The following is a 121423-nucleotide window of genomic DNA, read 5'->3' as shown; positions in this document are numbered from 1 at the left end:
ACACCGCTCTCATGCCAAAAAAAAACACATTTGGTGCACTGTCATGAAGTGAAGCAAACTTCAACCTGACCGAAGCCTTCCAGCAGCCCCCTTGTGGAATCCTTTACTTGGTGGAGTCATTGCAGAAACGAACTGTACTTTAATTTTAATGAGCTTATATCGTACTGATAAAAGGATTAGACACTTTTAAGTGTCCCCTTCAAATATTTATCTGTCGAATTATTAATAGATCGGACTGTTTCGCGATCTTCGAGTAACACACTTGGCTGCTGCTGTGTTTAAACAGCAATGCTATGCAAGCATTTTGAAGTCTAGCCAGTACAGTGAACATGATGAAAAGCGGCATTGTCTTGGCATTACAAAGGGACCTTCAGGTTAAAAGGTCAATAACAGGCTGAATGTGACGTATATCCTGCGAGCAGGAGTGATTTCTTTGCGGTGCACATGTGTGTCATTTTACATTTTAGTTTCAAAACATCCAAGTAACCTACAAATGTAGGTCACAGTGCAAAGGTTTGGCATGCTTTTGCTGACCAGCTGCCAGATGAACAGGCAGGTTGTAGGGTGCTTGACTGCTACACTAAAAAGTAATGCTCAACACCTGTAGCGCTACAGCACATTCCTTTCAAGACTGAAGGTGCATAGCAAATCTGTCCAACTTATCACTTAGCTTGATAGGTGTGCTTTCATTTTCACACTGTGTGATAACAGTATTGATAGCGCAATATGGGTAGGACCAATACAGACCTTTCACTTGGCTAATAGTACTTCCTCGTGTTACTGCTTCCCACTACCACAAGCCACTGTGCAGATAGCCCAGGTGTGTCCGCATCTGACCTACCGGGACATTCCCTCATTCATATTGGTTGTGGTAAGCGGTATATGTTCGACTAAAACTTTCTAATAAAGTAGCAGTGTGTCAACTGTTCAATTCACACGAGCCCTAGCTCTTAAAGCAACCAAACCACTGTTATTTGATCTTATAGGTCATGTTAGAGGTGCTTATATTCGTCATGCTCCTGCTGTGTTTAACAGTAATGTTCCTAGCAGAGCCAACCGTGGGTCACCACTGCTCTTGCCAGGCCTTATTAATTAGTGACAATCCCTAATTTTAATTATTACACATTAATTATGCATCCCATGCTTTATAGTGCTGCTTCCTCTATTGCATTCTCTTATATGATGTGCAAATCACTTCACTGCAGACGGATGCTATCATGATTCTTGGCGACTAACTTTTCTCGTTACTTGAGCAGGACAGGTATCCCAAGGTTGGTGCATTGTGGGGAAACGCTCAAACAATGGGCTTTTTTTTTCTGTTACGGTTTTCTGGCTATATACTCTCCTTGTGGAGCATATTTCTCCAAGGCTTTTTATCTATTTGACCCCATCTTTTTTTTGCACTGCTAGGACCATATAGTGCAAGCCAAACATTTTTTTCTCGAATTTGTGAATTTTGAAATATCTACCTAGTATGAAATTTTCTTCTCACCCTAAATATGTCAATGGACATTGCATCGTAAAAATTCAAAATCAAAATTGGTGATTTGCGAGAAAAACATTCCAAGAATGCTCTGACCTGTACCACAGCAGGAATGCAGCCTTCTGCCACATGTTCATAACTTTGCACCTTTTCACAAAATTCATTGGAAAAATATATATTTCTTGTGACATAGCAGTGAAATTTTGTGAGTAGTCGCAAAATTATTTCTAATATGTTTGAAAAAATTCATATAAATACATCACAAAAATAAAAATGCTGAAAGCCACATCCTAGCAAAAAAAGTTTACCTTATCTTAGTAGTGCACAAAATTCGCTCTGGACCCAGAATCATGAAATGAAAACCACACTATGGTTCCTGTATACACACAGTAAAACCTCGTAGTAAATTCAAAGTCGTTAGGACTGCAAAAAATATTCAAATTGAGCTTCTTTTCGAACTAAACGAGCAAAGCAAGAAAATGGAAGCCAGGCAAAAAATTTCATGGTGGGAACGCACTACCTTTATTGGATGAACTTTGCAATTACTTGAAGGTAATCGGAGATGGTAACCTAACCCATTAACCATGGCACACTGCGCTAAAAAATGGTGCAGGCTTGCATTGCATGCAGTCAACCAGTTGCAGCGAAGGAACAAGAGTGGTCGCGTTATGCGCACATTGACGTTGGCGCGGGAACTGCTTTGATGCCAGTGCCTCCGCTAGATGCTGCCTTGACGAAGCACCAAGAGCATGTGACACTGAAACTTATATCTCGTGCTGCACTACAGTGAAGCATGTTTTTTTCGTTTGCAGGTGTGCACTTCGGTGGTCCATGAGCCCTAGCATGACATTATTTTTTTGTTCTGGGAGTACTAGGACCGGGGTGCTTTGCGTATCAAGCATCAGAATTCATTTGTGACGCTGCCTTGTGGCTCCAAAGGGCTGTCACTTCACTGGGTTAATGGTCAAATTGGCATTGGGCATTCCCACAAAGCACCCCAGATCTTCGGAGTAACCGGGATTGGTGCAGCTGCCGGTTCAAATTAAGCAGCAAAATTATGGCACCCCAGAAAATTTCCTAAGTATTCGGGATTTTGAATGAACCGAGTTTCACTGCATTTCTCGCTGTTCCACTGAAGAGTGGCATGTTGTCAGTTCTTGTTTTTCTTCACTACTGTTTTTGTTTTAAAGCCTCTCTTTTCAACCCTTATAACCTCACGGTATAGTAGCATGTCATCATGTGGCGATAACAGTAGACAATCTAGAGGGGTGTGAAGGGTACGTTTTACTATAGACAGCGAAGCATTTGGAATTGGTAGGGGGATAGTACATCTGCTTGGGGCAAATAGTGACTGCTGACCCGGATGAGAGATACTCATGAGTCATAAGTCACAGCTTATCTGTATCTCCATAGAGAAAGGAATGTAACGATTGTATACCTTGAAGAGTAATGAAAAGACTTGAAATTAAGTTACAGACAGGCACTGTGGTGGGCCAGTGGTTATGGCGCTCGACTGCTGACCCGAAAGATGTGGGTTAGATCCTGGCCGCGGTGGTCAAATTTCGACCGAGGCGAATTTCTAGAGGCCCAGGTATTGTGCGATGTCAGTGCACGTTAAAGAACCCCAGGTGGTCAAAATTTCCGGAGCCCTTAACGATGGCATCCCTCATAACCAGTGTCGCTTTGGGATGTTAAACCCCCGTAAGCCATAAGTTACAGACAGTGTAGTAATCTATAGAGAAAATAATAAGATTATTAAGGGAGAGTGCGGACTGGATAGGAACAAACACGAGCTAATGATGTCACAGTTCAAAATCAAGAAGACATGTGTATGGGCAGGGCATGTAATGTGAAAACAGATAACCAAGGGCCCCTTGGGGTAACTGAGTGCAATCCACGAGAAGGCAAGCGTAGAAGGTTATGACAGAGTCAGGTGGGCAGATGAGCTTGGGAAGTTCCCATTGGCCACAGCTGGCACAAGACAGGGTTAATTGGAGTGAAACCGGAGACGCTGTAATACTGCAGTGAACACAATTAGGCTGATTATGATGACGAAACTGGCACAATAGTTGCCATTCCCCAAGGAGTTCACATCACAATCAATGTTGAGGTCTGGAAGAACATTTACACATACGCAGCTAGAAATGTAGGAACAGGAATATAGAAGCAGGAATGTGTAAAAACAAGAGTGTGTATATAAATGTTACATGGGCCTTGCAAATTGTGCAAGTACCCAATGCTGCACATTTTTTCATTTTTTACAATGCATCTTTCAAATTAACAGTACACATTTGCCTTTTCTGTACTCATCCTTGCTGTTTGGTAGCAGTATTTCTGGTCGCATCACTTATCATGAAAATAATTCTCTGTTGCTGCCTCTGTACTGAAGCCTTTTCATGACCTTTTAACTGCCCCATAAAAAAACTCTCGTGTCTTTTCTTTTTGCAAGAACAAAAAATGAAATTCTTGCCTGCTTTCACTACTGTTTCATATAAGCACCAGCAATGAGAAAAGTATGCTAAGCAGTAATTAAAGCAATAGCTGGGCATTACAAAGCCATAAAAATATGTGTTAAAATTTGCATTTTGGATTTTTTTGTACCTTTAAGTGTTCGAAGAGTCTATAAAAGTTTTACAACAATATTACTAGTTGCACTGGTGCACTCAGGGTAAAGGCTAAAATGTCATGGATTTCCAACTTGCTACATTAAGAGATTTAGCAGCCACTTCTTATGTAGACTTAAGCATTCAAAGGTTTCTTTACAACGTTGCCACATGTGCCAAAGATGACAAGTGGTGCTTTTGGGCCACTGCAGGGCAAAACAATCACCTAGTATGACAACAGCAAAAGTAATGCAATGCTTTTGTTCATGGACTGAATTGCAAACTTGATGCAGTGGTGGCCAATTTCCACACATGATGATAGTGCCACTACTTAATTTTCCAAATTACACACGTCACACTGTTTATATACGCATCACTTTATTTGAAAATTCAGTAACAAATATCAAATGCCAAAAGATTACTCATTAAATATACGAGTGCATGTGGTTGTAAATGAAGCACCAGGCATTTTTACAAGCTGTATATTAATCATGTTCCTGGAGCTTTCCAGTGACCTATAGGTCAGGCAAACCGTTGATGTCCAATGCTCGCCAAAGACAGGTGAGCAATCAAGATCGCAGACATGCAACTCTTTGTGAAAAATAAAATGCCTGACAAGAGGCATTTTGATCTGACAAGAGGCAGATCAAAATTTGAATACAGCATATTACAAAGATGTACACATGTGCGCCCCATTTGAAAGCAGCAGCAGTTCAAATGAGGAACACAATGTCGTCCGATAGCATGACCTGGTTGTCGTCCATCATGCGCTGGATGGCAATGTCGACCTCCTCTTGTGTGAAGGGCTCCACATGCTCCTCCTTGGCCAGGAAGTCCATGATGTTGGACATGGACTGTGACTGGGTGTGCGTCTCCTTGAATAGCTTGCTCACAAGGTTGCGGAACTTGCTCATCCTGGTGTCAAAACATGAGAAAAGGGCACGTGAGGCTTACAAAAATGGTTACAATGCAGTGAACTTTTAAGGAGGGACACGCCTTTCAAATCACGAAAATTCCCTGCCCCCCAAACAAACAGATCGAATTTTGGAAAACATCGGATTTCGTATCCATAAAGTCTTTCTAATTATATCACAAATTTTCCCCGAAAAAAGCCCAAAAGTGACTTTAAAAAGATGTTTTTGTGAGTGCACGTAGCAAGAAACAGCTGAAATCTCAAAGAAAAAGCCAGTTTTTTCGAGTGTTTTTTGACCCGACTACCGTATTTACTCGAATCTAGGCCGGTACTTTGTTTTTAAAAATCATTTACGAAAGTCGGGGGTCGGCTTAGCTTCGAGGATGCGGTTTGCCCGCAACAGCTAGACACATAACGCCATCTCGCGGTCACAGCTTGCAGGTTTGTAGGCTCCATCTTGCTTGTTGGCGCTGGCTTGTTCAAGCGTTGTGAACAAAGAGGTCTCGTCATCCCGTACTTGCTTGTGTTCGTCGCCACATGACTTCGAGAAACAACGCCCGTGTTTGCGGCGCAATGGGGCCCACCAAGCGATGTCATTACACCGCGGCTTTTAACCGGAAAGTAGTTTTGGCGGCGGAAAGCACTTCAAACCTACAAGCCCAGCGCGACTTCGGCGTGGACGAGAAAAACATGCACTGGTGGCGGAAGCAGCGGAACGCACTCTTCAACTGTGCTGCAAAGTGAATGGCCTTCATTGGACCCAAGAGCGGGCGACACCATGAGGTGGAAAAGGATGTCCCCAACTTTATCGGGAAGCAAAGGAAAGGCGCGATGCCTGTGACACCGGAGATAATACAGGCAAAGGTGAGGGAGGTCGCTAACCTTAGAGGCGTCCCACAGACCCAATTTAAAGCCAACAGGGGCTGGGTCATGCGTTTCATGAAGCGTTTTGGGTTCAGCCTGCGATGGCGGACTTCCCTATGCCAAAACCTACCACCCAATTTTGAGGAGAAGCTGGTGGCATTTCAGCGCTTTGTGATCAAGAAGCGGCTGGAGAAGCAGTACATTCTGGGCCAAATCGGTAACGACAATCAGACCCCAGTGTATTTCGACACGCCTTTGGTGCACACAGTCAATGAGAAAAGTGCAAAACAGGTGAAAGTAAGAACGGCTGGGTATGAGAAGCAACGTCTTACCGTGATGTTATGTTGCATGGCCGATGGGAGAAAACTGCTGCCCTACGTCATTTTTAAGCGGAAAACTGTTCCACCCTGTGAGGTTTTCCCTAAAAACGTCGTTGTGTGCGCACAAGAGAATGGATGGATGAGTGATGCCTTAGTCAAAGATTCGGTGAACACCGTTTGGCAACGTCGTGCCGGGGCCCTGTTGTTCAGAGTCACACCTAGTTCTCGACTCCTACCGCGACCACTTGACAGATGCCGTAAAGTCGGTGTTTTCGAAAGGTGGTATGGACATTGCAGTGCTAGCCACAGGAATGACGAGTCAGCTACAACCGCTCGACGTTGCAATCAACAAGCCCTTTAAGGATAGGTTGAGAAGCACTACGACTGGCTGACGCTTCAGGACCAGCAGCTCGCACTGACCGGGTGCATCAAGCGTGCTTCGCTCAGCCAAATGGCGAACTGGGTTGCCACGGCATGGGAGGAAATTCCGGCCAAACTGATTGTGTGGACCTTCCGCAAGTGCAGCGTCTCGAACACGCTGGATGGAAGCGAAGGCAGTGCGCTGTGGGAGGAAGCAAGCGACAAAGGGGACAGCGATGTTAGCGATGTTGACGAAGACTATGAGAGAGCATTCGACGTGCTACGACAAACGTCGCAAGCTTAATAAAATGCATGCTCTAGTCCTAGTCAATGCCTTTTTTCATTCGGCTTACATTCAAGTAAACTTTTTTTTTATTTTCTGACCATCTGAATTTCGGGGGTCGGCCTAGATTCGAGTAAATACGGTACTATGCTTGCAAAAAGCATAGCATTACAATGGCTTCACGGATTTTCAAGCAGTTTGTTGCAACGTGTTCCGTGATAAAATTTTTTATGCAGCGACATTCTTATATTTCTGAATTACTTTCTCATTTTTTATCTGTCACTAATCTGATATGACGATAATGAGTGCATTACGCAAGTGTAGAAATAACATTCCGTACAGAAAAAAAAAAACGCTTCAAAAATATTTGAAGAATGTCACTGCATCAACCATTCCTATGGGTAAAAGTTAATGTAAGACTCCAACCATGTTTTGTTGTAAAGCCAGGTTTTCCGCAAGTTTGGTACAGCAATAACGCATATGTCAAAACTCCCGTATTTACTCGCGTAATGAACCCACTTTTTTCCAGAAAAGTTGACATCAGTTTGGCGGGAAGGATCATTACGCAGGAAAAAAAAGGTTTAAACGGATTTTTTTGGGAAAGGTCGTTATTTCATTATTTCATATCATATCTCCGTCCCTCCTTCTGTCATTCGTGCCTGCCGCTGATGTTTAGCATCCTTCACTTTGAAGCAATCCGATCCAGCAATTTTGCAGCAGCCGGCGGCGCCAGTCGAGATAACGCGAACATGCTGAACACCGGCCCTGAAGGTCAGGCGCGCATTTTTTACGCGAGGCTAAAAAAACACACAGGACAGTGACGAATGCGTAATGCAAATGACTATGCCTTAGCTTACAGCATACGTCTTGGCGCTCTGCCAAGTTCGTTCTGGCAGGAACTCTCCTCAAAAGATAAGCAAGTGGCGGTGTTATTGGCAGACAAGTGATGTTATCGGGGGCCGGCAGCATCTTGGCGCTGCCAAGGTCTGCGCTGCGGATGGCGCGAAAACTGAGGAACCAGCTACAAAAAGCTGAAGTAAATTCTGACGAACAAAAGTGGGGGGCAGGTTCATTATGCGAGTGGGTTCATTATGCGAGTATATATACGGTACTTACGATATTTCAGTTAAATTTTGTATTTAAGCATTCAGTGGACTTCCTGATAAGCAAGCCAAATGTCACTGCTCTATGCGAAAAAGTTATAAATTTCACCTCCGAAACCCACATCCTCCCTTTATTCAACCTTCAGTTTATCCGAACTAGTGCTCTGGTTCCTGTCAACATAATCTGAGCAAATTTTTGGCCCCATTTGAGTGCAAATTATAGAGAATTGACTATAACAGTTAGACAAGTTCATTATAGTATATCAAGAACAGCCTGGTTGTACAAAAAAAAAGAGGGGCAAGAGAAAAGTGGTGTGGTTTCCACAGCATAAGCTGTAGATAATTTGCACTTTACAAGGAACTTCAAAATGACAACTAAAGCTTTTCGAAGCACAAGCAGTGCAACACAGTCCATATGAAAGTGCATGCACAACAGAACACTGCTGCGAGAGAGAGTCATTTAATAAAATTACTCTCACTGCGCACCGCAATGCTCCATTCAAGCACTCTAGGCAGGAGTGCAGAGAACTGTGCGTGTTAAGAAGCTGTACATGCCAAAATGGCTCATACCTTTCCGTGGCAATTTCTGCAGCACTGTCCCGAAGATCAGCAACTCTTGATGTAGACGGCTCATCCCTGCGAGCTTTTTTCGGCGGTGCTGTTTTGCCTGGAAAGGCGCAAAGTCAAGGGCAATGCAATTTTAAGGGAGGCCCACCTTAATCTCTGCAGCTTCAGTTTATGCACACACGTATGGGTCTCACTGTTAGTAATTTACAGACTCCATCAGCACCGGCACAGCTTGCTACAAGAACAATTCACTCTGAAGAGAGAAACGCGCATGATTGGTGGAAGTGAAAGGCTTTAAAGCAAACCTCCACTAATCAAATTATGGCACATTTTCGTCGCACAAACTGCAGATATCAATGAGGTTATTCAGCTGTAACAGTAGCCTAAGGGCAGAATAAGTTTGCGTATAAATGTTGTGGCATCAATGATAAACTGTGACAACAGTACAGTTAGCTAGAGATCACATATTACAGTGTTATCTACTTATAACGATACCAGATATAACGATATATTGCTTATAATGATAAAATTCTTTAGACTTATCAATTCTTCCATTGTCCCTATGTAAAAATAAACTTTATACAGCGATACAATTATCGGCGAAATAACGGATACACAACGACAAGATTCTGGCCGCCCGGAAGGTGTTTACCAGCAAAATTTGCCTGCAAGTTTGATAAAAAAAAATAAGATACTTTGAAGCAAATGATGTAAAAACTTCGAAAAGGGACCGGTGTGGCTAATTCCGCGAGGGAGCATATCGTGTTGGCAATATAACCACTGAGGGAGGAGCTTGCTTGGCTGCATCCTCGCAGTGCTGTCTCGCACAAACGTAGTTTCCGCCCGCTTGTGCATTCGTGAGCTGGGTAAAAAGTAATACCAACTAAGCACAAGGCAACATCTGTGAATCGCCCTCCCGACTTTTGTCCTTGAGATGGTTGAGAATTTACTTTTTTTTTTCACAACCACTGCGGTGGCTCAGTAGTCGTGGCGCTCGGCTGCTGACCCGAAAGACACGGGTACAATCCCGGCCGCGGCGGTCGAATTTCGATGGAGGTGAAATTCTACAGGCCCTTGTACTGTGTGATGTCAATGCACGTTAAAGGGCCCAAAAAAGGAGCTCTCTATAAAGTTGCGATAAGCCTGGGACGTTAAATGCACTTCATAAATATCCTCCAGCAAGAATTTTTTAAATGTGCTTTGTGGGAGCTTAGTTATATGCATACAAAATTTGAACTTCCCCGTATTCCACTAGGTGGCCTGTACTCTACATAGTGCAAGCATTTTAAAGCCAAGCTCGAACACCCCTTCCTGTGGCCCTTTAAAGAACCCCAGGTGGTCGAAGTTTCTGGAGCCCTTCACTACGGCGTCCCTCACAGCCCGAGTTCCTTTGGGATGTTAAACCCCCATAAACCTAACTTCTTTTTTAAGCATTAGCTTTTCTTGGCATGTTCCCCGTTCTGCTGTCTGCAGTACAGACTTTGGCAGGGCACCAAGGTGCTGATAACATCCCCCCAATGTATCTTTTGATGGGAGCTCCACAGGGGGTGGGGCTGGCTCCCTCGATCTTGGCAGAGCGCCAAGATGCTGTGCAACTCTTAAGAGGAGGGCAACTAGCGCTAGCCACAGGGTTGAATAGTAATAAACTCATACCACTGAGAATATAGCATGAAGCAGAGACTAAAAATATGCTGAATTAAGAGCAAACAGGACCTATTCTAAAACATCGACTGTGGTTCCTGCATAACTATCCACAAGGTGATGACAATGATGCTCATGAAAATAAAGACTAATAACACAGGCCATTTTATAAGGTTGTAAGAGGATTCATGATAAAACCTATTTGCCCAGCAGACTCACTGCCACCCCTTGGTTTTGCAAGTAGACAGTTTCTGGAAATACATCAGGGCTCAGTCATGCTCTCAGCCCTCAGACACAAATTGGTGTGGTATGTTACGTGTGGATAAAAATAATTACCTACGAAGGACTCCTTAGCTAAGGTTGACCAGAGTAACGTGGAAGAGCATATGGTAGTTCAGATCTCCGGAAAGGAGTTAGATGATCATTTCACTGCAGTGGCATTTCATAACAAATGCATTTTTGGTGTGTATGGCTACATGTTTATTTTTCACAATGCTAAACAAGCAAGGCATCTCAACAGGCAACATGCAGCAATTTGAATAACATGCGGCATCTGCTCAGCATTGCTAGCAGAAATAGAATACTTACTAGTGTGTTCCTCATTGCCATCTTCAAAGTCGTATGGATCATATCCTTCTTCACCGGGCTTCTTTCGCGGCTCTTTGCGCGTTGTTGGCTTGCTACTTCCACTGCACAAAGGAGAGGGCAATTGTTAACCAAAACATTTTCAATAAATTTCCAATCAAGCTCTGAATGCCAATTGGTGTGGGCACGACAAAAACGTAGGATATCAAACTGCAGGAAGTGCCTTGCTCTAAAAGCCAACAGAGGACACTGCTTGCTAATGCAATTACTAATGACAGAAGTTGCTCATCTTAGCATGGCAGCTTTGCAAAGCAAGCATAACCAGTCGTACAGGACAGCAGCTTGTCAATGTACCAATTGAGTTCAACAACATTTTTAATGCTGCTCTTGCACGAGGGCTTCTGTTGCAGCACTGACGGGAAACGGCCTGCTTTGACAGTCATAGATCTTGTAGTGTCACTGTGTTAGCAGATGAGGATGGTAGCTCAACACTTAAGCTTCAGTGGATTCAGACAATGACCAAATCTTGGCAACAAACTATTTGTGTGACTTCTGTTTTGCTTACATCAAACAACAGGGTGCGGACCATAAACAATCCACAAGAGAGAAGATTCCAGCAATAACCACAAAATGTCGAATTCAAAAAGGCACCTGTGTGGTATGATCTCTGCACGTAGAGATGCCTAGCATTGCTCAGGACATACCTCAACTCAATTCTAAAGACTACTGGAATGATCAGCACAAAAGTGCAGCAAATTGCAGCCTAGAAATAAATGTGACAAAAACAGGTTTCTCCTGATAAAACTTGTGATCATTGCAAGTTTTTTTAACATTTGCTGAGAAGTGCTGATGCCACGAAATAACTTGCTTCCGGTGGCTTCCTAAGGCATCATCTCATAGCTGGCATATCAAAGGTCTGTGTGCCCACAATTTGGAGGACTCTCCCTCAAGTCACTACATAGCCAAAATTCTGTGATTGAAGGCAACAGTGGTTGCCATAAATATTATCATAATTAATTTTCATTGCAAGCTGATGCAAAAAACCGCACCGCAATTATTGGACTCACATATAAATGACAAGAAATGAAGTGGATTTACCTGTCCCCATCATCGTTGTCATCATCACCGTCATCGGAAGAGTCGCCCTCATCCTTCCTCCTGCGCTTGCGGGGCTTCTCGAGGACGCGCTTGAAGTAGGCAAACTGCACCAGCTGAATGGCGGCCTGCGCGTCCTCCGGCTCAACTGTTCGCGAAAAGCGAGCCTTAGCATGTGCTGTTGACAGACGGATCAGTGTCTCCAAGGTACGGGGCGTCACAGGTTGAGTCTGGAACAGTATTAACCATTGTAACACGGAAAACAAAAATAAATAAAGCTCTGGCTAGCAACTGGCAAAAGGAGCAGCGACAGTGAGCAATAGCTCTCACGCATCTTGACTCAAAAAAAGGTTTAGCACATGAGCAAAAAAAAGGAAAGAAAATAACTAAAATAAAGCCTTGCATTAGGTTCTGTTTCCATGCCTGCAAGCATTCCTAAAGAGTTCTGACAAACTCTGTTACCTTGCCTTTTTGTAGTAAAAAAAAAAGTGCCTAAAACTCCACAGTAATTATTGCAAGGTTCAGCAGCAAGCTGAATTTGTCTTGGGGAATCATGCAGAAGGTTGCTCAACTAGCAGGTAGTGTCACTTAACACATTCGTTGCGTCTGAGTCACCGGTGGGTCACGTCATTCGTGGAGGCCACGAATGTTGGGTCCCACGATAAAGCCATGGGATACAGTTCATAGTGAGGTACTACTCCTTAGACATCACAATAAAATGTGACCTAAGGCTTCATTATATGGCCCAGTATTCGAGGCCGCATAGCATGGATAAATGATGTGACGTGCCAGGTACCCATAACACAGTGAACATGTTAAATACTGCGAGTAGCAGGCTGAATCTTGAGCCGCCTTGCCTCAGCTCAACCCGAAAATCACACAAGTTAATGATACTGCAAGCGGCAATTAAACTACCTGCAGACAACTAGATTTTGACATGCAAGGCCTCTAGGGAGTTATGCAACTGGTATGCCCGGGGCGCTTTGCTTACATGTATTAAAGTTAGGGGCACTGACAACTTCTGTTGTGCGCAGCTGCTGCCATGTAATAGTGGCAATGATCATTGTTGCTGCTTTCAAGAGAAAGGCCCTGTCAGAGCAAGGTGTACTCCAATGGAAGCAGTACACTCTGGTTGATTTTGCAAGCAGAGATCTGCACATCCACATCAAAAAATTCAAACTCTCAGAGAAATTCAAATTAGCAGTCGGGCTCCCTTTAACCCTTTAACCGCCAACCCCAAGCTGCACTTGTCATGGGAGATAGTACGAACATTGCCAATGGCGAGTCACACTCGTCTGGCTTGCTGTTGCATTGCTTCCACTGCCAAAGATGAGTTACGGTCGGTAAATGCGTTTGCTGCAGTTTTCAACACTAGAGGGCAGTAGTTATCAATGAAATACATTTTGCACCTTTAGCACGTTTCAAGCCGGACAACGGTTATTTTCAGCAAAAGTCGCCAGAAAAATTTGGCAATTTTGGTACGTTTTTTTGGGAATTAATTTGGCGATTAAAGGGGAAATGCTCATGATGTGAACAGGATCAAAGTGTCAGTTCGAATAACAAGCTCCCACTGAACAATGAGCAAGTCATGTTGACCAAAATGATGCTAAACAAACAAAGAAAAAATGCACAGCGAGAGGCAAAGTACCCTTGCGATGTCTGTGCTTTCAGTGTCGAAGGAACGCAGCCGCGCATATTCCTCGGCTATCTTGTCACACGCAGCCTGGGTGAGAGTCGGCTTGATGCCCTTTGCAATGTGGATGTACTTTTTCATAAACTCTACACTGATGGTCTTTTCCCTGAGAGAATGGAAGCAGGCATTCACATTAGTGTGACACAGCACAAGCCCAAAATGACACATTCACAAACGGACAGTCAGCAGCATAAGTTTACAGGATGTCGTTGCGTGGAAAAAAAATTGTTTTGGCGAAGTCGCATGATCTAATTACCTCAAATGCCTGTAAATATGACTGCACTCGGTATATCAGTATCAATAGCGGGTGACGGCAGAGGGAGTGCTGCAATACATTTGTTACCAAGAAGATTAATCCCACAGATTTTGCTGCTGACTGCAAATCCTTTTGATTATGCACCTCAAGAATGTTGTCAGGAAGGTCCTTTTTGAAATTTTAATGATCATATCCCTCTCTCCCAACCACGTGAAGATAAAAGAACACTAAGTATAAATTATGTCCGGTTACAATCCTGCTATATGCGATTGTTTTCCTTTCTTCTCTCAGCAAGATCGATACTTGACCTTGCATTTGGTGCACAAAAGCCTTAGCCACTTATGCATCATAAAACCGAACACATGCACCCACAAAAACTAGCATGCTAGCACAGATCTGCAAGAAAATAGTCAGTGGTCTCTTTACAGACTGAGAGTGAATTCAGTTGACATGCGACCGCCATGCTTTACGCACAATTTTCGGCACAAAAAGGGTTAAGTGTTGCTGCCCAGACTCACGTCCTGCGCTTGGAACCATGGAGGAGTGCATCATGTTTTTCGTAAATCGAAGTCTCCTTGTCATCGTCTTTGTCAAACTGGTCTGGGTCATGAGTTGTGAGCAGGTCAGCTGTGCTTCGAATGGGCAGTGCTAGAAAAACAGAACAGAGCAAAAAAAGGTCACAGTGCTGCTGCACATAAAGCCTGAAAATTTGGGACTCTCAAGCTAGAGCACTGAAGCACCACTCACGTTCTCCATCTTGCTCCCCTGGGTTTCGGTACCGGTGTATCCGGACAACATGATCTGCAACTTCTCGATCGCTTTCAGGATCCATCTGGCACAGGATAAAAAACGAAGACAATTAAAATCCACTCTAGTAGGAGGCTACAATGCTTAACCACACCAAAGTTGTATTTGATTGTTTATGGCAGTATGTTGCAAGGTAGGCTAGACAAAACAACTTTAGAGCAGGTCATTTGTTTATTACATGCACAAACAGGGAAAATCCAACAACAGTTCCACAAACTACTAGCCTGATGTACTAATAGACTGCATGCCATTTTCACCACAATGGCATTATCAGCTGCCCATGCTGTCAGCTAAGTGACCATAGAACTTGGCTTAGCAGACAGCTTCTATAACAAAAAAAATATTAAAACTCTCCTATTAAGGTTTATGATGACATCACAAATGACACTGTCACCACTGAAATGAGCAATACAGATAGCTCTATTAAAGATGCGTTTGTTGCAAAAAAAATAAGATAAAATATGCATGAAATGCTGTGAACACTGTTAAGAAACTCTGAAAACCTTCTTGACGCAAACAGAAAATGTACATTATGATTTAGTATTCATTTCAAATACCTGAACAAATTCAATGACAATGTTTGTTAGTACTAGCAAGATGATAAAAGCCTCACTGCATCTGTCACGATGCATTACAAGCACCTTTGTGGTTTGTGCAGATTAATTTGGCACACTGAAATAAGCAAACTGCAAGAAGTGACTAGCAGTTATTTGTTCAGCATGTGCACTGTGGGAGCATACAAAAACTCTTACTGTTCCTTTTTATTTCCAGCTCTGCATACAAGACTGGTGAGCGAACATAAGTCACAATTTGGTGTTGTACAAATAATTTGCTTAGAACAAAACATAATACTACACACTTGTTACGACTATGCAAAACAAACTGACCTTGTCCAGAACTATAAACAGCAGGTCGAAACGAGAAAGGAGAGAGTCCTGAAGGCCAATATTCTCCATTGGTGACTTGTACTGGTCGTACTGAAAAGGAGAAGGAAGAGGACAGATGCCATTCACCTTTTTTGCCATGACCACTGGTTAATACTTTCCCTTCAACACCTACATTCTCAAAACAGAAAGGTGAATAAAACAATTTCTGATCACCACATACAAAGCTGATGTTGATGGCAATAATGTTTGCCTCATAGAAAGTCCCACATACAGTTAAACCTGGATGTAACGAACCTCCATATAGCAAACTGCTTGATGTAACGAAGATTTTTAATTCCCCAAGTACGTGTATTTGAATAATGTGATGAACGTGTAATGAACGTGTCGCGGCGGTTGACCTTGATATAACGAACTCACTAAGCCGACTATCGGTTAGCTTGTGCTCAGGCACGAAATTTGACAGAAGAGTTTCACGATGATAAAGCACCAACTGACGTAAGAGGAACGTCAAGAGACTGTAGTTGAGACAACGTGCCGTGCTCCAGCGCCGTCGGTGCACCTCCGTTGCTTTCGCTTTTGGAACGCGATACCACTTGGCATTACAACAGTTCATGCTCAGAAGGAGCGAAAATCATGGGGCATAACAAAAATGAAACAGCACGAGCAGTGCGCGCCCATCACCGCCGTGCGGTTGCTCGCGTGATTCCGGCGCCAATAGCTCAAGCGTGTCAGGAGCGAGGACGGCGGAGAGCGGCAGTGACGCAAGGTGAAGAGTGCGTTTCCGGGGGCAATAGAGGCGGGCAGACCAGGAGAGGGAACATGCAAGAAGCATGCACCTCCGCGGCGGGTCTATGGCGGTGGCGCGACCTCACGCGCTGTCCTCTAGCTCAGTCATGGCACCCACAGTGGCAGCGACTCTCCCACTCTCCCCATCCACTCGTAGTGGCATTGCACGAGCCTTGGCGGAGGTGGCGGTGGCTGCTGTGGCAGTCGCGCTATCAGCGCGATTGCGGAAGATATTGCCGTGTTCATATGGCTTCGAGTAATGGGGCTTTCTGTAAACATTTTCACGGTGATTTCACCTAAATTTATTTTTTATTTTGGTTTCCGTTCTGCATTGCCATTGCAGGCCCTCTCGCAAAAACTGCATGTAACGAAAACCTGGATGTAACGAAAAATCCCGGACTTTTTCCAACTTCGTTACATCCAGGTTTAACTGTACAGCTATATATTCAAAAAAGCTATGAACAAGAGAAAAAGAAAGACCTGAAGGGGCAACCACACAAAGTGACAAAGAATGTGCGGGGAGAGAACATGGCAATAGGTCACATGATCAGTGGGTAGGTTGTTGAAGAGATTTGTGCATGGACATAGCCATTCAGCATACCTGCCAACCTGAAGCCTTTTTAAATTCGCAAAACCTTCACGACTGGGGGAGGGGGACAGCCAGCACATTTTTTTAAAAGCAAAATGTCACGTTGCGTCACTCCTTTCAGTGTATGACGCACTAACGTGGCGTCGCACGTGGGTAAATGCACAAACAGTGAACGGCACACGACGAGCGCGGAATATCGGTGCGCTGGAAGAACGGGAGTATCACACGGCCAGAATCGAGGGATGCACGCAATGGTTTCAGAGCCTTGCAGGAGCGGCAATTAAGACGGCTTCGATAAACAAACAAACAAGCAAACAAACAATGTCTGCACAACGCAATCATTTTTCTAAATGGCGTGAGCTCCGCTGGCTGGCTGACTCGCGCTGCGGGGCTTTAGCAAGCGCAGCCGAGAGCCACCGCCATCGCAGACAGGCGGCGAAGCTCCGAAAACGAAACTACATGGCCAGACAGTTTATCAGCCGGCCTACCAGCAGGGGCCGGCCTTTCATCAAAACACTTGCAGTTGCATGTCAGAGGAGCGCCGGAAGCTATGTAGCATGCATTTCAGGCCTGGGGACGAATATTACGGCGATCGGTTTGTCAAGCAGGTCATACTGCGACATGGCACCACTTCAGGAGTCCGTCCGAAGTGACTGATGCCAGCGCCTGGGCGTCCGAATAAACAGTGCATGGGCGTTTGACGGGACTCTGGTGGCAGTCCGGATCATTCAAATTAACTGGTGTTGAGGAGTAGGAATAAACGGTTATATATTTGGGTCGAATTAATGTTTTACTACATAACCCGCGATACATAATGGTGCGGGTGAGGTTCCCTTCTTCACCTCAACCTATGTGGAGGGGGAGTCCTCTTCTCCTGGACTATCTCCTATCTGTACAATGTTCCAGCTGCCGCTGCTAATTTCACAGATGGTACATATACAGTAAAAGCTCGTTAATTCAAAGTCGGTTAATTAGAACTTATGCCCGGGTACCGGCACAGCCCTACGTATTTCAATGGGGGAAAACTCCCGATAATTCAAACAATTCGGCATCCGCTACGGTTAATTCGAACTAGGAGCCACTGGCTGACACCACTCCTCGTAGATAGAAGTTGACCCATAGCGAATAAAACACGCTCCAAATTTACCAGTGATGTAAAACAACGGAAAAGAAAAAAGCCGAGTGCACGAGTCTCATGGAGCCCGCGATTCGTTGTGTGCCGTAGCAGCTTTTCGCTGCCGGAGCACTCGCCCGTGCCACTGATGCTTTGGCGCGAGCCGTTCCAGGTTTTCGTTGTGCCGCAGTTGCTGGGTGGTGATCACGTGGTGTAAACAACGTAATATGGCGGCAATGGCGGTTCGTGCGATGACAGCTTTTGTTGGTGCCAGCGAGCGCCAGCTACATGGACAGCAGCGTGGAGACGTTGGAGCCTTTTTTAGTGACGCCGATATAATTGAGGCTGCATGCTCCCAGCAGACGTCGCAGGGCTCACGTGCGGTGAGAACAGCCGACAGTGATGAGCGCAACGGTGGTGATGAGACTATGCCACCGCCAAGCGCACATGAAGTAGCGTTGGCGCTCGATTTTGCAGCACGCCACTTCTCTGTCAGTGAGAACTCTGATGTTGCGCAGGAGATTTGGGCAAGCTGCAGATGATGCTGATGGAGTCTCGGCAGAAGAAATGCAAGCAAATGCACTTCGTCGATTACTTTTAATTTTGACAACTCTACCCCATAAATAAACATGTTTTGGAGCATAAATAGCATCATATATTCCAGCACTAAAGCTCGCTGCTCACACGAATGCATTCCAGTACTTGTTTCTGGCGCATAACTGGCCGATCAATTTATTTCATTTGCTATTAAGACCGGATCAATTTAATTCTCAGAATATGCCCGCCACAAACATGTAGTACAGCCTAACTCGTGGTAACGAGTCTAGACGTGACTGCTTCGGGTTCTGCCCGCGCGGCGGGGCGCTATAACTGCTCATTCTAGCGCCCATTTGATAATTCAAACATCGCTTAATTCGAACAATTTTACGGTCTCCTTCGAGTTCGAATTAACGAGCTTTTACTGCATAGAATCCTCGTGGCAGTGCAAGGTGCCATCAGCAATGATGTGGTTTTTTTTAAAAAAATTTCAAACACTTTTTTGCAAATAAAATTTATTTTCCGTAAAATATGGGGCAAGATTCCTAAAATCGTAACACCAGTCCAAATTCGTACATTTTATGAAAAATTCGCAAGAGTTTGCAGGTATGCATTCAGTATTTGCTACTGCCAAGTTGTTTACTGAAATGTGGCCTGTGGCACGAACAAGGCCACATTCTGAGGTCTCACTCACCCGTCCATACACGGGGTTGGCTGCAGCCAGGACACTGCACCGTGCATTTAGTCGTGCGTGGATGCCCGCCTTGGAGATGGTGACACGGCCTTGCTCCATGACCTCGTGAATAGCTGTGCGATCCATGTCCGACATCTTGTCAAACTCGTCAATGCACACAACGCCCCTGTCAGCCAGCACCATGGCACCGGCCTCTAGACGCTTGTCACCTGTAGGAGACAATAAAAAAACAAACAAAATGCTGACATTCACAGTTTGCGTAGTACAACTAAGGACTTAACCTTTCTCATGGTAATGGTATATACAGCTTATTTGAAAACTTTGGAGCTCCGTTAGTTTTCTGCAACTTAATGAGACGCAGTCTTTAACTCGTCTGTGCAGCCCCAACTGCAGCGTGTGTGTGTGTGTTGTGGGGGGTTCTGCTTAAAAGCAAATAAGACACCCTATAACTTGTTTGCCCCCTCACTGTCTCCCTGGAGTGTCAGGATAGTTATCAAAGCCATTGAGGCTTCATGTTCACCACCCCCTCATTCCTCGTGACAGAACTTGGTAGCCATGCCCTACTCCCAAGAACATAAATCTTGACACTGACAGTGAATTTCTAAGGCCCAATTTTAATTTAGAAGTTAGCAAAGTGGCAGACAAGAACAGCAGTGGTGGAACCAACACAAGGCATCTTTCTCTAAACAGTTCACCTGTTTCCTGGTCAGTTGTGACAGCCGCTGTCAGACCAACACCGGAGGAACCCCGTCCTGTCGTGGCCACAGCTCTTGGAGCAGTGTGAAGGACATATCGCAGCAGCTGCGATTTCGCTACAGAGGGATCACCAATAAGGAGAATGTTGATGTCACTGTTGACGAGAAGAGAGAAGAGCCACGAGTGTTAGTTATTTCCAATCTAACATGCACAAATAAACAAAAGTGCTGTTTATGGCAACATTTAAACCCAAAGATCAAGCATGTATATTTATCATCTCTTGCACAATGCTACGGATATATAAGAAAAATTAACCAGGTGCAGTTCGACAACAGTGGAACATAACAACCAAGACAGATCGTTCAGTGACTCACCCCCTCAATCTTGTACCATTGGGAAGGACCTTCTCTACTCCTCCCAAAAGAAGACAGAGCATCGCTTTCTTGATGTACTCATGGCCATGAATGGATGGTGCCAATGAGCGGGCCAAAATCTCAAAAACATCCTGAAAAGAACAAAAATTGAAAAGGCAGCTTTACCAGCTACATATCTATTTTCAATCATTTCGCATGCATAGCTTTCAACAGACACAAAAGTACTGTCCAGCTGTCAAAAGGGCAACTTGTCACAGTCACGTGAACAGGACAATGACCTGCACTATAAGCAGGGTGCTTTTTGTATGGAACTAGTAGCTAAGAAACTCTTATTACACTTCAATTGTTATTTTAGCCTGCTAGATACTGACTATTCTAGTATGGGCTTGAGCTTTTACTGTGCTACCAGTACATTCTTGAAGTTTCAGGTAAGACTGGTTTACCATATGCTATGTATAGGACATCTGATAAACGCTCTTCATCACAAACAACAAACAAACAATTTTCAATCTGGATGCCTTACCCCTTTCTGTTTGCTGATGGCCTTGCATTTGTTCACATCTTCGACAGAAATATTTGGAGCTACTTCTTTGCTCAACAGACGGACATTGTTAGAAATCAGGACAGATCTGTAATGCAGACATGAGAAGAGCTGATGCTGTAAACACTCTATGCCCAGAGTATAGTTAGGGCCTTGCGTACTGAGTTTCACAATACTTTTCCCACAGTTCATGAGGTAAAAAACGAGGAACAACTTCAAACTGATATCAGGCGAGAAATTCTTCAAAAAAATAAGAAAGACAATATTATAATTAAGGCTATTATTAGGCTGCAAAAAAGAAGAAAAAAAACACCAAAGATGTGCACCAAGCACTCTTCATTTCATTTGTAATTTATTCTTTGCACTAATATTACAAGGAAAAAAGGTGCTGACACAATAGTCACCTTAATATTCGGTGTAGATACACCTTATACTACCCTGATCGTGTCTGCTCTCTATCTGCAGTTACAAAAGGAATCACACATGGCAAATAAGGCTTAGAGGCATGCCTGCCAGGTTGATCCATGATATTTCACTCCTAGTTCTGTGCTGAGCTCCGCAAGTCCCAAGCGATGAACTTCATATTATGGTGATGTACCATTTGTCCTGCATTCCTAGCAACGGTGCTGCCTATAAATTGACCATTTACTTTTCTTGTAACACTTACACCTTGCTTGCAGCACATGAATGAAAGCAGAAACAAGGAACTGAAAAAAAAAAAATGCAGGTGTGCAAGCCAAGCACTGGGTCCAGCAACTGAAGAAATGCATTCCCACTGATCAAACTACCACTTCTTGATCTTCCGATTCTTCCAAGCTCAGCTTGATAACATGGATAACCTATCCTCCTACCTATGTGTGGCCATGTATACAGTGTACGGTTTATAAGGCATGGGCGGTGTTATTGCTGTCCAGGTGAGCTCTGCAGTGCGCACGCAAAAGTGTTTCCAAGAGACACGAAAGTGACTAGAATGCATTTTTGCATTGAAAAAAGATGGTACAGTATAAAAAGAATACTTGTATATAGTACTGTCTCCCCCTTATCCTTTCTTCCTGTCCCCTCACCTCTTTGATTTCATTTCTCCAGTCTGCCTGCTATCCCTTTATTCCCACTGACTCAGCTCAGGTGCTTCCTGTAGAGATGGCAGATGCCAGGGCTAGCAAAAACCTTTTCCTTTTTTTGTTATTATTTTAAATAAATCATCACTACTACTACCACTACTTGAAAAAAAAAGAGGTTGCTGCTGCCAAAGTACCGGAATGTGCCGCTGGTGAAGCCTCCTTGTTTTCCTGGCAGGCAGCGATAGGTGCCCACAATCTGGACCCGATCTCCAGGCTTGCAGTGATCAACGAGGTCTCCATCCACAATGGCATCTACGAATCGAGGTAGCTGGCCAGCTGGTGCCTTCTCTGGCATTTCCTGGATGGTCAGTGTCTGGTGGTCTTTGTACAGCGATAGTCCAAACTCAGTTTCCAATAGGTTGCCATCCTCATCCTGCCATAAAGAATGGAAGAAGTTTTGACAAAAAAAAAAAGATGTTAACTAGGCCATAGCTACTGCATGAAAAACTTTCAATGTCTGTTAGTGAGAAACAAATAATGACCAACTAACAGGTCACATAAAACAATTTTCATTCATTACAGTGAAGTCAATAAAGGTATTGCACCGCTTGTCGTAAACTGCAGGAAGATGGTTTATGGTTTATGGGGGTTTTTAAACTCCCAAAGCGACTCAGGCTATGAGAGACGACATAGTGAAGGGCTCCGGAAATTTCGACCACCTGGGGTTCTTTAACGTGCACTGACATCGCACAGTACATGGGCCTCTAGAATTTCACCTCCATCGAAATTCAACCGCCACGGCCGGGATTGAACCAGTGTCTATCGGGCCGACTGCCGAGCGCCATAACCACTCAGCCACCGCGGCGGCTGAAACTGCAGGAAGAGCCACTATACATATATTAAAAATGTACAAAAACAACACAAAAAATGTTTGATGCATGGCGAATAACTGATGTGGATTAAGCCAGTTGAAGGCAGATCTTAAAAATTTACAGTAAGAACATGGACTAACACAGACAAGGCACACTGCTATAGAATAAAAGGTACATCAAACATTAAAGGTGCAATGAAAAATAACAATGGTTTCAATTCTGACCTAGACTTCTGAAAGAACTGGAACCAAGAGGAAACCAGTTGGAACCAATGGGACTTCAATTCGTTCCCACTGTGTCTTTGTAAGTTCCACACTGGCCAATTTTGATAGACAAGCAATGCCTTTAGGCTCCGGTAAGGTATCTCTTGAGTGTTAGATGCTACCCACGACACATTATGTTGACTTCCATAGCGGTCTCTCTCTCTTTATTTAATTCTCATACCTATAACGATTGATGACAGGCTATAGAAATAGCATGTGCAATAGCACAAGCGGCGTTACATACATAAAATAAGAGCCAAAGGCATCATTACCTTTGTGGGATAGACTGCACTTGACGGAAAGGCATCATAGGAGGTAAGGTCAGTAAAGTGGCGCTCCAAGGTCTTTTGAGTGGCCGGGCAATAATGGATGCTGTGCAGCACTTTAGGGCGAACAAGTGAGCCTGCAAACACAAACAATTCAGCAATTTTGTGCCTCCAGGGGCGTTCACTAAACACATATACAAAGCAAAATAGATGGGTAGAAGTAAGACATGACAGTAATTGAATTACTGTAATGAAATTACAGTATTTAAATTACTTTTCTTGGTCATTTGTAATTTAATTCATTATTTTCCTGTGCTGGTAAGTTAGCAATGTAATGAATTATTTGGAGCAGTAATTTCATGAAAAAGCCATTAATTATTAGCAAAATTACTTTTGCTGAGTAACAAGTCCATGCTCCTTCTTGTATCAGCCATGCTCTGGCATTGCGTTTGCTGGGTTGAGTGTCTACAAAGCAAAAAAAAAAAAACGCGGACAGCAATAGCCAGTACACCAGCGAAGTGGCGCACGCGGATGAGGGGCGATGTGCATGCGCGCATAGGCACCACCTTGGTGATGAATCTACTTAATAGGACTGCTACGCATCTTCCAGCACTGCATACAGTCACACACAAAGACGCGCCGCAGGGCCACCGGGAGAGTTCCATGGCCATGACATGCTGTATTGCACCTTCCCACAGATGCACAGCGAGTGCTTGAGCGAGTAGTTCCCTCTAGACTTCTGCATATATATTGTCACGTCGTCGCATTGACAAATCTCAAATGACGTCTAACAAACTTGGTTGTGAGTTCTAGGGAAAACTAGTTTTTGTGGCCGGATATGAAGCCATATTTTTAACTCAAGGGCAATATGGACGACAGCGGCACCAGGACATCCTGTTTTCTTCTGCCAACATGCCTCCAGAATGAGTCAATTTAACGGCAGAAATGGCAGTTTGTCTGCACCCTGGTGCACCTCCGGAATGATGAGCGTCAACAGGCGGTCGATGCACTCCCGCTGTTTACCATTCTTCAAAATCAAGAAGGTGGGACCATACTGCACATTGAACGATTGATTTCTGATTCGAGAGAGATGAGAGATATTAAATTTTGCAATTAAGCTGACCTCATCTACATTAGTAATGGGACTGTCAGGTGGACTAGGGCTACATAATTAAAAGAAAGGCAAAATTTTTGGTGCCCACTTTGAAGCTCAGTGGCAGTGCAAACAAAGAAATATGAAAATTTTGTAGGAATTATGACCAATGTGAAACTTTTTTATGTGTTGAAACTAAAATGTAATTTGAAAGTAATTTTCATTACTTTTTGGGAAGTAACTGTAATGTCATTACTTTTTGAGACCAGTAATTTGTAATGTAATTTAGTTACCTTTGAAAGATTTCTAGATAAGTAATTAGTAATGTAATTAAATTGCTTTTCAAAAGTAATTTGGCATATATGGTAAAAGTGGACAAAACTTAACGCTCAAGCCACAACCCCCCATTCCCAACAGGTTTTCTTCCTATTCTTAGCCTTTTATTCATTTTTTCCTCTGCACAGAGCTGTGGCCTCAACAACTTTAACCAGCAACACGCAGACTAATGGATTCATATTTCTCTTGCTACACTTACTACACATACTGTACCCCATGTTCAAACCCCCTTCAAATTGTTGCATCTAAAACTGCTCACCTCAGTTTCACTTTTCCCACCTCGATGTGTTTCCCAAATGCTACTATCAGAAAACAATATATTGGAAACTTCTTGGGTGATTTACCGTTATACTATGGAACTTGACCGAATTCTAGAGTGACCTCTTGAATATGAACAGTGGCTGTTTCATGTACCGTGCATTACCATTTGTGTGCACCACTCTGCCACAACCTTGCTGCGGAGGAAATGCCACACATTTCTTTCTCTCGCCAATCTATTCCAATTCTCACTACACTGTCTTTCACTGACAAATAAATTCCAATTCTATTTATATTCCATTTATAATTCCTTTCATTCGTTTCTGCTGAGTCATTAGTTTAGGTTCTCCCTCCTCACCCCTAAAAGTGGAGAGAGATGTCTCTCTCTACACCTGCCACTGTTGGCAGCTGCAGGCTTCAGACAAATGCTGCCACTGCTGGCCAGTCTTGGCCTTCATGGCCCTCTTAATGCTACCGCATTAAAAAAGAAAAGGTTTGGCCAGGTATCCAGACGCTCAAGCTTTTTTATGGATACTTTTAATTTCTGAACTGCATCAGTAGCCTTTTAACGCACATAGTGAACCAAGGTTTTTACCGGTTTCTTAATTATGTATTTTTTAGATAAGCATGCCAAAACATGTATTGTGACATGATACTTTTTTTTAATATTTATTGACAATTTATCACATCTTTAATTGTTACCCTTTGCATCGCATCATCTGCCAATCAGGTTAAGTAAAACATAATATGCATTAATGCTACTTCAATTAACTGGCAATACAAGTGAGCACGTGGAGCTGATCATGCTGACAAAGGTGGAACTATGTATAGCATAGAGTTCCCTGAATGTACGAGCACTATAATGACATGCACTTACACTTGGTCACAATTCCTTCGACGCACACGATTCCACCTAGGTAGATAGCATTGAGAGTTCGGGGTGTAACGTGCTTGGATCCAAAACTGCAATAAAAGAGTGCAGGTTTAGCCTTGTGACAAAATGCGAAACAGAAAAAAAAAACCGCTAATGCACTTACCTGCCTTCCAAGCCAACGTAATATTCGTCTCGTTCTTTTGCAAGGAGTGGGTCAGCGGATATGACCATTTCTTTGAGCGCACGCTGGAAAGCAATGATTTCTTCGCTCGTGTGATTCAGCAGCCTGGAAGACCAACATATCCATTAATTTGCAATCACATAACGCAAATTCGCAACATATTCGGATAATCTTCGCGCATTATCTGTAAATACTGTTCTTTTCTAATCAAACAAAATAAAGAAAAGACAACTCGCTGTAAAACGACAGAAGCATATAGGGCAAATGGTTTCGAGAACGAAAAACATGCACCTATTTCGACTCATTCAGAGCAAAATCAACAGTTTTTATCGCCAACAAGCGGCACATTGAAAAGGACACTGAAGCACGCATGGCGCACACAAGATATGCCCTTCGAGCGCTTTCCCGCGAAATTTCGCTCGTGGCCATTTAAATGTTAAAAGGATGCAGTACCCTTTAGCTCTGGCGGGATTTTTCTTGCGAAGATCATTGACGTTGACGATGATCCTATGTTCTTTCTTGGCGAGGATATCTTTGACTTTCTGGCTGTAGAACCCCTGATCATCCTGCACAGAAATATGCCGTGAGAGATCGCGGACAATGTGGCGACCGGCCGGTACATCTTGCCCGACTCTGCGACTGTCATCAAGGAACCCGCACTCACGTCATCGTCTAAGAACTCCAGGTACTCCCTCTGGTACTCCCGAATCCGCTGCTCAGAATCGGTATCGGCCATTTCGTCGCAAAACTGTGGACACCGTACAGCGACCAAGCGGTATCACGGCACCAGCACCTGCAGGAGAACCCGCGCGCAGTAGATTTGGCGCCAAAATATGGGTCACGTGACGAGCGCAGCGGGACAGAGGGCGAGAGTAACGAGATCTTTAAACGATTGTGGCGCCCTCCTTTAATTTTCGTCTGCATGTTGTATGGCTTATTCCGCGAGTAACCATGCTTACCATTTCGCTTTAAAAAATGAGTGAGACTCCCTTTAGGCTCTATCTGCAGAAAGACAGAATTCTTGTCTGGAATGCTGAGGGTAAGACTGGAATTAAATAATCGCTTCTTGTCAACTTTGCATCCACAGACGCCGATCTCGTTGTTCTTGAGCAAGCGTCCAATCATCTTTGCACTTGCTCCCTCTTATACGTCAGGATCATGCCCGACTGTGCTCCGACAAAGTTACAGTGCACTCCCGATGTTTCAGATATCAACAAGATCCGATGTCAGCATCGAATTGTTGGGATGCAAGTCGGCTGCTTTCCGCGTTGCCCCTATCAAAGCGTGCTCCTCGGAATGCCCGTGCAACTTTCCATGGAGGAAGCGCATTTGCTCATCTCTAGGGGTGCGTGAAGTTCGCATTCATTCAGCACTTTTTATTTTTCATCCACTTTATGTTGACGAATGCGTTTTGCAGGGCTTGCCGTTCTCGTCAAGAACACGAACTTGGAGAGACCACCTTCGGATGCCGAGAGGCTGCGTGTTGACAAGTATTCGGACGACGTCTATCAGCAGCAGGTTAGCTAAAGATCCCCAGTGCGTGCAGAGCGTGTCATGCATGCATACAGTCACAAACGGCGCGCGCCGATGCAGGAAAACTTTGCGCGTTCTGCATAGATTTGCTCCTGAATATATGCAATTTCGTGCCTCTTGATTGCGTTAGATTTGTACGGCAATCAATGTTGAACAGGTGACATGAGTAGGTGGCCCCTGCAGCAGTTAAGGACGCCAGCAGAATGCGTATTTGAAGATTTATGCATGCATGATCGTGTTGCTGCATGACAAATGTTGGCACTTTTGACCATGCTATTAAGGCGAAATACTTTCCAATAAAACTTTTATTCAGTCATTCAAGCAATACTAGGATACACACCTTTTTATCAAAAACCAGAACATTCCTAAATCAATTAACGACCTATGGCAGGATTTCTCAGTATACATATATATTGGTTCTGTATGCAGCATCTCTGAATGTCTGCTCACACTCGACAGTGGTTAAAGCAGAAACACAACAGGAGACTAGACTCCACATAGTCAGACTCACTGAAGACATACGAAAGCATGCTCTCCAACTCACACAACACCAGTGCAATCAAGTGAGTGCTCAAATGAATGGAAGCCTTGGGCTGCTGAAAAGCACATGGAACCTCCCGAGATACCTGTTTTACTCCGACTCCAACAAAATTCAGAAACACTCCGAGATCACAAAAGTACTTCGTGTGCTCCTACAGAGCAATGAAGAACTTTTAGACCAATGGAAAGACAAATATTTGGACACTAGCCTGCATATTCTTCTCTCGTCCTACATGGTACAAGAAACCTCTACATTTAGACCCCGAGATCACCATGGCTGAAGTCCGCTGCGCAGTGAACAAATTACGCACAACCTCAGCCCCAGGAAAGAATGGCGTTACAAATAAAACTCTGAAAAACTTGGACGAGAACTCTATCCAAGTCCTAACGTAATACCTAAACCAATGCTGGGAATCAGGCAAAATTCCATCACAGTGGAAACATGCTAAAATCACATTCATACCTAAACCAGGCAAGAAATTAGCAATCGAAAACCTTGAAACCATGTCTCTTACCTCTTGCGTTGGTAAGCTTATGGAGCATATGTAGCTCTAAACAAGCTACAGAAGTACATGGACAAGTACAACCTATACCCAAACACTACACTAGGTTTCAGATCCCACCTGTCTACACAGGACACTATGCTCAGACTATACAGAGAGGTTTTAGACTCTAAACACAGCACCATACTTAACTCTCTGTCAGACCTCAATAGGGGCCAGAGGACCTTCAGTTATGTTAAAGCTTTCCTACAGCAATGCAAGCTGAGATTCAAATTAGATCCCTCAAATTGGATTCCTCAAATCATACACCATGAACCTTGGCATCAGAGGAACCTCACAAGGGGCATTGTTATCACTGCTCCTGTTCAACATTACACATCACTTTTAACATCGGCGGATTATGAGCACCTTAAATATTATTGGAACAGGAAAATTTGTTGCTCTCGGCAGCTTGAAGTATCACTGACGACGCTGTGCTGCCGCATCCCCCCTCTAAATTTCTATTTACACAAGTCGGGTTTGGCGCTCTCTCCCCTTTGTGCATTTTGCCGTGAGCCTGAATCTATTGAACATTTTTGGCTGTATTGTCGCCGATTCAACTCTCTGAGAAAAAGGTTGCTGGAGGAGCTCTTGCAGCATCTTGGCCTTAGTTTGAGCAGCCCGCTCTTGCTATCATTTGGCGCCACCACATTTGGGTTCAGCCACAGATCTGTTTGTACCGCTGTTCTAAATTTCCTGATAGGATCTCACCGACTGCCTTGCTAAGTGTTCCAACCTTTTCTTTTCTATCAATTATTACATTTTGACTAAATCATTAATATTTAATCCCCCTCTTTATTATTATTCTTAAAATTTTAAAATCAAAACACTCATCCCTTTTCTGTTCATGACGAAAAATTCACCGGTGTTGCGCTCCCACGTGCTTTTCCTTTTTGTTAACTGCGTTCAGGTGAATAGCCACCCGATTCTTGGCCGATCCCCCAGTGTGGGTATGTGCCATCTTTTGATAGGCTAACAACAACAACAACGATCGACTCCCACACGGTTCCAGAAGCTAAACATGTCAGAATCTTGGGGGTGATCGTCCAAGTGCATATGGGAAACATCACATCACCCTAGACAACCTCAAATCTACCGTAAATCAAATATCGCTCCTAATTAAAGGAATATTGAATTTAAAAATGGGAATGAAAGAGCATAGCCTTAGAAGACTCATACAAGCATTCGTGTTGAGCAGAATCATATACTCAACTCCATAATTGCCACTCAAAAGCAAGGAAGTAGAAGACATAAACACGGTAATCCGAAAAGCCTATAAGCGGCATTAAACCTTCCGCACTACACTAGCAGAGAAAAACTACTGCAGCTAGGAACGCACAACATAATTCAAGAGCTAATACAAGCTCATTTAACCTCCCACTATGAAAGACTTTCCTCAACACGGACAGGCAGATTTGTGTTAAAAAAAGAGGCAACATAAGATATCAGAACACACATCAGCTCTATTGAAACATTCCAGATCACATATACAAACAGCTACAGGTCAAACCTGTACCTAAGAACATGGATCCAGAGCATGATGAGGACAAGAGGAGGGCAGAGCTGAAGTAATTCAAAAATACTTGTCCTCTCAAACCAACGCAGTAAGCGTTGATGCTGCAGAATACTCCAACCAAAATACTTTTTCTACAGCGCTTGTCAATCATACAAGAAAACTGGTCAATGGCGCCTCAATTAAATATATGATCAATCCATCAGAAGCTACCTTAGCTATGGCTATTGCTTCAACAAATTTAAAACTTATAATAAGTGATTCTAAAATGGCAATACAGAGCCTTCACAGAGCTCTGTATTGCCATTTTATGGCAATACAGCTCTGTATGGCAATACAGAGCTTTGTGAAGGCTCTTTATACAATACAGCATTCAAAATTCTATCCAAATTACCATAACAAAATCTAAGACTAATTAAACTGGTATGGGTTCCAGCTCACTCTGGCTGTGAGGGAAATGAAAAAGCCCACCAATATACCCAAGAATTCGTCGGCCAAGCCGTATGCGATTCAGATCTCCGATCGACTAGAGAAAGAATGGTCTCGTACCATGAAATTACTTCCCACTACAGAAACAGTAAACTTAAATTTCCTCCCATCCCTCACTCAACAAACGGCAAGTAGTCTGGAGGCAGTTACAAACAGGAACCTTTATTAATCTGTACATTTATTCTAAATTCGCCCCAGACGAATTCATACTGGACTGCGTTTTGTGTGGGGCACCCAAACCCACTCTCAATCGCATTCTTTTTGAATGCCCCATGGACAAACCCCCAAAGCTTTTGAGACTCTCCAACCTAGAGCAATGGGAGACTGCATTGTCCAGCTCACACCCAAAGGTACAACTCTGTGCAACAGGCAGGGCCGAAGATGTCGCTGCAAGGCTGTGCTGTGTAGCCACCTGACGTCCAGTCTGGAAGAGAGCCCACTATTAACTTTAACCGAATGTCTCATGACTCCCTTCCTCACAATTCTGATAAATAAAGTTGTTCTACTACTACCACTGTATAGTTCAGTGTTAAAACAACTTGTTCGCAGTTGTGTTATTCATCATCATCATGATCATCATCAGCCTGACTAGGCAATATATTTCTTTTCAAGCGATGACCACTGATGAAATAACATCAACAAATTTTATCAAGGTGCATAACAACCGTGTGCAATCGCAACTTAGCAAGATGTGTGTTCTAGCATTGATTGAGCGCCTGAATAAAGGCTTTATCGGAAAATTATTTAGCCTAGTTGAAAGTGCAAATTTCTGCTCCAGCATACATTTTTATTGCCTGGTTGTATGATTGTGCATTTGTTTCATATTCCCATGACCTGCAGAATTAAAAATATGTGGATATGTCATGTTTTTGCTTTTGCTTGCTATGTTATCTGATTCATAATTATTAATTGAATTAAGTTGAATAATTTATCTCGATCACCATACTGTCTCAATATGTTAGGTCACATGCAGTTAATCACGCCAAATTCAGCTTGTATCAGTTTTGTTTGACTTGTTCATTTTTTTTTAAATCTGTCACTCCCATTTTTATTTGCCTATCTTTTCAAAAAATGGTTACTGGGCTTTGCTCTAATGTACACTGACTTGTTGCGTGCTATAGATTTCATAAACAGCTGGTAACCTGTTAGGCCTCCGACGCCATGAAGGTATAATGAAGTGTTAGTGGTATGCCTCTTCCAGAAAAAAAAAATGAAACATTGGAGGAGAGATATGCTGCTGCCATATTGTACGCAAAAAATTAAGTCTCGTATTTAGCTTTTACATACAGTCAAACTCACTTATAACAATACTGGTTATAACAATATATTGGATATAACAATGGTCAGTCGTGGCACCATCAACTTCACCTTGTGCTCTATTATGGTAAAATAAACCGTTTATAGCAAGGCTGTCATAGCACATTATTGGTTATAACAATTAAATTTTGTCACTGCAGGTAAACCTTGAAACAAACAAAAACATGGAGAGGCTACAACCGCACCAGACAAACCACACTTACAGCACAAAAGCCCTTGAACCTTTGAGCAGTTCTGCTTTGACGCCCCCGACAGTACGCATACGATAAAGCGTTTATGAGAATGCGAAAAATAATCATCGTCGCGCCGTTCTCATCTCAAAAGCAAGCAACTGTTGTTCAGTCTTTCACCAGATAAATATACCATATGCAAGCGGCAGTCCTTGTTTCCTTGTTACCTTTTCGAGATGATTCGATAATTTGAACATTTTTTCCTTTCCCGTGAAGTTCGAGATAACAAGCTTTTACAGGCATTAAAACGGTCAAGCCTCTGCAGGCCTTTCCTATCATTAAATGCTCTAAAGTTTGTCATGTTTTCTTTTTCTCAGCACAACCCTGTTATAACAATTATCGGTTATTACAATGGTATTTTCGTGGCACTTCAATATTGCTTTAAGTGGATTTGGCTGTACTTATGCCTGTTACTGCACTAGAATTAAGATACTGACTCACCACAGATAATGTATCTTGCAGATTGAATTGGCCATGGCACAGAGAAGAGCCGAGATCACACTGTATGCAGAGAACATTGTTGCTGGTCGCACGAAGAAAGGTGCAGGGCAGCACGCCTCCAAGAAGGCAAGGCGTAAACGCAGGAAGGAGGGCAGCTTGGAGGCAGGCGAGGAGGCCCCAGGCTCCTCTACTGGCCATGCTGAGGAACAAGTGCCAGACGTGGAGGCCCAGAAAGCAGCGATCATTGCCGACGTGATGAAAAAAAGTGTGTCCACCCCATCAAGAGATGTTATCCTTGCGCCGGTTCTAATTGGTAAGTATACTGTGTTGACTGCATTGTTGAGGAGCTTCGAGAGGCCGCTTGTGAGTAACTTATCTTCCCAGTTACTTTGCAAGTTTCATTGCTTCGGCGATATGAACAAGATGGGGCCGCCGTGTCTTTGTTTATGTGGTTGATCAGTTACATTACGCTCTGATTTTGATTGTGGGAAAAGCACTGTGCCACATTACTGCCACCTAACATGTGTGCTGTTAGAAGTAGTGATTGTGCCATACCTGTCAGCAAGAGGTATGGCAAAAATCTTGAAACTGACGCTTAAGAGGAATGTAACAGAAACAAGAAGCTATGCTAAATGATTAAATTACCCTTCAGGGACACACCAGGGTTTTTTTTTTTTTATATGTAAAAGGTGATTGTGTCGCTGAAAAAAATTGACTTAAGTCTCCAGATTCCTCCCCTTTTTTACTCCCATGAAATGCGGACAGTGTTACGTAATTTGTAAAGAAAAGAAAGGGTATGCTGAGCTCGTTGATAAAACAGATTTTTGTGACAATATTTATCAGAAGAAGGCACTGTGATGCTATATACTCTGAAAGCCCAACTTACTATTCTTTATGTTATGAAGCTGTCATCTTAGGATGTTGCAGCCTGGTCATTTTGAAAGAGTGCGAACAACCCTGAAAGCTTGCGGCTCTAATGTTGCTCCATATAACGGCTTTGCACAGGCCTCGAGCCCTAGGCATACTGGCAGCAAATTATGCCTGCTGAGTGATTTTTTTTTTCAGCATCAAATTTTTGCTTTAATGAATGTTTCCGGGTTCTCTGGTACTACCCTGCCTTTGTGCTTTATGGTAATTGTGGGGTTTAACGTCCACAATTGTAAATTGTGGGGTTTAACGTCCCCAAGTGACACGTGAGCCAGAGATGCTGTAGTTGAAGGCTCCAGATTGATTTCAACCACCCAGGGTTCTTTGACATGCGCTGACATCTTAAAGTCAACCTTTGCATTTTGCCTCCATTGAAACACAGCTGCGGTAGCCAGGATTGGACCTGGGTCTTCCGGTGGCTCAGTGCCCCAATTACTGAGCCACCGCAGCGAATATCACAATTATGAATGAGCGAGGTGCGTGAAGTTGTAGCCACATATTTGTAATGATGGCAAAGGGCATGAAAACATGCTTTACAACATGAACTGGTGGGCGAGTTGGTCAGACATGGTTCTTGTAAACATGAAAACATGGTCAAGAGAAATTCATGCTAGTAAGGAAAAATATAAAGGAGTGCAGAATTCATTGTCTGGCTTTGCTAGATATTAAAGCATGCTTTGTGCTATGACTTCAAAGATATTGCAATGCAGTGCGAGTTTCATTTACATCTAATATTGTGGCATAAGAAACAAATAATGAAAACACAGATCTAAAACAGTAGACATAAACCTTACACAACTTATGTATGTACCTGTGTACCTGGATGCATGAGGTGATACTAATATTGTAGTATTCAGTGTGATACTCTTTTAGCCATTGGTAGTACACGTAGTTTGAGTTGAGTTGAGGTTGTTGTAAGATGGGATTAGCCTTGCAATTATTCTGCCGGCAATTGCTCCAGTGTAATGACACTTACATGCTAATTAAACACACAATCACCCACAATGGAAATCAACTGTTGCCACCATCCGGAGTACAAATGGATGAGAATCCTCCTTCTATGTGAAATGTTTTTGCATAGCTTCTCCCCACGGTGACAGCGTAATGAAAATACAAACCCTCACATTATTCTGGCTGTGTACATAAACCTGGCCTCAGCGGCTACCACCTCTTTTTGGTTTCTTAGAATGCCCTCGAACAAAGGCATGTGACCTGGTGCCTGCTGAGTTGAACTACCCCACAAGTGAAGCTCAAAGGGTGCGTTGTCGGGTCTTTGAAGACCTCTGGGATAAAGGCCACTACATGACGGTAGGGTCCAAGTTTGGAGGAGACTTTCTCATCTATTCAGGTTAGTTGAGCCTCTTTGTGTCAGTTGTTAGTGAGTTCATGTTTGCACTGAAACTGGAAGTTTGGCTCTATCGGACATTCTGTACACTTAATATATTTGTTATCAAGTTCTGCAAAGTTCAGTCCACTGCCCGGTAGAGCCCCTCGAACATGTGTAGAATGTTGGGCCAGTTGGCTACATTGTGAGAATAGCTTTGTGCAGACATGCAGGACAGAGAGAGAAGCACATGCTTGAATGGCCATGGCGTGTTTATCTCTCTGTACTGTGTATCTGGATTAAGCTGTTCTCATAATCTAAGATCCATCGTGGTAGTGGTGTGTGCCATTGAATTTCATGCATTAGTCTCCTTAATTCTGCTGAGTGTGGGGACTTTTGGTTCTGTTTAAAGCGCATCACAGTATTTACAGAGTAGCCTTTGCATCTGTAAATGTGTGTTAATGCTGTCTTGTAGAAAGCAGTGTAAGATGCTGTGATAGGTCTGAGGTTAATATGAGTGGTTCTGTAATAATGCTTGCTAGGCTAAATCTTTTTGCACCTGCTATAATCATCTGAACGATGTGTGGTTGCGTTGCCTTGTTTTTCTTAATGAAACATTCACAACTGAATAACTTCTTCTCTGCTATTCCATTCGCAAAGCTCTAGAAAAGCAAGAAAAAGTTCTGGGGACATTTGAGTAGCCTTAAGAGTGTAATGAGATAGTGTTGCTAACTATGCAGTGTGAGGTGGTCGCATAAAGCCCCTGAACTATCGCACTGAACAATTGTTCCTCTGTGGCCATAGAGTAGTGCGCCCAGCTTATGACCCAAGGGACAGCAGTTCGAGTGCTTTGCTATTTTTCTTTTCAGCACTATGTAATGGTGGTGGAGTGATGTCACGACCCTGTAATTAATGCAGAATTGTGTAGTGATGCCATCACTGTTGTACTTTGCGATCATTGTGGGGTATTTAAATTACCCATACGAGGTCATTTACATGGCTGTGACTTCATATTGTCATCGACCAATGATGAATTTCATTGCGACCCTGGGGTCTTTGCCGAACGCCCGCTCTAATGTTGTCGCATTAATATGCATTTTGTTTGTTTTAGAATTCCATCTAGCCAGTTTTCTGAAATCAGTGTAAAAGCAGCAAGCAACATGCCAAGCTAACTCTTCAGCAACTTTTTCTTCCTTCATGCTGCATTTCTTGAGTGTGTACAAAAATGCAGAATGAGTAGAATTCTGAGGCTAGATATTTTCAATGAGTTTCAGGCCAATGACCAAGCACATCTGGCAATAGCTTTTTTTTGTACAGTCATAAAGTGCTTTAATAGGTAATTTATGTGATGTTCCTATTCGGCCTTGCTACTGCATTTTTTTATGGTACATCTATTTTCAGGTCAGCCAAAATAGAAAGGGCTACTTGAAATATGTATTATTCAGGCAAATTACTATTGTTTTGTTTCTGTGTTATAAATTCAGTTTGCAAGTAAGCACGGAATTGTTTTTGCTACTCTTTTTTTGCCCATTTTATTCATTAGCCCGTGTATGCAGGGACCTGCAGCTTTGTGCCGTAAACTTGAGCAGTTTGTCATGAGCTGAGTATCAGGATTATTTGGTAAACGCTATCGTGCGAACAGTTTAATCCATTCTAGTCTGCACTGTGGTTGATGGCCACTCAAAAAGGGCTAGGTCACCCATTTTGAAGCTACATGAAATATTCCTCAACCACTTAGCTCCCTTGCACCAATAGTTAAAGCGGAAATCGTTTGTAGTGCACCCTGACTGTTTCACATTGAGGATGTCCATGAATGTGTCTCTTGGCTAAAGTGTGGGGTGCATGTTCATGCTCACACTTCATGCAGCAGTGGAATTTAGTTAGTTTATGAGGTTTAACGTCCCAAAGCGACTCAGGCTATGAGGGGCGCCGCAGTGGAGTACTTCGGAAACTTTCGACTACCTGAGGTTCTTTAATGTGTACTGACATTGCACAGTACATGGGCCAGAATCGAACCCGCGTCTTTTGGGTCAGCAGCCGAGCACAATAACCACTGAGCCACCGCGGTGACTGTGGCGTTTAGTGGTGGCTTTTGTTTAATTATATGTTCTGGAGCATTAACCGCTTGCCTCTGCTGTTGTGCCAGGCCAAAGAAGCTCTGAAAGCAACGTCGGTGATGTCTAGAAAAGTGAAACAATTTTTCCAGCACCAATTCTGAACCTGTAGCTACAGATAGCATCGCCATTCTCCTGCCTGCAAAGCTTTTTTTGGTCCAGCACAGTTGTAGGCAATGCCATACTTGAATTTATTTTGTAGAAAACAAGCAAGTGCTCTACCCAACATGCACCTCTGCTGCTTTATGGAATCTGAATGTGTGGGAGCCAGTGGCTTAGCGGAGAGAATCTACACTTGTCTCAGTAAAGCTATATTTGGTATTCCGCTATACTTAACAATGTAATATTTGAGCTGGAGTTTTCGGACATGGCATCAAAACTCGTGTTTACCAGCTAGCTGCAAGGCTTGCCACTTTGTAACTGAAAAATAAAAAGGAAAGAAGCTTTATTGTGCAATGCACCTGTGCCATATGAAAAATTGCTGTGGGCAGGGACAGCTGCAACATGCATGACAATGATGTTTGTTTTATTTAACAGCATGAGAACAGGGAATTGTTTCAGCAACTAGCAAGGAAGAGGCGCCTGGCTAGTTGATTGTGAGCGAGTCGCAGGGCAGCTCGTGCGAGAGCTGCGTCTGCAGATCGGACAGCTTCTTCTTGAGCACGCTGAGGCCAGTGAGCACGATGGTCTCGGGCTTGAGCGCCCCGGACGACTCGACGTTGTAGAAGAACTTGTTGGGCTTCCCCTCGCTCAGGAAGTCGGCCTCGACCCGGTTGTCGTCGATCTCCGAGTACTCGCTCTTGTGCCACTCCTCCGGGCGCGGGTAGGTGGTGTGGCGGAACGCGTTGTCCGGGTCGTACTCGAACGCCACGCCGCAGGTGGGGTTCCACTTGGCGTGCTCCTTGCCGAAGCCCTTCTTGGCGTAGGCGCGGGCCTTGACCTCCTGGCCCTTGCGTAGCTTGACGATGAGGATGTCCTCCGTCTCGCCGTACTCGTTGGTGTCGTCCTTGTGGCGCGACGTGACGGGCACGACGCGCGGGTCGCTCGACTTGAGGTCGGCCGTCGTCACGTGGCGCGTCTGCTCGTCCAGGCACTTGACGTCGAGCGTGAACTCGACCGAGCACTCGGTGCAGAAGTCGGCGCAGGTGCAGTCGCGCGAGTACTGCATCTTGTCGACGATCTCGTCGCTCGTGAGCGGAATGAGGCCCAGCCGGTGCGCGATGAACTCGTCGTGCAGCACGGTCGAGTTGGCCTCCAGCTGCACCCAGTCGATGGCCAGCGTCGGTGTCTCGGCGATGAACACGCGCCGCAAGCTGTTGGCCACGCTCAGATCGGTGTCCTCCACGAAGAACTTGACGTTCTCGTCAGTCAGCTCGCTGATGTGCACCGAGGGCTGGTTGGCGTACGGCATGGCTACTAGCGCCGCGGCTATGGACCTCCTTCACCCCGCGACGTCACGAAGATGCGGTGGCGCTGATGTCAGCAGCGACTTTCGCATGGTAGGCAAAACAGCTACCGCCAGCCGCTGCCTGCCGCAGTTGCTGCAGCTACCGGCGGCTGCATCATGCCTGAGCACTGCAGAAGCAGCATTTATTGATCAGCTGCGTCACTGTTCGATCCACGTAGTAGCATAAAAGGAAATTTAAATTAGCCCCGATAGGCTTCTCGCGATAAATACCGCATTAGTAAACTGGCTAACGGGGAATGGGCCGCGGTACTAAAGCGCGAAGTCTGGGATTCGATCTGCACTGCCACTCAATGTACTTAACAGCATGTAAGTTACTGTGTTCATTCACCTGAACATCAGCATAGTACGCTTATAACTGCGCAAGGAAAAAAAGCATGTATGTAGCTGCGCACGCATTTATCACCTTGAGCCGGTGTGTACGGGGCCCCCGCCGGCAGGTTCACTCGCCCCCAAGGAATGCGTTCGTTTGTTAATAGCACAGCATGTTTTAATGGCACGTTTTATGGCATTTGATATTTACTTGAAAGTGTTTCTTAATAAGACAAACGTAATTATTTGATTCGAGTAGAAAGAAATCTGACAAGTTCATGCGCGGTCAGGTTGGCGTGCTTAGAATAGCGTACCTTAAATTTGCTAAAAGCCACATGCTTTTTAATTGCATCATGCATGTGTCATGTTTCATGATGCAGTCCATGACCACGAAGCTTGTTTGGAAACAAGCAGCCGCAGGCGTGCTACTAACAGACGTGTCGAGATTGAGAGGGGGCGCGGCAATGAAAAGTGTTTTCGTTATCTATGCACGCGATATGAAACTAAATTTGGTGCAAATATGAATTTGCTACGCTATTTTCAGAAATGCCTTTTATCTTTAGCTATAGCTGGTGCAGTTCTTGGGTAATTATAATTAACACCCTCGTCAAGTCACCTCAAGGTCTTAAATAATTGAGTAAAAAGTGCGCAAATTTTTTTATGCCAGCATGTTCACAAAGCTCTGTTCTGCATATGACGGTATTACTTCTTTTCTTAGATGATCATGTACTTATGCATGCATAGTTACATGAAAACGTTTCTTAAAAAAATAACTAACACAATACTGCACGTGTAGGAAAAAAATCGAGAGATAAATTACACTCCTCAACGTCTCAGGTATCGTTTGCGACAAATAGAATCATTCTATTTTCATGCGTTACGAAATTACGAAGGTGTGAGTGATGCCAATCGCAGAAAATGTGAAAGGTCAGAAAACGAACCTTAACTTTTACTTCCTCTTTTATTGGCCTCTTCGCTTGCGCTTTGGTCAAAGAAATGCGGTCCTGAACTCAAAGAAAGCCTCAAAGAAATTACCTCACAATTTTCGACGACCACGCATCTCGAAAGCGTTCTTTATAAATTTCTACTGAATATTAAGCTATAATTTTTCGTGACGAAACAAAACACCCCAGGGCTAAGAAAGAAAATATTTCCTGAAATCAAATATTTTCACCAAATCGACCAGTTTAACAAGGGGAGAAGTCGGCCTGGCTGGTGCGTGATCCTGAGGATAAAAACAGCGCTTAAGCTGGACTTTAGAGGAGAATGGGGACACGACGCTGTCCCCACTTTTCGCACAGCACGACACCTACGTATGTCAGCAGACGGTGAGCGCACATCTGCTCCGCCGAAAGAACGCCAGCACATCCTCTCACTACTGTCCCGAAGTAAAATTATTCTGGCTAGAGCAGAGTGTCAAAAACTTCCTATTTTATTCAATGCCTAGCGTAGAAATCAACGCCAAAAACGCTTTCTGTTTACTACTAACCTTATATACATACACAGTGGCGAACTATTTTTCTGAATACGCCGCACGTGGCCAACGCTTGCTGGTGTACTTCAAGAAATTACTAAGCTGTAAACAACAACCATTGCTGTGGTTCGCAGAAACTGAAAACGCGCCTTCAAGCCTTGAAAACCCGCGCTCAACGCCTCTCCGCAACGACACTCCCTGGCCTTTTGCCTACCACGAGCCCGCTAGCGACTGCAGCGCCACCTCGTTTGTTTACAGACAGGCACCCTGCGCATCTAACTCCCGCGCGACGCGCGCGCCACTGGCGGCGGCGCGCGGCGCGCGCGTCCCTGTCAGGAAGGCGGGGCCAGTCTGATAGCTCGCGCTGTGTTGCGCGCGCCATCGCGAAGCAGTTGTGCGCCTCCTTTCCGAGCATTCCGAGCACAAAATGGCTAATAACAACAGCAGGACACATTGCTGTGTAGTAGGATGCAGTAATACGTATCTGAATTCGCCTGGGACAAGGTTTTATGGATTCCCGACGCGACATTGGGAGACGGAACGGCGTGAGCGCTGGATTCGGCTTATTCGTCGCCAGAAGTAAGTTTGAGCTCCTTTTCTTGTTCTCATAGCATGCTGTAGACATAGGGACTCGTTGCAGTTTTACAGTGCAGGAAAAATCAAGTTTTTTGGCACTGTCTTGATGCACTTTCGTGAACTTATATGACGATAGATAAAAAGCGCCGCAGCATCGTTCCTTGCAAACGTGTAGCGGAGTATCATGTATATTTGTTGTTATTTTGAACTATGCAGCGAAGATGGTGCGGATTGGATGCCTTCAAGGAAATCAAAAATATGCAGCAGGCATTTTGTAAGCAATGCTAAATCGAATGAAGAAGGGCACCCATCCTACGACCCAAGCATCTTTCCATCAGCGTACAAAAAAGCAAGCACAAGTGGTTCGTCCGGGCGTCATGACAGGTATGCTGACAAATGTATCAACTTCGGGTTCATTAATGTGTACTTGTTGTGTTTTCGGGGCTAGATATTTTCTCCAAGAACGCGTAATTGGCCTGAAAAACGACAGCAGGCACATGGGTGCATGCAGATGCGCTTGTAAAACTATCATATGTGTTCGCCACAACCTCGAACGTCTCCATTCCTGTCGTCTTGCTGCACATCTCTTAGACCATTTTAAATGTACTACGCTGCTGTATTTATTCCCCGTTCAGAGCGGCGTGTCACAATACTTTTTTTTTTTGCTCCGCCTGGTCGAGAGCTTAGTTGTTTTAATACATTGTGCTGGCGGCGGTGAGCGAAACGTCTGTTCGTTTGACGACTGACCTTGATTTCTTTTCTTTTTGCACTTCCGCTTAGTTTTGTTGCATAATATTTGCAGGCGAAAGGAAAGAGAGAGCAGAAAGCATGATCAGCAGATCGACGATGATCCTCGCCCACTGAATGCAGTTTCACCTGACGCCAACTCTCCACCGAGTGGCGGTGACGAAACTGCGTTACAAAAGAAGTGTGCCGATGTACGTAGGTTTTCCTTCAAAGCAGCATCGAGCGTTTGCAAAACTGTGAGAGGTAGCTTATTTGCGCAGCGAAAACCACTTCACCATGGCAGCCAAGCCGGTTCCGGGGGCAGAAAATAGGGTGCAGTGCTGTAGACACACATAATTCCTGCACATTTCTGCAATTTGTTGCTTTCGCGATAAAGGTAGTTAAGTGCAGCTCTACCAAGCCATTCCTTAGCACGTACAACTCACTCTCCCCGCGCTGCAATCGCGAAGGAAGGGTGCGCCAAGGCAATTCATGTCAATGCATACACAGCGTACGGCTTGGACAGATGTCTTAGCGCTGCACCCAACTTCTCTTCCTAGGATAGGCAGCGTCTTCATGGTAGAGTTTTTGCTACGCAGGGAAGTTGACTCACGGAATCTTGAAAAGCCCCGCCGCGGTGGCTCAGTGGTTAGGGCGCTCGACTACTGATCCGGAGTTCCCGGGTTCGGACCCGACCGCGGCGGCTGCGTTTTTATGGAGGAAAAACGCTAAGGCGCCCGTGTGCTGTGCGATGTCAGTGCACGTTAAAGATCCCCAGGAGGTCGAAATTATGCCGGAGCCCTCCACTACGGCACCTATTCTACCTTTCTTCTTTCACTCCCTCCTTTATCCCATCCCTTACGGCGCGGTTCAGGTGTCCAAAGATATATGAGACAGATACTGCGCCATTTCCTTTCCCCAAAAAACCAATTATTATTATTATTATAATCTTGAAAAGGATCAGTATGCAAGCAATCCGGAAAATGTTAACAGCAGCCGCTGACCTGGTACTTTTTTTTTGTATTTCGTGCATTGCAGGCATGCACGATGACCGACATGGAGCCCGAATGCCTTTCCGGGGAATTTACGTTCATCTCGACAACATCAATTGCAACGCAAGTTGCTGTGTGCACCACAGGACTTCCACCACCGCTGAACGCGGAACCTCATGTGATTCAGCTCAATTGTGCGACAAAAACGTGGGCCCTGTGCGGAAACAGCCGTACTTTGGAGGTTTTAGGGCACTCCATGGTAATGAGGCTGCGCTGCAATCCTTCACTGCGGTGTCATTTCAGCTTTTTTCGTTGCTCCTAAGTGTTCTTCCGCCAGGAACGCAAAGGTTAAGAGAGCTTTCCATTGAGGACAAGCTTCTTTTGTTTTTGATGAAGCTGAAACATGGCTTGCCGTTTTCGTTTCTCGCTTCACTGTTTTGCGTGAACAGCACAACGGCGTCCAGGGTATTCAAGTCTGTTCTTGTGAACATAAAAGTAGCAACGAAAGACTGGATCTATTGGCCGTCACGACAAGCAGTGCAGCGCACAATGCCGCCGAGCTTCAAAAGGCACTACGATACGTGCAGGGCTATTATAGATTGTACTGAAATAGAAACCGAAATGCCGCCAGATGTGGAGACACGCAACCTGTGGTTTTCCCACTACAAGGGCAGGTACACCCTGAAGTATTTAATCTGCATCGCACCGAATGGTGCAATAACTTTCGTATCAGAAGGGTACGGCGGAAGGACTTCGGACGCGACCATCACAGTGGACGGCAAGCTGTTATCCCTTCTAGAGCCTGGCGATGTCATTCTAGCGGACAAAGGCTTTCCGGGAATTCGCACTGACGTTGGGGTGCAACAGGCGACACTTGTGATGCCACCATTTGCGACGAGTGCCCAGTTTACGGAGTCAGAAGTCGATGCGACGTATGAGACAGCGTCTGTCCGCATTCATGTGGAAAGAGTTATCCAAAGGCTGAAAACGTTCAATATACTTTCCCAAAGAATTCCTCATGAACTGACTGGGTATGTCGATGATATTGTTCATGGGGTCGCTGTGATAACAAACCTAAAGCCAGGAATTTTTGCAAGGAACGAATGTAATATCTCATAAGACACTCTGTTTATTACACTTCTCGGTATGTACATATTGCACAGCTCTGTTTTTGACTCTTTGGTAAATAAACAAATCATGAAAAAACAGTATATTTTATGAAAGGATTACTGCACCATTACGTGTTGTAGTATTCTTTCAAGCATGTCAGGTACTTTGCGAAGTAAAACTCCCGGAGCACCGGAATCGCTTCGGCGAGGTATTCTTCATCCCGGGAAATTTTAATCGTCAGGGAATCAGCTTCCGTGTAGACGTAAAACCAGCACTGTTGAAGCTCCAGGGCGTACAGGGAGATCTGTATTTGAGCGTAGTAAGTGTGCTTTTTTCGCAGCTCCAGAGCATCGTTCTTTTGCAAATATGGCAAAAGTGGATCTGTTGTCAGCGTCTGACCTCTGCGACTGAAGGGGCACTTTATCTCCAAAAGCACAGCCTCGTTCTCATGCGTCCTGCATTTCAGAACAGAATAATCAAATGCAGCAATGGAAGTTATTGATGTTCTGGCAAAATAGCAAAAAGGTGATATCTTGTACAAAAATTATTATATACTTACAGAAAGATTCCGTCCGGAGAGCACGCTAACCACGACTCCTTGCGTGAAACAACCAGGCCGAACAATGAAACTTCAACGCCGTGTTCATTCTCAAATGCTCGGCGGGCTTTGGGCTCCATCGCGATGCCGTATCGCACGGTTGGCCCTCCGAAGTCTTGCTCAAAAATGAGGGACCTCGCTCTTCTGTCAATGTTTTCTGGCCGACAGCAAAGTACTCTGTAGGCCTGAAAAGAAAGCAAATAGCGCACTTCATAAATTTTGCAGGGTTCATTAAATGTAGACGTTTTTACACGGAGTTGTATGATACGCTCGGTAAAGAGGAATAATTCGTTCCAATTGTCTGGCTTGAAACAGCAAAAGAAAATTGGAGCTTAGAATAAATATTTTGCAGCCAAAACGATATTTCTGCGCCAAGGGCAAGTTTACTCACATTATCACAATTTTGTTTGCTCACAGCGAACTGCTATTTCCAACCTTTTACTCTGGTATGCGAAAGTTCTTTTATTTCGTAGTGAGTCCTCCGAATCCCCTTTTTTTTGGTGGTTTTTTTTTTCCACCATTGGTGGCCGGCGGGTTTTACTTGGAATTTAAGGCCCTCGGCGGAGCTCGTTCGGCTCCGCAGCTGCCATTCCAAGGACTGTGCCACTGCGGGGCCCACCCTTCGCGACGGCCAACACGCGCGCGCGGTTTCTGGTCTAACAATGGTCAAACCCGTGCGGAAGGCGTTTGCTTGACTCTTGCATTACCTCCTAGACAGGTTTTTACCTCATGGCACATTCAACAGACGCCGAGGAATGCTAATGGATCTCTGGGAACCCTTCCCTCTTCTTGCACCTGCGATTTCCGGTCATTGACTTCGTAACTCGTCCGAGCTCACACCTGAGGAAGCCCAAATTTTGCGCAGCAAAGAATCGCTTACCTTTGTTAAAGTTATGCGCGGAATCCTAGCTCGCTTGCACTGCGCCTTGTCGTCCAGCGTCTTTTTGGACAGTGAAGGCACGTTTTCAGGGGCAACAACGACATGTTCCTCATAAATCTTTGCCTCCACATCTGAAAGACTGGGTGATAATTTAGTACAGTAATCACATATCCTAATGTCGAAGAATCAGGGCACTTGTCCTAACTGTGTAGAAGTTAAACAAACCTTGCAGTGAAATTCCGCTTTTTTAGCACAAGCTTTCCGCAAGAATCCTGCATGAAGTAGCTGGGGTACTCCTTTTCTGAACAATCCCAGTCAAAAAATTTTACGTTGCCGGCAGGAGTTTCAGTGCGCACAGGCGCTTCACCACAGCTTTCATCCTCTTCTGCTTGTAAAAGCTCGTTTATTGGACATTTGATATCCCCAAAATATTGACGCACGTGTTGCAGCGATAACGACCTAGCAGTTGCTGAAAAAATGAAAAAAAATATGAGCGGCAGATTACACAGCGGGTACATCATTTCAAGGGATAGTTTCAACAGGGAATTTCATATCGAAAACCGAAGGTGCTGCAAACGAGAATGTTATCAAGTCAGGTTTGCGCCGCTCGCTCAAAAACTGCAGTTTTCTAGTTACCTTCAATGTTATGCCGCTTGGCCGTCTTCGAAAGTTTAGGGTAAACCTTCTTAAATGTAGGAACACCCCAGGCTTGCGGTTGGCTCGTTTTAGAGAGCGTTTCACACTGCTCCAAATACACGGCAACGGCAGCAGCGTGTTTGCATTTGCCTGCGACGCCTGCCTTGCAACTGCAGCTCGCGGCAACAAGCTGTCTACTGGAAGATAGCTACATAAAAAAAAATAAAGTAAGATCGCAGCGCTAACAGACATTAGATAGAAATATTTCTTACCGTTAATTTGATGGTTTTCGGTGGCGCAGTGATGCTCGTCTGCGCAATGCACCGGGCTGCTACTTCGCTCCCGTCGCACGACACCACCTCTTTCACGTTGTGTACGTGTCCTGCTTCAAAAAGCTTCGTGCCTTTCTTGATGTTAGCTCCTGTAAAGAATTTTTCCGCATCGTGAATAGCGCGAAATCCCGCCTCTACAATAAGCGGCACGCCGCTGGCAGACGCGATCCCTTCGAAGTCGCGAGGCGAGCCTTCCTGACAGGGACGAGGAACTGGCCGCGAGGGGCGCTGAACGCAGCGTCGACGGTGGCGGTGCCTGGCGGGTGCAGGGTGCCTATTAACGCGGTTTGGACCGGCAACTGGTCTCGTTTCGTGAAATTAAACCCCGCTGACGACCAACGCTGCCTTCTGCTGATGAGCACACGGGTCGCGCTTCGTTGTTCGGTTGAACGTCCGGCGATCGAGCGCTTTGCGCGCTTTGGAACGAAGCGTCACTTACGAAGCTCGTGCGAATTTGCTTTCGGGTGGTATTTAGTTCAGCGCCAGTAATGTCAGGAAGACGGTGTCTCAAGTTGTCAGCGCTTTGCGACTTTCTGTCGTAAATACTGGCAGCGCCATATTGCTGGGGCGGTACTGATGATGATCGTGAGGTTGAGAGGTGGCGCCGCCACTGTCGCAATCGTCGCAACAACGTTTTGTAACGGAGTAGTTGCAACCGTTGCATCATGAGTTGCTTGAAGCCTTGATTTCGAAACAAACGGCAGCATTTTTGCTGCTTACGGCAGATATGCACAGAAACAAAGTACAGGAGGCAAATCAATTTTTAGTATGGCATTGGGCTTTTTGGCTGTCCTGCGCAGTAAACATTGCTTTCATAGAGGAAGGACACCTAGCAGTCGAAAGGAAAAAAAAAAAAACAGTTACGTGATAATCTTGAAGAATGAAATGGACCCCCCAAGCTCCGCACGCGCTCACACACTCACAATCTGCGCGCGCCGATTATTGGACTGAGTTTGGGAGGAATATTTTTATTTTTATTTTACTTCTTTCATGAAGGCGCATAAGGATTCTGCTTCAAGAACGGACTCCCGACATTGACCAGCGGACTGAACAGGGGTCTTAGCACCCAAGCCTGGTATACTTCTGTGCCTCTGAGCAGGACCTCTTTCGCTGTGGGAGGGCTTTTGACTGAAGGCATACTTTTGGTAGAGCTGGGTGTGCTGGGATTGTACACTTGGAATTAAAGGGCCTACTCGGATCCTTCTTACATATGAAGGTGTTATGTGTGTACAACATGCAGAAAAACTTTCTTCCACCTATAAGCCAGCAACACCATGGTGGCCAGAAGTATATGCAGTGACAGTTGGCATGCCATGCTGTCTGTGTTTTCTGCAGGCACAGGACTTATAGAATTTTTCATGACATTTTCACCATGTTTTCTGCAACACTGAACATCTGGATGCTTCTAGGAACAGTGTTAGCTGACATACCTGTTCTGCTGGCAGGATATTTCGTTTGTTCATTCAGCTGGTCACCTTAATGAATACTGCCTTTAAGAAATCAGCTGTTCTGCATCTGTCAGCATCCGAGAAGAGCCATCACGCTACTCTTCTGCTGAATAGTGACACTTTGCCTTTGGCCATCAACTCTTGACACCTAGGAGCCACGGTTGGCAAGATTACAGCATACCAATGCAAGGTGCACTCTGGATAAACTGTCTAAAAGATCAGCTGTAATTTTTGCTGGGAACATGCAGTACCATATATATAGTAAGCAGCTGTGAAAATCAATTCACATACTCAGCCTGAACACTATCATGCACTTGCCATATTTACTCACGTAATTAACGTGCTTGCATAATGAGTGCACCCTACAGTTTGGATATCAAAGAGTGAAAATTATTTTTCCCCTTGGATAATGGAGGCACGCCTTTCTTTTGGCCCGCATTTGGCTCAAGGTGATAATGAATTCTATGTATGTTTTGTATCCGTGTGCTGCTAATATTGTATAACTTTATTCTTTTGGTTATGTAACAATGTAATTTCATTCTGCTTGGCCCGAGCAGTGGCCTGCAGTATTCTGAAATAAATAAATAAATAGCAGGCACCCTCTTTTGAGTGCTGAAACATTTGATTTGATTTTCGAGGTGAGTCATGACGAGATGAAGTATTTATTCCACCAGCCTACCTTATGTACTGTTTTTACTACTTACGCATCTGAATATTTTTCTGAATATTTTGCACCGCATACTGAATGCACCCACCAAATTTTGAGATTTGTTGGAAAAAAAGTGCATTTATTATGTGAGTATGTTAATCACTTTCATCCATTTCTGTCAGCCTCCTATGTATCTTTGGCAGCCATTCATTGGTTTGCCTTCACTAAGTTTCTGTGGAGGCCATACAAAGATCTGTTATCAAGTTCATACTAAGTTTGTGATGCTGGCAAAGTTGTGCAGAAAGTATGCTGGTGTCAGCATGCATGCATAATGAAGAAGTGGTTTCTCCTTCCAATATGTATGGGGGCAGAAGTGTGAGTAGTACCTGAAGTGCTTTTTCTTTTTTCATTTGATTTAACTGATCTCTAATGCTTGGATCATAAAAATGTTGCATGAAGCGAAAGTTCTGGGCGTTTAAGTTCGGCTTTTTGGGTTCTTAGATTGAATGATGCAAAAAAAAAAAAAGAAGGGATTAAAATTACTGGACACAGAACTTACTCGTTCATTCAGGACCAAGAAGTTAAGCTAATTCCTAAACATCTTATGGCAATAAAACTGCAAGCACTTGCTCTTGTAAGCGCAGCACACTAATGTCACACAAACACAATCTTTCTGTCACCTATTCACTCCTCAGTGTGCCTTCTGAAATTCTAGGCTTTGGCCTGAGGTCTAGCTTCAACAATGAGCTGTCTTGCAATATGTCTTCTGTGTCTGTGTCAGCTGACACTGCAACCATGCATTGAGAAATATGTTGAGCAATGCCAGACACATAATACTTCTGTGAAAACTTGATATATTTCTTTGTGTGCTAGAGGGAACAAAGCAGAATTCATTGGCATCTTTGAATGCCTGTTATGTACTATGACATGCTGTACATTAGAGTCAGGCTTGTTTGCAACCTGCCTTTGAGAATTGTAAGCAGATGGTGCATGTGCAAAACATTCGTCGGCATTGCAAAATTATTTCAGCATTGATTCTGAACCTCACATAGGGTTCGAGTCTTGTTTCATTGCTTCCTACCATGAAGCCCCATGTTGTGGCAGTGAGGCTGCTCACTCATTGAATGAGAGCACCAGTGAGGACACACTATGTTATCTCTTGATATGCCTGCATTTCAAGCTCCCGAAAACAATTCTTGAGAAAGCATGTCGATATGTCTATTGCACAGGGCCACAAGTTAAAGGACTATAGACACTTAATTTTAGTTGCGTGTTTTCAGATGATGCGTTAGACATTAGAATACTAGGATCACTGCGTGATATTCGCCTGCAACTGCTAAATAATTTATAATTGAATTTCTTCTCTCATTGTGTTTCGGTTTCAGCAACTGATCGATGGCTGTGACATGTATTCACCTTTAGTTCACGTAGGGCACAAAAAAAACCTGCAATATATATACTGATCTGTAGTTTTAATTCACAACGCTCAAACCAGCCTGCTTCAAGAGCTGGAATGACGAAAAAAACGCATCAGCTGTTATATTGCAGTTTTTTTTGTGCCTCACGTGACCTAAGTGTCAACTGCACACCACAGCCATCATTTGGTTGATGAAGCCGAAACTGAAACAGCTTCAAGAAATTCAGTTATAAATTACTTAGCGGTCGTAGGCAAATATCGTGCGGTGCGCCAGTGATCAATGTTTATTAATGTCGAAAGCATCATTTGAAAGAAAAAAACACGCGAGAAAAAATTTGGTGTCTTTAGTCCTTTAATATGTAACTTGGCCGTGGACTTTCCAGTTTTAACCGAAAAACACTGATAAAATCCGGAGGTAAAAAAATGATAGAATTGCTTGAAACAGACAAACATGAAGATTGGAATTTAGTTTTTGTAGAAATGAAATGGGACAGTAATTGTCTCACATCTCGGTGGACACCCAAACGGAGCCGTAAGGGAACGTTGGGAGTGAGAGAAGAAAGAGGTGCTGTAGTGCAGAGCTCCAGAATAATTTCGACCACCTGGAGATCTTTAATGTGCACTGACATTGCACAGCGCACGTGTGCCTTTTGCATTTTTCCTCCATTGAAACTCAGCCGCTGTGGCCGAGTTTGAACCCAAGAACTCTGGCTCAGCAGCCAAGCGCTCTAACCACTGAGCCACCACGGCGGGTAAACAGAAGAACATAAAAAAGGTTTCTGGGCATGCTGAGGTTAGCCGACGACCGCTAATAGTGACTTTTACTGGCCGACACAGAGGTTTTTTTTTTTAGACTGTTAGATCTTATTTGCTCGTTCCTCAATTTCTTGCTGTCGTGGTTGGCAGCGCCACCTGACTGGTCGGCAGATGACATAGTGCAGAGAGGGAAATCCCCTCTCCACTTTTAAGAGAGAGGGTGGAAGACAGTGGGTGGAAAAGTAGGGAGAAGAGAATTCCCCTCCACATTTAGGGGAGTGGGAGGTGATTGGTGGCCTAGTGGCCGGGGCATCCATCACGGCTATGGGAGGTTAGGTGGTCAAAGTCCACCACCAGACAAGGATGGGTGCAAGCACCCTGACCCAGCGCCCACCTTCTTGTTTGCATGCTCCACCGGTCTTTTAAGAGCAGTATACTGTGCTTCAAAGCATGCTACCTTTCTTCGCCAAGAAGTCTCGGACTCGAACATGCTTATAGGCAAAACAACCAGCTGTCTCAGTCGAGAGTAGTGTGGACCACAGTTCCCACGGTCATGCTGCTGATAACTGTGGCTGAAGTCCAGTCTTTGTCTTGAACAAAATTGCCTCTCGGCAGTGAGCTCCTCACGATCGTTTTCTTCATATATAAAACATCTAGCTTATTACTCAAGGTTATGAAGGCATTTGAATCTGAGAATTACCTCGACATCCTGTTCTTGGTGTGAAACTTGGCAAAACTTGCTAAAGAAGTGAAATCAGGTACCAACCGGAGGCCATGGAAGTGAGGACAGCCTAATAGATATAGTAGAAGGGGATGCCATAACGAATCTTGAAGCATTTTTACAGCACCCTACAGCACACACCATGACTGGTGATGATTGAATGACTCCGGGTATACATATGAATTGTTAGCCTTTGTATGAAAAAGGAGCTACCAGAGAAACTTTCATACTATGAACAGACCTGCAGACTAGTAATGCAGTGCAAATTAAGTGTGAAATAGCTTCAGCAGGAAGCTAAAACTTACTGCCAGTTAGGATCAGTGCTGTCGTTGGCCCTCCATTGTTTTGAAAACTGAATGTGTGCGACTGGCCCATGTTACAAGCGTGTGGCTACAGATTACTACTACATCCAAATGTGAATAGCTTCGTTTGGCTTATGGAGTTCAACGTCCCAAATTGACTCAAGCTAGGAAGGGCGCCGTAGTGGAGGGCTGCAGATAATTTAGACAACCTGGGGTTCGTTAACATGCACTGACATCACTCAGCACACGGGCCTCTAGCATTTCTCCTTTATCGAAAATTCGACTGCCGCAGCCAGGACTGAACCCGCATATTTCAGGTCGGGTCAGCAGCTGGGTACCATAACCACTGAGCCAGTTCAAATTGTGAATCGCATGTTTATGAAGAGGTGTGCCAGTGAGCTACTAGTGATATGCTCTGTCTCTACCTCTTTTCTAGGCTTTATGAGAACTTTTTCACTGATAATTGCTTCTTTTAGCATTTTCACCGTACAGCTAGCTTAAAAACATCGACGTTGCAAAGAGAAATAGATGCTGAAAAACATGCTGGTTTTTCTCAGGGGTAAACAGCGGAAGATCTATGGCCTGTATATGTCTATAGTAGGACACAAACAGCAGTTGATAACAATGGGCCGTGGTTTGCAGCGTTCTGTGTTGCTCCACACTGACCAATCACAACAGTAATCAAAATCACCTTTTTGATTTCAGGCTACATCAAACAAGCCAGATGTATCAAAATTCTTGAGCTTCCTTTTTAGCAAAACAAGAAATGCTTTAACAGACTACTTGTGCAGGAATTCTGTGTGGCGGTTCTGTATGTGGGCGGACTTTCACTGCAGAGTTTAGCTGTATCCGACTGTGAATGTAATTTTGAGGTACAGCCTTATTTAATAAACAAAACGAGAAGGAATGCCTGCAAATGGCTACCAGGACAGTGGAGCAAAGTAGTGTTTGAGTGTTTTCCCTTGCTTTATTGCACCATAAAATGGATTAGAAGCTAATAGAAATGGAACTCTCCTTCGAAGGTGTGCATATGAGCAGGTCTTAATTTTGCCTTCTGTCTTAATTGGCATTTGAACTTAGTGTAATAACTAACACTATAATTACCCACTCTCAGCGCATGGAGTAAAAAATATGTGCACTTCTTAAACATATTTTATTGTACCCCTGAGACCACATTTTGTAATTTTTTTGCCCTTCTATCTTTGGTAATTGCTACTTGTGATGTCATCACTGACAGGTAAGCAAGCAGCGTTGCTTTGCTGGCTCCGGTATCGAAGGCCGGGACAACCACTATTAAAAAAGCAAAAGAATGAATTGTGAAAAAAAAAAAATTTCAAACTACAGCCTCCGATTTTGACATGAAAATATGAATGCGGCGTTGTTTTTGGAATGGCAAACTTTTTGATTAATAAAAAACATTCTGCCATCCCCGCCCCCTCAATCAGGTGACCCACTCATGTTCCACGCCTACGCTGTGGTGGTCTGCCTTGAGAAGGACACCAGTGTGGCAGGTCGTGACCTCATCATGTGGGGCCGTCTCGGAAATGCCGTACACAAGACCATTGTCCTGGCCACAGTTCGGGACGACCGAGTACACTACCTGTCGCTACGCTGGAGTGGAGAACTGTGAGCTGCACTGGCCACTGCCGAGGTGCTGGCAAAAGTGTGCGCTGCGGAACAGACATAATTTTAAACATAAAGCATTTTTTTTAACAAACCTTGCATGAAGACTGTGTTCTTGCTTGTGTTTTGGGAAAAAAAAAAAAGTTTAATGGAGGAGGCATTTGCTGACAGTCCCAAAATTTGCAATGGTATCCCTCCTTGGCACTTTTGCAGGAATTTAAGTGTTTCTGCCAATTACTAGTAAATAATAAATGACACCCTAGTCGAAATCAAGAGGAAGAAATGGGCTTGGGCAGGGCATGTAATGCAAAGGCAAGATGACCGATGTTCCTCAAAGGTAACACTTTGGACTCCAATGGAAGGGAAGCGTAGCAGGGGGTGGCAGAAAGTTAGGTGGTCGGATGAGGTGAAGAATTTTGCCAGGGATAGGTTGCCCACAGCTGATGCGAGACAGGGTACTTTGGAGAGATATGGGAGAGGCCTATGGCATGCAGTGGGCATAGTCAGGCTGATGATGACATACCGACCACACAATGTAGAAGTGCAGTAGATTGTATTAATGCAGTCAATGTAGAGACTGTGGTCAACACTGTTACACAGCAGGGCGAAAAGTTGGCATGTTGTCAAGGGCTATGTCAGGTACAGCAATGCCACAGTTTTTTACATGCTTCTGGCATCCACAAGGCCACTTTGTGCATAACCAGTTAGTGTGCGTGTGTGAAGGTACTGAAGTGAATGAAGTAGCAGCCACATGTTTTGTTCTGAATGAAGTCTGCACCCATGACCAGAAAAGCATGCCATGGTCTCACCTATGTATACCTTGGTGAAATAAAAATACAAGGGGAGCCAACTGTCTCCAGTACCAAGGAAAGCATAGGGGAATATATATACAGCATATTCATTTCTAGTGTTAAGAATCAAATAAAATTTTACCAGACTTGCACTTTACCTAGTAGTTTATCGGAGGCAGCCGATCTTTTCCACATTATGTGTGGCATAGAATTTTGATGACTGCAGCTGTTTGTTATTTGGACCAAACATGCTAGGCTACATGCCAGGCTACTGGGGCAGGTGCAGCTTGAAAAGAACTGTTGGAGCAAGCTAGGAAATCAGTGGAGCCATTAATTAGGATTGCATAAAAATATCACTTTACTTTGGCTTTCTTTTTCATGTGACACTCTGCGTAAGAACATCGCACATTGAGCACTGTTGTCACATTTGAACAAGGTAGCAAAGGACCTGCAGTGTGTGGAAATACCCCCACACTAACAGGGTAAATGCAGTGTAGATTGTTCTGGCATGTCCAAGATTCTGATGGCACTCATACCCTGAGGGGGGGAGGTGACATTGTCGTTTACTTATATTACAGCTCTCTATGAGTTGCTGAATGGCAGTAGAAAAAAAAATACTTATTGTTACACATTGTGCGTTGTGGCACAGAGCAATACTGTTTAGAAAGAGGTACTGCAATAATACTTACAAATGTAGAGGTAGAAAACATGAAGTATAAAACGAGACCAAGAGAAGAGCTTTGCACATAAATTTCTGTTGGTCCCAAAGCTGCCCCCTCCTTCAAGTGCCAAAAATCACATCAGGTACTATGTACACTATGTACAGGTGCACATTCACTCCATTTTGTACACATTCACACAGCATACATCCTTGGAACACCGGTGTCCAGATCTTCCTGTCTTCTATGGAATGGACGATTTGTACAACGTGCTTCACAGAAGCCAAACTGCATAGGCACAGGAAGTCCGAGCCAGTTGTAGCAGAGAGTATGTCTGTCAGCATGTGCCCTGTATCATGGCAAGTGCACCCCTGCAAAAGCTCTAATGGTCTGCCAAACAACACTGTAAGGCTTGGATGCCAGGTAAATGCAAAGATTTCCAAGATCCTCTCATTAATTTTAAAGAACTACAAATTTTAGGCTCATTGAAATGGAGGCCTCACTTGGTGTGCCTAAATTTGTGATAAAGCTGCAGCAATACAGCTGTGTCTAAATATTAAAGTGCAGACTCTGCATTGGTATTGTTGCAGTATCCTGCCTGCATACAGCTACCAATGCTTGTGGTTTGCTTGGCTCAGCAGGAGGACTTCGGCAGACTCTCTGCAGACACTGTCGAAGAACGCTGAGATACAATTAAAAGGTCAATGCTATAAAAATACAAATTACAGACTGAAAACCGGAAACAGCCCCACTTACACAAACTGAAGCACATGCGCACACTCAAATCACAGGCTCACAGTCAGTCTTGAGACAATGAGTTTGTGCTGCTGCCAGTCTTGTGTGGAGTGATGGTGGCAACAAACTTGGCAGTCAGAGCAGTCATAAACGGCGTAGTTGTTGCCTGCTGTGCTTGCCGCCGATGATGTTCTTTTTTGTCCTTGAGTTGATCGGCACGCAGTGAACGGCGCAGGGCAGGGGTAAGTGGCAGTCACGAAGGCACTTGGGGCAGAACTGGTAGCCGCAGGCAGGCTGCTTGCACTTGGCAACTGTCCTCGCGTTGCTCACTCGGCTTGGATATCCGCAGACGGGGCACGGCCAGTGAGACTCGCCGTCTCTTAGATTCTTGCCCTCCTGAAATGCCAGTCATACACAGTCTTACATGTCTGCACGCAGCATACGCATACAAAATGTATGCGGCGAGATTACTTTCTGCAGCGGAAAAATCTTATGCTTCTGTCAGGAGGCAAATTAAAGAGACACCGTGGACAAATTGAAGTTGATCTTTATTTCTACAATATTGCATTCTAATGACAGAGGTTACTTCTACTGTAAAGTTCAAAAAATGGGATACAGGCATTGCCGCTATTGGCCGCTTTCAAAAGTGAACTGCTCTGCAACCAACACACAAATCCCCGAAGCTAGGCTAGACCACCATTCACGTCTAAATGGTGATCATGGGGGGAGTCCTCCTTGGTCTTGATGACATGCGTTTGAATTGAGTAATGGAGAAAAAAAAAAAGGCCCTATTTTTAAAGGGACAGAACACTGAATTTTAAGCACACAAATTTTCTAAAGTGCTCGACTCCACAGTGGTATTGTTAGAAATGCCGTAGAAAATTTTTACCGAGAATTTCTGGATCCATGCGTGCGCACGTTTTTATGTAGGTCAATGCTGAAAACCATGATCAGCGAAAGGTATAGAGACTGCAAGTTGGCAAAGGTGATGTATCAAGGAATATTATAACCCCGCCCCCAACAGCATTTTGAACATAGATTAGTATCCATTTCAGTTCTCACACCCAAAGCTATTGTACTGCAGCGCAGTGAAGTACACCTCGTCGACGAAAGTTTCACTGGGCCATGGTTCCTGCTTCATCCAAGGAATGCAAAACACAGGGGCACATTCTACTGACAAAACCTAAAAGCACATCTTCGGCGATGCAAAGGAATGCAAACGGTACCTTGCTTTTTATCGAATAGTGCACTGGAGAGAGCACAAACTTTAATAAAATATAAGAAACATGTGGACATTCCTGCATGTCACAGTTGCTATGTAACAGCATGGGTGAAATATGGGAGCTACAGGGGGGGGGGGGGGGGGGGGGGGTTCTGTATACTTAGATGACCGTAATGCTCAGTGCATGGCGCTACCCTACTTCCTACTCACCCGTGCATAAATCTCCATCTTCGACTCCACTAGTCTCGGCATACTTGGCCTCTCAGATGGTCTGCTGTTGCTGTCTGTCAAGGGCAGGGTACACAGTGGCGATTTCTTTATCTGCACGCCATCGTAGATGTTCTCCTGCACAGAATAGCATGGATGATTGCATTTGATATTGAATACTTTGTGAATGTTGCACAATAAACTGCAACATAGCTAGTTGTAACTCATAAACCATCTGGCAGCAGTGCGTGCAAGATGTGAATCGTCATTATGGTAATGGCTTCTGTACACAACCAGATGTGCAGTCCAGAGGATGGCAGTGCACAAAGCAGCTTGGTAACTTTATAGGAATCTCATTTTGTGTAAACACAGCGGTATGCTGGGCCGCTTTTATGGCAGAGCAATTACTCACTGGTCACAGTACAAGGTACTCTTTAAGACAGCAGTGCATCGATGCAGTATGTAAACTGTATCTCTGAGACCTTGATGGCAAAATCGTCAAGTTTTTCATGAAAGTTCCAGCGAGTACTTTTGCATTTCTACATTGTGAACAGATGAGCACTGTATATGACTAACTAACGAGTGCCATTGCCAAAGCATCAAATGCACACAGGAATTATTTTCACAGCTGCATCTTTGTGCAAATGCAGTTGTACCAATGTGTACAGCCCGAACCACAGAATTTTTAGTCATAAGCAACGCAAGGCTCCCGGGCTCATTTAATGACATTAATGGGTGAGAAAGCAAGTCAGAAGACTGAAGCAAGTTGTTGGTTGATCCAGTGACGCTTATAGCATTGTTCACTGGCATTAAGTAACTGAGGTGATGATGACGCTGATCACATCATGGCATGCCAAGAGTGATAGCTCAAACACCTGGCCACAGTGAGAAGAACAGCCACCTCTCCCCCGTTTCCCACAGAGCTGCAAGGATGCTGCCAGGGTATTCGCAGCAGGGTGGAATTCAAATTTTGGGCAGCCATGAAAACCGAAAGAAATACAGGCAACAGAATGCAGCAGCAAGAGCACCACATATTTGCTTGCCAACAACGGGCCCTAATATGGGCTGCATTATCAAGTAGCTTTCACACTGTGGGGGTGTGATGGAAACACTTAGCGAATTTTCTATTTTCTCAAGCAAATTTCTGAGGTGGCGGTTGCCATTTTTCGCCTCCCTTGATAGTTGGGACGCTTCCACTCACCCTAGATGACTCCCAGTGCTCTTGCCTCGCCTTTATATACTGCTTCCAGCGAGGTTCCTCAACAGATCGGCACACACTGCGCCAGACTTGACTGGTACGGCAAACAGCAGCCAGGTCCCGTGGAGACAGGCATCCTAGTATTTGGCGCAGGACTGGACTGCAACTCTGGAGCTCCGCAAGGAAGTCCACGTGAGAGCGTCCCTCCATGCTAGGTTGCCCATCCGCACGAGGCAAGCTCTTCTTACTCTGGGACGGATGCGCAGCACAGCCACTGCAGATGCAAAACCAAATACAAGGACATGCTTAAGCATACATTATGGCTTTGACGCCCAAGTAACAGCAAGCTGCAAGATGATTCTTATCGTAGAAGTTACTGTGGATAAGCTATGGCTCAAATTTAAGTTCCAAGAGATCTGCACATGTCGGCAAGGCCTGCCCCATTAACACATTCGTCTCTTGCCTACCTGGACATCGCAGCCAAAGAGTGTCCGCCATCTTCACTGAAGAGGGCTGATGAAACGCTGGAGTTGTAGCTACTGTTTGTAGCATTCAAATGTGGCGTCCCATAGTAGCCGCTCTCTGGAGAATCCAAGTGGACGATCGGGGTAGAGTGGAACGCAGTTGGCTGAAGGACAAAACTGTACCTCGCTGGCGTATCCATCTTTGGAAAGAAAGGATAAACAGCCGGTTGAGGATGCACATATTCGGCAAAAAGAACCTCATAATGAGAGGGTGTGAGAAAATATGCCCTTTATCATTAGCTTAGCTTTTGGGAAAATGTTATGCTTGAAACAAAACTGGTGCTTTGTGGTACCCGCCCTGTGTGAAGTGGCAGTTTTGTGCACCAAATATTGGACTAATCAGTTGTGGTGGAAGTTTTTGATGACAATGAGCGCTAACCAGAAGACGCGGGTTTTTATGCTAGTGTGCTGCACGTTTCTCTCGCTTTCTCATAGTTTACGCGACCGGGGGATGGGCTCAGAGTGTATTAAAAAAAACGAAAAAATTCGTCACTTAGATATTTTATGCCTACTGCTTCTTCGAGCTTTTAGCGCCGCGACATGCCGAAGTTCATGCAGAGAAGCAAAGACCATCACGAACCATCATGAACGAACATTGTATTCGGAATAAGCTTACCTTTCATTGTCTCCCGATTATATCACGACTGTACCTTCGAGCGTTTTATAGACCCATTGCCTCCGGAATGACGCGAGTTGGAAACTTATCTTATGCGGTTGCCGCGTATTTCTTATCGTTAAAAGGACCGCCATCACTACACGCGCGCAAACAGAAGGCCAACCGAAACTGGCCGCCAAATATTGGCGGAACATGCATTTGTTTCCGCAGATTAGACACGAACACTGACGCCTTTGGCTGTTAATTTCAACAACAAAGCACCTCTCCGGTAGCAGTGACAAAGACTCCAAGGCTCCGATCGTAGAAGGGCGAAGGACGGGTTGAAATGTCGTCCATGCCACTATGGAGGGCGGGTCGGGAAGAGGCCGAAGCGTGTATCGTTGAAGCAGATGCAAAAATCACGTTCGTTCGCGCAAGGCAGCTAGGAAAGTACAAGACATGGGTCGTGGTGCCACTCCAGTAGGCCTCGCGAAATCACACAGCTCACTCGACACCCACTAACCGTCACCGAACATGCCCAACCGCCGCACGCGATGCCTCGCGCCCAACACCCACAACGTCTCAATTCTCAGCCCGCACGAGACTTCACCATCATTTGCAGACGTCTCCAGTCATCGGTTCGGTCGACCGTCGATGTCTGTTACAAGGTAGCTCGAATGCAGCGAGCAGATCGGGAAAAAAACGGTTTCCCGCAAAAAATATACGTCATGTCGTAACCCGCCCGCGCGAACATAACGTCACAGGTGTAGCGCGCTAAACACAGGTCAAACCCGGGTCTCGCGGGCCTCCCTCTGCAGTGACGAGGCTCAGCACTGGCTGAAAGACAATAATCGAGCTGAGAAGTTATATTCACCCTTGCGACTGGCTTCAAACGAGCTCTGCTGCGGAATAACGCCGGACTAGGTCGACCACATCGCAACGGCTGTCATGTGCAGTAGATGGTGCGTGTTTTCAAACACACGCGGGACAGCGCTGATTGGTCTGAATTGACCAATCAGCATTCAGCACTTTCGGAGCACTTCTGTTTTTTTTAACTTTATATATTGAAAAGCGCAATAATGTTTGTGTATTTCGTTTTAAATTGTAATTTGTGCTTGCTTATTATTTGTTTCTTGTGTTTTTTACGCATTTTTAATCACCAAAGCGGTCGTCCCGCACTTGGTCCCGCAACGCGTGAACCGCAAGGCAACAAGCCGGCTTCCTGTGGGCAGCTTGTTTGACGCATGGTTACTGCGCTTGAGCTGCGTCTGGAGTTGTTTTTCCTCCTGGAACACGTAAGTTACGAGCATTGTTAATTTCGCCTGAAAGCGCGATGAAATGAGATGATTTCGCTTAAGGCGTCTTTTTTACGTCTAGCGCGAACAACACCGCAGGTTGTCACCGGCAGCTTACATCGAAGTTCATTTCGGTCCGGAGAGGCGCTTGTCATAAATGGCGGTGGTAATATTTGGGTGCTCCCAACCAAAAACAAATTAATAAGACAGCTGAACCGGTACTGTGCGTGGTAATGTTGTGTTAATTCGTTTTGTTTCTCTGCGATCCCGCAATTACTACGCAATGTTTCTTTGTGACGCCGTTTCATGTTCATTGTTGGAGGTGAGGGCTCTTTGATTTAGGTATTGGTCTGCATATGTATTTAATGTTGGAAGACGCAGTGTGAACTGTTGCGCACGCAAAAGAAAGGAGACAGGCGTACCGCTTTCTTGTCAGATTAGAGGAAGCTATCGGTGCTGCTGGAAGAGCCTAGAAAACGTGCTCTGGACGCCTGCCGAGGCTCAAAGATCAGCACTTGTGACTAAAAGACGGGGGAGGCCGCAGACACCACTGGACAAGGTTCAGAGTACGTTCACAGCAGGTGTGAAGCGGTACTACTGGTTGAGCAACACTGAACGCAAAGCTAGTGTCTAGTGAGAGCAAAGGGGAGGCAGCGGCATTAATTCAAGCCAAAATAGGAAAGGTAGGAGTCCAGTGGATGGTGGGGGTAAATAAGAAAGATAGAAATGCTGCAAAGAGGTTTTGGGAGCACATAAGGTTAGAAGGGAAGAGGGCATCCAACACTCTCTGACCACACAGGAGGGGAAAAGAGTAGAGGGAGAGGAGCACAGGAATTTATCGGACAAACAATTGAAGCAGAATTTGCTGAGCCTGAGGCGAACGGACTAGAGGAGAGCCATGACGGCAGTGGAGCAGGGAAGGAAGTGCTTAGGAAGACGACAGCAAGGGAATGGGACAGAATAGAAGGCAAGGTTCCCATCGGAACAGCGACAGGACCAGGTGGCTTGGCCATGAGATTAATTAACATACTATGCCAGAAAAGCAAATTGAAATTACGGCAGATCATTGCAAAAATAGTAGGGGGAGGAGATGTACCAAAAGATTGGAAATTGAGCAGGATGTTACTAATATACAAAGGTAAGGGAAACAAGGACAACATTAAATCCTACTGATCAATTATGTTCTCATCAGTTATATACAGGCTAGCAATGCTGATTGTGAAAATGAAATTGGAACAATGGGCAGAACGTGAGGAGATCTTAGGAAAGCTGCAGAACGGTTTCCGAAAGGACATACGGTTGGAGGGCAATCTGTTTGTTACAACACAATGTATAGAAATAGCTGAGGCAAGTCGGGGGTCTCTATTGATAGCATTTTTAGACATTAAGGCGGCATATGACAATTTGAATCAGGAAAAGCTTTGGGGTCAATTGAAGGGATATGGTTCAGATGGAAATCGTGAGTTTCTACAACGTGTATATTCAGACAATGAGGCGGTGGTAACATGGAAAGGAGAAAGTAAAAAACCAGCTGAAATTACAAGTGGGCTAAGTTAGGGCTGTCCACTATCACCCCTACTTTTCATGATATGCATGGGCCAATGGAAAAGTGGTTTGAAGAGAGTACGGGAGGAGTTGACGTGAGCTATTTGCTGGAACGCCAGAAGGTAAATCAATTGCTGGCTGGACTGATGCATGCGGACGACATTGTACTACCAGCAGACAAGCGAGGTAGGCTGCAGGAACTAGTCAAGATCTGTGGTGAGGAGGGCAACAAGCTAAGACTCCATTTCAGTAGAGAGAAGTCTGGGATAATGGTATATAATGATGAGGGGACACCCACTAGAAATACAAGACACCATGATTGACCACGTGAGGACTTAGATGTATCTGGGTATATGGCTAAATGAAGGGAAAGAATATCTTAAAGAGTGCGAGAGGATTCTGAATTCAGACATTATGAAGCATAGAGCACTATGGAACTGTAATAGGTATGAGGTGGTTAGAGGTGTATGGAAGGGAATCATGGTACCAGGCCTCACATTTGGAAATGCAGTCCTGTGCATGAAATCAGAAATACAATCAAGTCTAGAAATCAGACAAAGAATTCTAGGAAGGCTAGCCTTGGGAGCACATGGGAACACTCTAAATGAGGGAGTCCAGGGAGATAAGGGCTGGGCATCGTTCGAGATTTGAGAGGCAATTAGCAAACTGAAATATGATCAGAGACTAACCCAAATTTAGGAAGCAAGGTGGGCAAAAAAGGTGCACAAGTGTCTATACATGAAAAGTATTAATGGAAAATGGACGAAGAGAACTCGAAAGCTAAGAACGAAGTATCTACAGGTGAGGGATGGGGATCAGCAAAATATTGGTGTGAAAGCAGAGGTAAAGGAGACAGAAAGATGTAGAAAGAAAGAATGTATGAAAAATCAGCGCCAGGTATATATAGGACACGAAAACAGGACGTCAGGGAAGAGCAGTTATGTGATAACTTGCGGAGCAGTTTATTACTTTTTGAAGCTAGAGCAGGGGCTCCGAGAACAAAAACGTGCATGTTCAGATTTGAAGAAGTCGATATTTTGTGCTCTGCCTGTAGAACGGAAATGGAGACCATGGAACACTTGGTTTTGAGGTGCACAGAACTTCGCCCAGCCCTCCCCAAGGGAACAGCAACAGATATGGAGTGCTGGGTTTGCTGGGGAGGACGGATGAGTGGATGAGAAAAGCATGACATTGACGAAGGGGAGATTAGAAGATGGACGGACGAGTGTACGTGTGCACAGAGGTGAAGTCAAAGGCTGCTTTGGAGACGAAAAGATAGTCAAACTACACATTTTAAAAGCAAAATAAAAGGAAAAGGGAAAAAAATTAACAAGAGGGAAAGTATAGGCTAAGTGGCGCAAGCTGCCACTCTATACAAAGGGTAATGCCATTATCATCCATTCATCCATTGTCAGTGTACGCGTGTGCAGAGGTGAGGTCAAAGGCCGCTTTGTCTTGAGGTGCAAAGTGCTGAGTCTTGCGACTTGGTACAGATGGTCGACCTGCACAAGTAAGGAAGCATCAGAATGCCACCATATGCTCCTGCCTTGGGCAGTTCTGATCAGTGTTACAGGCATCAGCCGATCTGACAGTGCAATGCAGCAGCTTGGTTTTTATCTAGTGCAGCGGTGAATAGCATTCATTTTGTCCAGTTTTCTAAACAACTCCAAGAGTGTCATTACTCTTTCGTGTAGGAGGCTGAGTGTACTGCAGGCTATGGCAAAATAACTCAAAGCACATGGTGGTCATGATGAGGGTTCTAGGAGAATATTATCAAAATTTTTAGTACCTGTGCAGGCAGAGTGTGAAAGTTAATGACACGGTAGAATGAAGGTACAGTCATCTACACACCTGAGTAGATCGCTGGAACAACAGACAAGGGAGCCGCCGCGGTGTAAACCCAGCTCAGTGTAAACCCCTTCCCATTTCACACTCATGAATTTAGTTCGACAATGCACTCTTTTCCATTAGACGCTCTGTGCATGAGCAAGCATGCATGATATCCAAGCAAAGCGTTAAAATATACCCGGCACCTTGACTGCAGTGCTTTTTATAGCTGTTATGACAGTGGTAAACACAGCAGTAGGTCGAGCATCCATAAGTAGCTAATTTTGTTTTTGCCTTCGGACGAAACACCTTAACGCTCGCCTCGCTCACTGCAAACTGAACAAGAGAGCTGCGTTGGCTGCGTCCGCCTTTTGCCACCGCTGTTAACCAGGTGGCGCTACTTGTACGTGCCAAACTGCAGCGCACAGAGCCTATAAAGTGCCATGGATTAACTGTAGAAGCAATTTTTCACATGCCCTATCCAATTACACGATAAGGCATCTAGAGGGCAACTTTGGAAGATTTTTGAACTTTTTGAGCTGACTTTTGCATTACTCTTCTTGGCCCTCCCTCTTTCATTTCTTACTAGTTTTTGAAAATAATAAGGGAAATAGAAAACAGCAAACAATAGGTAGCCGAAACTGGTTTTCGATCAAAGTGTACAAGATCAACATTTGATGTCATGGTAATGTCAGGAAACCTGCCTTGTGCAAGTTCATTAGCCAAACTGATGATATTAAGTGGCTGTTTCGATCATTATTTTTCTCAGGTAACGAGAAACACGCTTGAAATATTAACCTTCAGCTGTTGCAGAGCAAATATTGATGTGTGTGATGGTCGTACACATGCAAAGTTGTCAGTAGAAATCGCCCTCACTGAGGCCATGGTATGGGAAAATGAAAAATTTGTGCTGAAAAAATAAAAACCTCTGCCTGGCCGCGAAATTGGGCACAAAGGCTTACAAGACTCCGGAGAACCTACTGTAAATGTTTTGGTCAAATGCGTGATGGGCAAAAAAAAGCCCAGAGTTGCTGTTTGAGCTAAAAAATGGCTCGGTGGTCCAATTCATAACCCTGTGAATGGGTGAAGGAAGATCAGTTTTTGCCTCTTATGGTATTATTGACTTGTCTTGCTTGGCTAGTGGGTTTCTGCTCTTAGAAATGTGTTTGGTGTCCAGTGTACATGCTTTGAACTCGCGTTGTTCAGTTCTTTACACTTTTTTCATGCATAGTGTGCAGTGCTACCAAAGGTAATGCACCTATTCGCGGTGGCTATGTCTGCACTTGACAAGTACGTTGTCACATGTCCAAAGCAAGAGACATGCATGTTTTGTAGCGACAAAGCTACCATGCCTTTCGGCGTCCTGCGTTTCGTTTTACTACTTAACATGTTTTTGTTCTTTAGCTGAGACCTTGAGAAGTAAGAGTTACATGTGGCAGAGTGAAACGCAGCTGGCATGCCTATAAGGAGTATTTGCGTGATTGTCACGGGTGCCATTTTGTTGTTCACTGCGTAACTTCAGTAGTGCTAGCCGTAACAGGAGGTAATAATCCCTTTAGACATGCGAGCGGCATTTCGCAGTGCTCCACAGACTAAAAAATGGTGGTCTGTGACATCGGTGAATGCTCCCTATTTGCTCTGACTCCATCCACACCCAAAAAGTGGTTCACCATTAGTAAAAATCATAACCAGGGGGTTCAATAATTGAACGCCTGTCTTGACTGCAATTCACTCTGCTTAGCATGTCATTTTATACCGCTCCATGTCCTCATCCAAACCCTCACTGAGTCTTTGAGTAGTACGAGTGATATGCTTTTGCAGGAGCACCACTTGCACAGCTTCCGCAGCGTTGTATGTTAAGCGTGAAACACTGTACGGTGCTCGTTGATATGGTCTATGGCTGCTGCTGGCCCATCTTATTGATCTTATTGGCTTGTGCTATTCTGGGTTCTTCCTTACAGCAAATAGCTGGTGCTGCTTAACCATGGAAGGCACATCAAAAGACCAGCCTCAGCCTGTGAAGGCACCAATGATCTACATATGTGGAGGTAAGTTCTGGTTCTGCTTATACATTTTGACATGTATGGTCCTGGTCATTGAATACACTTTACAAGAAGCTGGGCAGAAATATTTGCTCATTTGCTTAGACTACAGCAGTAAGGTAAATAAATGAAAGCAAAAATGTGATTGTACGGAGTTGTTTGGATTTGACTCGGTCGAAAACCTCAGCAGTCATGCAGTCATTGCATAACCAGGGTGTAGAAGCGGCACATGTGAAGGCTCTGGAAAATACCTGTAGTGGTTGCACAGCAGCCATAGTCCTTCACAAGGAAAGTAATAAAATAATCGGGAAATATGTCAGGCGAGGAGACACGATCTTTCCTGTTCTATTCACGCATGCTTACAGGAGGTATTCAGAGAACTGGATTGGGAAGAGTCATGGACAAAAGCTAATGGAGAGTAACTTGTCAGTCTCTGGTTTGCTGATGACATTGCCTTGCTAAGTAACTTGAGTGTCAAATCGCGAAGCATGACCGAGGACCTAGACAGGCAAAGCAGAACGGTGGGTTTAAAAATTAATAAGAAGAAGCCTAAAGTAGTAAATAGTTGTTTTGTGTGAGACAAGGTGTTCCACTGAGGCATGATGCAAGTTGCTATGAATAAATCTTGAAAAGATTCCAAGAAAATTACTTTGTCGTCTTTTGGGTTTACTTTAATGGTGGCTTGCTTGTTTATTGAAAGGATGAATCTGGCTATTTTATTCTGTGCAGACTTGGGGTGGTCATTTTGGTACCGTATTATTGAGGCATATTTTTATTTATATTGTCACCGAGAAACGGTTGACATGCGCAGGGCTGGTTTACTTGCGTTACTTATACGCGCAGGACATTCTTGGGGCGCGCAAGGCAGCAGGCAGCACGAGAGTTGAAGACGACAAAGCATCTAGCCCCGAGATGGCTCAAGGCTTGCTGCCAGGAAATAGTTTAGCCGCGGTACGGCGCCACTAGAGGAGTTAGTAGTGTGGCATTGCTCCCCCTCTCCGAAAGGCACCGACTTGGTGTGGCAGCAATGGGAAGCAGGACAACAAGGGTAGTCACACGTGTCTGGTGTGTGGTGTAGACACGCGCGAGGGGCTAGCGGGCGTGGTACGGCTTCATCCGGGTGATGTGGACAACTTCGGAGGTCGGCCGTCTAGAAGAGCGAACTGTTACCTAGGGGAGAACTTCGTAGGTAACTTCACTGAGCTGGTGGAGCACCTCGTAGGGGCCAAAGTATCTGCATAGAAGCTTCTCAGAGCGTCCTTGCATGCATATTGGGCTCCACACCCAGACTTGTTCGCCGGACTGGTAACGCACATTTCGGTGGTGGAGGTTATAGCGTCGAGAACTTGCTGGTGCCGGATGCGCTGTCGAGCGAGTTGGCGGGCGGCCTCAGCGTAACGAACAAATTGGGCAGCACCCATAACAGAGGGGGTAGCCCTAGGTGGAAGCAGCACTGCACCCAGCATGGTTGTGGCTTCGCGACCATGTACTAAACGAAATGGAGTGAACCGTGTCGTTTCCTGGACTGCAGTATTATAGGCAAAGGTGACGTAAGGGAGTATGGCATCCCAGTTCCGGTGGTCCGCGTCGACATACATGGAAATCATGTCGGTGATTGTCTTGTTCAGCCGTTCGGTGAGGCTGTTCGTTTGAGGGTGGTAAGTGGTTGTTTTGCAGTGACTGGTGCCGCTCAGGCGCATAACCTCCTGTGTAAGGGCCAAGGTGAATGCTGTTCTCCTGTCTGTTAAAACGATGGTGGGTGCACCGTGACGAAGCACAATGTTTTGAATGAAAAAGTTTGCAATTTCATCAGCGGTACCACGGGGAGGAGGTTTAGTCTCACAGTATCGGCTGAGTAGTCGGTGGCGACCACAATGTAGCGGTTACCCTGCGAGGACTCCGGAAATGGGTCGAGTAAGTCCATGCAAACTTGGTGGAAGGGTACCTGAGGCGGATCAATAGGCTGGAGTAGGCCGGCTGGCTTCGTTGGCGGCGTCTTGCAATGCTGGCACTCGCGGCAAGTTCTTGCGTAACGCTTCACAACTGCTGCAACCCTGGGCCAGTAGTATTTTCGCCGTAGTCGTGCCAAAGTTCGACGAAAACCCAGGTGACCAGAAGATGGGTCATCATGGCTCGCCTGCAGGACTTTGTTGCGAAGGGCCATAGGCATGACGAGTACTGTTGGACTAGTTTTTCTTATACAGGATGCCGTCACATAAACAGAATGACGACAGCCCGCGCGAGAAGATACGCGGGGGAGACTGTGCGCTTCCTTCCAGATACTCAATGAGGGGCCGTAGTTCACTGTCATCTCTTTGGTGTTGGATGAGAATGGACGTGGAGATGGCGGCAAGAAAAACAGCATCATCGTCGGGGTCAGCTCGTGGGTCCTTGATAGGAGCATGGGACAAACAGTCGGCATCACTGTGCTTCCTACCAGACTTAGACGATGCTGACATCGAACTCCTGAAGTCGAAGGCTCCAGCGTGCAAGCCGTCCCGAGGGATCTTTGAGGTTCGCCAGCCAACACAGCGAGTGGTGGTCACTGATGACCCTGAAAGGGCGGCCACATAAGTACAAGCGAAGCTTGGTTACTGCCCACAGAATGGCCAGGCATTCTTTTTCGGTGGTGGAATAGTTTTCCTCAGATCGTGACAAGGTGCAGCTCGCATATGCGATTACGCATTCGAGACCATCCTGCCTCTGCACAAGGTCCGCACCGAGGCCGATGTTGCTGGCGTCTGTGTGCAGTTCAGTGTCGGCTGACTTGTCAAAGTGTCCAAGAATGGGCGTACTTTGGAGATGAGTGCGGTCTTAATGGCCTGCTGTTGCTCCAGGCCCCAGAAGAACGGTTCGGAATCTTTTGCGAGTTGGGTGAGGGGCTCAGCGATCTGGGAGAAGTTCTGCACAAAACACCGATAATAAGCGCAGAGACCCAGAAAGCGGCGTACACTGCGCTTATCGTTGGGCACAGGAAAAGCAGCCAAGGCAGCAGTCTTATCGGGGTCTGGGCTAACCCCTTTAGCGCTCACGATGTGGCCCAGAAACTTCAACTCTTCAAAAGCGAAGTGGCACTTTTCGGGCTTCAGGGAAAGACCGGCCGCCCGAATTACTTCGAACACAGCACGCAGGTGTCTCAGGTGCTCTTCGAACGTGTCAGAGAAGATGACAACGTCATCCAAGTACACGAGACAGGACTGCCATTTGAGATCGGCATGAACGGTGTCCATCATCCTCTGGGAGGTTGCAGGAGCCGAGCACAGGCCAAAAGGGAGCACCCAGAATTTATACAGACTGTCCGGTGTTATAAAGGTGGTCTTTTCCCGGTCGCTTTCGTCGACCTCGATTTGGCAATAGCCGCTTCGTAAATCTAGCGATGAAAAGTACTTGGCGTGGCGCAGCCGGTCCGGGGAGTCATCGATACGCGGCAGAGGATAAACATCCTTTTTTGTGACTTTGTTTAAACGTCTGTAATCAACGCAGAACCGTAGGGTTCCATCTTTCTGTGCTACTAGAACAACAGGCGACGCCCACGGTCTAGTCGATGGCTGAATCACGTCGTCCTGGAGCATTTCTTGAACTTGGCGGCGAATGGCATCACGCTCCTTCGAAGAGACCCAGTAAGGCGGCTGACATAACGGCCGCTGGTTGGCGTCAACTGTAATTTGGTGCTTTGCGAGTGGTGTCTGCCTAACCTTGGAGGTCGAGGCAAAGCAGTCGCAGAAAGACGGGATAACGTTTTCCAGGCAGCGTTTCTGATTAGACGGGAGGTTCGGGTTCACGTCAATTTTTATGGGAGTGGCCTGGGCTCCGGACAAAGCGTGCTGCCTCGTGAATTCGCTGAGTTCTTCGAAGTACGCAATAGCTGTTTTGCCAAGCAAACACTGAGGTTCACAGCCAAAATTGGTCACCAAGAGTTCAGTTCGACCATTTTTCAATTCAACAATTCCTCGTGCAACACAGACTTGCCGACCAAAGAGCAGCGACATGTTCGTTTCAGCGATGCCACGAGTTTCGGTGCTGTTATCGCAATCTACGGTAACAAACATGCTGGCTCTTGACGGGATCAATACGTGGTCGTCATAGATGCATAACTTAGTCCTGCGTGGCTCGGGATCGCCGTCAACAGGGGGTTGAGTGGAAAATGACACGACCAGCTCCTGAAGGTTGATGACGGCACCGTACTCCAGAAGGAAATCCAAACCGAGTATCAGGTCTTTGGAGCACTCGGGCAGCACAGCAAAGCAACCAGGGAAAGTAGCACCGCGGATCTGTATTCGTGACGCCAATAAGCGCGACCACATGGTCGCCGGCGGTGCGGATCTGTGGTCCAGAGCAAGGGGTCAGAGCCTTTCTTACGGCTGTGGCTAACCGACTGCTCCTTTCAGAAAAATCAGCGCCGATTTCCACAAGTGCGGTCACATCGCGGTTATCAGCGGTTACTGGGATTTCGGCGGACATCAGTTGGGTCACAGCACGTCGTTGTCGTTGAGGTCGTCGGGTAAGGTCATCGGTTGGATTGTAGCAGGGAATCGTCGATTTCGGAAGAAACCAGTCGGTCACAGCATGTCGTCGTTGAGGTCGTGGGGTCAAGTAGTCATCAGTCGGATCGTAGCCGCGGATCGTTGGGTGGAGGCTCTTGGTCCAATAGCGGTGTCCCTAACCCCGAAGGATGCTGTCTTCAATTTTCCTGATGTCGGGACGTGCCTCTGAACTGGCCAGAAGACGACGGGCGGCTTGGCGAAGAAAACCGCTTTGAGGATGGCGACTGGGACTGGCATCGCTGCGAGGTCGATCTCTGCACGTTATCGGACAGATATTGCTCGAAATCCTGCGGCCGTTCTTCATATTGCAGTCGAGGTGCGTCAGAGGAAAACCCCCGCAAGCCCATTCTGCGGTAGGGCCAGTGACGGAGGATGTGACCGGGCTCCCCGCAGTGGTAGCAGAGTGGCCTATTGTTTGGAGTACGCCAAACGTGCGCTTTTCTCATGGTGGACCGGGACTCCTGCGTTTCGGCGGGTATAGCTGCATTGGATACCGCAGTGAAGGCACAGGAGTGACGGGAGAAAAACCTTGCATCACTGGCCCAGGACGGCTTTGTAGTGCTTCACTGTATGTCATCATATAGGGCGCCGGCTGCGGAGCTGGGGTCGGCTGATCAACTCGCCGGACTTCATCTTGGACCACGTCCAGTATAGCTGCGACGCTAGCCTGTGGAGCTTCGAAGCGAAGTTTCTCGAGTTCTTCGCGCACCAGGCTCATCACAAACTCTCGAAGCTCCTCAGTGGGTAGCGACGTAGGCGTGCAGTGGTGAGTGGCTGCTACACTAGCCTGACGACCGTAGTGTGCGCCCCGTTCCTGCAGAGAATGCTCCATGCTTGTTGCCTCCTTGGAAAAGTCGGCCACTGTTCTTGGTGGGTCACGTACCAGTCCGGCAAACAATTGCTCTTTTACGCCGCGCATTAAGTGGCGTACCTTCTTGGCCGCAGCCATATTAGGGTCGGCGCGATTGAAAAGTCGCGTCATGTCCCCAATGAACATGGCGACGCTCTCGTTCGGCTGCTGCGACCTCGATTGCAAGGAAATTTCCGCCTTCTCCTTTCTTTCGCTAGTGTTGAACGTGGCTAAGAGCTCTCGGCGAAAAACCTCCCAGTTAGTGAAGGAAGCTTCGTGGTTCTCATACCACGTCTTTGCTGAGTCCTGTAGTGCAAAGTAGACATTCCATAATTTGCGCTCGCCGTCCCACTCGTTGAAACCCGCCACACGGTCAAAGCTGGCCAACCAGTCTTTGACGTCCTCAAACCTCTCACCGTGAAACGATGGGGGTGACCGAGGTGTGTGGAGGACGAGCGGTGGGGCATTCCCGGAATGCTGACTTGTCTGGCTAGCTGTAGTGAACGTCATGGCCCTTGCCAATGTTGTAAGTTGGCCAGACTCCGGTTGTAGGCCTCACAGGCGGCGGCTCGCCTTGTGGGCTGGTGTTGTAGCCACGCATTGAGAACTGACGTTAAGAGTATCCTCGAGGTCAGCGTACATGGGCCATTACCTAGCTGCTCCACCAAATATGTTATCGAGAAACGGTTGACGTACGCAGGGCTGGCTTACTTGTATGCGCTGTTGGAACGCGCAAGGCAGCAGGCAGCACGAAAGATGAAGATGACAAAGCACCTAGCCCTGAGATGGCTTAAGCCTTGCCAACTGCCAGGAAATACAGTTTAGCCGCGATACGGTGCCACTAGAGGTGTTAGTAGTGTGGCAGTATTTCATCAAGAGTCCATGCGCATGACATTCTGTGTTGTCGTTACTAAAAGTTCAGTAGTGGCTAACGCATTATCTGTAATTTGTTTAGTGCTTAAATTCCAAAGATGGTGACGCGCAAGTGCAGGTGTTTTAAGTTTTGCACTGTTTCTGTTTCATTCCTGTTTACTTAATCTGCCAGGACCACCTTATGTCTGTGATACAGATGTGATTTCTTATGGGCTTGTTGCAGAATGCCATCAGGAGAACGAGATTCGGCCCAGAGATCCCATTCGTTGTCGAGAGTGTGGCTACAGGATCATGTACAAGAAACGTACCAAGCGTCGTATCCTTACATATTTTTTTTCAATAGTCTTTTCATTTCACCTTGCTTGCAGTGTTCCAGAAGCTCAGTCGCAGATTAAGAGTGTACACATGTCTTGATGGTGCAACTCGCGGCTACCTGCTGTGGCTTTTCATTCAGTGTATTGTGCTTCAGGTTGCAAGAGATTGGCAGCACACAACTCTCTCGCCACGGCTTCTTCAAATAAGTTAACTCGCAATGCAGATGTGCTTGTTTACTTGTGGGGATAAAATCAGGAATGGAGAATTGAGTGTAAGTAGATGGCCAGGCTACATGGTGGATAATAGAAGTACTGATGATGATACAGGTAGAGAAGACACCAGGATGTATGGAGCACGGAGTACTCTGTAACCTTGGCAGCCCTGACAGCTCTTCAGGCCACTTGATGCTGTCAGCTTGAGAGTCATTATGAGCTGCTTTTGCTCACGCTGTGTCTGAGTGGGTAACTTGCACCCTTGCACTCTCTTGGACTATGGCTGTTACTCCTTTTTGTGAAAGGCCCTGTAGATTGAGACAAAGTTCGGAACAGACAGCAGCTCTAGTTGAATGTACCTTAGCTTGTATACTCTTGATGAGGACCACCTGTACTTTGTATGCACCCATTCGTTACATTATTTTCATGCCAGCCACATCTTAGACCTTGTAGCTGTGCACTATTTCATCACATTATTTCACATCACATTATTTCATCACAGAATGAACGTAATAAGTTGTGCAGTTATACATTGCCTGGTCTTAAAGCGCATTGATGGATGCTGGTACATTATTGCCATGAATGTAACACACAGGCCATCAGCGTAGTAATTGCCTTGGTATACAACAGAACCTTGTTGATATGCTTGCACTTGATATGATTTCCCGATTTGTAAGCTCAAAATTGCAGGTAATAAAAATGTCCCGTAGAGTGGCACTATTTTTTTTTCTGTTAATATGTTCGTGAATAACATAATTTCCCTGTTATGTTCCAAATTGTGGCAAAATCTGGTTGTATAATACGTTTAGCAATCAGCCACATTTCGGCAAACATACGAGTGGGCTGAACCTGGAGGCACTTAACATGGAAAGCTGCAGCGCAGCGGCATTTATCTGTTGTGGTGGCTTCTCTGCAGAGCCTAGTTGCGAAAGAGCAAAGCATAAAAATATAACAGTGCGCTTCCATGCAAGAGGACAGTTCCTGCCGAGATGCGAAACGAAGAGAAGAAACACAGTGGCTTCTTTGCAGTGCTTAGGGGCAAGGGGGCAAAGCATCAGAGAACTACAGTGATGCATTTACATACACACAGGCCAGGTCTGGGGAATGCAACATGGAAAGCAAGAATGCTGCAATGGCTTCCCCACCGTGCATAATGCGAGGGCAGAACTGTATGAAAACACCGAGGAATAGATTTCGGCTGCTTTTGTCATTGCCGTTGACAGACTGGATGATTGTGTTGCGAAGTTTCATTTGCGCTCAAGACAACACAAATGCTGACAGAATTCTGCAAGCACTAAGGAAGGCACAGTTCTTAACTTGTACCAAGAAATAGTAATTGACATTTTTACGAAGTGAAATTGTCTGTAAATGCTGTTGTGATGGTCATGATGAATTTTTATGGCGCAGGGGCAGGCAGCTTTGGCCAAAGTGTGCCATGGCACAAGGTAGTTTTTCATTGCACGAGGTGGGGTCAGTGATCCAATTCCCAAGCATTTCACCCTAAAGAATCCGAGGACCAGGCAGGGGAAAGCATGTACCCATTGTATCACCGGTGAATACCTGGCGGCACTGGGGATTGAACCCCGCACCTCTCGCATGCGAGGCGGATGCTCAAACCACTAGGCCACCGCTGCGGTATAAATGCTTCTGTGCCTCATTTAGCAGATAATTTTTTATTTCTTTTTCAAAACCGCAAACAGTTTGGATCATAAATTTTTCTGGATACATTCCGCATTTGTTTAAAAAATATCAACTAGGTTTTACTGTATGCTGATGTGTGTCGCATGCTATCACAGAATAGTTTCTGTCAAGATTGCCTGAGCATGTTACCTTGCATGTGAGAGCAGTGTAATGGTACCCACTTTGCCAAAAGTAGCCAGGCTACCCGGTTTGCTTATCAGTTCTATGCAGCCTGGTTACTTTTGGCAAAGACTGTACACTGCCGCGTTCAGCTTAGCCCTAAAGTACATTGCACAAGGTGGCTCAAGATATTACATATATGGTCTCCCTCTTTGCAGCCCATTGCAAACTGTGCTGCAACAAAGGTTTTGTCTTCAGCAAGCATGGGCAGCAGCTGGTGCATGCAGTTCAATTTCTACCGAATCTTTCCTTGTTGACAGCAGGATAGGGCAACTGTGAATTAATTCCACACAGATTGGTCACGAGCCACTTATGGATAGAGCAGCCATGCTCATTAGATGCATATGCTGTGTTGTTATTATTTTTATTATGAGTAATAAGTATGCCTTCATCTTTTCCATGTGTAGTTCGAGCTGCGATTCTAGCTCCAGCATTGCAGTTCTGAGTGGTGGTAGTTGACATTGCTGTCCTACTTTGATTTTTTTTATACTCTTCTGTGCATTGCCTTGAAATGTTCTGTGTTTTCCAGGGAATATCTCTTTTTAGTTAGTTGGGAAGAGGGTCATAGAGAGAAAAAAATTTAATAATGAAGACAGAATTGTGTTGTGTTGTCGTCAGGGGACATGTACTTTTGTGTGCTTATTCCAAATATGCCATTTTATTTCATGTAAAACAAGTGTGCACTTTTGTAATGTGTTACAAGTGTCTTTTGTTGCAAGCTTTTACAAAGTTTTGCTGTGGGCAACTTGCTAAAATGCATCCCACTGGTTTCTCTTGACATCAAGGAATGCAATAATGGTAAAAATATCATACCACCTATCATAGAAGTTCAGTTATAAGGTTTCGAAGGTGCCATTTCAGAAACAGGAAGAAAAGTTTGTATTCATGTTTCCGAAGTGGCAGCTTCAAAACCCTATAACTGAAGTTTGTGATAGGCAGTACGATAATTTTATCATTATTGCATTCCTTGATTTCAAGAGAAACAGTTCTAGCAAGTTCCTTGCAGCAGAATTGCTTAAAAGCTATGAACAAAAAGTTACACTACATATTGCATAAGTGTGCAAGGAATTTTCATGCACAAATACGTGTTCCCTGAAGATTTCATAATTGTGACATCGTAAATAAAAAAATTTTAAAGACCTCCTTCCTCCCATAATGTATTTGCTATGAGGCATATATAAAGAAAAGGACTGTGGATACAGTGAGCTTAGCTTGCATTTTGCCTTCATTGAAATGTGGCTATGTGATGACAGATGATCGATGTTGCTAAGTGGTCATAGTCTGAGCCAGGGCCTTTTTAACACCACATCATGTCACAGTAGCACACTTTGCAGTGTTTTGTGAACACTTCATTAGTTGATGAATAGGGTCTGCTTGCTGCTTAGAGATCAGAGATTAGACACGATCTCTTTAGTAAGACTGCTATCTTTGTTGCTTGTTCTTTTATTAGGCTGATTCTTTCATGGTTGGTGCACACTTGTTTCCTTAACACGTTCCTTTCAGTGATTGTCTTTGATGCAAGATGAAGGTGTCAAGAAGTAGATGTATATAAACTTCTGAGCATTACCTTTCTGTATATAAATGATGAACCTGGAATAAAATTGATTTCAAGCTCAATTTCAACTATGGCTATGTTGGATACCGACCCACTCAAGTTTCTCCAGCACATCATGTATAACTCATATTTTGTACTTTGTGTGCAGCTTCCTGAAATAAAGGGTTAGCTCGGACTCTAAAAGCGGCGCTATCGTTTTCACGTTCTCTTTTGGTGACAAGCAAGGGCACATCTGTAGCTTGGAAGTTCATATGATGCTTGAACACAATGGTAATCACACATCTATGGAACTTTGCATTCATGTGAATACAGCTGTGTTTCCTGGAACAAGAAATAAAAAGCCTCGCAGTTTATTTATCACGATGCTTGGTTTATATGGCCTTTGCCATTTTTTCTGGTACGAAACTTATTTTTATTTACATGCTACCTGCACTGTCACCGAGGCAATATCTTCCGAGCGGAAGATGGAGAATACAAACATTATGCAAGGCGGCTTGCTGGAAATGCATAAAGGAAAACGGTAATGCATGAAAGATGCAGTGAGGCAAGAGAAAAGAATGCACAGTGCTATGAAGATGCAACAGAACGAGGATTAGTGTTGGCAGCAAATATTAACTATTCAAGGCACACACTTTGTGTTTGGTTTAGAGAGATTTGTTGCATGGCATGTGATATTGTATATGCTGAATAGAACACCTACTTCCTGCCTACTTGATATACTCATGCAAGCGTAGAATTTAAGGCCTCCTGTGTTCTTTCAAAGGAGGTGCAAGTATTGATTTTGAATAAGAAGGCATAAAAGCTATGCAAAGCATTACAGTGCAACTAGAGATGGGCAAAAGAGAGACTACTCATTATCATCCACCTAAGCCTTGCAATCCTACCAACTTCTCTAGAGAAACACTGGGGAGCTTCCTTTGTTGAGTTACCTCTGCCCTGTACACGACGCGTGTGCGGGGGGACGATGCTGTCAAAGTGCACATGCAAACTTCAGATGCTCGTGTGCAAGGCTCGGCTCTGATGGGTAGTGCGCAAGTAACGAAAAAAGTAAAAAAGGCCTCCACCGTCTGGAAGGCGTTGAAGGAACGAACGTTAGCTGTTTGGTTTACTAGAATTGATATGAATGAGATTAAAGGGAGGTTTTGGCCGCCCGGTGTTCTCGGAAGTGTCTGAGTATGTCTGACCTCTTGGACTTATTTCCAAGATCTTCGGCCACGGCGTAAGATATCGATGGTTTGGGATCATCCATGTCCTCCAAACACACTGTGGTAGTGAACGTATCGACTAAACGAGCGCATCTGAGAGGAGCTCCCGAGGGAGACTGGTCATTACGGATGGATGGATGGGACATAAGAATGTCCCCTTTAAAACGGGTGGGTTGCCACCATGCGGTTGGTTGTTTCTACAATGCTATTGTAGATGGCACTACAAGTCTCAATGCGAGATGTGCCGTTTTCTAGTTGCTGCCACAGATGGCGCTGTGATCTCGGGGTGGGACATTACCGGGACTAATATATGCGGACGATATAGTGATAATGGCTGACAACAAGGAAGACCTGCAGAAGTTGTTAGACATATGCAGTACAGAGGGAGATAGATTAGGCTTCAAGTATAGTAAGGAAAAATCTGCAGTCATGATATTTAATGAAGAGGGCGGCGAGCATAGAATACAGGAGTTCGTGCTAAAAGTAGTGAATGAGTACAAGTATCTTGGGGTGTGGATAAATAACAGTGTTGAGTATCTGACAGAGCATGAAAAATATGTAATGAATAAAGCTAGTAGGAATGCAGCTGTCATGAAAAATAGGGCACTGTGGAATTACAATAGGTATGAGGTGGTAAGAGGGATCTGGAAAGGGGTGATGGTCCCTAGCCTGACCTTCGGGAATGCGGTCCTGTGTATGAGGCCAGATGTTCAAGCAAGGCTGGAAATTAGGCAACGGGGAGTAGGGAGGTTAGCTTTGGGAGCACATGGCAATACACCAAATCAGGGGGTACAGGGGGATATGGGATGGGCGTCTTTCGAGAGCAGAGAGGCTAGCAGTAAGATAGCATTTGAGGAACGATTGAGAAGGATGGAGGAAAAGCGGTGGGCTAGGAAAGTTTTCAGATACCTGTATATAAAGAATGTTGACACGAAATGGAGAAAGCGAACTAGAAAATTGACAAGCAAATATCTGGACAGCAGTAAGGGGGCAAATCAGCATTTATCGGTTAAGAAAAAGGTTAAAGGAACAGAGAGAGCGTTGTGGAAAACAGGGATGCTGACGAAATCGGCACTGGAAACATACCGGACCTTTAAACAGGAAATTGTCAAAGAAAATATCTATGATAATTGTAGGGGAAGTTCTTTGCTGTTTGAGGCCAGGACTGGAGTTTTGCGGACTAAGACGTATAGAGTCAGGTACCAGGAGATAGACACTTTGTGCATTGCGTGCGGAGAGGAGGAGGAAACGGCTGAACACTTGATACTTTTCTGTAAAGGGCTTCACCCTACAGTGGAAGGCAGCGGGGCTGACTTACCCAAGGCATTGGGGTTTAGGGATAGTGAGGGGAAAGTGGATTTTAAGAGGTTAGAAGTAACCAAGCGAAGGTTATCTGATTGGTGGCTAAAAGCAAGACAGGAGTAAAATTTCACAAGACATGGCTAGGTGGCTTGAGCCACCGCCCGATGTAAAGGGTTCAGCCGTATCCATCCATCCATCCATCCATCCATCCATCCATCCATCCATCCATCCATCCATCCATCCATCCATCCATCCAAGCTCTTTGTTGTTTGAGGCCAGGACGGGAGTTTTGCGGACTAAGACATATAGAGTCAGGTATACCACGAGATAGACGTGCGGAGTGGAGGAGGAAATGGCTGAACACTTATGCTTTTCTGTAAAGGGCTTCACCCTACTGTGGAAAGCAGTGGGGCAGATTTATCTAAGGCATTGGCGTTTAAGGACAGTGAAGGGAAAGTAGATTTTAAGCGGGTAGAAGTAACCAAGCGAAGGTTATCTGGTTGGCGGCTAAAATGAAGACGAGTAAAATTTCATAAGTCATGGCTAGGTGGCTTGAGCCACCGTCCGATTTAAAAGGTTCAGCCTTATCCATTCATCCATCCGTCCATCCGGTAGCAGATCCCACGAAATCTCGATACGTGATGAGTAAGAGCTAACGTTCTAAAAAACCTGAAAAATGCAGTACTGTCTCACGTCTTGACATCGGACGAGTGAAATGCATTTTTGTCCGATATTTTTATTTGGATCTTCATAGTGGAATAACTTTCGTTTGCATGCTTCAAATTATTTTTTTTTTTTTGCACTGGTGTCTGGAACACATAAGGACCCCATACAACCAGATTAATCAGCACTGAGGAAAGCGTCTAAGGGCTGTTCTTTTTCTGGTGGGCCGAATTGCTCAGAACCCCAGATTAATTTAGCTCTCACGGACGTTTTATATATCCCCTTCAGCGGCGTTGTGTACAATTGTACACATCAAAATTTGCGCCACTTCGCGCTCCCGCCTTTGCTTCAATAGGGCTGACGCACCACGTGAGCATCATTGACACTTGCCATAGACATGCTTCCTAAGTGCACAGGTAGCGTCATCTAGCTTTTGCACACCAAAGCTGAAGCCAAACAAACACACAAGATCAACTTTCACAAAAGGGATAGGTACAAGCTCCCCTGGCCTTGTGCTCGGCTTATTCAGGGTGAAATGTTTGGCAAATGGCTTTGACCCCACCTTGAGCAAACTAAAATAAGAAAATGATGCAGTAACTCTCACATATTTCGGTGGGCACCCGAACTGCGCCGCAAGGAAAGAGATAAAGGAGGGAGTGAAAGAAGGAAGGAAGAAAAAGGTGCCGTAGTATAGGGCTCCGGAATAATTTATACCACCTGGAAATCTTTAACGTGCACTGACATCGCACAGCACACGGGCGCCTTTTGCGTTTCGTCTCTATCGAAACGCTGCCGCCGCGGTCGGGTTGGCACCCGGGTGCTCCCCGGCTCGATCAGTAGACGAGCGCCTTAACCACTGAGCCACCGCAGCGGGTAAATACCTTGTGCCGTGGCGCTCTTTGGCCGCAGATGCCTTTGCGCCATAAGAATTCACCATCATCAGCTTCATTGCAGGCAACAGGACTGCGCCATACAAGAGGGGTTTTCTGAGAGGAATAATTTTCATTTGCATGCTCTGGTTTCACCAAGCACCAGCTCCGCAAAGCCTGTCCGAAAGTCGCATGTTGGCACGCCCATTCCTACAAACTCTACAAGGTTTCCATAATGTTAAAACAGCGCTAAGCAACAAGGACGAAGAAAGAAGGGAACACACATCTTCGTCCTTGTTGCTTAGCGTTGTTTTAACATTATGGAGCATTTCCAACTCGCCCAATCTGCCGTTCTTCTACAAGGTTTGACGGGAGCAACCACTGGCCCATTCACATGAACGCCAACTTCCCGCAAAACTGCCGCAACACAGGCGGTGTTTCGAAGTCTCGAGTTTCCTGTCGGAAATGCGGAGTTTTCCTCTAAGTGCCAAAAAGGGTTGTGTCTACGAATTTCTCAAACGTAAAAGCCATCGAAGTTGGCAAGCCTGAGAGGCATTGGAAATGCATTGTTAATACTCATCCTGAAACGTGTAAGTGGTGTTCGACAAACTGTACGGCCTAGATGCGCCATGTATACTAACTAGTATACAACTAACACCGCTAAAACTGCCTTAATTATTCAGAAACCGCTCTATGTAATACGCTATCTGCGATGGAAATGATTGCTCGTTTTGACGTCGACCGTGCCGAGCAACAAAATTCATTACTAGTCGATGCAACAAAATTAATTACTCATCAGATGTAAATCGCATGAATCGACCTTACCCACCTTAACGGCACACGTCGTTGAAGTTCGCGCGGTTACAGACGACGCCCGATGGCGGAGCTACGTGCGACTAGCAGACGACAGTCTCACCAAAGACCTAAAAAAATGCCGACCGCTCCATTTTTTTTTCGTGCGTAAAAAGTTGGTCTAATTTACGGTGCGCTGGAGTGAAATATAAACGTGGAGAAAAAACGGCATTGAGAATTATATGGCAGTGACGATAAGAATGGCTGGTGCTGGCCTATAGTAGATATCAGTGATTATACCCACTGTGGAATTCTTCCACCGCGGTATCAGAACTCTGATAAAAGAGCTCTGGGTTGAGGTGGTTTCTCGAGAGATGCGTTTCCAAGTCAGCGCAAATAATCGTGAGAAAATCGTCTGCTAGCTACTTTCGGTTTCAGTTTTCTCCCAATTCTTGTCTGCTTCACCGTAGCTGCTGTACATTCTGGCATCGTTTATTTATAATGACAGGCGATTTTGGAGTTAGACATGCTGCGCGAGTTCCCTATGATTTTCCATTAATTCGTAATTCTAAATATCTGGGTTCGATATATCCGGGCTCTACTGTATTGCTTCGTGCTTAACGATTTGAGCGAAGACGGCATATCCAAGGAAAAATCGCGAAACGATGCCAGAAAGTCGTGTTGGCTGAAGGAAGAAATGTGGGGTTAAATGCCTCGTCACAGGGGCCTCCGAAGTTAAAGCCCACTGCAACTGAGGCTTAGTTCTTCCTTTGTGCGTACTCTGCGGCTGCATCCACTCACAAAAAGTGTGAAGCCTGGCTGGGCGGTGTAAAGGCGCTTAGTCGGATGCGGTCATATGCACGGCAAGAGTAAGTGTGGGACAGTGGCGTAGCTAGAAATGTTTTTTTGGGCATGCTATACCCGCCGGTAAAAAAAGAAAAAGAAAGATAGCCTGCGGCCAAACAATATCCGTAATTTTTTCTGCTGTAATAAAGCCGAATGGTTAGTTGTTTCGTTCACTGTAACATCTACATCAATATACGAGTGCACACAGGACTCCGATGACTTGAAAAAAATACTCGTACGAAAAATCGCGGTCGTTTACAATATTTGCACATAATGTACAACAACACAAATGCTTCTGCTCTACAACAAAGTCAGCAACTGCGAACAAATGGCATTTGTTAAAGCTTCTGCCCCAGTCATGTGAACCTGCGCGCGGACGCAGAGGCGCTTTAAAAAAATGCACTTTTTATTTTTTGCGATAGTTTGTGATCATTTGAGTACAATGAAAAGGATGAAAAAATAGGCTGACGTGAAAAGGTGTTTTTGTGTGTGTGTGTGTGTGGGGGGGGGGGGGGGGGGGGTTGAACTGTGTCTACAGTTAAAAGGAATGCCATACGTCGTGCGATGGCGAAGAAGAGTGACTATTTTCTGGAATAACTTCCGCTTCCTATTAGAACAGGATTAAAATTTTGTCAACAAACCGACACTCCTCTTATTTTAATTTTTACATTTTAATATATGGATGCTGTGTGAATAGCACGGACGAGAAAAAAAAAAAGGCCGGAATGAAAGGAGGAGGGGAGAATGCAGCTCTCAGAAAATTTCGGGGGGTGTTCTGACACCGAACCCCCTCCCGTGAGATGTCCGTCTATTACCATAGCAAAAATTCAAATATCAAATTAATAGCCGATTTCCCTATCGATGACTAATAGGCAGTCTAAAAAGAAAATTAATCAGATAGAAAACCTGACAGGTCATTAGATTCCCTGACGCTGGTAGGTAGCATTCGCAGTGCAATACTACGGTGTTTGCAGGGCCATCACCGTGACTAGGCCTCCATTTGAAACGCGTCCGGTCCAGCCATAGAAGGATGCACTGACTTGGACCTCGACATGTGGCTAACGCTTTATCCCCATTTCCCCCACAACAGCCTTGTGCCTTCCTCTTCAAAATAAAGGACGATCAATCAATCAACAGGCAGCCATCACTGGGCTTTTATAGCCCCCTGAACAGCGCAGCCGTATGTAATATGGTGGTGAGCTGCGGATCAGCGAAGCTAAGTAGATAATGTGACTATAGCTATTTCTTATGTGTTTGTAAAACTGGGCAGGTTTGCCTATGACGTTCTGTTGGCTGAAGACCGCAATAATCGCTGGCTTGAAAAAGTTATATAGTGGTGTTATTGTTACAAATTGTACTATCAGGGGCTCTTCAATGGAGATGGGTTGGGTGAAGAGATTACATTTTATACGGTGGTGGCAATAATAACTTTATTTGGACTAACACTAGTTTAGGTGGCGGAGCGTGAGCGGGGTCCTCCGTCTAAGACTTCACTGGAGGCTGCTGCCGCACGGGCCCTCGTGACCAGGCTCCTCTGGTCGTCGTGGATTGAGCTGGACAGCGCCTCCTTCCACTTATCGTGTGTTGGGTTTTTTATTTCCTGCATTGCTCTGTTTCTTTGACGGGCCCAAACTGTGTGATATAGGCTTGGGTGTTCTCCGCAGAATCGGTATGTGTCCTGTATATCGTTGGATATACGTGTCTTGTGCATTCAAAATATAAGGTGCGGGTCGATATATAGTCTGCAAAAAGTCTCTGATTGTGTCTTCTTTCGTCAGCCACTTGTCTGGTTGTAGGTATTTCATTCTCGCTAATTTGAAATACTATAACATGTCATGGTATGCGATCAGCCCCTTACTTTTATTTGAGTACCCCTCTCGCGGTGCCTGGCCTGCCAACCGTCGGGCGGTTGAATGCGCGCCATTGTTGCCTCAGAGGGTCTCGTGTCCAGATGTCCATATTATTGTTGTTCGTCATATTGTGCGTTCCTTCCCACAGCATATATTTATTGTCTTACTTAAGAGTTTCCCTGTCATGAAATATCTGCATCTCGATTGCGAACCTATTATGAATATTAGCTTCTGGTGTGTACTGTTGCACCATGACAAAGCTTCTGCACTTTCCCCCGCTTTTTCCGCGTGAGTTTCCCAAGTTGTGACGCTTGCTCTGGTGTTTAGCTCGTTGTCTATGATTGCTATTGCCACCGCATTTCTTCGCTCATATTCGGCTGCGTCCGTATACATGCGGCATGTGGTGCGTTTCCATGCGCTTTTTAGAGGTATTTGGCCCAAGCTCTCTCTTAGGTGATGTTCTGGGTGCTTATTTCTATGTATTGGTGCTATCTTAATATGTTTTCATATTTCTAGTGGCATGTCTTCCCTGTTTTTGATGACTATTTCCGCCCGTATACCCATCGAGTGCCTGTCACATATAGCTGCCACATAATTGCGAAATATTACCTTCACGGCTCGCCGAAAGCCGGGGCCTGCCTACATAACTGCGCGATGCCTGACAAAGAATCCCTAAGCTACCAACGCTGACACCAAAGTTAAATTCGAGCTTCAAGCTCGCTCTACAAGGCTTGCCGAAAGCCTGGGCCTTCCTACATCGCTGCGCGAAGCCTGACCTAGGAATGTGTAACATGACGTATTTCGAAATTTCCGTAAAAGAGTGAGAGCGCAGAGAGGAGGTGTCGCAGCCCACGTTAAAAGGGCTGTGAAGGGGGCTGTAATTAAGTTGCGGCATGCCTGGGATATTGAAGCACACCGCTTCACGAATAGTGTCCAGCAAGGATTTTTTAAATGCGCTTTGTAGAAGCTGAGTTATCTGTAGTTAAAATTTGAATTTCAGCCTCCTCGCGCCTTTCCCTCTCCTCTCGTCACTTTTTTGCACGCTAGAAGGTAGGCGCTTCTTCGCCGACCCCCCTCTAGGAGCGGAGCTTCCCGACCCGCCGGAGATGAGCGGTTATTGGCCGCGGCCACGGTAGCTGCCTGACGTCTGAAAGAATCTAACCAATGGCCACCTCTCACCTTGTCTACGCAGATGCGGGGGACGGAGGAGGGTGCGAGCATAAAAAAGTCGCCGGGAAGGGCGCGCCAACTTTGACGCGCGATTGTGGGTCGTCTGCTGCGTGTAGAAGAGTATTATTTGGCCCCGGTTTTCATGGCAACACAGTGTAGTGAATAAGTGAGTTAATGAGCTCTCCTCGGAGGGCGTTTCAGAGCCCTTTTAAGCTGCATCTCCCTCCACTGCGTTCTCGAGAGAGCTAGAATTCTCTCGAACATCTGTCTGCGCGCGCCTCGCTTCACCAAGGTAGCAAGTGGCGGGGAGCTCTGGCTCCTGCGCTGGGAAGCGCTTAAAGCCGGGCGCGCCTTCAGGAATGCCCGGGAAAATTTTTCTTCTTTCTTCGGCGCGCGCGCTGCAAACGCCTTGCGCTCGCTTTGGCGGCCTACATACACATTTCACCACGCACAGTCGTGAGTAAAAAAGATTAGCACTAGTGACGTGCCACAGGAGCAGCAGACAGAAGCGCTCTGCGCTGCGGTTACGAACACGCCGATAACAAAAGCGACAGGTGTGTTCGCAAAGCAGGGCGCCCCGCCTCCCGCTCCGGGGGATTTTCGCCGCTCCGGTGACGTCATTGTGCTAAAATTTTTACTCGTGACCATACATTCTGTTCGCTTTGCCGGCACCTGCTTCCAAGTAGGAAACTGCAACTTACGGGCGTAACAAGTATGTTGAATACGACCGAGATTAGCATGCGTTGTGTCAGAACGCCGGTGATTACCGACGCCCAGGAATGCATATAGCTCAGTGTGAAAGAGCACTATCATGTACTGACAAGTAACATCTTTCGCAAGCAGTTTGGTTGTGTTTGTTACGCCGCCATTGATAAAAAATGCCAATGGTTCTGTGTGAAAAAGAAAAGTGTGTTTATACCGATCAACTGGCAATGATTACGAGAATATGAAGCCGAATGTCGCGCGTTTCGGCGCGTCTGGATATGAGCGCATGCGCTTTTTATTTTGCTTCGACAGCCGAAAAGATTAGAAGCTTCTCGCAGTCGTGATATCGCTGATAACGATAAACGTCCACGCAGCTTTTCCGCGCTTTCCCAAAGCTTGTATACGTATGACTAGATAGAAATCAGAGCACGCGCGCTCTCGTAGTAGTTTGTTTTGAACGGAGGCACCACCCCCATCGTGCCCCTAGTGATAACAGATAATTGACCGCCCCTCACTTTAAAGCGTCCCAGTCACGCGAAATCTCATCTGGTGCGTAATAAGAACCCGTGACCCGGCTCGTCGGCGCCTCAGACTTGTCCGTCTGCTCAGTCGTGCGAGCAAGTGCACTGCAGTCCCGAAGGTGCGGAAGATGAAGGCCTTTCTGCTGTTTTTGTTGTGCGCTGTGAGCGCTGTCTCCGTCTTCGCAGAATTCGACGATATGGACGAGGTCGCGATAGTCGAAAGTTCCAAAACGTTCTCGCTGCTCCTGCCCGCAGTCGCACTCCCGTACACCTTGGCGGTAATCGCCGTTGTGGTTCCCCTGGTCAAAGCCGTTGTCGTCAGCGCCCTGAAGCTGGTGAACCTGCCGCTGGAAGCTCTGTTGACCCTCTACTTCCTCGTGTACGTCGCCCTGTTCACATTCCCGCAGCTAGCGTCCCTTCTCAAGGTGACCTCGGCCTTCACAGCGAGGTCAGATCCTGCGATGGCGTCTGGCCGAGCGCAGTCCCCAATAGGTGAGGCCGTGGACTGGATGAAGAACTTTGTGCCAGAGTCGTGGATGGCGGCCTTGTCTGGACTGTCCGCGTTCACGACGACCTCTGAGGTGACGGCGACGTCTGAATCGTTGACGGAAGATATTTCTACTACAACGGAAAGCATGTCAACCCTTGCGACCTCTGAAGCCACCGTGCCGTCCACAACGACGAGGCCTTCGACGACGAAAATGGTGAGGCATCCGCCTACGTCTTCCGAAGCAAGTTTTGCGTCGGAGAAACGCGTCACTGCGTCCGGGGTGACGCGCTCGGCCGCCCGGTGCTCTTCGTTCAAGGTCTGCCAGTCTGTGTCGAGGCTCGTGAAGGACTACCCCATGAGCATAATGCTCATGAGTTATCTGGGGTGAGTAGAAAATTTGCGTGTTCTCTTCACTCCGTCTTGAGTTTGCGCTGGGCAGTCGTTGACTAGTTCGGAAGGACTTCGTAAATCTGTAACGACCAAAACGAACTAATTTGTTGTCGGATAGACTAGGGCGACCAGTCGCCATTGCTGATTCTAGAAGGCTTGAAATGCGGGCCAGTTGGTTCATAGTAAATTGAAAAAAAAAACCAGTCACAAGGGACAAGCGAAGGAGTGCTCACGCCTCAACGACTGGCCTATCAACTGTTGACAGTTCAGTCGTTGTGGCGTGAACACTTCTTCTCTTGTCCCTTGTCTTGTGAGTGGTTTTTTCAAGTTGCTGATTATACTTTGAAAACGTTATCCGAGCACAACGCAGTTTTCCCCTGTATATTGTTTTCGCCTTCGTGGCTTCGTAAAGAATGGAAGTTCAATTTGACGAGCTTTTCGCATATCCCTAGAAATTTCTTTACTCCTTACGTCATAGACTAGTTACTTTTAGCATGTATGCAGAATTGCTCGACGAAAAATTTCTGCCACTGAGCTTTTGGCTGCTGAAGCTTAGTCAGCTGAGGAGAACATTTACAATTAACTTGTTATCCCGCACTTTCATTTCTCTTCCCAGTCTGTGGCACTGTTTAGTCTCGAGTTGCCTTCACTACATGCGCTGGGCGCATTGCTTTTTTGTAATTGTCGCTAGCATGCTTCCTACCACGGAACTTTTGCATGTCAAGTCAGCATTGTTTGCTACACTACGGACTAAATTTGGTGACGTGTGCACATTTTCTTCATTTCTGACGCAGGGATTACCTCAAAGGGCTCAAGTACGAACAAGCTGTCCGCGAAGGCTTGGCTGGTCTTGACTGCTCTTCATTATACGCCGGCTGCCGACGACGGCCTGTGCAGCAATCCTGACGACGCTATTGAACCGGTGACGCGCGATATTCGTCGCGCAATAGTCTTTATGCGCACGTTCTGAATCTTTTATGCGGCCAATACAAACTTTGACGAATACGCTGAAACAAATAGCTTTTAAGCACCCGACGTCTGCAGTGCAGTCTGTGTTTTCATGATTCATTTTATGCGCTTTTTAGCGCACAAGCAAACCTAGCAGTGTGTGCTCCTTTCGTCTGTTGTTGCACTGTAAGGGACTGCGGCAAAGAAGTGTCTGTGGAGACTGCATCATGGGAACTCATCTTTTGCTGCCATCGGCGCGACCTGAGCTTCACCTATAGACCGCAACGGAGCGTGTTCCTCCTGGTGTTGCTCGGTTTGCCACATTCTTCGGAGTGGGAAGGAATGTGTGCGTCCTGCCGCCATAACCCGATGTGAATTCCAGTTGGCCAGTATGCGGTTGGCTGACTACGGCGTGACTCTAATTATACGCCATCGTTGGCGAAAAATATTTCGTGATCGTTGTATATTTGGGTGGAAGGAAGCGGAAGTGTCAAACGGAGCCCCAGCTTCCAACACACGTATGTGGCCTTTGACCTGTATGAAAAAATAATAAACACCAACTAGATGAAGCTTTTGTTCCCTCTGAGAAACTGAAGCCACGCAGCGCTCTGGTACGGCAGCAATGCCACTTTCGCTACGCACGGAATGCCTTGCAAACCTCTACAAAAAAAAAAAAAAAACTGCACACCTATGTCGTTGCTGGTTTGTGGAGAGAGCGGCTGCAACTTGGCCATGGATCTGTACTGTGGCCATTGTCTATGGTACAGATCGCTTTATTGATTCGAGCATTGCATTTAATGTAATCATAATAATAATAATTCGTTTTTGGGGAAAGGAAATGGCGCAGTATCTGTCTCATATATCGGCGGGCACCTGAACCGCGCCGTAAGGGAAGGGATGAATGAGGGAGTGAAAGAAGAAAGGAAGATAAAGGTGCCGTAGTGGAGGGCTCCGGAATGTTTTCGACCACCTGCGGATCTTTAACGTGCACTGACATCGCACAGCACACGGGCGCCTTAGCGTTTTGCCTCCATAAAAACGCAGCCGCCGCGGTCGGGTTCGAACCCGGGAACTCCGGATCAGTAGCCGAGCAGTACCACTCTAACCACTGAGCCACCGCGGCTGGTAGTTAATGGAAGGAACGACTTGGATTTTGGGGAACGGGGGATCCAAACTTCAACAGAGGGTTGAATACTGCCTCTAGCAGCTTCACACGAAATTCGATCAGCACATCTTCAACATGCAGATAATTTTACCTGCATCCGAACGACCCTCTTTTATCATGAACGTTGCCGCCTAACACGACTTCCAAGGAATGTCTCTTGAAGAGAACAATCGCGTGATTTCCAGGTATACATTATACGGAACGTACAAGTCTGTGGAAACTTTTAAGCACCATGCAGTGCAGTCCTGGAAAAATCCAGCTGGGGCGTAACAGTTACGGCAATAGCCTAAACAGATATTTCGGGTTTGTTGAAGAACAAAGTAGCGAGCCATGAGTGCTAAATTTCACGACGATAAAAGGGTTCAGTGAGTCCAAAACTAGTCTGGAATTGGAAAAAAAAAACTAAACGTGGGTTTCAGTACCGACAACGTGGAATCATTCTGTGATAAGCCCTGCACGTATAGCCTATTTTTTCAAACATTTATGAAAGCGTAGCACGGGACATTTTTGAAGCTTCTGTTCAGCAAAGACAGATAAATTTGGGGCTCGGAATACCACGACCAGCGGAGTAGCGCAGCGGTTAAGCGATGCGCCACTGTCACTACAAGGTGGCTGTTTCGGGCACAGCCACCTGGTAGGGATTGTGCGATCTATGCTGCTCTTCCCGAGTGACCTTTCGCGCAGCTAGCGCGACGCTCTTCCGAACTTAACTTAGCAAAGCTTGGGGAAGTAACTAAAGTTGCTAGGAAACGGCAGAAGATCGTACGTATACAGTCAAGGACAGTTTTCGGGGTGCGGATTCCCGAAAAAAAAAAACTTATTGCGGAGCGGTTAGGCGCAACAGGTGAATGAAAATCATAGAAGCGTGAGGAGACATGCGTGTTCCATCTGGTTGAAGAATGCTGTCTGATTGGCTAGCGAGGCAACGAAGAAATTTTTTACACGAATCTGCATCCCGCAAACTTCTGTCCATGACTACGCACTGTACACACGGTGACAAGATTCTATTTGGTGTTTATATATTAGTGCTTTCGCACTAATAAATCAGGAAGTGATAGTAATATGTAGGCACCGTTCCAGCTATATATCTAGGAAAATGCTGGTCGACATATTTTATGAATATGTGAACAATTCCGATTATGTATGTGGAACATTTTTAAAGTCCCATCTACTAAGTGGGACCGTTAGGTGGAACCAGACTGAGTGGATGAGCTTTTTCGCAGTAAACAATGGGGATGGCATGCCACTAGAGATGACAGTGCTGCTCGGCTTTCACCACATCTTGCGATATGGAATGACTGTTTGACATGCTGGAATTCTAGGCCTTTGAGGTTGCACTTTCAAGAACCCATCACCAACATTATTGAAACACTGAAGTTAAAGCCTGAACGTGGCTGGCTTTCAAGTATAAAATCACTGAAATCACTGCCCGAACTTTAATATTTCTTTTGCCCCGTTAGAGCAACGCTTGTTGGTCGTATTCTTTTGCCTCGCGTTTTGCAATGCTGATTTGGCAAAAAGAAAAAAAAAACAGTCGCGGTCCCGCAGTCTGCTAGGGCGCCTGTCTCTCAACTCTGGTCAGCGATTGAATTTCCGGCTGGTACGCTGTTTTTTTTTTTTAATGCTACGTTACGAGGCAATCAGTTGCTCCCTTACGTGACGATTTGCTAGAAACCAACGGTTAATCAGCTGCATTTGGTCCCCAAAAAGGGCGAATGATTGTGGAAAACCAGTTCGTCCTGAACAGGACTAACCGATCGTCTGCTTTGTGTGTTTCTCGGCTAAGAGCGTTCTTTCTCCGAAGCAGGCGGCGTTGCCTTGTCGTTACGATCATAGCACAGGAAACTCTATTGTCTGCCGGATGATAAAAGAAAATCTTGCCCAAACGGGCCTGCTTATTAATATGGCCATGCGGGTCCGGCCGGATTATAAGCTCTCAGAGTGTGTATCTCTGGTGGTTGCATACATGGGAGCGATTTTTTTCATGCGGGTGCCCTGTGTACACCTAATCGCTGCCCCGTCTACGCTATTAGAGTGGACTCGAAGCCTATAAAGTTCAAAGTGACGATATCACATGGGGCGGCAAGGCTTTTTGGTTAAACGTGAATAAAAATATCAAGAGGACACGCCTATTTATTTGTTATTTGTAAGCAATATATTCTTGGAGCGCGTACATTGTACGCATAAAAAAATATAGATAAGCGAAGAGTTCAAGGCATTCCGAGCGATGACCCGCTTTGTCGACAGGCGCAGAACTGCCCCCGCATGGTGTCTGTCGTGTTGGACAAACAGTCTCCTATCGGGCCGTCCAGCTTGCGCACCGTGTCGACGCTCTGCCTCTTCGGCTCAGTGTCTGTGTTGAACACTCGACCGTGGACTTCGAACCTAGACTCAGGTGTAGTAGTGAATACGATTCGAAACAGCATCTTCGACGGCGTCGAACCGGCCAGTGTCTTGGCCTCTTCTACGTCCCGTAGCTCCCAGCTGAAAGAGAAGTTTGCAGTAGAGTGATAACAATAACGGTATATTGAAGCCATCGTGCGCGAACCGCAATGAGAGAGCACTGGTTCTAATTAGCAATTTTTAGACTTCAAGCAGACGGTGATGCACTAATTTTCCGCCTTTATTGCAGCTCGCACTAAGTCCTAGTTCTAGTTTCTTTGCAGTTATTCATTTTAATTTTGTGTAAGTTCCTGCTACAGATCACTTACTTTTTTCATTCAATACAGTCAGTACGGGAGCAACTTATGAATTTTCTATTTCAATTACAAGACGGAAATAAAAACCGATTCTGAATCTCATTCTAACGCATGCCTGAGATCACTTGTTTCAGCAGCTGCTCTGAGGAGCCAGCAAGAGAACCTTTTGTGTGTACGCAAGAAAAACGTCGCACAGTAAAAATCGTTCTATGAAGCTTGTTTGTAGCTAACGAATTATTTGGGACCATCTGCTTAAAAAAAAAAGAAAAGCGCTGTATTGTCTGACCTTCTACAGGTACGAAAACAAAACAGTATTGTTTGACTGGTTGTCACTGCCCCGGAAAGGACATGCCAACACGATTGTTGAGTAGTTGTGCCCATCACAGCCCACACAAGAGGACTCACAGCCGAGGTGAATACAGACGCGGATATCTGAACGGTGAAAATATGCAGGTACTGGAAATAAACGAAATATTCTGACTGAACGACCATACGTGGGCAATGGAATGACCGGAGCTCGAATAGCCGCTGCGATTAGTAGTCCTGACAGATACATTTCAGCATCAATGGCAAAAAGCCAATCGCTGAAGGCTTAACACTGTCGGCGGGTACCATGCACGATTGAGCTGCGAACAGGAATAAAACAGGCCTCTCACCTGACGCACACGTCTTGCAAATCATCTGGGAGCATCCGATTGATGTAGTCCACCGAAAAGCGCGCCAGTGCGCCCACTTCCTTCCATGCGGTATTCGTACTAATTTCACCCTCGAGGCACGAACAAAACTGCAGTGGAACGAAAGCCTCATCACAGGTCCTCGATGCTGGCTGCTCGTGGAACAGATTGGATCCAGGTTTGTGCGTCTTTACAGCTTCCGTGGGGCGCGGGTTGGCAAGGCTTAGTAGTGTCACGTGCAGGTCATAGGGGGTCACTAAGCGGTGTCTGTTCAACTCGAAGGGGACTATGACTTCGGGGTAGCTTCTCGCGAACCACTCCGGCAAGGCCACGAAGCAGACCGGGGCGTTCGCCTCGTACCTCTCAATCTCGGACATCAGAGGCCGCTGCATCAAACTTTCGCGCGACCAGCCGTCGTCGCCGGCGAAAAATAGGAACGTCTTGTTGAACACGCCGTCGGCATGCAGAGCGGCGAGGAACTCTTGTAACGCTTTGTCGAGGGCGGCGGCCTTCGCGTCGCTGGAGTGCGAGACGCCCTCTAAAGAGATGTACGCAAACAGCCTCCGATCGGCGTTAAGCTTAAAAACGTCTCGGACGTAATCCAAAAGGGCTCTTATGTTGTGATCGGAACGATCGCAGAAAGTGCTTAGATTGCTTGCGCGATTCAGGGCTGCTGCAAATGGACGGACGTAGTAGTCGGCTGGCGTCGTCGCGAATCCCAGCCGCCGTTCCTGCGTAAAGAGGGTGCTGCTTCGACCCACTCCCGTTTGCTCCAGAAAAAGCGTGGTGAAGTTACGGCGCTTGTAGTGGCTCCACAGATGCGAGATGTCGTCCAGGGAACCACGATCTTTCAGCATCCTTTCTACGCCTTCGGCGGAAAAGCCCGATATTAGAGGAATCTGGTTGGCCAGTGAACCCTTTCCAATCCTGTTGTAACCCACCAACTGCTGCGCACCGAGTGTACTGTGCAGGTAGGAGCGCGTCTGGGGAAGCCTAAGCGAAAACACCGAACTAGAAGTGGGTCCCAGGGTCACCACTAGAACGCTGTGCGCCTCTTCTTCAGCGTCGAGCATATGATATTCATTAACTTGTGCCGTGAGCGTTTTTTCTTTCTTCCTGCGTGGAACGGCGAAGTAGTCAACGAACAGTGGCGTCCGGAAACCGAGGAACCAACAGGAGACCCTCACAAAATCGCTGTGCAGAGGCTCGCCGAAGACTAGCTTCCGGTCATCACCCAAAAAGAAGTCTGGTTGCTGCGCGCCTTGTGCCCGACTTTCACTAGCGTTGTTCGGCAGTAATAGCTCTCTGTACCAGCACTGCAGGTCTTTCGGTGCGGCACCGTAGCGTTCCCTGAGCGCCCTCTCGTTGAGAAAGGGGACGTTGAAGTCGCGGAATAAGATCGCCGCGTCATCGTTTCGTTTTTGTTTGCACCATGGGCTGAGAATTCGGCGTTTGCCGTTGAGCTTGGACAGGCGGCTCACCTCTTTGGCATTCAAGGGGCTTGGTTGGGCGGAGGCGGCTGGGTGCAACGGGAACGAACAGCCGGAGATGCCGACGACGCTGTTGCCACGGAAGACGCCTTTGACGAGCTGGTCGTGTGACGGGAGATCGCACACGGAGACACAATACATGGCAGCCGTAGCAAAAATGCAGGCTAGCAACGCGATGCGTCTCCAACGGCGAGCAGCTCTAGTGGAGGTCATGCTACTTCTTCTGTTCTGTAGCTTACGTGTACGAGCGCGCGTCTGCGAAGGCTTCGTTTTCTTTCTTTACAGCGATGCCGGTGTCAGACGTATCTTTTAGGAGTTCAAGGCGTCGCTGTTCAGCTGAGCATTAAACCGAAATAATTTGAAAAAGACTAGCGCAGCGTCCACTGAAAATGCTGGCCGATGAAAATTTACCACTTTTCGGGCAACGTCACCCAGATTGGCCCGAGCTCTGTGGGAATCACCATTTGTAATGATGAAACTCGGGTCAGCTTGGGTTTTGCAGAACTTGGGGTGTTGTTGCTGTTGTGGTTATGATGGTTGAGGCTTGACTTTTTCACGCCGGGAGATTTAACTTTACGTCGGGGGAATCCTAGCCACATGCAACAGGATGACGAAGCGAAACAACGAAGCTCGGCGAAGGCGACTGGAATCGATTCCAGTCCTTCGACACAATGGCACTTGGACAATAATAACAACGCCCTTTCGACGGCCTCGTGGGCAGCAGACGGGTGCGTGATCGCTTGAGCTACCCACGTTTTACGGTAAGGAGACGAATGGGGGAGGGGAAAATTGCTGCGCTTCAGCGCAATAGACGGCTGAACGTTTGCTTGACAAAAAAAAAAGGTTTTCAGGGAAGGCTGGAGGCACTAATTGTCTCGCTTCTTGGTCAGACACGACGACCGCACTGTGCAGGGACGAGGGAGGGAGTGATAGAAGGAATAGAGAAATAGTTATCATAATAGAGGTCTTCGGGATAATTTCGACTACCTGCGGTTCTTTATTGTGCACTGACATCGCACAGCATACGGGTATAGTACACAGTAAACACGGAAGCCTTTTGCGTTCCCGGCTGCCGCGGCCGGGATTGAACACGTGTTCTCGGGTACAGCAGGCTTTATCTACACGCGATCCGCGGTCCGACGACACATGGAAGAAAGGTAAGCTGTTGCGCCTTAGGCGTGCTTCCAGGGTGGAGACATATCGCTCTCGTAGGCCCCTTTCGTTGGTTCTACTCTACAGTTTGGCTGCACATAGTGTAGTGCGGCGAGTTTGAAAGAGAAATTTTCTTTCACTTTTTGCAACTTTACATAGTTCGTACTCTAGTGGCGCGGGTCACTCGGCCGAATTGTATCATCTGGCATTTGCCTAAACTTGGGCGTGCTAGTGGAAGCTCCAGGCTGCAGTAAAATTATAGGGAAATCGAGAAAAAATAGAAGTTGGCCCCGTTAATGGATTTATTTGGGTGAGTTGGTAATGGCTTTCCAAATTATTTATATTTTCTAGCGAACTTGCAGACACTACACACGCACACACTGCTACACACTACACATAACAAGACAGGACACTCTTTAGTTCAACTGAAGTTTCTCTTGCACTCACATGACATATATACGTTTCATTCTGCACTGGAAGGTACAGTGTTTGTCCAAAATATGCAGCCCAAGGGGTTTGCTTCCAAGGTGTGTTGCAGGGCTCTTCAGCACATCTGACAATCCTAAGCTTGGGAAAAAAGGGCCACAGAAAGGGGTGTTTGAGATTGTCTTTAAATGCTTGCACTGTGTAGAGTACAGACCACCGAGCCTCCATGCCGTGTGCAAGACCTCAAAAGCGAGTGGGAAAGTTACCATTCATTTTTGAAAATTCCCACTTTCGCACCTCGCGCCGATGCGCGGTGCCGGGTTTTCGCTCGAAAACCTGGCATTCGACGTCGCTTCCTGCAAGTGAGGTCAGCAGCCGGGGGTTATTATTAGGGAGCTCCCTGCGGGAGCGTATACAGGAACGCTAGTTATCATTGGTTCACAGCGCCGAATTCTGCAGATATCACGCGCTACCACGGCCACGGCCACTCCGCGCGCGCCACAGCCGGCGGAGGTAAGGGAGAGGTCGAGGGGGTGGGGCCGGCGGAGGAGCGCCGCCGTTTTGGCGTGCGAGAGAATTTTTTTGACGTTACATCCTCAAACCACGGGAGATAAACCTTGTGTATATTGCTGGCTGAGTAAGAGCGAACAAATCGAAATCTCCAGTCATATTTGATAGCGTTTTGCAGTCGTTCAAGGAGTTCTCAATTCCAAGCGCGCTTCCAAACTTCCGGGCTCCTAAACAGTACTGGCATCCGGTTCACGTTGCGACTGCAATTGCACGCGTCAATGTAACGTTATGCCTGGGTCGAAGTGACGACGGAAATACTTTCTGCAGTTTTACACAACGCATCCGCACCAGGCGACTTTTTCACATCTGTCCAGCCGCGGTAGGGCAAGGGACACTTCAGAAAGAAAAAAGTAAACAGAAAAAAGGGAGCTAGAGAATTTTTTTGTGCAAGATAACTTGTTGGCCGAGTTGATTTCAGTATTACATGGCTACAGCGTGACTGACATCGCTTTGTTTTCACTACTGTGCCTCGGAAGTTGCGGTGCAGAAATGGGGCTTCTTATGCAGACAAAGCAATAATTTGAAAATAATGCCAGTGAGAAGCCCTTTTCTTTGCCATAGTGTGCTGAGCGTTTCCCTCTAGGTTCCCCAAATTTTCTCTTGCTCGATAGTTTCCAAAATCCACGTGTTTGACTGCAAGATGCCGTTCCTCGCAAACACATGTCTCTATTCACCTCTTTTCAATGATTCTTCGCCCTCTTGGTTTTCTCCATCTGGCGAAGTGGTTCTTGTGTTGTGGGCGATGCCAGGTGGGATTCTTATAATTTTTCCCTATTCCACGCATTAATCCGTAACGCTCCATCCCGTCTTTCTGGCTTGTGTTGTGTCTGTTATCGCGCCTGTAACCAAATATTACTCATACTTTTGGAGATAGGGTACTAAAAAAAAAACGAAGCAGTGAATACTTCCGAAAGAAGCCCTTGCAGCCAATACTTGCATAATGCGGTGGTTACTCCGATTATTCCTTGTATAGTGCCCTTGCTGCTACAAGCCCTTTTATTGTCAAGCTTGCCGATGCAAGAGGATTTGCTTGTTCAGTGGAGGGTCCATCGGAGTTCACACACTGTGTTTATTTGCCCCCTTGTTCCAAGGTAGCGCACTCTGCAATCGTCATCATTAGCCCAAGAAATTTCAGTGGAGATCAAACGCCTCCCTCATGTCCCTCCAACTAACCTGACCCCGTTCCAGCTGTTGCCACCTCACCCTGAATCACCATGATCACTTCCAAGAAAGAGAATGGCGTTCAACCTGAGATTCCTAATGGCTTAATAATAATAATTGGTTTTTGGGGAAAGGAAATGGCGCAGTATCTGTCTCATATATCGTTGGACACCTGAACCGCGCCGTAAGGGAAGGGATAAAGGAGGGAGTGAAAGAAGAAAGGAAGAAGAGGTGCCGTAGTGGAGGGCTCCGGAATAATTTCGACCACCTGGGGATCTTTAACGTGCATTGACATCGCACAGCACACGGACTCCTTAGCGTTTTTCCTCCATAAAAACGCAGCCGCCGCGGTCGGGTTCCTAATGGCTTCCAAACAGCAAATCGGGGGGAGAAACAGGGAGGTAAAAGAGGGACGAAACATCCGGGCCTTCTCTTGTAATCCTTTCACCGTTCTCTATTTTCGCGCCATTTCTTGACTTTGACATCATGTACCAGTTGGCCCAAAGTCCGCGCTTCACAGATGGGTAGTAGTGTTTCGCCATATAATCATTCCTTCCTGAATGCCCCTCGCATTTTGGTCTGATTTGAACTGGACAGCGTGTCATTTCACTCTTACCTGGCATCTGGACTAACTTCTAGATAGTACCACGGGTTGGACGGACACCGCAAGGGATTTAAAAAAATAATAGAAAAAGAATCAGTAATGTCCCTTGAATATGAATCATGGTGGCTCCGCATCGCCTTCAATTTGCCAAATGTTATTCCTGGACAGCAAACGTATTTGAAATTCTTTCTAAAAACTATCACAGCATTTTTTTCTTAAAAATTAGCCTTTGGTCAAAGCAACTTCAAATTTGAGCAATATAACTGGATATTGACAGGAAGTTTCTTGTTGAACTTGGGATTTTTTCCGGGCTAAGACGCCTCTAGAGTAAGTTCGTGATAAAGTTGAGTGAGAGCGGGTGTTGTCTTTTGTAGAGTAATGCTTCGAGCTAAAAGCGAGATTTCACCGTGATTAAAAAATTAAAAAGAAAATACGGAAAGCATGTTTTTGAAGAATAAACTTCTCAGAGGGCTTGCATAGGCGTTTCCAGAAGTAAAAGGATTTTCGAAAACATAAGGATGAAGTTAGTCGTAATTATTTTTCCAGTCCAGAAACTATGTGCTGATGAAAGACACACACAAACTAAAGTGAAAGAAGCGCAAATTTTGTCTCAATAAAATCTCGCATGCAGCAATCGGGCAATTTAAATCGCATCGAATTGAGACCAGGAACACGTCCACGCAACAATATGATTTTCCATGTCCAACATTCTTGTACAAAATTTTTCAATATTTCAAAATTGTAAGGCACTGTTGTGTAAATCTTGACGTTACTGACCCGTTTTTTCGATTTCTAGTAAAATATTTCTTTTAAAGCTTTTTCATCGCTGACATCGAGCTTTTAAGACTGTCATAGAAAAACAAGGAAATACTTTTACGGGTAGCAAAAACGCAAATAGCAAAATAATGAAAGTTTGCCGACGAGAGATCTACGGATATATTGATTGTTGTAGGGAAATCTTACAACATATGAAAAAAAAATGCCTTCATAAACTTTTTCCTGCTCAAAAATGTTTTGTCCTTAATTCATGGGTATGGGTAGCGAACACCAACGTTCTGCGTCCTCCCTAACACTTCACCACTTTCCCCTATCCTTTGTAATCCTTCTTCGCCCCCTTCTATACCACTGGTTAGCGGGGCTTGTTGAGGCAGGGTAGCCAGGTGACATTCTCAGCATTGTCCTCTTTTTCAAGGGTGTGGTGCCTGTCTTGGATAATGTTCCTATATCTGCTCCCACACCCTTGTCCGATTCTCAGAACCACACTATTGCGGCAGTGCAGGGAGTGGTGCCACAATGGCGAGCGAGGCCTATCTCTGACAATAGAGAGAAGGGATCATCACCTTACATCGAGCACTCCCTGCTTTTTGGCACTAGCAGGTTCCTGATAATCGGCTGACAGTATTCCCTAGAAGGGAATCCTTTGAAGGGGAAGAGCCCCAGCATTCTTACATTGTGTCCGACTATGGTAACCATGAAACGCGGGATTGAGCTTATGAAAGCCGGCTGGCTTATCAGGAAAACATGTCCACCTCCCCCACCCCACCTCTTACCGGAAATACTTTTTTGGATTTTTTTTGGAAAGAGAAAGGAAACGCCAGAATATCCTTTCCACAAAAGTAGTCTCTGGAAGGCACTGCGAGCCTCCTTTCCAGCACTGAGAGGCCTATATAAAGCGCGGCACCGCTCGTCCAAGCATTTCCAGCTCACACAGCCGTCATGCAGTCGCCAGTGCCAAACCAAGCTGCAGACCGCAGGGCTGTTTCTCCTCGTCGTGGTGCTGGTTCACCTGGCGACCGTCAGCGGTAAGGATCTGTTCATTTTTCTTTTCTCTTCTGGGCAATATTTTTACTGCACTTTGGAATGCGTCGTTTTTTTTTTATTTCTAGAGATTATGGCTCTCATCGGCTATGTATTACTTTGAAAGTTGTTTTACATTTTTGCTAAAGTTTTCCGGCTCATAACATCGTCCAGTTATTTGGGAACTTTCTCAGCACTTCGCAAACTGCTTTTTGTACATAGCTTTGAATTTGCTTATGTCACTTGACCAGTCGCGAGAGAGGCCTTTCACAGGGGCACACGCTTTTCTCGCTTGCTTATACCTTTCTCCTCCCTGCGCAGCTTACAGCGTTCGCCTCAACCTGGGACCTCTGCATGCAGCCGAAGTCAGCCGCCTTCCACCAGTGCATCCGCTACCAATGGCTCTACACCTCCTGAGCTGTCCAGCCCTCGCCATGGCACTCGGGGCGGTGAAGCCCACGCATCCGGCACCGGAGGTCCTGATCGAGACTATATTGTGGCTTACCAACGTCCCTATGCGGGGAACCTTCCGCGTATTTGGGTCATCCATCAGGGACAATGTATCGCCTGCTGTCGAATGCCAGATCTTCCACGCAGCCGTCCTGGACAGCGAATCCCGCCGTACGCACGATCTCGGCGGGGTCACAGAAGACGAAGCGCGCAAGTACCCAACGATGGCAGTCAAGCTTCGACCTCTACAAGAGAGCAACTAGAACGTCCTCAATGGTCTGCTCATTGGCATGTCGGGGCTGGGCTGCGAGTCGCTGTAATGCACATGTGTACGTTCTCTTTAGAATAGGCTTTTCAAGAGCCTCTCCTAAGCTCTTTGAATTTAGTAAGCTTTGTCAATTTCACTTTTCCAATAAAAAAAAATCCTATACACTTCAACTTGGTTCTTTTGCGTTTTCGTGATGTCAGCGCGGAGTAGAATTGGTCCGCCATTCCTCCTGCACAGCTGACATCGAACTATAGTGTATTAGAAAGAGGTATTGAACGCATTTCAAGACATGCAATGCTGCGAGAAGTGCTTACCATGCTAACATAAGTTGACTGCCTTTCTTCCTTGTTCTATGTTGGAAGATCAAAAGTCAGTAAGACTTTCTGACGGGCTAGTTGGTACATATTCATTTGTGAAGGCTGTGCGCAAAAAAAAAAAACGTTCACGGGAAAAAAGGAGTACAGACGACAGGAAAAAAGCGCTTCTTTCCTGTCGTCTGTCCTCCTTTTTTTCTGCGAACGTTTTTTTAGCGCACAACCTTCAGAAATCAAAAGTAAATGATCCTGATCAGAATAAGTGTGCTTCCAGTGGCATTTTTCGTTGATTTACGGGCATTTCGTCTGGACGGCTCAAAATCCTATGTGTAAAGGAAAGATACTGAGTGAGCTGCTGGTAGAAAAAAAATATCCCTGGAGGAAAAAATACCGCTTACTTAACATCGCGAATAATTTTCCAACAATAATTTTGTTTTAGTTCGACCAACGAATCCCCAAGCTGAGGCAAGAATGTCAGCAGACCCTGCACGGGAGAAGTATTGGGCCTCCAGGGCTTGTTGTATCCTATTTTTAACCCACTGTAGCAAGCATATTTTTAGAACGAATGTCTGTTTACCGATATGGGCGTAAGCAACTGGCCAAACTTTACAGCTCGCTCTCAGAATGCCTTAGCGCATTGTGCGGGTGATGGCATCTTAGGTGCCGATAATGAATGTGCAAAAAAATTTTCTTGTACTTCAGTAGTAAACACAATAGAAATAAGGCGCATGAGTGGGCAGAGGTGATGGCCGCCACACTCTAAAAAAATGTGTTATCTTAATCTTTTTGGGAGTTAAGTCGCTTGTCGCGTAGCTAACAGCTTTTTTGGAGTAAGGTTACGCTGTTTCTTGGATATTAAGTGTTTGCGCTCTTGCACATAGGGCAATGTTACTCTTCGAATAACCTAAACTTGCACTGAGGACAGCATAAACATATCCTAGCATGAAAGGTGCAAGTTTGCACCTATAGCAGGTAAATTTATGCTACGTCTAGAAGTGCAAAGTTACTTTCTCAAAACCAGGCACGTAGCGAAGGGTTGGCCCGGCGCCCCCCACCCTGAAATTTAGATGCGAAAGCACTGCGTCGCTAGGTCTAACCGGGACTACAAATTTTTTCGTCGCCATCACTTAAGCTAGTGGCTGGTTCACATGCGAGCGATTGAGCGGTGCGTCGCAGCGGAAATTCCCAGCTTGGAAACTCGCCGCTAAGCAGGAAACGAGCTAGGGACCGGGCTTTGTTCCATTGTCATGAGGAGTGACCCTTGGTGGGCCTGCACCATCTCACCCTTCGTCACGCTGCACCCCTGGCCTGAACAGATGACAATCCACAGTTCGTGGAAAAATGCGCGCCTCCTCCCCTTTCCTGCCTAGCCTTGGTTGCATAGCCACAAAAAGCTATCCGCGGGTAGGGTTTTCGCTTGCGTGTGAAACGGGGATTATGTCCGAGGCGCCAGCGAAACCATCGCCCAAATACTGAGAAAAGAGAGTCTTTAGGTTGAGCACAAGCCCACAAACACTATTGCGCTTTGCCTACCTGTTCCCAAAGATCGACAACGGAGAGAAAGCGCCCAAGGCATTACCTATAAAATTCCTTGCGCCCACTGCGACGCAAAAAACATTAGCGAAACCGAAAATCCCCAAAAAAGAAGTCAGCAACATGAAAACGCCGTCTGCAACTTCGCGAGAAAGCGCAATCTTGTATAGCCGAACATTCCGAAGACTCAGACCACAGGATCAACTTCGACGAAACCAGCATCCTCGGAACCGGAACAAATTACCAGAAAAGGCTCCTACTCAAATCATGGCACATCCAAACTGCCCCGAACAACATCAAACGCACAAAAGGACACCTGCCCCCAGTATATGCCCAGGAATTTCGTTCTGCAACTCGAGGAAGAAAAGTCGCCATTGACCGCCTCGCCACAGTGCGACAACGTGCCTTAAAGCCTTAGCCCCCCCGTCCCACCCCCCTCTTCGCCCACACCTTTCGCATCATAGCTTTAGTTGTTATGACCTCCTCCTCCCCTCCATGCTTACTTAAATACGCTAGCTACTGCCCTCAGTCACGCCTGATGAAGGAGCTGGGCCGGGTTCGAAACGTTCGGTTTCTGAAAAAATGTTTGGTTTTCAAGAACACGTTTTGCGGCGCACGTGTCTGATTGGTTCATATCTCCGCCGCCTTCACAGCGCTGCAAACAGCTTGTGGGATTGATTATAGGAGGGGCCATTTAACCCCGTGCGAGCATTTTCTCTGTGCCTTGCTTCTCGAGCCGCACCAATGGGCAAAGACAAGACAAACCCCGGTTCCACGGCCAGAAAGCGGCAAGACGCACCCCTGGAAATAACACGCCTCTTTCCCAAAGTCAACGATATTTATTTATTTATTTATTTATTTATTTATTTATTTATTTATTTATTTATTTATTTATTTATTTATTTATTTATTGTTCCTCGAAGGCTCCTTGCGGGGCAGGGATAGCACGGCAAAAATAAATACACATCATATAAAATGATGGACAGTGGTTAGATCGATGAATGAGTTTCCTCGATGGCGGACTTGACTAGTTGATGGCTCGTGAAGGTGGCCACTTCAGTCGGGCGGTCATTCCAGTCGCGGCAGTCTAGAGAAAAAATAAACGATTGCTTGAATGTTGTGGTACGGGCACGTTCAGGGTGCACAGCGTTCGGAACTTCGGGTGATTATGGCGGGAAATGTGATGCGAGCGTGGGATGATTTGATTGGGTGACGGAATACTGTGAAAGAATTTATGAAATAAACATAGGCGCGTTGCTTTACGACGGTAGACTAGTGTAGGTAACTGCAATCGGGATTTTAGTCTTGAGATACTTGTATGATATAAGAAGTCAGATGCGATAAACCTGGCGTGCGGCACGATTTTGGACGGACTCAACGGTATTAATCAGGATAGTCTGATAGGCATCCCAAACAGAGTTAGTATACTCGAGTTGTCTGATAAATGCCTAGTAAGCGAGTGATTTAAGAGAACTGGGTGCTAACGTAAGGTTGCTCCGAAGGCACCCAAGGACGTGTTTGGCCGAGATGGTTATGAGGGTGATATTTTTCTGAATACGAAGCCCTGAATTGTCGGAAGTTAAACGGGTAATTATTAGGGTGATTTCAGGTAATGTGCAAATGAAAGGCGGCAGATATTTCCAATTCGACCTCACATGCTATATCATTACACCATAACTAGGAAGACCGTAGCACTTTGCGAGAATGTGCATGAACATTCGCGGAGGTATTATAAAATTACTTTACAGCTCGTGGAGTTGTTCGTGTAGCTTTTCAAAATTGATTTGGCTTCTCCAAATTTAGCAAACTCAAAGTCAATTTGTTCTAACCCCGGCTTTATCTGAGAAAAAAGTTAATTACAGCCGCAACGATCTAATGTTACACTCGGCGTAATGCTACGCTCTGCATTCTACTATAAGTGATATCAAATTTTCCGAAATATTTTAGCGTTAATGGAAGTCTTACATTCTCTATGGAAGTGCACGGATGAAATTTATTTATTTATGTCCTGGAATTCGCTACTTGGGGTGACATGAACAGAACTGATCTCTTTTTGCAGGAATTCTGATTCATTGGGAGCTGCTTAATATTAAGAAGTAACAAGTTTTGATTAAAATTTTTTTATTGTGCTTTGAAAGGTGCTTTAACTGGGCCTCCTTCTTTGTGCTCCTAGCTCCGCGGGTGGGCTGCAGACTCATTGAGAAGCTTTCGACTACTTCGGAAGCAGTGAATTACGTTAAGCTGCTATATTATCGGCCAATTTGATTATCACCTGATGGTTTATATAAAATATATTGTAATGCGATGTCAAAGCATATTAGAGCAATTTTATAATTTCCGCAGAGTGCGCGTAGCTACTCGTTTTATTTCAGAAATTACTCTTTTCTACAATTTCTTTCAAAGAAATGAAAACATTAATAACATGTTTCTTGGTATAGCTGGAAGACACAGCATATCTTCCTTTCTTTTCGGCAGAGCTCAGCGCTCACTGTACCTGTGATGAAACCCGTTATCTGCAACGCCTTTCAAACGCGAGTTGTCTTTTTTTCCCTGTGGCAATTGTAATTTACTGACTTACCTAATGCTAAACCCTGTAATTAGCTCCATAGCTTAGCATACGGTGATACATTGAGCCAAACATTTGGTTTGAAGCATGCTTTACATATGAGACCAGTCGCATTGCCACAGCGTAACACCCTGGACAGCACACATGCTATGAGGTTTCAAAGTAATGAATTAATCAAAACTTTCTTCGAATAATTTAGAATGAGTGCGCATAAGAGCATGAGTCTACATTTCCTGGAACAAGTTTTAGTGCTTCGAAAAATTGTTTTTTTTTCTTCACAATAACAAAACCCCTTATTCCTAATCGAGCAGCAAAACCAAAATTTTCTTTAACTGGAAAATTCTGCTAATCCATTCTTTGCATTATGTCATTTGAAATGCCCTAACTTGTTTAACGGCACAATTCGCGTGTCCAGAAAACGGGCGACATGTGCGGTCTTTCCGTGTATAGCCATCTAATGGTGAACCGCAGTCGGCCATGAACACTTACTGGTTGCGCCATCAGCAGCCTAATTCAAAGGCTTCAGTGAATGTCCATATGCACCAAATGGTGCAAGTTATTGCGAGGCTAATTTTAAATTCAATTTTTTATTTTACTATGAGGCACATCATGACTCAACGGGAGATTCTACTTCAAACGAAAACGCAGCAGAGACAGGCGGGGATTCAGAGAGATCTCATCAAGCCGAAGAAGCAGAAAAGCTTGTTATCCCACTTAGTGAAGATGACATTGCACGGTACGTTAATTCTACTGAGATACCCGTTGACGTCAAAGGATGAGTATACTCAGAAGTCTGGACGCCGCCTTCTGGTTACGACTTTAACGTCTCTGTGTCTAAAGACGGCAAAAAACGCCGGTTCCGGTCCTACTGGCTTCAACGGTATAGATGGCTTGCTTTTTCTGACAATCGTAAAGGCGCATTTTGCGAAACTTGTGTGCTTTATCGCAATAACACAGAAGCTGGTAAAGGCGCTTACCGAGCGTGAAAAACTCTTGTAACCACCCCACTGATAAAGTGGAAGCATGCCATAGAGACTTTTGAAAGCCTTTCGCGGACAGATTACCACAAGAGGGCGACTCTTGACGCGCAGAGTTCGTTCAATGTATGAGCGGCAAAGTGGACAGCATCCACTTACAGGTAAACAAGCATGCGAATGACTTGCTTGGGGACAGCAAGAAGAAACTGCGTGCGATTGGTGAGACTATCCTACTGTGCGGAAGACAAGACCTCGCTCTCAAGGGCGACAAGGATGCAGGTCGCCTTAATCTTTAAGAACCAATGAAAAACGACGCTAACTTTATGGCTCTTCTACGCTACAGAGCAAATGGAGGGGACACCGTGTTGGCTGTCCACAATATGAGATCATTCCATCAGTGGGAAGTTAATCGAAGAGAAACTTGTCAAAGAGGTGAACAAGTAATGGTTTTCTGCCGTATTAGCAGACGAAACATCGGACATTGTTCAACCAGGACAATTTTCTTTGTGCGTGCGACACGTTGACCCCAGCACTTCGTGCATTCGAGATGATTTCCTGTCCCCTGTAGCTGTGAAAGATGTCAGTGCCTCTAGCTCAGCCTACACGCTGAAAAGTGAGCTTGTGAAACTCGGCCTGCTGCTGGAGCACATGAGAGGCCGAGGTTACGACGGCGCGGCAGTGATGAGTGGGACATTCCATGGTGTACAGGCGATCATTCGCAAGGAGTTCCCGACGGCGTTGTACATGCACTGCTCGTCGCACACCCTCAATCTCTGCCTGAGCGACGCCTCGAATGTGAAAGACATTCAACGTGCTTTCGGCACGATCAGGGAAGTTTGCGCTGTGTTCAGGAGATAGCCAAAAAGAACTGCGGTCCTGAAGAGGCACTTTGAAAGTTCCTCGGAGTCCAGACCAGAGTCTAGAATAAATTGTCGAAGAAGGCCGGCCATCATCTTATCTGAGTGGTACCCGCGCGGGTAAGCAGTGTCTTGAAGTAAACCATGTAGTGCTCCTGCCCTCTTAAAAGAAGCGAGTGGAATACAACCTTACGCGTTGAAAAATGTTATCAGCACATATGATGGTGTTCTACATCACAGAACACACCACGTGAAGAACAAAACAGGGACAATGCCAGGCCCGTCTTGTGCATCTACGCTGGGATAGGAGCAGAACCCGTGCGAATGCTTTGTAGTAAAGTGGCTTGAGGCCTCTCTAGTGCCTTGGTCGCAACACATGACTGGTTGGGTTTGCACCGCAGGGTCAACAAGCATGGTGGTGGTGGTAAGAGCCTGTGGTGAGCTTTCTGATGGCTACGTCGGTGCTGTTCTTCTTCGAAACAGTAGAGACTGACGATCACAGGCAGAGGATAAAAATATATCCCTACAGATTTTAAAGGTTATTGGTAGGTTTGACAGTGAAAAAGGGTTTGTCATTTGGTTACAGACAATGCGAGCAACTTGAAATCTGCATAAAGGGGATCATACACCAGCATTACCCCATGTCGTGTCCAACATTCTCGGACAAAACTTTATAAAATTGCAAAATTGTAAGATACGGTTGTGGAAATATTGAGAGTGCAGTAATAATAATAATAATTGTTTTTTGGGGAAAGGAAATGGCGCAGTATCTGTCTCATATATCGTTGGACACCTGAACCGCGCCGTAAGGGAAGGGATAAAGGAGGGAGTGAAAGAAGAAAGGAAGAAGAGGTGCCGTAGTGGAGGGCTCCGGAATAATTTCGACCACCTGGGGATCTTTAACGTGCACTGACATCGCACAGCACACGGGCGCCTTAGCGTTTTTCCTCCATAAAAACGCAGCCGCCGCGGTCGGGTTCGAACCCGGGAACTCCGGATCAGTAGTCGAGCGCCCTAACCACTGAGCCATCGCGGCGGGTGAAAGTGTAGTAAAATTTTTCTTTTAATGTATTTCCATCGATCGCATCGAACAATTAAGTCTGCCAGAGAAAAACAATGAGGAACACTTCGGACGATTGTGAAAACGTAAAAATTGCGTATGTGTGACGAGGTACATAAAGAATTCTTTAAAAGAAAGAAGTTCGCTTTGCAATGCAGGTTAGTGTTCTCTGAGGGAATCGCTCTTTTTTCTCTATCATCCCCGCTCTTGGGCGCTGGTAGCTGTGAATTTTCCTACACCAGCAGTACAGTACACCGTGCCGCATTTGTTCAGTCCTCTGCTATAAACTGACAAGTAAGCATGATAATTAAGCTAAAGCCCAAATTATTTTGCAGCTCATACCATAAGACTAAATTATTCGAACTGTTCGCAATTTTTTTGACACCACCGTCAATCGAAGTCCGGATGTTCACCGGAATAATTGTTGAATATGTTTTTTTAACGGCCGCTCGATCATACCCAGCTTTTTTTCTTCCAAACTTGCATGTCTAGAGAAAAAAAACAGAAAAAGCAGCTTTTTTCTCCAAAGGCAGAAGATAGAGCGCGAGAAAGCCTCGCTTTTATGTCGCGATAGCCAACGTGCAACAGAGAAGGCTCCGTAGGCTGCTGTCGCAAAATGTCGCCTTACACAGACGTGGTAGCCGCTGGTCACTTTTTTTTTTACAGCGCTCGTGTTTCTCTCGACCGCTTTGAATGCGCATATTATAAACGGCGACACTGCGCAAACTGCGCTGAGGAACGGAAAAACAGTGCACATAGCAACAACTAGCTATTTATTGGCGTCCAGATATGGCTCTCAACCAACGCAGAACAGAAAAATGAGAGATGAAAATACAACGAATATAAAAATAAGAATATAAAAATTAAAATTCATGCAAGACAATCTATTCTGCCCTTACTGATCTTTTTTTCATTTTTTCGGAACTTTTGTTTCCTCCTTTGCTTCTACCCCTTTCCTGCGCTACTTGACAGCTATAAAAGTTGTCTCGAGGCCGACAGAAGAACAGCTAATAATAATTGGTTTTTGGTGGAAAGGAAATGGCGCAGTATCTGTCTCATATATCGTTGGACAGCTACATATATGCGGAATGACGTTGCCCATTTCTTCGTCTCGTTCTTCGTTCAATAGCGGAGTTTACATCACCTCAGTGGTATTTACTGAGTGTTCATAGTAACATTCATCGTCGCTTCAATCCGACATGTGAGAATTTTCTACCGTATTCGACATGTAAGCAGTCAGCAATGCTAGCTGAACTACCTGCGTTAAACGAATTGATTTAATCTAACTTGGTCGGTTTTGTAAGTTTCCTCCTCAACAATGCTGCGAGAGGAACAAAAACAACGTTGGGATCTGCCGATGCTTATGCTTCCGCCACCCGTAACGGCACACTGCATGCTCGGTTCTGTCTGTCGTCCAGTCAGCTTAAATAAGGTGCGTTTGGTTTTTCAAATTCTGCGCTGCGTCGAAACACAATATAGGTTGCCAAAACAAAGTATAGATGGCGCTTCAATGCCGCAACCAACGAAGATGCGCTGAATTCGTAACCCACAATCTGATTGTTTCAGGCGGGAGCGGTTAGTTCCATCCCTTCTAGAACATCTTGTTTAAATGGGAAATACGGAGCAAGAAAGCTTATGCGCAATCAAATTCGCCGAAATATTAGCATTGCAAGCACTTATCCTTACTGCTTACCCGACAAGTCTCAATGGTTCATGTCTTTTAGACATCGCTATGAACAATGGGTACAAAGCAGTGGCTTGAAATATATATATATATATATATATATATATATATATATATATATATATATATATATATATATATATATATATATATATATATATATAACAAGTAACACTGATAAGCGATTGTTGTATCGAACAATTTCTCCTGCGTGACGGCGTGCCGATGGGTGCCACTTTCCCTGGTGTGCGTCGCAACTCCAGGCTCCCGCGTTTACCATTTGGTTAAGATAAAGAGTGAGAGACAGAGAAAAGGCGGGCATATTTACCCCGAAAGGATTCTGGTTGATAACCCTGTACAAGGAGAAAGAAGAAATGCAAGAAGGATATAAGGACCAAGCGCGTCTTGCTGGCACGAGAGCATGTAATCCTGGAGGGCCTGAACAGTGGGGAGCGCGGGAGTCGATGAATGAAAGTCGGATACGTCCCTTGCGGCTGTTGGACGACGTCATCAAAATTGAATTTAGGCAGACGGAGAATGCTATATGGTTTCCGGCAACGGTATAACTCGATGTCGACGATGACAACGTTTGCTCAGTAAAATTCGGTGAGTCGGAGACGTACTAAATCGCCACGTCTTCACTACTGAAGAACAGGCGGCAGAAAAAAAAAGAAAGCAGGGGAAAGAGAAGGTTACGGAGAGAAAAAAAAATGAGAAGAGAAAGCAAATGCCAAGAACGAAAATTCACAAGAGAAAGGAACGCGGAATCAGGATATGAAGCGCACACAATAAAAAAGAAATTATGCTTGGAACAAGAAGAATATGGAGGAAGAGTAAAGAAGCTTTCTTGTGTAGCAGTATGATGGCACTTAGTGTTAAAAGCCCAGAAACTCGAATATCCTTAAAAAGGCGAACTGCACTCAACAGGACCCGCCACGGTGGCGCAGTGGTTAGGGCGCTCGGCTACTGATCCGGAGTTCCCGGGTTCGAACCCGACCGCGGCGGCAGCGTTTTGATGGAGGCGCAACGCAAAGGCGCCCGTGTGCTGTGCGATGTCACACGTTAAAGATCCTCAGGTGGTCGAAATTATTCCTAAACCCGCCACCACGGCACCTATTTCTTCTCGCACTACCTCTGGACACATTTCTTATTGTGTAAATAGTTTGTACATATTACTTCTCCCCCTATCCTCTCTTCCTGTCCCCTCACCTCTTTCATTTCATTTCTCCATTCTGCCTGCTATCCTTTATTTCCGCTGCCCCAGCTCAGGTGCTTCAGTATCGATGGCAGATGCCGGGGCTAGCAAAAATCTTTTCGCTCCTTTTTACTATTATTTTTAATAAAACCACTACCACCACCGCACTACCTCCTTTATCCCTTCTCTTACGGCGCGGTTCAGTTGTCCGCTGATATGCGAGGCAGATACTGCGCCATTTCCTCCCCCCCCCCAAAAAAAAAAACAATTTTCAATTTTTCATTTTTACTGAAAAGGTGTGCAAGAGGAAACTACCGCAGAACTCCACTTCACATCGTGATATTAAAACAATGTTGGCGCGGAAAAAAAATCCTACAGCGTTTTTTTCAATTGGTTTTTGGGCAAAGGAAATGGTGCAGTATCTGTCTCATATATCGTTGGACACCTGAACCGCGCCGTAAGGGAAGGGGTAAAGGAGGTAGTGAAAGAAGAAAGGAAGAAAGGGGTGCCGTAGTGAAGAGCTCCGGAATAATTTCGACCACCTGGGGATCTTTAACGTGCACTGACATCGCACAGCACACGGGCGCCTTAGCGTTTTGCCTCCATAAAAACGCAGCGTTTTCGGCTGTTGCTAAAACTGCGACACTGAGCAAGAGCTAGTGCGAGTTCTTTTTAATCTCATTTTTGCTCCATTCCTTAATCATATCTGTGTTGCAGAAAGGTCTAGGTGTCCGCCCACTGTAAAACTGCTGCCACGCCTATAACTGCTAATGACAACTACGAAGACGCCAACTCTTTTTAGCTTTGGCAGAGTGCAAGTGGCTGTGCTTACACTTGCTGAGCATCATGTGTGAAGCGTCACCAGCGCGGGCATGCGATACTGATTATCTCTGAGCTGCCCGCATTAGGACTTATGGATGATGTAAACGTTGTCGTTTTTCGTCAATCGTTTTTAAGTGTTTGGCGGCGTCTTACGGCCAAGCGTTCCATCCGATGACGATGAAGATAGCTCGAAGCGCGAGGCTCTAGGTGAGTGCAGGATGTGGTCACGTAATCACAAAGCAGCCCCCCCCCCCCCCCTCCCCCCCCCCCCCCCAAGACAAGCTATGAACACGTGATATCTGAAAGGGATTGCATATCGTTAGTGTCGGAAGGCGTCCCACAAACAGCTTTCGCTGTATAAAGATAAAGGCACTGAGAAGATGATGAAACACAAGTGTTTTAAAACTTAGAAGTAAAAAATGATCGAAAAATTCGTTGTGTTACGAAACAGCATTCAATAGATGTGCAGGCCAGTTGTGACAGTAGCCGACACCGAGCTGTACAACACGGTCACAATGCTGTTAAAAGGCGTCTATCAAAGCACGCATGCGAGAAGACATAGTGAGGAGCTCTATATCGAATGCGCAATATGTACGTTTATGTTTTAATCTCTACGTCTCACACATTTATTGGGGCTGTCAGTTTGAGGCATTTAAACTGCGTCTCTGATGCATCTTTTCCTCATCTATAGTCAGATATAACGCAAGAACGCAACGGCAAATTCACCTCAAAGGATGTCCTCCAGCTAATGGCGTCGACCGATTGTCGACGCCGTTGGCTGGCAGGTGCAAAGGTACTAATCTCAAATTAATGGATTAATGACGACGTCAGAACAATCGATTGACGCCTTTGACTGGATGGCTCTTTTAAGGGTCATTTGCCAATAATAACTGCAGTTATAACATCGGAGTCAACCATTTCTCACGGACGTCTTCGGGGATATCGTCCCAGCTACGGCGGCCTGGTTTCAATGGAGGCGAAATGAAAAAACAAAACAAAACAAAACAAAAACAAAGCCATGCGCTGAATCTTAGGTGCACCTGAAAGGTTACTAGTGTACGGCCTGCTTGGTAACCCATAACATTGCTTGAAACTTAAAAATTGATTAATAATTCAACAAGCGGATATTTATACTAACACTTACTCTGGCGAGACCTGAAACTGTCTCTGATAAACTGTGACTTCTATGTGAACTGACCAAGATAGCTGCTGGCCATTGAAGCTTTAATCAGTGGGTGGGCAGTCGATGCCGGAATGCAGGGCGAGATCCTCACTGAACCTTTGTCGTCATTACAATAAACCTAGCGACGACTGTTCGCTACGAATCGCTGCGCGGTGCGAGACCACGAAACCAAGCAGTGGCGTTAGGCAGCGCATCCGTGCAATGACAAATTCCCGCTGCCTCTCCATTGGTTCTAGTTTTGTTTTTTCCTCTCGAAGCCAAAATTTCGCAGTACGAGGACCCTCGCCGCTGTGTTCGAGCAGCCGCTGACACTGATCAAAACAGAGACAGAGAGAGGCAAGAGGTGGAGAGGGCGAGCGGAAGAGATGAGCCAAGGGAGTCCATGCTCAGGCTGATGTTAATTAGCACTCTGCTCCGAGTGGCCACTGAATGTTGTAGCGTCGCTGCAGCGAACGTAGTCACGTGCCCCCCGGGGAGCGAGGCACTAAGCAGAACGAGAGAGGAAGCGCCACAAAGCACTGACAGTTCATCTGCGCATGCGCACTCCCTAGCAAAGTACAAAACGAGGGGCAATCACCGGCAGCGAGTGTTCTACGCCGTGGCGGCCGAAGCCAGCACATGCGGAGGCTTGTTGCACGCGCTGTGCTAATTAGTTCGAAAATTAGAGAACAATCGCGAAGCGAAGGAGTAGTGTGCGGCGAGAGGATTGGAGGTTAAAAAACGAAAAACAAAACGGATTTGTGAAGTAAAAGAGCTGCACCGGGTGCGGTGCCTGGGGGTTAGTTTAGAGAGGTCCTTTGTTGAAGGGGAAGTTTCGCGGTAACGAGTTTCAGCTGGTGTGTTCGAGGAGGAGACACGCGCTGCGCAGCTAAGCGGGCAAGGAGGTTGAGGGAGAGCTGACCGGAAGCGGCTCGTGGGATTGCAGCCTCTTGACTGCACTTGAAGAGCGCCTTCTGAGCTCGTGTTTTGTGACGTGGCTCAGATAACTGTTTGGTGACATGGGAAGGCATCTTATTGCCCATATGGGCACAAAAACAACCAGGCCGGTCATCCTTTCTCCGAAAACTTGTGACAACGTTAGCTAAAACGCCCCTTCTAGTCGTCCTACTCGCACTGCTCACAGAACACACACTAGGATAACATGAACACAGAAAGCTGTTTTACATTGCCCAGCAGGTGAACATGGGTAAGCTCCGTTGCCATAGGTGAGGGGGTGGTCATGTGATCATCGAGTGGTACCGTCAAGACGACATTGGTAGCACCAAGACGACGCCGTATGAACTCCGTTCAAACACATTCACAACTTCGAGTCGCGGAAGTCGCGTGACGGATTTCGGTCGAGCAGTTACTGTACCGGACACTAGAAAAACAGGGACGGAATGCAGTGAATCGGCCTAAACCAGTAGCGCGGCATCCGCGCCTCAGAGGTGTCATATGCACCCTAAAACCTCTGATACACCGGAAAGCAGGAGGCATCCGCATATCTATGCATTACATCCAGCATTGAAGCATAAGAACTCGGCGACGCCTCAAGCATCACCCCGAACTCACCCGGTCACCATATTCAAGGGGTCATTGAATCGCAAGCGGCTTGCCGCCACTATTGGTTTATTGGTTTTTTTTGGGGAAAGGAAATGGCGCAGTATCTGTCTCATATATCGTTGGACACCTGAACCGCGCCGTAAGGGAAGGAATAAAGGAGGAAGTGAAAGAAGAAAGGAAGAAGGAGGTACCAGCGTGGAGGGCTCCAGAATAATTTCGACCGACTGGGGATCTTTGACGTGCACTGACATCACCCAGCACACGGGCGCCTTAGCGTTTTTCCTCCATAAAAACGCAGTCGCCGCGGTCGGGTTCGAAGCCGAAAACTCCGGATCAGTAGTCGAGCGCCCTAACCACTGAGCCACCGCGGCGGGGTACTTCCCGGCAGCCAAAAATTTGTTTTTTCCGGAAGGATATTACGGGGCGGAAAAATTGAAGACGTAAAAGAAAATGACTTACCTGTCATCACGATAAACGGTGAAACGGATCGTCGAAGCTAAGCACCGAAGTTCTCTAGACCCACAGTTCTTCTATAGCAGTTTTCTCTTCTCGTTTAGCACTCGCCGCGCTGGTTCTCCATGTTTACGTGAACGCACTGCTTCGTCTAAAGGCTGGCGGTGTGATAATAATAATAATTGGTTTTTGGGGAAAGGAAATGGCGCAGTATCTGTCTCATATATCGTTGGACACCTGAACCGCGCCGTAAGGGAAGGAATAAAGGAGGAAGGGAAAGAAGAAAGGAAGAAGGAGGTACCAGCGTGGAGGGCTCCAGAATAATTTCGACCAACTGGGGATCTTTGACGTGCACTGACATCACCCAGCACACGGGCGCCTTAGCGTTTTGCCTCCATAAATACGCAGCTGCCGCGGTCGGGTTCGAACCCGGGAACTCTGGATCAGTAGCCGAGCGCTCTAACCACTGAGCCACCGTGGCGGGTTGGATGGCGGTGTGCAAAGGTACATTTCTATTCGCAGTTCGCCAAAGTGTTGGTCCCTGTACCACTTTAACTACCGTAGAATACATACTTATAATCCCTGTAAGGACTCAATCAAGAAGATTACAGGACTGCACTTTGGTCTGCTTAAGAGCGGAAATGCGAAAGCCTTTCTCTTTACTCTCTTTCTCCCTCCATTTTTCATTTTTCATGTTTTAATTTTTACCTTCTTTATTTTTATCTTTTATTATTTTGGTCTTTTATTTTTGTTATTACATTGTTTTAATTTTAATTTTATTGGTATTGCTCTTGTTAATTTAGTATTTTTGGTTGTTTCTGATTTTAATTTTTTAAATTTTATTTTTCCCATTTTTGTTTTTATTTCGTTACATATATGTTGATTATCAACTGTTGCTTAATCAAGTTTTATATCTTATTTTATTTACCACACAACTTATGATTGACAGCTCGTGCCAGCAACTTCCGTCCACAAACTTCCGTCCACGCCACTCATGAGCCAAGAAAGGGTTATGCCTTATTTCACCAGACCGAGCGCGGGAGGCAGTGCCGAGGATTTGTGCGAGCAGGTATGTGAACCCGCCGCGGTGGCTCAGTGGTTAGGGCGCTCGGCTACTGATCCAGGGTACCCGGGTTTGAACCCGACCGCGGCGGCTGCGTTTTTGTGGAGGCAAAATGCAAAGGCGCCCGTGTGCTGTGCGATGTCAGTGCACGTTAAAGATCCCCAGGTGGTCGAAATTATTCCGGAGCCTTCGACTAGGGCACCTCTTTCTTCCTTTATTCTTTCACTCCCTCCTTTATTCCTTCCCTTATGGCGCGGTTCAGGTGTCCAACGATATATGAGACAGATACTGCGCCATTTCCTTTCGCCAAAAAACCAATTATTATTATTATTATTATTATTATTATTATTATTATTATTATTATTATTATTATTATTATTATTATTATTATTATTATTATATGTGAAGAACGAAGACACGTCAGTAGCTATACCAAGTGAACTGTAAGGCATTGATTTAGAACGAAACAGTCGCAGTGAATTGCAATCGCTCATTTGTTTTTAGAGATCACACTTCGTACAACGTGCACATTACCGCTGAAAGAAGCATTAGTATCGTTTTGAGGGTGCGAGTGTAATAAACATCCCTTCAACACTACGAGCCGCGCACTGCAGGGCAGACCACTTTGCAAAAGGCATCGCCAAATCATATATAAGCGAAAAGGGGCTGTGGCTTCTGAAACTTCATCTACACATGGTGGTCGCAGTCATGACTGTCATAGTTCAAGGCAAGTTCAAAGCGATATTGAAAACAAAACAGGCAAGAGAAAGAAAACTGGGAAACAGGCATCACGCAAGGAGTTGCAAGTAGAAAAAAAAATTGGCGGTGGTTTAGCTTTGGTTAAATCTGGAGTGACGCGAAGCTACAGCTGGCCGAGTGGAACTTGGCCACGTGACCAACACGTGAAGAACCACGTGATCAGCCACGGCGCCGCGCCGCCGGCAGCTGCTCCGTACCACGTGACCAATCACGTGACAGCGTGGCGGCGCAGCCACAGGGTGGCAGCGCCGCCACGCTGAAGGCTCGAAATGCTACAGTAATGTAGCTATCGGTACAAAAAAAGGCAAGGAAAGCCCAGGGGGGAGCACACCATCTCTTGATACAATTTACGGGCTGAGAAAAAGTGCGGGGATTTGCAGGCTCTCCCAGCGAGGATCTGCTTCGCGATTCTCTAATTTGGTTTCGTTGCCATTGAGTTAACGAAATAGAGCAGCTTCCAGCGAAGCTTCGGCAGTGACTTATTCCGTAGACTAAAAGGAGAAAAAGGAAGTGAAGTAAGTGGCCGGAAAGGTTTCCTTTCCAATCTTCTCCCCAGCAAAGTTCGCCCTTTTAAGTGAGCGCAAACGTAGTGCCTAAGATTAACGCAAGACGCCAGGAGGACGCAGGAAGAATGTTGTTTGCCACGGTCTGGCGGGCAAAATGGGAAACAGAGAAGATGGAAGTCGTCGACTCTGCAGGTTTCCGACGCCGTCGAGCGGAAGCTTTGTTCGTTCAACTTCGGAGCAGCGCAGGGCTTCCGGCCATTTATTAATTCGGCAACGGCGGATCAGCGGTATTCTCGGCCACTCTATTTGGCGAACTGCGTTTCGTGAAGCTACGGAACAAAGCTCAACAGCTGCTTGCAGGGAGCCCCTAAACATTGGGTTCGCGGAAACAAAGGAAGGAAATTACACCGAGTGCCTAAAGAAAGAGCATGAGTTGGGTTAGTGTGCTTGTTGGAGAGAGCGCTTGGAACTCTGCATTTTGGAATTCTTGTTAATAGTCAAAACACCTTGGTGGTGGTCTGACCGGAGGAAGTGAATGCTTGTCGTTTTATACAACCTTAATGACGTGGCAGTGCCAGGGTATTCCATAGCGCACCCACACACAGCGCACAGCGGCTCCCCTAACATGCTCCAAATCGCTCTTGGTCGTTGTGCGCGGTTCAGGTGTCCAACGATATATGAGACAGATACTGCGCCATTTCCTTTCCACCAAAAACCAATTATTATTATTATTGTGAAACATTGACGTCCTCACTGGAGATGATATAGGTAACCACATTATTCGTATAATTTTGTGTCGTAGCGCTGCTGGTACAATGTAAATTTATGATCCTCCCATATAATTTGCTCTTTCCAACGTCAGACCAGGTCCTGTCTCGTGGGGTCTCTAGTTTTATATTTTCTATTTAACCGGTTTCCTCATGCATCTATTTCCACACACGACGAGGTTGAGCATCTACTTTGAACGAGACAGCTTTCAGAACCTCTTCATCTTCCTCCTGATTTGTGGGAAGCCTGCCAACAGCGTCTGAATTGCCGCTTACGTCAACCGACCCCGTCTGTCGGAATGGGTCTGAAGGATTTTTTTGAGAGAGTTAATGTGTTCCCTCATTAGTGGCACTGTTTTCATTTCTTCTATTACCATTCTCACGAGCTGTCGGACTACAACTAACTATCTATCTCGCACAACTCTATACCCTAAAAAGGAATGCTGAAGGCAAACTTTACGAGGGATCAGAGTTTTGGAGCAGCAGGTTTTCTCAATATTTCGCAGAAGACAGATTTAAGAGCACAAATGTGGTCTAGTAGAATTGAGTTTTGGAGAACGAACCCCGTGGTAATCTCCGACAGAAACTTTCTCCCAATAAAGCACCCACTAATTGTAGTTGAACCCCAGCTGCGAATGGCGATTACTTCGCACCGCGGACACCAGACTACATCGTCGATGACTGATGACGTTGCGATTCCAGTGTCCAAAACAGAATTAAACGGGAGTATTGAATCGTAGGATATTTCAGGTACAACGTCGGCTGAAAATAGCCTCATCACGACATGTATCTGATGATAATGGATTATCGCGATGAAACCTTCTTTGCATTCGAGCAGCGCTGAACTGCCTAATTCGCCCCAGAGCCGAGGGCCTAGAGCTGCAACTGTATAGAGCGTACCAGTGCAAGTGGCCAAACAAAGCTCCCCTTATGAGTTAAGCTTCGAGTGTACATGCATATCGTTTAACTACGCTTTAATTTACCGAATACGGCGGTATTTTAAACCATGTTTAAAAAGCTCGCTTGCTTGCAGACTGCCGCTTAGAATATAATTTACATACGTTCAGATGAATTTTTCTATCATCATCAGCCGGACTACGCTCACCGCAGGACAAAGGCATCTCCCATATCTATCCAATTATAGCTGTCCTGTGCCAGCTGCGGCCACCCTACCCCCGCAAACTTTGTAATCTCATCCGCCCCCCTAACATTTTTAGACCAAGAGAGAAGAGGTCGGGGCTGGGTGTTAGTGTTATGGAATAAAAAAAAGAAAAACAGCGAAATTGACGACTGTGAAGAGAACCAATCAGATTAGGGCCGGGTTATTTTTTAGGTTGTCTTTTTCGTCATGTCTTTCAGTGAGCCGTTTTCTCCATCCCGGCTATGAATCAACGTAGTATTGAATGCGTGCTCTGCTAACAGGCACGAGCAAATTAACGTTGCATAAGGAGGCGCCCACTTTAGTTGCAGGTTCAATAAAATAGACGCAAATCAGCCTTCACCCCATGGAAGGCACGGGTTTGCGTCGCTTGTGGTTGCCGCAGTGTTGGCAATTAGCCTGATTGGCTCCTCGAGGCAGTTTGCTGATCAGCTCTCCCGTCCTACATTTTCTGACTTTTGCTTCCTCACTGAATACTCGCCAACGCAACCGACGAACACCCCTGGCTTCAGTCAGTTTAGGTTAGTTAGGCAGATGTACTGGCACAGGAACGCAGGAAGAACTTCAGCTCGCATAGGGAATGCAATAAGTGATGGAAGGGGCGGGTGAAAAAAAAATAGTGAAAGCGAGAGCAAGCCGGCTTACTTATTTTATTTCCAGACTTCCATCCAATTCTATCTACGTCGATTTCTCCCTCTCTGATTACTATCAAGTGTAGTAATACCTATTATTAGCGTTTTAGAATTTCTTGCTCGTACCGTGGCACGTACTGGTGTATAAATAACGGCGCATAGAGCAGCGGTCACATTAAGTGGAACAAATCCTCCTTAATAAATGCAAGGCAGATAATGGGTTGCTCGCTCATTGTTATTAATTTCGTATCTTCTCTAGTGAATCTGTAACTGTTATCTGAGGTTGCACTATAAAAAAATTAGACACGATTGTTGCTAATTTCGTGGTAAATCCATGAAATTGCTCCGCAGTATTTACGGGGAAGCGTGAGATGAGGAGATGGCGCAAAAACGATATTCAGATTTCAATATCTCCGAGCATGGTAAAACATATTACGTTGAAATTCAAGTTCACTCAAAACCTTCCTCCGCTGTGCTGTTTTCTTGCGCCCGTGCTCTGACCCGAAACATATAAGATCCACGTGCTGTCTCTGTACTCGTTCATGTATGCGAGATGAATGAAAGAATCAGACTGAGGCCATCTGACGGAGAGACTAAAGGCGGCTCAAGAGGCTGTACATGGAACTGGAGTAACCCGCGGAAGGTTGCGTTTCCTCCCGTATATTGATTCGTTTCTTTTTGGATGGATAGAGGCTATAACACGCGTCTCAGGGAACGGCGAGCACGTACAAAGGCCGTATATAGTAGATCGCAGTGCTCTCTGTGCCTAAAGGACTAGTTTTTCATCTTTGCCTTCTATGCTTCTCTACACGTTGTCGGAGTACGGGAAACATGCTTCTGCTTGGGTGAGTTCTTACAAGTGTGCTCTGGGCGAGATTATTGCCGTCTTGTTCTGGTATTGTTCTACTCTTATTGTTTTCTCGTTTCTCCCCAATTGTCGTTCTGAGATGTGCGCAAGTTTCTCCCGCGAGAGAAGCACGTTCGTGCCTGCGCCCTTGTTGGGGATGCGGCCCCGCATCGGCGTCTGGCATAAGACAAACGGAAGACGGTCTGAGATTCCGGCAAGCTCATATATGCAGCTGTATAATAATGGCGTTGCCAGGCCGGTTCCTTTTGCTAGCTGCATACGTAATGCCCCAAGAATGCGTAAGTGCAGCGAGACAATGGAGGCCGGGAGGGGAGAGGAGTTATTTGCTTGGGGTCAGTAATAAACTATGGAAAGTGGACAAACAAGGAAAAAAAAAGGAACGCCCGCTACTTCCACGCGAGCCGGCGAGAAATTTTGCTAAGACAACAAAACGCACATTGATGAACGAGGAGGACAACACATTTACGAAGAGCTCCCTATTTCTCTCGCAACTGTATTTGTATCATATTTTATTGTATTTGTATTGTATTTTATTGTATTTGCATTGAATTTTATTGTATTTTATTTTGTTAGTCGGAGCTTTTCTGCAGTATATATCGCCTTGCACACGCTGCAATTCACAGAGCAGCCTGATACACCGGTTTTGCTTTCAGCTAAGTTCGTATCCATGACTTTTTGTGCAAAGAAACGAAGGCGACAATTATTGCAGAGTGAGAAAACAATCGCTACATGTCCTTCAATTTGAATTCGGTTCCGGGAACTCAGTTCATCCTGTCTGTACAGTCTTTATGAAAAGCATAGAGCCCGAAAGGGCTGCTTCAAGCCTTGCGGTTGGGCTCGTGTAGCGTGCGTGTGAAGTCCAAACCTTCGTAGGAGAAAAAAAAAAAAGAGTTCCTCTTAACTTTCAAGAGACTTCGAACATTGGGGATGCATAAAGATTCACACGGTGTGGGCCAGAAGCAAGTACTTCTGGGCTATAAATTTTTAACAAAGTGTGTACATGGCTTGACTAGCATAAAGAGGGAAACGCTTACATCCTGAGGTACTGCTATTTTTATTGCGCTTGAAATGGTTGCAGGCGACCATTTGAAAAAAAAAAAGGCTTCCCTTATCATCCCTCTGAAGTTTGAAACAAAACCAAATACTTTCCCGGGGGGAGGGGGATTTTTTTTTTAGCAAAGCTTGTGCATAGATGGGGCTCTTAGCTCAGAAGAAGCCCAGCTGCTACCACCGCCGCCCGAGGTCTGGCTACCAGAGATTGTTGGTCGCCCTGGAGCGTCGTGCGTAGGGTGGTGACACCACTATCACACAGAAAAAAAGAAAAAAGAAAATGAAAACTAAATGCTCGAGCTCAGACGCCGCGAGTAGGCGAGGACTTTAAGTAGGCGTGACGTAGACGCTAAGTCGCCGCTGTTGTCGCTTGAGTGCTTTCTACTGACGTAACG

General features: G+C 45.7%; 7 protein-coding genes and 1 pseudogene across 11 annotated transcripts; 4 read left to right on the top strand and 4 right to left on the bottom strand.

Annotated features, from left to right (window-relative positions):
• Nucleotides 1-4444: 4444 nt before the first annotated feature.
• Nucleotides 4445-26830, bottom strand: Mcm3 (minichromosome maintenance 3). The gene is made up of 18 exons (XM_077661882.1): nucleotides 26660-26830; nucleotides 26449-26561; nucleotides 25978-26100; nucleotides 25818-25903; nucleotides 23260-23390; nucleotides 22047-22285; nucleotides 20774-20879; nucleotides 20251-20381; nucleotides 19876-20030; nucleotides 19181-19389; nucleotides 15461-15550; nucleotides 14514-14598; nucleotides 14285-14414; nucleotides 13466-13616; nucleotides 11821-12047; nucleotides 10726-10826; nucleotides 8500-8596; nucleotides 4445-5001 (listed from the first exon to the last, which is right to left on the bottom strand). The coding sequence occupies exons 1-18, from the start codon at nucleotides 26729-26731 to the stop codon at nucleotides 4800-4802; spliced, it is 2448 nt and encodes an 815-aa protein (XP_077518008.1). The 5' UTR covers nucleotides 26732-26830; the 3' UTR covers nucleotides 4445-4799.
• A 64-nt stretch (nucleotides 26831-26894) lies between these two features.
• Nucleotides 26895-53070, top strand: Tsen34 (tRNA splicing endonuclease subunit 34). Its single transcript, XM_077661873.1, has 6 exons — nucleotides 26895-27034; nucleotides 27203-27340; nucleotides 27413-27513; nucleotides 32622-32913; nucleotides 34714-34875; nucleotides 52805-53070. The coding sequence occupies exons 1-6, from the start codon at nucleotides 26971-26973 to the stop codon at nucleotides 52987-52989; spliced, it is 942 nt and encodes a 313-aa protein (XP_077517999.1). The 5' UTR covers nucleotides 26895-26970; the 3' UTR covers nucleotides 52990-53070.
• On the bottom strand, nucleotides 37471-46896 carry Polr2C (RNA polymerase III subunit RpII33). The gene is made up of 2 exons (XM_077661878.1): nucleotides 46341-46896; nucleotides 37471-38393 (listed from the first exon to the last, which is right to left on the bottom strand). The coding sequence occupies exon 2, from the start codon at nucleotides 38374-38376 to the stop codon at nucleotides 37552-37554; it is 825 nt and encodes a 274-aa protein (XP_077518004.1). The 5' UTR covers nucleotides 38377-38393; nucleotides 46341-46896; the 3' UTR covers nucleotides 37471-37551.
• Nucleotides 42560-46334, top strand: LOC144128456 (uncharacterized; annotated as a pseudogene).
• A 1037-nt stretch (nucleotides 53071-54107) lies between the features above and the next one.
• Nucleotides 54108-59892, bottom strand: LOC144128458 (uncharacterized). Of its 3 annotated transcripts, none has more exons than XM_077661876.1 (5): nucleotides 59788-59892; nucleotides 58262-58458; nucleotides 57798-58068; nucleotides 56600-56734; nucleotides 54108-55563 (listed from the first exon to the last, which is right to left on the bottom strand). In XM_077661876.1, the coding sequence occupies exons 2-5, from the start codon at nucleotides 58456-58458 to the stop codon at nucleotides 55312-55314; spliced, it is 855 nt and encodes a 284-aa protein (XP_077518002.1). In that variant the 5' UTR covers nucleotides 59788-59892; the 3' UTR covers nucleotides 54108-55311. The 3 variants fall into 3 exon arrangements, with proteins under 3 accessions (XP_077518002.1, XP_077518001.1, XP_077518003.1); XM_077661875.1 differs by lacking the exon at nucleotides 59788-59892 and adding an exon at nucleotides 59196-59718; XM_077661877.1 differs by lacking the exon at nucleotides 59788-59892 and adding an exon at nucleotides 58935-59715.
• Nucleotides 59893-60066: 174 nt separating this feature from the next.
• On the top strand, nucleotides 60067-75899 carry Polr2K (DNA-directed RNA polymerases I, II, and III subunit Rpb12). 3 transcript variants are annotated; one of them, XM_077661881.1, is made up of 4 exons: nucleotides 60067-60208; nucleotides 65542-65628; nucleotides 72113-72205; nucleotides 75780-75899. In XM_077661881.1, exons 2-4 carry the CDS (start codon nucleotides 65565-65567, stop codon nucleotides 75800-75802), a joined length of 180 nt encoding a protein of 59 aa, XP_077518007.1. In that variant the 5' UTR covers nucleotides 60067-60208; nucleotides 65542-65564; the 3' UTR covers nucleotides 75803-75899. The 3 variants fall into 3 exon arrangements, with proteins under 3 accessions (XP_077518007.1, XP_077518006.1, XP_077518005.1); XM_077661880.1 differs by lacking the exon at nucleotides 60067-60208 and adding an exon at nucleotides 60360-60530; XM_077661879.1 differs by lacking the exon at nucleotides 60067-60208 and adding an exon at nucleotides 62811-62996.
• A 9807-nt stretch (nucleotides 75900-85706) lies between these two features.
• LOC144130388 (uncharacterized) lies at nucleotides 85707-88151 on the top strand. Its single transcript, XM_077664309.1, has 2 exons — nucleotides 85707-86628; nucleotides 87429-88151. Exons 1-2 carry the CDS (start codon nucleotides 85883-85885, stop codon nucleotides 87538-87540), a joined length of 858 nt encoding a protein of 285 aa, XP_077520435.1. The 5' UTR covers nucleotides 85707-85882; the 3' UTR covers nucleotides 87541-88151.
• Nucleotides 88152-90957: 2806 nt separating this feature from the next.
• LOC144129867 (uncharacterized) lies at nucleotides 90958-93812 on the bottom strand. The gene is made up of 2 exons (XM_077663928.1): nucleotides 92103-93812; nucleotides 90958-91231 (listed from the first exon to the last, which is right to left on the bottom strand). The coding sequence occupies exons 1-2, from the start codon at nucleotides 93749-93751 to the stop codon at nucleotides 90958-90960; spliced, it is 1923 nt and encodes a 640-aa protein (XP_077520054.1). The 5' UTR covers nucleotides 93752-93812.
• Nucleotides 93813-121423: the final 27611 nt, after the last annotated feature.

This window comes from Amblyomma americanum, chromosome 4 (assembly GCF_052857255.1).
Source record: "Amblyomma americanum isolate KBUSLIRL-KWMA chromosome 4, ASM5285725v1, whole genome shotgun sequence".
NCBI lineage: Eukaryota > Metazoa > Arthropoda > Arachnida > Ixodida > Ixodidae > Amblyomma > Amblyomma americanum.
This window is presented reverse-complemented; position numbering and strand designations above follow the sequence as displayed.

Coding starts and splice junctions, on each gene's coding strand:
- Mcm3 (XM_077661882.1), bottom strand. CDS start 26,731: ATGGCCGATACCGATTCTGAGCAGCGGATTCGGGAGTACCAGAGGGAG. Junction 20,880..22,046: donor TTCACCAGCGGCACATTCCG/GTACTTTGGCAG, acceptor TCTGCATTACAG/ATCTGTCCTGATTTCTAACA. Junction 19,390..19,875: donor CACAACTGACCAGGAAACAG/GTGAACTGTTTA, acceptor TGTCTCCTACAG/GTGACAAGCGTCTAGAGGCC.
- Tsen34 (XM_077661873.1), top strand. CDS start 26,971: ATGAGTGAGACTCCCTTTAGGCTCTATCTGCAGAAAGACAGAATTCTT. Junction 27,035..27,202: donor TCTTGTCTGGAATGCTGAGG/GTAAGACTGGAA, acceptor CCGATGTTTCAG/ATATCAACAAGATCCGATGT. Junction 34,876..52,804: donor AGACTTTCTCATCTATTCAG/GTTAGTTGAGCC, acceptor CCCCTCAATCAG/GTGACCCACTCATGTTCCAC.
- Polr2C (XM_077661878.1), bottom strand. CDS start 38,376: ATGCCGTACGCCAACCAGCCCTCGGTGCACATCAGCGAGCTGACTGAC.
- LOC144128458 (XM_077661875.1), bottom strand. CDS start 59,270: ATGGACGACATTTCAACCCGTCCTTCGCCCTTCTACGATCGGAGCCTT. Junction 58,459..59,195: donor TTGTCACTGCTACCGGAGAG/GTGCTTTGTTGT, acceptor TTCTTTCCAAAG/ATGGATACGCCAGCGAGGTA. Junction 55,564..56,599: donor AGATGGAGATTTATGCACGG/GTGAGTAGGAAG, acceptor CTGGCATTTCAG/GAGGGCAAGAATCTAAGAGA.
- Polr2K (XM_077661879.1), top strand. CDS start 62,939: ATGACATTGACGAAGGGGAGATTAGAAGATGGACGGACGAGTGTACGT. Junction 62,997..65,541: donor GAGTGTACGTGTGCACAGAG/GTGAAGTCAAAG, acceptor TCTTCCTTACAG/CAAATAGCTGGTGCTGCTTA. Junction 72,206..75,779: donor CAAGAAACGTACCAAGCGTC/GTATCCTTACAT, acceptor CGTTCCTTTCAG/TGATTGTCTTTGATGCAAGA.
- LOC144130388 (XM_077664309.1), top strand. CDS start 85,883: ATGAAGGCCTTTCTGCTGTTTTTGTTGTGCGCTGTGAGCGCTGTCTCC. Junction 86,629..87,428: donor ATGCTCATGAGTTATCTGGG/GTGAGTAGAAAA, acceptor TTTCTGACGCAG/GGATTACCTCAAAGGGCTCA.
- LOC144129867 (XM_077663928.1), bottom strand. CDS start 93,751: ATGTATTGTGTCTCCGTGTGCGATCTCCCGTCACACGACCAGCTCGTC. Junction 91,232..92,102: donor TTGCAAGACGTGTGCGTCAG/GTGAGAGGCCTG, acceptor CTTCTCTTTCAG/CTGGGAGCTACGGGACGTAG.